We start from the raw sequence: 120,095 nt of genomic DNA on the forward strand, positions 1-120,095 counted from the left end.
CATATCTCCCCCGCATGATCTCCACAAGCCTCCCTGGCCTTCCTGCTGTGAAGAATCCTCACAACACAATGCTGCCACCACCAGGCTCTACTTTTGGGATGGGGTTAGCAGGGTCATGTGCTGTGTTTGTGATACACCACGCATCTTGCTTAGCGTCGATACCAAACAGTTACATTTTGCTCTCATCAAACCACAAAACTTTCTCCCACGTGTGTGCCATGTCCTCTTAGAGTTTCTTTTTCCAATATTATGCAGCACATCATACGGTTTTTCTTCAGTAGTGGCCTCTTCTTGCCCCTTCACCCCCTACAGGCCATTTTTGTGGCGAAAACTTGACATTGTTGAACAGCCAACAGTTTCCCTAATCTGAGCCAGAGAAGGACTACAAAGTAGTCCTTTTCAATTAATCTTAGGACTCGCAGTGACCTTTCACAGCATTAACCCTCAGCTACTGACTTCAGAGGGACGGCCTGATTGTGGCAGTGTCTTGTTGATGTCAAACTGTTTCCACTTTACAATGATGGACCTGTCAGTGCCCCAAGGGATATTCAAACACATTAAATTTTCTTATAACCTCCACCCCCACCCCTCCACACACACAAATCTGTATCTTTGAATAACGTTATCCTGGAGTTCTTTCGGCAGCTCCTTGCTCAGCTTGTTTTCACATTTGCTTCAAAGTCACTTCCTCCAGGAGTATTGGAATCAGCTCAGCTACAGGCCAATGCAATATCGTGCACTGAGCCTAGTGCACAGGTTAACAAGTGCTTGGAAGCACATTTTGGATGTGCATCCATAACCTCCGAGGCAATAAGGGGATCAGCATGTCCAAAACGCACTTAGCTAATAGTGCTTGACACGTGTAAATTCAATTTAGATGAGGCTATTAGCTATTACCCCACAATGCAAAAAATCCCCATGTGTCCGAGGTGCACTTTTTAACCCATCAAATTTTATGCCTGCCCAGAACAGGTGTAAAGTCTTCCCAAGCATCAGGGGCTCAACTTAAAAACAAAAAAAAGCAGCACCATGCAAAAAAAAAAAATCTTGATGTAAAAAAAAAATATTTCAGGTGCACAATATACACCCACAATATACATGCTCAGGTCCGTGGCACGTATCGTGCCGGTAAAATAACTGCTGCGGGATAAACTGGACACTCATAAATTGAGCGTCTGTTTTCGTAACCTGCACACAGGGCACTTAATATTTATTTTACTGCTTCACTTTCTGCCGATTGGTCCATTCATTGTCACATGTCAGTGAAAGGACCAATGCCTTTTCAGAAGCCTGTCCTGAAAGGGGATTGGTCCTTTCACTGACACTTTCAGTGAAAAGGACCAATCAAGAATAGCCCAGCTGGGGAGTGGGGAGAGAGCTCTGGCCAGGCTATTGTGGATGCACAGCCACTTCTCCTGGGCGCTCAATGCAGAGCGCTAAGGATGCACAAATTATCCATTGCGCATCCCTTTTAGCATGGCAGCTCATTTGCATTTGTTTCGTATTTTTTTAGACAGCAGAATGTGAAAAATGTACAGGGGTGTGAAGACTTTTGTAAAGTGCTGTAAATAAGCGTGAACACCTGTATAAATCATGACCTGTACAGGATGTGTCAAGAGTGGATTAGGGACAGTTTGGAGCTGTGATAGGCGTTTCCTCTTGTCCTTTGCCAAAACAAGTGGCAATGTTATTCCAAATCTGTCTAAAACATATTGAATAAACTACTTGGGACCTCATTATAAATATGACAAAAGGTCTAATCTTCCCAGGCAAAGCACAGAGTGCTAACTCTTTTCATTCCAGTCCTGATCAGCAATGTGACAGGAGAATGAATAAACGAACTAAAGACAACAAAGGCTGTTTGACAAAAAGTGGGTTCATGGCTTTTGATATTTGGTTTGCTTAGCGCAGTAGCAGCTTTTCAAAAGTTGATGGAGCAGGTGTCTTGACAATTATTTTCTGCAGTCCTGTGACTTGTTTTACTACATTGAGAGTCTGACAGTCCCAGAGGTTTGCTGTACGTCTATCTAGCTCGCATATGTCACTTATCAGACTCTGAACACAGCGTCAACCCTGGATTTCTGCACAGGCCTGCCCAGGACCTCCAATCATACTGCCCAATTCTCCCTCCCCCCCCCCCCCCCCCACCTAGATTTACCAACCCACCCTTCTCGCTTCTTCCTGGACCTCCAAACCAATTTAAGACCCACCTCCCTCTCTGGTGCAGACCTCCAATTCTGTCATCCTCCCTCCCCCCACCACAACCCTATCAGACTAGAAGGCAGTGGGAGTAGGGTGGAGTTTGCCTGTGGCTCAATGACCAAGACTCCACATGAGGTGTGGAAGCCAGAGAGCAAAGGGGACAGATGAAAGGGGGAGTGGAGGTCAAGGGGTGTCAGAGGTTCACCAGGGGATGGGTAATCAGAAATCCACTGGGGGAGTCTGGAGGGCTTAGAAGTCTGGAAAAGTTGGGGAGTAGGGGGAAGTTTATCCCTGAGTACCATGCAGATGTTGGCAACATACTATTCATAATATCAAGCAGTATATTTATTTATTGGTGGCTTCATATGAACCAGGTGTCATGCAGCAGTCATTCGTACTCATACCAAATTTTTATGCTGCCCATATAGCTCCATGTTAAAAGGGGACAGATTCTGCCAGGTATGGGGTTTACTGCCATTGCACACGTGGTTCTTATGCAGCAGGCCTTCGTGTGCAATGGTACCCACCAGCCCGCAACCTAATTTATAAAGCGAAAACAAGAGGGAAAGTCTGTACATCCTTTCCAGGGGTACCAAGCACCCACAGACTTTGTACCCACCTTTTTGTGAGGGAGAAATTATTTCAGTGGAAAAAAAAACGCAGGTGGATTTGAAATTTACACAGGTTACTTCCCTCCCCGATCTAAAGATGGCCCCCTAGGAATGCTGCCTTAGAATCTAGCTTAAAGCACACGCGCCGTGGAAGCCCAGGCCAGGCGAACTCTGAGCCAGACTGAGGAAGAGTCATTTTCAGGCAGCCAGTTTAAGGGGGTAAATCCTATTTCCCCCCATAAATGGCTTTGAGAATGAAATTGCAGATTTGGAGATGCCATAAAAGTAAAGGCAGGACTGGAGCAGCCATCTGGGCACCCTAAAAAAAGTTCTTATAATTTTTGATGAAGTTGCATTCATTCCTTGAGATGGCATGCGATGTTCTCTCACCTAAAACCAACCTCAGCATTCCCCATCCCCATGACCTTATTGAACCTACAAATCAAACTACGTTGCCATCTACTCTACCCTACCCTCTTCCCAGCACCAACTGAAGCAATACACAGAAAACAAAGTCTGTGTGTGCTTTCAATTCATCTTCTGAACAGGTTCCCTATTTCTGTTCCAAGCTGACTTGGGCACAAGAAAAAGTAAATACTTGAATGAATGAATCACGCCCTGAAAAATAAAGGGAAAACACAGAGAAACACGGAGGAGCAAAGGAAATGTGCAAACTGTTGAGTCATTAAACATTTCGACCTTCGCTGTTGATTCATCCTTCCCTTGCTTAGCTCTAGTGTTTATCATAAGGAGAACAGGTGGACGGATTTAATTCCCCCTTTCTTTTAGGGACCAGCAGTTGCATGATCCTACTCAGTGCAGTAGCACAACACACAGACCGCACAAGGGTTTGTCTCGAACCCAAAAACCTTCTGAGCTCATCATTGCCCACCATCACTCCAGGTTGCTTTCCAGCTGTACCTCTTAACAACTGATGAGCATTACAATGGATTCGCAAATATTATCTTGTGGTTCTACCCTTAATACCATAGGGTCTGATTTTCAAAAGCATTTACATACCTAAAACTGGGTTTTATACATGTAAGTGGGCTTGCTGTGCTGGTATGTTACATTTACACACATAACGCCTTTGAAAATTCATCTGATAGGAATTTCACAGCCTGATGCACCTGAATTTTCATGCATCAGATTGAAGCCCTTGCAGAAAAAAAAAAGGGCCAAGGTGTGTTCTCTTTGTTTATTGAGCTTTTCACCCTAAAGCCTGTCACCACTTGCATTGCATACCATCTTGTGCAAAGAGTTTGTTGACAAGGCAAATAAAGATATTGAACTATGTGTCTTTTTTTTTAAAAAAAACCTACCTGTCTTACTTTCAGAAAAGAAACTGAACCTGCGTTAAAAAAAAAAAAAGTTGTGAAATTCTAATCCGGTCATTAATCTCCACTGAACCAGGGAACAACTTACAATATGTGGAAGATAATTTTGAAAGAATCTACCTGTGTAATGTAATGTGCAAAAAGTATGAGTATTTGTGTGAACTTTTACCCATGGTGAAAAAAGAAATTCTTGTGGACAGGTTTACATCTAGGGAGAAAACCACACAAATGCAATTGAATATTCAATTAAGCATGCGTAGTTCCACACCCATCCCCCGCACCTAATCATACGGTAGCAGGTGCAAGATACATGCTTACTTTTGTACCCGTGTACCTTGCACCTAATTTTCAAAGAGAAACTGGTCGAGGACTGAAATTGACCTAAATTAGCTTTTAAAAGCAGTGGGGCAGATATTAAAAGCTACGCGCAGGTGTAGATTTGTGTGCACAACCCGGCGCGCACAAACCTACGCCTGATTTTATAACATGCGTGCGCAGCTGCGCGCATGTTATAAAATCCGGGGTCGGCGCGCGCAAGGAGGTGCACACTTGTGCACCTTGCGCATGCCGAGCCCTAGAGGAGCCCCAATGGCTTTCCCCGTTCCCTCCGAGGCCGCTCCGAAATCGGAAGGGAACTTTCCTTCCGCTCCTCCCCAGCTTCCCCTCCCTTCCCCTATCTAACCCGCCCCCCAGCCCTACCTAAATCCCCCCCTACCTTTACTTTGTTTTTTACGCCTGCCTCTGCGTAACTTGCGCGAGCCGGCCAGCTGCCGGCACGCGATCCCCCAGCACAGCTGGATTGCCCCCGGACTGGCGCCCCCGCCCAAACCCCTGCCCCTTTTTCAAAGCCCCGGGACATATGAGCGTCCCAGGGCTTGCTCGCATCGCCGGGCCTATGTAAAATAGGTTCGGCGCGCATAAATCCAGCCAGATTTACGTGCACAGGGCTTTTAAAATCTGGCCCAGTGTGTGCAAAGGGTTTAATGATAATTCAAGAGCCGCAGATCAGCATTTCCCAATTAGCATGCTGTCAGACTTCAAGAGATGTTTCTTGAAAAAAAGTCACCACTACCTGATGCTGAAGCACAGAACAGCAGCAAGAAAAGACACCAGCAGTTGGCATAAGGAAGCCCCTTTCTGAGAACATGTGTAGTCAAGCAGCATGCCTCTCCTTCCTGGCTATAGTATGAGCCCCGGAGTATATGAAAACAGGCAGCATGCGGAGCATGGATACATGGACCCCTCCCTTTCTGCAGCACACACATTCAGGCCAATCTAAAAGCTGAACAGAAAACGGCACTCAGTGATGACGAGCGCCCGCTTTCCTGACCCGTGCCCAGCCACCTCTCCTGGGTGCACGATAGAATATTTAAATGAGGGGGGTCGCGCTGCCAAGGAGGCGCTAGGGACAAATGTGCGCCCCTAGCGCCTCCTTGGCAGTGTGCGCTCAGAAGAGGTGGCTGTCAGCAATTTAGGAAAATGGATGCTCATTAATTGAGCATCCCTTTTCCTAACCCAACCGCGGCACACTTTTTAAAAAATGTAAACCTTTTGGTTCCTCCGACTTAATATCGTATTTGTTGCTTTTCTGTACACTCTTTTGGGCTGCTCAGAAACTAACACCTGCTCTGGGCTGGCATTAATTTCTGAGCATAAAAATGTGCGCGTCGGGCGCAAATTTTTTTTTTTTTTTGGATCTGGGGAGAAAAGCTAATAGCCATATCAACATGCATTTGCACGTGATGAGCGCTATTAGTTTCGCGGGGGTTGGAAGCGCGTTTTGGATGAGCTAATCCCCTTATGGAATAAGGGGATTAGCTTATTCTCAAGCTAAGTAAGATGGGGAGAGCATGCACTGAGCATCGGTTGTGATCCGCTGAGCGTTGGGAGCAGCAGTGGTGGATGACTTCTGGCAGTCACATGGCAGCATCCAGGGTAACTAAATGAGTCGGCTGCCCATACCACAGATTCTTTTCCCTTCGCCTGCACTTGTATATAAAGGGAGCTGATCCACTGTGATGGGTTCATGAGTGTCTCCGTGCCCCCTCTCCCTTTATTTTAAAATCTGGAAGAGAGACTGGTGAGGCTTCCCTGGCTCTTCATTGGTCATATGAGTCCTTTCCATGTCAGCACTGCCTGCTCTGCTAATGTGCCTTGGGCTTCAAAAGGTTGGGAAACACTGATGTAGATCCTTCTTTGAGAAAACCTATCTAATGGTGAGCTGGAGACTAAATGCAGCAGAAAGACTGGGCAACCTTGCTCCTTCATTATAGAGGTATTAACATTTTGGGTAGGTTTTCACATACCAATAATTAATTTCTTCCATAGATAAGATATTGTTCTTAAAAATGAACAGTACTTTTACTTATTTTTCTGTTACTGTTATTTCTTTCTTGATTGATTGATTTGTAATCATACTTTTAACCAAAGTCCATTTGCAAACGACAATTAATAAGGCAGATTCAATATGACAGCTGAGATCAAAGTCAGGAATCTCAAAAAGTGGAAAAAAAAAGCAGGATGAAAATATGAAGTACTTCATGGATTTGCAGAATCCAATCATATTCCACTTTTGTTACAATCTGCGTGAAAGAGACATGTGGTGGTTTTATGCGGAGCAAATGTACAGAGTTTCACAGCTAACCCAGAGTGAGGCTTCAGGCCATTACCTTCGGGTGGAGGATCAACAAGCTTTCAGCTCCATGTTAGATCTTTATTTCAGAAGTCTGCATGCAGAGATCTTATTGTGATAGTGTACATCTTATTCAACAGAGACATTAGCTGGGATAGCCAAAGGCTACAAGCTGTCAAGTCCGTAAGTCTTTCTCAGACCATGCATCATCGTTTTTTGGAGCTAGGAAACTGTAGCTAGAACCAACCAGCTGAAGCAGGATTGCAAGCAGAGGGAAGGAGAGATGGGGGTGGCCAGGAGAAGCAGCCCAACTGGACAGAAAGAGGAAGGGACAAAAGAGAGTGAAGCAGAATTAAAGGCTGAGATGAATGTGTGCATACATTTAGATGGAAACAAAAGGGAAGAGAAGAATACTAGCAAGCCAGACAGCGATATGGAGAGAGGGAGAAAGAGAGTGTCTGCAACAGACAGTGTGTGTGTGAAAGAAAGAGAGGCTTTGTGGACCAATGTTATTTCTAACAATGGGACATTTTCTCTGAACCCTAATCCCAGACCCTGTTCAAGGCATTTTTGGTCTCAATGCAATATCAGATATGGAGACCCACACACACACACACACCTACATACATTTTGTGGAAAAGACATTTTTTATTACATCCCACCCCTAGCTACAAATAAAACTTCCCTCCCTTCTTTTTTTCTCTCAAACAGAAGATCACCTCCTTTACCTTGCAATGCAGTCTCTCTTCCCCTCGTGGAGCGGGGACAGTTTCGGCACGCCGCTGCTCCATTGCTGCAGAGCAACCATGCAAGCAGGTTTTTTTTAAAAGACCTGCAGGGAGGAAGTAGCAGCAAACAGGGACACGGGCAGATGCCATGCTGGGAGATTTGGGAGCTCCCAGTGAGTCTGCTCGGGGGCCCCCAGGAATGGAAGGGTCCAGTGCAATCGCATTGATTGCTATAACCTTAAACTGGCCCTGCCCAGTCCCAAAGCCATGGATATTCAGAGTATCTGAAGATTTGTTCTGTCTCTGAACCTATGAATATTTATTTATGTCCCAGAAATGTATATTCCGCACGTCTAAAAAGATGTTCATAGTGGATCACAGAATTGCATGCATGATTACATAAAATAAAACCTTACATAACTGATGTACGCAACCTGATCTCATTGGCCAAGTTGCAAACTTCCAAAAAATGAACATGAAAATGTACAATATAACTGTAAACCAAAAACCTCAAATATTCACATGTGACCAAGCCAAGCCAAATGAATGTACATTTCTAAATATCTATCTATCTATCTTCTATGTATCTATAGATATATGGCAGATTGAAACAGACTCTGATTACCTGCATAAATTATAATCATTCATTTGTAGATCAGAGGCTGGACTCAAACTAGGTGATAGGAGTTTGGCCAAGCTCTATCATAACTAATCACATCTTTATTTATTTATTTTATTTATCGAGAAGGATTTATTCCCACACTATCCAACGGGAAGAACAGGGTACAATGAAACATCCATAGTCTAAAAACATTCAACCATTGAATCAAACATTAAGAATATACACAGCCTGCATGAGAAGCAGGCCTGAGAAGCTCATGTGTTCTTGCTCTGTCACTGATCCCCTGTGACCTTGGGAAGCTGCGTTTTCTTAAACCCTTTCTCTACCCCTGAAGTTTAATCTGGTTACAGATGTTCCTATGGGATTAACATGCATTTGGTAATTACTTCCACCAATAATCTCTCGAAAATTTAAGGTGAGGTAATCGCCATATATATATGAACATCAAAAGAAGGGCTGATGTACCTTTTTCATCTAGAGATAATCAATCACCGTTGTGGATATATTTTTTTTATATCATTTAATAGACCTCATACATGCACATCATCATAAATGCTATTTTAGAATAACTTTTTATCTGCTTCTGCAGATGTTATAATCATAGGTCATAAATGATTTTTTTTTAATGCGTTGTGAATCCAAAAGCCATGTGCAAAATCAATTCTTCTTTTGGGGTTTAAACGTAGAAGATATTATTCATTGCTTATTTGTTAAATATCAAAGCTACTTAGCTTAATGTGGTCGGAGAAACACTTGTAAACCCAGCGTATTGAGAGGCTGCAAATGAAATGGGGCAAGCGGAAGGAGAAGGAAAAGGGCAAGACACTGGGTTTTCAGGGTGTGAAAGGGAAGGTTCCTAGAACTAGATTGAATTGGGTCCAGTGCTTTCTTAGACTGACCAGTGTGGTGGGTCATTTCGATCTGTCTCAAAATGGTTCTTTGCTTATTTATGCGGATACTATTATTGGGGCTCACAAAGACTATGAAGGATGGGCCTGACTCAATTATGTTGAGCACTTTAGGGATACGATGGCGGTGAATAAGTCAATGTGTTGGGGAACTCAGGATGTGAGTCTCTGGTTCAAATAGATGAAGAATAAGGTGCATGTGGCAGATCCCTTGGTTTTGGGACAGGAAGGGTGTTACGCAGATGGGCATTCCTCAGCAGAGCCAGCCCTTTCGTGAGCAGGGTGTTGGTGTTGGGCAAGGGAAAGCTACGGCACCTCAGATGTCTGCTAGTGTTTCAACTGGTCAGGGTGCCTCTTTCCCGGCTGTAAATTCAAGCACCTCTGCTCGGTGTGCGCCGCCGGCCACCCTGAAACTAAATGTCCCTGGAAGACAAGATCTGGTTCCACAGTGGAACTAAGTAATTTGAGTATGGATAGGGCTTCTACTCTGGTTGCTGTTTCTGCTATAGTTTCTTGGTTGGATGTATATCCCAAATGTGCAGCTGCAGGTACTTTGAAGGATGGTTTCACTGTTGGTTTTCATATCCCTTATGCTGGTACCTGGAAGCAGGGCCAGCACATCCATTAGGCGAACTTGGGCAGTCGCCTATGGCATCGACCAGTAGGAGACACCAAAGAGCAGCCATGTGGTGCTGCAAGCAAAGCCTATTCCGCTTGTGGCAAAGAGCAATAGAAATTTGTCGTACTGTGAGCAGCGCCCAATCTGCTCACGGCCCTTACAAGCACACAGTTAGCAACACGAATGAGGTAGGAGTTGGGGCAAGACCGGGATGGGGGGGGGGGAGGGGGCTGGCGCAAGGCAGAAGGATCACATAGGGCACCTAATCCCCTTGCACCAGCCCTGCCTGGAGGGTAGGGGTTCTAATTCAGTTTCTTTGGGTAAGTTGGAATCGGTGGTGCATCAGAACCTGGTTGAGGAACTTTCTTTAGGCCTAATTGCTGGTCTTTTTATTGACTTTCCCTTTCCTAAAATGTTTTTGTCTCCCTTGGCTGTAGTTCCTAAGAAAAAGCAGGGGAAGTACAGATTGATTCATAATTTGTCATTTCCAGAGGGTTCTTCAGTCAGCGATTTCATTCTTAGAGAGTTTTGTACTGTGTGTTATGCTTCTTTTGATTTTGTGGTTCAGGTGGTTCACCATTGTGGCTCAGAAACCTTAATGGCCAAGGTTGATACTGAGTCTGCCTTCCATCTTCTTCCGGTTCATCCTGACAGTTTCCTGTTGTTGGGTTTTCAGTGTCGGAATAGGTATTATTTTGACAACTGGCTGCCTATGGGCTACTCTGTTTCCTGTGCTTATTTTGAGATGTTTGGGGTTTTTTTGTGCATTGGGTCATGGAGCGAGTAGCTGGTTCTAGTGGTATTGTTCATTATTTGGATGACGTTTTGTTTGTAGGACTGGCTGGCTCTGAGGTCTGCACATAGTTTTGGCATTCCCATTACATGGTATAAGACTGAGGAGCCTGTTATGCGTTTGGTATTTTTGGACATTGAATTGGATTTGGTGGCTATGGTGTCCCATTTGCCATCGGCTAAGGTAGGCCAATTGAAATTACTAGTGGCACGTGTGTTGAGGGTGAGGAAGGTTATGCTTCACCAAATGTAGTCGTTGGTGGATAGCCTCAATTTCACGTGTCGAGTTATTCCCATTGGCCGCATTTTCTTGTGGTGTTTGTCAATGGTGATGTCTGGGGTTTGGAGACAGCTCCACCATATTAGGATTACCCATAGAATCCGTGAGGATCTGAGGGTTTGGGACACCTTTCTGAGTGGTTTTAACAGTGTGTCAGTTTGGCAAGCAGAGCCTCTTTCTAATAGGGATTTGGAGTTATTTTCCAAAGCTGCTGGTGGAATTGGTTTGGTGTTTACTGCCAGGGAGCTTGGTGTGCTGCTGTATAGCCTGAAATTTGGGTTGTGGCTGGTTTGACCCAGAATATTACCTTTTTGGAGTACTCCCTATTATTGTTGCTTTAGTTATTTGGGGTGACAGGTTGAGAGATAGAAAAGTAATATTCTGGTGCGATAACTTGGGGATCATACAGATCATAAATAAATTGTCAGCTAAGTGTGTTCTAGTGGCCAATTTATTGCATGAGTTTGTTTTGTGCTGCTTGCAGTTGAACTTGGAGGCTTTGGCTCGTCATGTCCCTGGGGTTGATAATAAAATTGCCGACTCTCTTTCTTGTTCCAAGTGGGATCTGTTTTGAAAGCTGGCACCGAATGCGGATCAAATGGAGCAGTGATTCCTGATTTCCTTTGGTGTTACGGAATCCCGAGGCATGGAAATTGTTGAGGGTGTTAGTGGCAGCATCGAAATGGTCTTCTTACAGCAGTGGGTGTTCTAAGGTGCTACAATTTTTGTTTGCTCATGGTTGGTCATGGGGATCAGTTTCTGAGGAATTAATGTCCAATTATATCACTTCATCTAAGGAGCGGGGTTTAACTTGGACTTCGGTGGAGGCTCACATTTTGGGTTTGTCTTTATCAAGGCTCATGGTTAGGGTAATCTGGCTGACAGTTGCATCGTTAAGTGCTTGATGGCCGGCTGGTTGAAGGGTTTGCCTCCATCTGTTGATGGTAGGCTGCCCATCACACACAATTTATTGCTGCAGATGTGGGAGTGTCTTCCTGACATATGTTTTTCTCCTTTGTTTCAAATTGCTTTCGTGCTGGCCTTTTTTGGGGCATTTAGGGTTGGGGATTTTGTGGATCGAGCTGGAACTTGTAGTGATCACTCTAGCTTGTGAGATGAGAATGTTTATTTGGAAGGTAACAGGCATGCCTGAAAATATACGAATCTAAGATGGATCAGGCAAGAAAGAGATCTTGGCTTTTGTCTGCAGGTCCAGGGTTGCTGACCTGCCTGGGCTCTAATGTTAGAGTATACTTGCTTGTCCACCCATTTGGGGGTGCCCCCTTTTTTGGTACACGCTGATTGCACCCTTCTTACCAGGTACCAGTTTGCTACGGTGTTGCAGAAAGTACTGGGGGCACTTGGTCTAGGGGGTGGTAAATACGGAACTAATTCCTTTCATGTAGGGGCAGCCACCTCAGTGACAGATTTGGGCTTTTCTGGTGGTGCAATCTTTCACATAGGTTGCTTGAAGTCTGGGGTGTTTGCATCCTATGTGTGTAGAGATAAGTCGTAACTGAGACTGTGGAAATTTTGTTTGGTTTGTTTGCTGCGTTCATTTTCTTGTTTTTCAGGTGCAAGTCAGAGTGAACAGATTATCGGCCACTCTTATGTGGTCTGGACGCATAATTGAGCTGTGAAGTGGCCTTATGGCCCTCATCTTGGTCTGGCTTGGTGTGGTGTGAGAGTGAGATGGCTTTGGTGCCATGGGCTGTGCTGGGACCAGTTGCTGTCATTCATTCAGTCATTGTTGACCAAGTGGTCACCTCCTGAGGTGCTGCTAATTCATCTTGGGGGCAACAATCTGGGTGATTGGTCCTGCTGTCAACTCTTGGATGCAGCTCGGAAGGACTTTTCTGTTTTGATGTCTTGGTTGCCTGGCACGGTTTTGTGTTGGTCAGATATCATTCCAAGGCCTGTCTGTATGGGTTCAAACGTTTGGGGGTCACAGTAGGGCTAAGCTAAATAGGCAGATTGGTTCCTGGTTGGATGCCCTTGGTTGATTGCATGTTATGCATGCTTGGTCCTGCAATGTTTGTGTGGGATGGCGTGCTCCTTTCTGCGATTGGCAATGATTTGTTTAATAATGTAATTCAGGAGGCCTTGGAGTGTGTCTTGCAATTGAATGTCTAGGCCGCTTTTTTTTTGGTGGGGGTGCAGGGTGGATTTTACCTACTCTTCCCCCTATGGTGGAGTTACCAGAGCTATGGTTAATTTTCGGGGTAATGTCTAGGAATCCGCTAGGTGGCAGGTTACCTTGACGCTGTGTACCCTGATTATATACATGTGATTGGGTTCAGTCACATGGAGGGGACTCCTTGCTAGGCTGCGGTGGGGGTCCTGGTGAGCAGCAGGATGCTGCTCGTGGTTACAGGGTAGGTGGCCTGTGGAGGGAACATCTTGCTGGGGTGAGGTGGATGTATCCATGGGGTGGGAGTGGGATTTATTGTGTTTGGCATTTGGAAGCTCTGGTAGCTTTGGTAGCTGCATCCTTTTTGATTTCCCATTCAGTTGTTGGTTGTATTATTCAGGGTTGGGTCTAATTTTGTAAAGGGAGCCGAGGGAGAAGGGCCATGAGTCCTACTTGTCCATATTATTAAAAAAAAAAAAAATGTATAACGTGCTCTAGGCCAAGTCCAAGGCAGATAACAATGTAATAAGCATAAAAAAAACCAGAAAACAAGATACAATAACAAACTAATGAGCTCTTCTGCAAGCCACTACAAGTTTGTTTTCTGCTGCAAGCACAGTTCTTAGCATACAGTACCTGTTAGGTATGGCCCTGACTTTCCTGGACAAAAACCTACATGGCCATCCAAATACCTCCATCCCAAAAGCCAACTGGAAAAAGTAGGTCCGTAAATGTTCCAGCAGCACAGGTTGTGAACCCCAGTTTTTCTGGCAGACATTTGCAGCAGATTGGGCCTGCACCAGAGAAGGCTTTCTCCCAAGCCTCTGCAAGAAGCGTGGACTCTGAAAGAAGAAGGCATCAAGCAAAGCAAGCCGTGAAGGTCTTAAAGTGCGTGAAGGATTAAACCTGCGAAGCACAGCGCCAATCCGGGGAGATGCCAAACCAAACCTGAATCAGCCTGGCCTGCTATACTCCTACTAATCACTTCTGTAGCTCTACGTGACCTACGCAGCGCTGTACAAAATCTCATAAAAGACACTCCCTTCTCCGTAGAGCTTATCATCCAATCAAGACAAACATGCAGGGCAAAACTGGGAATTTCATTTACTAGGACAATAGTTAACAAAAAAAAATCAGTAAAGCAGTGAGTGAGATAATCAGAGATTAAGATTTAAAAACAGCCTAGAAATGGTGGGTTTTGAAACTGGATTTGGATAAAGCTAGGGAGGGAGCACAAGGCACCAACTTGGGAAGTGTATGCCAAGTATGTGTTGCGGCAAGGTAGAAAGCACACATTGCTTGTTGGCAGCTCGAGGATGATTAATTAAGTAATTGTTGAACAGGCAAGTCAGATTAAGGTAAATGCCTTGTTTTCATCTGGAGTCCGGAGACAAACAGAGATGGATTGGCTTTTCCCCAGGGTCACATGGAGAATCAGTGACAGAAAAGAGTGACTATTGAATTCATGTCCCAGGACGTCTTCTAAATCACAACCCAATGCTCTAACCACTGGGCCGGGCCACTCTTCCATGTACACACACACACACACACACACACACAAAAATACAGTAGGAGGAAAATCACTCCAAACGTTAAGTCAACAGTGCAGGATGGCACCCTTAGCAAACAAGATATGGGCTCCCACCTGCAGGTTTAGCACAATCAGTTCTTGCTGCAAACACAGCAGCCCTTAATGCATTAGATACCGAATACTAAGTTGCACCCTGAAAAAACAGCGTATCAGCAGTCAAGTAAAGGAAAAGAGCACTTTGCTCAAACAATAAAAATGCAGACCTGAATTGTTAAAAGAAAGAGGTCCCTTGAAAAATAAGTTTTCAATAGTTTTTCATTTATCTGGATAGCAGATTCAGAAAGAAAATAAGGTACATTAGTCCCGGGAAAACTTGGGACTTGGAAAATCTAGAAGAAGGGCAGAAGCATCGTGAAGGAAAGCAGAGAGTGATCTATTCCCCAAATACCATTTTCCCCCTTTTCTAGGGAATTCAGTGCTGACAGGAGTGGAACCTGAAGTCCTCCACACATATATACAGGTACCTACTGTGCCTGAAATGTAACTTACCTTGAACTCAGGTTTGGAAAGGCGAGTAATCAAATCCAAATCCCTTCTCCTGTCTGCTTATGCTTCCCTGCATCCAGGACGTGGGGTGACCTCCAGACCAGGATCAGCTGTCTCACGAGGTCCAAACTATTATGGTAACTTTCAAACAGCTGCACAGGCATATATATACGCTCATATGCCGGCTCGTGTGAATGGACATGGCCATTTTATAACATATGCATGTATAAGCACAAAATCAATAGTACACAAGTACATGTACGCACATTAGTTTCCCCAATCCATTCCTTGTTAACCCAAGTAAAGGCTAAGACTTCCTAACCACCCTAATTCACCTGCCTCCCTTTTACCCTTTTAGCTCCCAACTCTTAAAACCCCGCTAACTAGCCTCGTTGTTTTTATTACTTAGATTGTAAGCCCTCTGGGGATAGGGAAATACCTACAGTATCTGAATGTAAACCAATGTGATATCTCAGATCGAATGTCGGTATATAAAAAATAATAAATAAAATAATAAATAAATTATACTAGTTACACATCATCCATAGCAGAAGTAAAGATATGCAGTCAAGGACCCCGTTGCATGCTTGTGTGTGTGATAATAGTTGCATGCTGTTTTAATGCTAAAATATGGGAATGCCCATGCCCCACCTAGACCATGCCCACGCCATGCCCCATTTTCTCCAAAAATGTTTGTACATGCACCAGCCCAAGAGACGCGCATATCTCCCAGCTTTGGCACACGGCAAGCTCTTAAAATGTACCCCAATGTGCAAAAACTCCAAAAATGAAAAAGACACTCATTAGCAGACTGAGTCCAACAAATGCATTTATTTATTTATTTGTAAAACTTACAAACCACAAATGACAAATAAAATTGAGCTAAGTGGTATACATAGAAACATAAAACATCAGTAATATAACATATAGGGACAAAGCAAAATATAAAACTATTAAAACCAACTAAAATCCTTCTTAAACAAAATTACCTTCCTTTAAGATCTCATTTCAAATCAGCAATTGGGATAAGCTTGCAATTGTCTCTGGAAGATTTTTATATCTGCAATTGCTCTCAACTGTAGGTGCAAAGTATTCCACAGTTATGGTCCTACTAGGGAAAAGGCTCTTTTACAAGTTTTGGGCATAAGGAAAATATTTGTTTACAGAAAAGACTCGTTCTCGTTATGGCAGTACCATCAGCAAGGCTCTTTCATACAGAAAGAGAGAAAATAAGTAGGGGTGTAGGACAGACATTTTTTGTTTTGCTATTTTGTTTTGGCTTGTTTTATTTTCATTTTGTTTGCTGTTTGCTTCATTTCTTTTAAAAAAAAACAAAACAAAAAACCCAATTACAAATAAATAAATAAATATTGTAGGCCATATCCCAATAAAAAAAACCCACAGTCCTGGGCCCTCCACCTTATTTCCCACCTCCTACCACCAAGCCCTCTTCCCATGTCAATGTTATTCAGGGAGCAAGAGTGATCCCCCAGTCGCTTCTGCACCACCAGTTCAACGATTAAAAGTGGTGTGGGTGGACTGAGGCCAGCGCCTTTTTAAAATTCTTCCATACAAACTGGCCAATGCCACTTTGTAGAAAAGAAATCAAAAGTAGCCCCAGCCTCAGTTCACCAGCTCCATTTTCAATTGCTGCACCAGCGGGGCAGGAGCAGCAGGGAATTGCTCCTGTGCCATGAAGAAGGTTCAGGGGAAGGGGTGAAAATAGAAAGTAGGAAGGTGTGGGACTGGATTTTTTTTTTTTTGTGGCTTCCTTTTTAAAAACGAAAGAAACTAAACAAACAAAATTGTTTTTCTGTAGTTTCATTTTAAAAATGAATTGAAATTTCAAATGAATGCACATCTCTAGAGCTAAAACATACCAGACTTACTAGAGAAGGCAGCAGGACACATCAGGGCAGTCTCCTTCATACCAGTATTGCTCCCTGAGGTCCAGCTGCAGGAATGCAGGCTGGTGGGCATCCCTCTCTCACAGGGTCATTCATCAAAATGTGTTATGGCATTAATGCCTGCGATAACACCATAACGCTTGCAATATTTATCACAATGTGCAGCGTGAATGCAAATTTTTCAAATTTATTCAAAGGGGTGGGATTTGAGTGGGATCAATAAAAATGAGGGGCACTATCACAGTGTAATGCACGCTATTGCATGCCAGAAATAACTACACCTTTTTTCTTGGCGTTAAGCTGTGTAATATGCCCAAAATGGCTGAAACACTATTTCTAATAAATATTGCAAATGCTATTTTGGGCAGGGAGGGGGAGAGGGAGAGAGAGAGGAGAGGCATGGAGTGGAGTGCCTCTAGCTGGAGCTAGAGATAGAGAGAGAGCCTCTGGGGTGGTACACATAGTAGTCAACTATTTATACTGCTATAGGATGGCCAGCTAGTAACTCAAGGTGAGGTTTTGGTGATAGTGTAAGGTTTTGGGGCCAGTTTTACATGCAGAGTGAGACATATGAACAGCACAGTAGACCTCAGTGAAAATTTGACATCATTTGGAGTGAGAAAAGTCACACAAAGATGAGATTTCTACAATGTTTTCTCGCCCTATCTTGATGGACGCTCTACCAGGGTACCATTCACTGTCACATGTAAGTGAAAGGACCAATCACCTTTCCGAAGGCTGTCCTGAAAAGGGATTGGTCCTTTCCACTGACAAATGACAGTGAAAAGGACCAATGGGCAATAAGTGAAGGTGTGCATAAATAAATATTAAGTGCCCGACACTTTAATATTGATTTATTCATTCCTTACAGTGCGGACAGTCAGGTTCGGAAAATGGATGCTGAATTTATCAGCATCTGTTTTCCTAACCCATGGATGTGCCAGGGGTTCAGGAACCCGACACTTGTCAACTGAGCGTCCGCTTCTTGCACCCGACTGCTGGTGCTTTTTTTAAACTTCTTTTTATTATTATTTTTTTAAAGAGTTGCTCCTCCTACTTAATATCCCAACGCTATTAAGTAGGAGGCACTACAGAAAATCAGTTTTTTCTGCTTTTCTGTACTAGTTTTAGGAGCACTCAGCGTTAATTTCTGATCACTAAAATTTGCGTCCTAGACGCACATTTTGTTGGGTTTTTTTTGCATTCGGATTGAATAGCTAATAGCCTCATTCACATGCATTTGCATATGATGAGCGCTATTAGTTTCACTCCACGTTGGATGCGTGTTGTAGAGGCGCTACTCCCCTTATTGCATCAGCCCCTAAAGGATGGAAAAGAAAAAGGAAGTGGATGGGGTAACTTGTTGTGTGGCGGTTACTACCCTTAACCAATAAGCTTTCATACTGTTGATTCAACTCTAATATTGGTCTCTGTTCCAATATTACTCTTCACTTTAATGATAGGGGGAGGGAGGGGGAATCAGACTCAGACAGCAACCAACAAGGACACTAAATTTCAAGGTCTGGGGAAACAAATAAGCATGGGGGTAACTTGCTGATGTGGCTGATGCTACCCTTAACCAATAAACCTGATATCTTTGATGCTACCATAAGCTTGCTGTGTAGACCGGATGGACTGTCGGTCCTTTTCTGATATCATTTCTATGTTTCTATGTGCAAGACAGAGTTTTGAATGTTAATCCACAAAGTTTCTTTGTTCTTTGCAGTGCACGTCTTTTGAATTTGGTTGTTAGTGATGCTGCAGTGCCAAGTATTGCTTGGGGGCAACAGCTTTCTTTGACCTAGTACAATGTGTTCATGTGTATTTTTCAGTTTCATCATATCATTGAGAAGTTCTAATGTGACATGTGCCTAATCTTACAAGTTAAACCATTAAATGAAACAGGATGGAAAAGTAAAATGCTATCAACTAGATGACATCTAAGATGTGCTAATTGAAATCTCTGATGACACTACCCTAACAGGATCATCTGCCAACACTTATGAGTAGACTCATAAGTAGACCTTGCAAAACATATTTCTGGTTTCAAGTTTGTGGTTTTTCTCATAGTGTGGTGTGACATCTTCTTTGAAATCAATACGACTAGCAAACAACTTCAAGTGAATGAATGTGACACGCATGATGCCATTAAATAAGCAACTGGGATAAACCAAGAATTTTCTTGTAGACTGCAGGAATGATGAAGGGCTTACAAAACCACTAGTAGATGCACAGAGACTTGTTGAGTTGAAGATACCAGTACAGTGTGAACCAGATCTGGTCCATATTAGGAGAACGAAGAAGCCGATCATATATGAAACAGACAATTAGCCTATTCAGAGCGCCAAGAAAAAATGTGAACTTTTATTTTGCAGTCCTTAACACTGCAATACAATCAGTTGAAGATAAATTCATGCAAATGCATATAATTAGTTTTGTATTTGGCTTCTACTATAGTGTTCACATTTTGCAGATAATAGAACATAAAAGTAAACTCTAAAAGATTGCTTGAGGCAAGAGCACGCTTTACAGAAAGGGGAGTCTGAATATTAATGCTTCATATTTGTGCAGTGGATTATGAGCCATGGCAAGCATCATCACAAGATGTATTGACCCTTGTATGTAAAAATTAGCTGACAGATAGTGTCCCCAGCACATTTATTTATTTATTTATTTTGATTTTTTTCTATACCGGCATTCGTGATAACATCACATCAAGCCGGTTTACAGTAAACAATGGGGTAATAACCGGAACATAGAACAAAATATGTAATATACATATTATAAATACATATTATAAATACAGTTACAATAAACAAGGATACGTACAACTAGGAGTAAGAAGAAGAAAAGATAGGAACTTTAACATGTTGTATTAACCTGTAGAATGGTAAGGTTTCCAAAGATGGAAGTGAATGATTTACAATGAATTGTTCAGTTCAAAAATGCAGTTTTTAACAATAAGGAAGAAATCATAAATAATGAAGATTCTGGATGTTTATAAAGTGTAGGGGAAAATTATCAGGATAGTTATAAAAGAAAATTGTTGCTTGGAATTTGAATATCGGAGAGAATTGTTTTTAGACTGAGTCTGGGAAGGCTTGTTTGAAAAGCCATGTTTTGAGTTTTTTTCTAAATGTCAATAAGCAGGGTTCTTGTCTAAGTTCCGTTGGTATGGAATTCCAAAGAGTGGGTCCTGCTGTGGAGAAAGCCCTATCTCTATAAGTTATATGGAGGGAAGTTTTGGAAGGTGGTACCTGCAGAGACTCTTTGTAGTACTCTCTTATGGGTCTGGAGGAAGTATGCTTTATGAAAGGGATTTGTAGGTTGAGAGGAGCGATTTGTTGGATGGATTTATAAATTATGGTGATTGACTTATAAAGAATTCTGAAATGGATTGGCAGCCAGTGTAAATCTTTAAGGATCGGGGTGATGTGCTCTCTTCTCCTTGTATTTGTTAGAATTCTAGCTGCCGTATTTTGAACCATTTGTAGCGGTTTAGTATGTGTTGATGGGGTACCTAATAATAAAGAATTGCAATAGTCTAACTTGGAGAAGATTATTGCTTGTAGGATAGTCCTGTAGTCATGGATGTGGAACAGAGGTCTTATTCTTTTTAGAACATTCAGTTTATGAAAGCAGTCTTTAGTGGTTTGGTTTATGAATGCTTTTAAGTTAAGCCTGTTATCGATGATTGCGCCCAAATCTCTTACTTTTGTTGTTTGTAGATTAGTTGGAGGGATTGTAGGGGTGTGGCTAATCTCAGATGATATTAGAAGGAGTTCCGTTTTTGAGGAATTTAGGATTAAATTCATACTGGAAAGGAGGGAGTTGATTTCTTGCAGATAATATTCCCAAAGATCGAGGGTTTTTTTTAATGGATTCTTTAATTGGTATCACAATCTGGACATCATCTGCATAAAGGTAGTGTTTAAGGTTCAAGTTGTTTAATAGATGGCAGAGAGGGAGGAGGTAGATGTTAAAGAGGGTGGGAGAGAGGGATGAACCTTGGGGAACTCCTTGAGATGAAGGGTATCGTTTAGATTCTTTACTGTGTATTTTTACCTTGAAGCCTCTGTTTTTCAAGAATGAGTGGAACCAGGACAGTGCAGAGCCTGTTATGCCGATATTTAATAGTTGGTTAAGGAGCATAGAGTGGTTAACAGTATCAAAGGCGGCTGAGAGGTCCAAGAGAATCAAAAGGAAGGACTGGCCTTTATCTAGGCCAAGGATGAGGTAGTCTGTTAAGGAAATTAGTAGAGATTCTGTGCTTAACGATTTCCTGAAGCCATATTGTGAAGGGTAGAGAATTTTGTGGTCTTCCAGGTAGTCTGATAATTGAGAATTAACCAGTTTTTCCATGACTTTAGCAATGAATGGGAGGTTTGAGATAGGGCGAAAATTGGAGGGGTTGTCAGGGTCTAACTTTGGTTTTTTCAAGAGCGGTTTGATTGATGCCATTTTAAGGTCGTCAGGGTAGAGTCCTTTAGATAAAGAGCAGTTTATTATGTCTGCCAGAGCTTTGGATATGGTATCCGGAATAAGGAGGAGTAATTTGGAAGGGATTTGGTCTAATGGGTGTGTCGATGGTTTCATCTTTTTCAGTATTCTAAGGATCTCAGAAGTTGTAGTTGGTTCAAATGAGTTGAGTGAGATGTATTTGTTATGGTGTATATAGGTACTGTAGGGGGAAGAAGTATTAGGCGAATTTTTAGAAAGGAGGTTAGCTATTTTGTTGTTGAAGAAGAGAGCAAGCTCCTCTGCCTTTTCTTGTGCTTTGTTAAATGGAATGTCAGGTGTTTGGATTTGAGTTAAATTGGAGACGTAGGTAAAAAGGGCTTTAGCATCAAAGATCATATGATGGATCTTATGAGCATAGAAGTCTCTTTTGATTTTTTGCAAGGAATTTTTGTAATTGTGGAGAGCAATTTTGTAGGTAGAAAGGGTGGATGCTGAAGGGGATTTGCGCCATTTGCTTTCGTTCCATCTGAGGGAAAGTTTTAGATTTTGTAGTTCTTCATTAAACCAAGGTTGTTTTTTTGGAATATTGTGTTTTAGTTTTTTTGTTGTTAGAGGACAGAGTTTATTAGCTGCAGTTTCTGTAATATTATTCCATGAGTGAAGTGCTGAATTTGGAGAGGAAATTTATTTATTGTTCTCTATATCGTTTGACATAAGAACATAAGAAATTGCCATGCTGGGTCAGACCAAGGGTCCATCAAGCCCAGCATCCTGTTTCCAACAGAGGCCAAAACTTCCTTTTTCTGTGGCCACTGGTGAGAGAAACTTTTCCAAGCTAAAGTTGATCAAAATATGCATTTGTTCCCTAAGCCAGCCAGTTCGAATGGTATCCCTAAAGCTCACAACTCTACAGGTGAGAAGCATTGTAGCCCTGTGTTATCCAGTTCAGTGCGTATGAGGCACTGTGTGCTTAAGCCATCCAGAATATGAACAAAGTCACTGTATCCCTGAGCCATCCAGTTCTATGTGTAAGAGACCCTATGTCCCTGAGCCACTGAGTCCTACGGGAAAGAGGCACGGTATCCCTGTGGCATAAAGACTTATGGGTAAGAGGTACTTTATTCCTGTATCATCCAGAGTTATGGGAAAATTGCACTGTATCTATATGCTATCCAGTCCTATAGGTAAGAGACACTGTATCATGATGGTATTCTGTTTGGAAAATATTTCTGAAGCAAATAGTCACCAAATAGTCACCTCCACTGGTGTTAAAATCATATTGTACTTCTCAAAGCAATAATAAAGCTAAAGCAACCAAGTTCAGCTGCTCCCTCAAAGAAACAATACAAATTGTCACACAGCTAATGTCCCCAGAGAGGTTATCTCTCAGGTCCTGAAGGTACTCCCGAAGGTATCAAACAAGGCACATTTTCAAAGGTGTTCATTACCTCCAGCATTTATTCATCAAAGATGAAATGCACTCAGCCTGTACTCCTGCCACAACTTCCCCCTCTGAATAATTTGTTTTGGTGAGTGCGGGTGGCAGAAGTACAGGGTGAGAGCAACACTTCCCTGCTGAGTGCACACTCCTTAACTCACCCCCATGAATTTCTATCTCTCTTTCCCTCCTCCTCCTCTTCCTCCATTCTCTACCCCATGCAAGTGCCATCTTCTTACTTCCCTCCACACTCACACCCTCAGTCTCCTTTCTCCACCCTAACTCCCCCCTTCATTATCATCTCCCTCCCCCTCAACCAGTCCTATCAGTTTCATGCTATACTCACCCCACCTCCTGTTGCGGCACTCTGTCCTCCCTGCCAGATGGGGACTGAAGACCTGCCAGCTGTCTTCAACCCTCACAGCTGCATCAGGAGTCGGTGACAGTTTTTGCCTTCACATAATGGAGCATGGGGATCCCTGCTGACCCAACAGCTGACTCCTCACTATGGCCTAGATTTTCTAAGACGCTGCGGCATCATGAATCGCGCGGTACAGGGGGCGGGGGGGCGAAGCGGGGGGCAGGCCGGCTTTCGCACCCAATAGCGCTATCATAAAAGATGGCGCTATAGGGCGCGAAATAGGCAGCGAAAAGGGTTCTTACCTTTTCGCTGTCCGCCATGTCTTCGCGGTGTCTGCCCTGGTGCCGCCCCGACTCCTCCTGTTCCGGTCTTGACGCCGCCCCTTTTCGCGTGCGATCGCTTTGAAAAATGACCCCCTATGTTCTTTGGCTGGCATGGCCTGGAGAACCCCACCAGCCTACGGCTTCGGCTGCCAGCTCTTAACTATTTTTTTTCTTTCACTGGTGGGGACTGGGGAACCTGCCAGCCGCACTGCTTTAGCCGCTGGCTCCTCCTGCTGTTTTTTTTTCTGTGTGGGTTTTCGTCTCCCTTGTATGGAAACCTACCTGCGTAATCTTTTACTGCCGGGAAAGATACGTGTGTAAGTTTCCGCACATACAGAGATGAAAAATTATACAGACAGACAAACTGTCAGGTACATAAGGTAAGAGGTGCTGGGTATATGTTATTTAAAATTCATGTAAATATAAATTCTACAAGGAGTGCTATAAAAGTATTTTTTTTTACTTATAAAAAAAATGGCAGTTTTTTCAATGTACAAAAAGCAAGGATTACATTCATTCATGGAAACCAGAAAATGTATACAGCATAAACAAATAATACAAAACAGATCATTAAACAGCATGGCAGCACTGAGAGAACTGCTAATCTGAAGACAAGGCCTATTAGCTGTGATTAACTAAAGTCAGCATTTACTGATTTTCACCCATAGGTTTCCAGGAAAATACATTTGCTTGAAGTGAGACAAATGTTTTACCTCCATTTCAACCAGCTCCTGGAGCATTTTTAAATGAGATATTGAAGAAAAGGGGGGAAAATGTGCATTTTCATCCATTTATGAAAGTCACTTTTTGCTCAGCCTTGACTGTTGTTCTGGTGCTGCCATGCCGGCTTTGCAAGTAATGAGAGAGTTGAGCAATATTCACAGGCACAGACCCCAGGAGGACACCGAAAGTAACCATTTAAAGAAGGAAAAGGCTATGCAACTTGATCAATGAAAACCTGCTTCATTGCACAACATATTAGTCTACCTAAAATGGGAAGGCATTTAACCTATTGATTTGCTGTGACTTCGTCTAAGATAAAAATGCTCTTTCATGAATTTCCAAGAAATGCAGTTAATAAGGGGGGGAAGGCAATTTTCAAAAGATTTTACACGGATGGCTAATTGGTTACCCAGGTAAAATCAGGAGCTGATAATTGCCCTGCCCACTCTGAGAGTCAAAGCATCCATGCCATAAAACATCGCAGGCACTGTGACTAGCACTGCAAAGGAGCAGGGGGACGAGCAGAGCTGGCAGACAATGACTGAGGATTTCATTTTGAAACCCTTGCATGTGATTTAGGGTGTGGTCTCTTTGCACCTTCTTTATAGCAGCTGCAAAGTCCATGTCTTTTCATTTGTTTCAGTAGTTTTTGCACATAATGTTTTTTTTTTACGTGCATAAAATTCAGTTTTATGCACGTGAAACATTAACTAGCAAAAGAAATGAAATGAGCCAAAAAGAAACAGATGGAACAATTAATGAATGAACCAAACTGAAAATCTTTTGTGGGCACATCCCTCACACCATGGCACTGCCAGCCCAGCGATTTTCAAAGGGAGTCTCCAACAGAAGTTTCTCTTTGAAAAATCACTTTCAGGCTTGAAGATTCACTTGCAAGCCCCATACCAAGTTAAAAAAAATGGTTCTCAAGGGGTAAAAATATTTTATTCTGCCTAACTTTACGGGAAAATGTACACAATAAGAAGGAAAGTAGAATGCAGTTGGCATTATGCTTTTTAAGCTCAGTTCAAGAAGTTCTGTTCCCTCAAAAGAAATGTATCAAAGTTATTTTTAAAGAGGAGAGGCTCTGTTGTATTAGCTGTAACACATGTCAAAGCTGTTCAGCTCTCGTCTGAGGAAATCGTCTGTGGCAATAGAAGGGTGATAGTCCGTACAGTCTGTGCTTGGGTAAGGGAGGTACTCTGCTCCTCTGGTGGTCTCGAAGCCTTGGGGGCTGTGGCAGGCCGTGCAGTAACACGTGGATGGGTTGTACTGGGCCTGATAACTGTATTCCTCAGAGGCCACAAAGCCACAGTTCTTCACCTCTAGATAAGAAGAGGAGCCGTGGCCCGCCACAGGGTAGAGAGGCTGCTGATGTGGGGGGGAATAACTGTAGTCAAAGGAGCCCGAGAGGTCAGATGAGTCCGTGGGAGATCCTGGATCCTGGAAGAAAGGAGAAAGTTATTTTCTCTTCTGGCTCTCTTAGGGTCCTTCAGTATCTGAATGTAATGCACTTAGTGTCACGAAAGGTGGGATATAAATTTTTGAAAAAAAAAAAAGTCTGTCTAAACCAATTTATGGATACCTAAACTCCAAATTGGTCAATATGATTGATTTATTCATTGAATAATGACAATTACCTTTTAGACTTCTTAAGCCTTCAGGCATTTTCTTTTATTCACATCAGACATACCATAGATGTCAACCAATCAAGAAGAATCAGTCAAGGAGATATTTAAATTCAATAATGTATACATCATTATTTACAGGTTTGTGATATTTTTAGTGGACCAGGAAGAGAACTGCTATAAAGCAAGAGTGTATGTGATCAATTTAATTGTCTTTTGACTAAGATCCAAGCGTGGGGTCTGAACTATGGGCTCAGGATAGGCCCTTCTTGACCTTTGGCTGAGATTGAAAATCTGTACAATATTGGAGGGGCATGGGGGGGGGGGGGGGGGGGGGGGGGGAGAAAGAAATGCTCTGCCACTCGACCTCCACCGAGGTCACAATTAGGTTCTGGCCCTTGCCAAAGCAGGAAGATTAAGCCTCCCATTAAAATACTTAGATAGTTATCAATATATGAAAACCGTCCAAAGATATGACCTACAGGGCTTTGAAAAGTCAGGTACAGTGCCCTCATCGCCCGAGCAATTTTCATGCCAAATCTAATAGAAGATGCAAAGAATCCAGTTGTCTCCAGGGCTTCAATCTAGAACTCTCCAATATGCTAACTGAAAGGATTCTAGGTACAGATTTATCCAGCAACGGCGTATATATTCTAGAATTAAAATATTTCCTGGTATTTAAAGGTGGATATAAATTTCCTATAAAAGGCAACTGTTCCTCTTTTAAGGAAACGGAACTAAAGCTGTACCAGGCTTTGGTTGAAGCAGAGTGGAGGTGGCTGGTAGCTGCTGCTGGCTGGGGAGCCTTGCAAGATGTCCTGCAGAGAGGCGAAGACGTTGTCAGGGAGAAGTTCCGGGTGGAGGTAGGTCTCTAGAAGCTGCTGCTGCTGCTGCTCCACGTGGCAGGCATTTTCTTCACTAGAAATATAGTGGGGAAGCTGTCTGGGTTGAAAGTAACTGGGAGTAGAAGGAAGAGGCTCAGGATCAAAACAGAGTGCTGAAACAGGCAAAGAAAAAAGAAATGTGCAATTCATTTCAGCCACACAAGAACATTTGGATATTTGCATAAATACAGCGGGAGATGCAAATTTTTTAATTTAGCTATCTCAAACTTGGCACTCAGCAAGAAGTTAAAAACGGACAATAAAAGGAAATCATAAATAGAATACATGTACTTAGAATACATTGGGGGGGGGGGGGGGGGGGGGGGGGGGATTTACAGGAAAATAGCATATTTTAGGCAACATACAAAGACCTCAATAAGGTGCTGATCAATTTTGGCCAGAAATAGACCAATCTGATATGAAATGACAGTAATTCAACTAAAATGGCTATATGTTTAATAAATGTATAATTACCTTAATATTTTAAGTAAATATGTTTTGAGGATTCATTATATGTGCCAATATGATTCCAGTGTTTACTGTTTTCTCAAGGATTAATTATATCTGAGAAACGAGGGTTCCCCTGACAGCGGCATCTTATGTCAGGCATTGACTAACAGTAAATGCTGTTTTTATTATTTCAGTTGTAATGAAATCTACACAAAACCACGTTTTTCAATATTTATTTATTTGATTAACTTCAATGTGATCTTTTATACTATTCTGAAGGTTGCTTAAAATTTGGCATGCTCTATATTTTGCCTGTTATACAGCCCCCCACCCCAATCACACACATAATATATTCAGTGGCTATGTTTCCTAGCAAATTATTTTTTTTTTAAGTGCTACATTGATCTGTTGTGGTTATATCTGTACCCCTAAAATCCTAGCCCCGGGCACACAGGTCCCGGAGGACACGAGCTAGTTAGGCGACTGATTCCACACATCAGCCATCCTGCACAGCTCACGTTCACCTGCCAGCCTTTGGCAGCAGTGCTGAATGTGCTTGGAAGACAGGCAGGAGCTGCTGCCTGGCTGGGCTAGTGCTTGTTAGGACTGACTGTGCAGTGCACAGGGCTGCTCTGAGCAGGTTTTTTTTTTTTCGTTTTGTTTTTCTCTGCCGTGAAATTGCCTTCTAGGGGAAGGAGAGCTGAACGCCCCTGTCAAGCCAGCTAGAAATCAAAATCAGACGATCACTTATGGCTCCTTCTTAGGAGTTTCAGGAAAGTGAACATCCCCGTTTGGTACTCACTAAAGGGGCAGTACCAAGCAGAAGAGAGAAAGAGCAAAGCATATATATATATATATATTATATATATATAGCATGAATTAGGAAAGCACAGAACCGTTCAGTGTTGCAGGTAAGAAACCCCCTTCATTGCAGTCCTGGGGTGGAACCTTCTACATACATATCAAAGCTCACTGTTTGGACAAGAAGATCAACTTATGCAAAAATAAGGGGGAATACCCTCAACTGGATAGATTGGTTCGCCCTCATCTGCATTCAGTTTGCCTTTTCCCGGTCCTGATTGGCCGGATCTGTAATTGAGTCTTGCCTGGCTTGAAGTGTTAGATGAAGGGCAATAAAACCCCAGAGACGTGGGCTTTAAAAAAAAAAAAAAAAAAAAAGAGCGAGAGAGAGAGAGAGAGAGAATTGTCAAGCAGTGCACATGGGGATTTGTTGTGGGGAACCAACCTGCGTAAGAGGACACTGATTCAGAGACCTGGACGCTGTTGCTTCGAGGTGCCTGCTAAAAAAAACAACACACACACACACACAAGCGTTGAGAAAATATCTTACAATGCACAATACTCTGCTTATAGGTAGCCCACAGCAGTGCCTTACTAACACTTGTCACGTCCCGCATTTTAAGGTAAGTCAGGTATTTTGTTCTAATTTTACTTTACATATCGATTTTCTTTTTTTTTTTTTGTTTGTTTGCATGGGGGCTTCTGTCTCGAGCGTGCAAGTTTGGACTCCTATCAAAAGAAAGTATTAAATTGATGGTGTGGAATCAGAGGATATTAGCCCCTCCCCTTTTTTTCCATGTTAGTTTTTAATTACTTTAAAACATAAACAAACAGGAAATGTGTGCTGCTGCTGTCTTAAACTTCAGAGCACCGGACTTCTTGCAGGTCGGAAATGACATTTTGTTAGATGCTGCAGCTGAGCCCGGACACCTCATGACACCATTGCATCGTGCATCTTCCTGGAGGACCTTTTTGGCACGATCAGAGTAGTTGCCTTTCACGCGGAGAAAACGTATTTTTTTTTGTCGGCATTATATTTAAAAAGTTGCTTTAATACAAATCTCCACAGCCTCGAGATTTTAAAAAATAATAATAATCAGGAAGTCTCTCTACCCGTGTATCATAATGTTGCAACCTGCAGTCGGTCAGGTCTATGAAAGCCTTGGGAAGTTAAGACAAAAATCCAGGCAGTGTAGCCTTGCCTCTTCTATAGTTTGTGTAGGCTGAGACGCAATTAATGGTAACTGTAGTTTAAGCACCTTTTTGGCTTCTGATCGTCACGACGTTTGCCTTTTCAGCTTTTGACTGGGAGACTCATTAAACGCCGGGCAGCCTTTCCTCGCGTTCCTGTTTAAAGGGACTTGTCAGAGGGCGAGAGTTGGCCTGGGGAGGGGGCTCTCTCTCCGCTTTCTTGCATTGCCCGCTGCCAGCCGCTGGGGTGAGGTGACAGAGCCCTTCCGCAGCTGCAGCTCGGGGAGGCGGTCCCAGCTTTTACAAACCGGGAAGCTCTGCATGCAAAGGCTTCTCTGAACATTTCTTTCTGCCCTCGTCTCCTCTGCAGCCGCCATTAACCCTTTTCTTCCCGGACAGCTGCCTTCCCTTTCGTAACCCCCTCTTGAACCTCTCTGCATTTATTTCCTCTAAGCATGTAATAGTTCACGATTGGTTTTGTTTTGTCTGCTTGCCTTACAGGAAAAGAAAACCCCCCATTCGATTTCTTTAAAAATTGTGTCTCATAAAGGATGTTTTCTCTCCCCCTCCCAAGATGAGGTTACAACGTTACAACTTTGGCGCTGGCTGGGGAGATGGGGACGCAACAATTTTTTGTACTTTTTATTCTGAATAGAAAATGAGCTTGGCCATCCCAGTTCTAGTCAAAGCCAGACGTCTGAAAACAAATGAAATAAATTCGCCAGCAGCCTTTGTTCTTTAACTGTACAAGCGGATCGTGCTTCCTTGACATGATCTAGATCAGTGCATGCATCCCTATGAAGTTAGGGATCGTGTAGGTATATATATATATATATAAAAAAAAAAGTGTGCAAAGTGTATGCAAGAGGGGATACGTGTTGGATTTTCATTTTGCAAAACCGAACCCTTTACCAGCTGAAAAAGATTCCGTGGCTGCATGAATCTGACAGGAAATCTTTTGCGAAAGAAAGCGAAAAAGGCAGCTTCCTTGAACCTCTTCTCTGTACCCAGAAATTGCAGGAAAGAATTCCGTACTACGTCTTGCTAAAGAGCTGGGCGAGCTGGGCTGGGAGCTGGGCTGGGAGCTGGGCTGGGAGCTGGCTCCCCATTTGGCTGGTGCTGCGGTGAGACCCAACTCCTGGAAGGCCTGGTGGCTTTCTTTTTTTTTTTTTTTTTTTTTCTTCTGAAGCTTCACAATTTGTCCGCCTCTTACCGACTGCCCGAAGCAGAGAGGGTACAGGTGTCCTAGTGTTCACTGTGTAATGTTCAAACAGCCTTTGAATTATCGCAAGTGCTTAAACAAAGGGCCCCTGTGCTGCCTCTTGTCTTCCCCCTGCGGCTCTCTCGGCTTGCACTGCCGCAGTAAGGGATAGGGGGGCAGGGGGAGGCCCAGCCAAGCTGCAGGGATCACGGAGTGGAAAGACTCGGTGACAGTCAAGAAGCAGGGGGAGGCTTGCGCGCACAGCACCCGCGCTCTTGGCCGAAGTTGTTGTTGTTTTTTGTTTTTGCTTTTTTACAGGGTGCAAGGGTGAGGTTTATATATATAGTCAGAACAAAAAGTGTCTTGAGTCAAAAACAAAAAACAAACCCAACAACAACTTTGTAACCATTCCCTGGAAAACAGTTCCGAATAAGAGAAATGTTAGCGCGGAAGGCTCTGAGGGACTTTGCATTTTTTAGAACAGCAGCGGAGAAAGTATTTATATAATATCCAACTGTAGGAAACAGCGGCATTTTGCAGTGAGCGGCATTAGAATGGGCAACGAGCTGACAATAAGAAAATAATTGCACTATGACTGGATCTAAGGGCCTTGCCCTTAAATATATGAACTAGTGAAAGCCTGGGTGTCCCAAGCAGCCTCTTTGATATGAGCAGGTCTCAGAACTGGGGCTTGCTTTTCTGCTAAACTCAAAGGTGGTTACAGCACAGGAATGTGGTGAAAGGACTTTGTTGTCTCCGAATGCAGGTCTATGCTTATATACCCTTGCTGGGAGTTTCCCCCCTTTTAATCACCTGCAGCGGCACAGCGCAAGAAGGAAATGTTGGAAATCGTACAGCAAGAGAAGCAACTCTTCTTTGGAGATGATCCAAGCGATGGAAGAGATTTCCGCGGAGTACTTACTGTGGCCTTGCTTTCTGCTTGCAGCGCCCTCCGCTGCTGCAGCATTTCCTTCACCGTGATCTTTACTCGGACCCCTTGATACACCTTGGGTTTTTCTGAAACCACAAACGGAGAGAACAGAGGGAGGGGGGAAAGGAGAATGAAATATTCAATAAAACCCCGTTTATACTTTCGGTTTTTTTTCCTATGGTTATTTTTTTTCCCCTCTCTGTGTTGTGTATTATTATGTTTAGTTATTCACTTATACGGATCATTATTTTTCCACACGTTTTATCAATGAGCAATATAGGGAGAATCGCCTCCGGACTTTCACAAGTGAGGGGGTATTTATTCCAATTTGTCCTTCTGCCCCTCCCCGCACGCAAGCCTCCCTATCAGCTGAGGAAAAGCAACAGCACAGTAAAACAATTTCTGGAAGGGACTGCTGCCACTTATTGAGATAAAAATACCAAGTCTGTTTTATAACCGCATTATTTATTACACCATGCCCTGCGATGTAAAGCGAAGGATACAACGGCGGGGACAAGCTATTCAAACAAATGATAAATTATATCATGTATAAATTCTAGTAGTAATAAAACAAACCCACACAATTTTATTTACGTCGACTGATTAGCAGAAGGCTCCATTCCACCAAGATGCAAGAGAACCTGACCATTTCCATACCATAAAAATCCAGTTTGTGGGTTGTGTCAGAGTCGCCAAAACATTGCGCTGAAGGAAGATTTCTCAGTCCTTAGAATCTGCAATGGCACCGATTCTTCTGACTGCCAGAAGATCTTTAAATTAGATCTCATTCCTATGTCCCTAGGCCTATGTACTAAAAGTTTTCTCCCAGTTTTTCTATGGGGAAAAAATTGTAGCTACACAATGTTAGATGCCATATTAGGCGTCACCACTCAGGAAAATGATCTAGGCTGACAATATGTTCAAATGTTTAGCCTGTGTGGGACAGCAGTCAAAAAAGAAAACAGAATGTTAGGAATTATTAAGAAAGGAATGGAGGATATCATAATTCCTCTGTTTCACACCATGGTGTGACTGCATCCAGAGTACTGTGTGCACTTCTGGTCACCACATCTCAAAAAAGATATAGTGGAACTAGAAAGGGTTCAAAGAAGGGTGACCATGATAAAGGAAATGGAACAGCTCCCCTATGAAGAAAGGCTAAAGAGGTTAAAGCTTTTCAGCTTGGAGAAGAGACGGCTGAGGGGGGGATATGATCAAGAGGTCTATTAAGTCATGAGTGGAGTGGAATGGATAAATGCAAATCAGTTGTTTACTCTTTCAAAAAATAAAAAGAGTAGGGCACATTCCATGAAGTTACTAAGTAGCACATTTAAAACAAATCTGAGAAAATACTTTTACACTCAAACTAATTAAACTCTGGAATTTATTGCCAGAGAATGTGATAAAGGTGTTAACATAACTGTGTTTATGGACAAGTTCCTGGAGGGGAAGTCCATAAACCATTATTAACCAGGTAGACTTGAGGGAAGCCATTGCTTATCTCTGGGTGTAAGCAACATGGAATCTACTAGGTACTTATGACCTGGATTAACCACTGTTAGAAACAGGCCACTGGTCTTGATGAACTCTTGGTATGACCCAGTATGACAGTTCTTATGGTTTTATGTAAAAATACTTAGTAATGCCCTCTCGTGGTGAAGACAGACATCTAAATTTTATGGGGGGGGGGGGGGGGTCTGCTCTTTATTAATAGAGTTGTATGATTCTAACCTTTTAAAGCAATTCCACTAGTTCACTCATAATTGGGCAAATTTTATAAAGACCATGCAGGTAAAAAGCGAGGGTTACACAAATTTTAGAATGGACCCTGTTACGCAAAGAAGTTCCGGGCCCTGAAAAAGGGGGACAAGCCGGAGGGGTGGGGGTTGGCTGGGACAGTGGCCATTAGGCCCTGCCCCAGGGATGCGCATGCCGGTAGCCGGCTGGCACACGTAACTTACTTCTGCGCAGAAGGAGCAGGTAAGTTGCAAAACAAAAAAAAAACCTAGCTATAGATAGTATAGGGGCCGGGGAGGAAGGGTAGATAGGGGTAAGGGAAAGTTCCCTCCCAGTCCTTAATTGGAGCGGACTGGGAGGGGAGCTGGGCAAAGGCCGATTGTGTCGCCGCTCATAGATTACAAAATTCCCCCCCTGCGCGCATGAGTCGAGGGGTGCACGCGGCCATCGGATAACATGCGCGCGCCGGCACGTGCGTGTTATAAAACCAGCGCATCCCGGGAACGGCGCGTGCGTCGACCCCCAATATCTCTCTTTGTTCCATGTTGTTTTATTCCTAGGTCTCCTTTCTTTTTAACTTTTATGCTTCTCTCTTTGGTTTTTGGGTGGTTTTTTTTGCCCCTAAACTATTTTGGAATAAAAGGTGCACTGTTACGGCCTTGCCCCCCTTTCTGGAGTGCAGTTTTCAGGTTATTCTGCATTCATGTATTAGCCTCACACCTTCCTGGAGTTCCCATAAGAGCCAGCAAACAAGTGGAGATCTGATTAGTTGTAACCTGCAGTTGAATTAGGCTGTTCTTTTTACTAAGTCTATTGCTGTAAAATCTACCTGCTTTTCCTATTACTGGTTCTGATTTTATAGACATCTCCACAGAAACAAGCCCTAATGTCACTCACAAAGAGAGAATTATGACTTCCTGTACTAAGCAAGAAAATAGAACATCATAAGAACCCATTGTCTTTTTATGCAGAGGATTTGGGGAAAAGGAAGCGGGATATTATTAGTAATGTGCATAAATATAAGTCCAGTTGTGTGTGAAACTTTAAACTCAGCAGACGGTACAAAGCTTATTAGCCTTCTCCTATTCAATACTGAAGAGTTAATCGTTTGTGAATTTAAAACATTTATTTGTCTTAGGTGCATACGATTTAGGATACTTTTGTATTGCAGAGGTGCAGTCCGCTACTGTTTTTAGAATTTGCAAGAGCAGAATACACATCTAATACTGGTCAGCACAACTAGTTCGAACTCCAGCTGGACAAGCATGAAATAAATACAGGATGATGATGATGATGATAATTTTGGGATCAAAGGCTCTCCCTAAAATGACCTTCCTGTATACAAATTTACAGGCAGATGCTTTTTGAATGACCCCTCTCCCTCCAACCTGCGGGGTGGGTTGCCGATTTGAAACATCTGGATCTTTTTTTGCAACCCCTGTTGTCACAGCCCCAATGCAGGTTGCATTGGCCGCCAGATAGTCCGAACTCAAAGACCCACACGTCTCTTTAAACCACCCTGTTCTGTTGTATGCAGCTGCACATGCTAAGGTACTAGTACAGGCATGTGCACAGGCACCTGCGGCCGAGCAGCACTGCCCATGCCACTTGTGCGCTGCAACCCTTAAATAGAAGCCCGTAAACAAAGCTGCAGCTTGTTAACATGCACCCTCCTCCTCCTCCTCCCCGAAATCTAAGTGCACAGCTCCTGAGAGCACGAATCAGTTCCTCCAACTCAATCCACTTGGATTTTTTTTCTTCTTCATTTATTCAGTTATGGTGGAGGAGAGCTGCTTATGCCTGGGTGCTTTAGCTATTCATGTGGCACCTTATATATATATATACCTGGGTTGAATAGCACATGGTAAGCGCTGGAGGAGTTTTCTGGTAGAGCCCGCAGAGGGACGGTCGGAAACATAAAATAAAATCCCGATATGTACTAAAGCTTGGCATACACCTTGTATTTGCCATAGCGGGGGCTACGGCCCCCGAGAAAGATCTTTGCCCAGCTCTTCTTACTTTCTAAAGCGACAGACTTTGCTTGCTTGCTTTGGTAATAAAAGCAGAGGAGACAAAAACTCATGAAAGCTCCTGCCAACACCTATTTGCTCAGGAAAACTCCCTCTGGGAGCCGTAAATAATCCTCGGCTCTTTTACGACACACTTTCCCCCCTTTCTTTGCATTATAGCAAGCTCGCGGGTTTGCTTTGTGTAGCTCACGGGGATATTACTTTCTGCTTAGCGATAAAAAAAAAAAAAAACAAGCCCGCATACAGTCCCTATGATCCTCTAAAGGACGTTCAGCCCGACACTCAGCTGGGTGTGAGAAGCCTGCCCTGTAAGTAGACTCTAACTTTCAGTTTTAGAGAGAGGAGGAACAAACGCTTTGGGGAGAAAGCAATCAAAATGGACCCAGGGCTGCAGGCTGGGAACCCGGCAGCACCTGAAACGTTTGCCGCCGACTCGTTTTGGAAAGGGGAAAACTGCAGGAGCACCGGATTGCAAAAAAAAAACCAAAACTAAACCCAGACCCGGCCCTTTAACATACAGTGTGGAAGTTTGCATGTCACGGATCTCCCCCAACTATTTTTTTTTTTTTTAGAAGAAAACGAGTGGGAGGTTTCGTTAGAAACCTTTGGCGTGTGGGTGGGGGCATGGGATGTAAATAAAGGGGGGGGGGGGACACACACACAAAATGGAAAAAAAAGCGAAATTAAATGCAATCGGATAGTAAAGATGAAAAGGTGGTATCCTTCATCCATGGGGGAGGAGGAAATATTTCGAATGAAAAAAAAAATCGTTAGCAATCGCGTTATTTCGGAAATCAAACTGCTTTCAAGTGAACGGAAGAGAAAGAGGGTAGAATGGTAGATCAATCGATTTTTGGGTTTGTTTTTTGCTTTTGCAAATGTGACTTGCAGGAGGAGGATCAGGCTGCTCCAGGACCGGACTCCCCCCCGGGTCCTGCACCTAGAGGCAGCCGCCTTCCAGGAGAGGGGAGCGCGGTCTGCCAGCGTCCCAGCTGCGGCGGCAACAGCGCCAACCGCTGGCCACAGCTGGAGAGCCGCAGCCCCGCGATCGCGCAGAGAAAAGCCCCGGCAGGGAGCCCGAGCCACCTTCCTGCTTTAACGTCAAACTGGGGCGCCCTTTCTCCCCTAGCGCTACAGACCGGGGGGGGGGGGGGCCCAAGCCGCCGATAAACCCGCCGCATTCTCAGAGCAAGTTGCAAGGTCTTGCGATCGCGCAGTGCGAAGCGGACGGTGCTGCAAACGCGCAGCTTCAGAAACGCCCATAATTTAACGGTCAGAGGGGGGGGGGAGAACGACGACGACGCTACTTTCAGATCCGAACCGGCTCCTTCCCGGGCTGAACGCGAAGAATAAGCCATAGCCCAGTCAGTTTTGCCAAGCTTCACCACAATGTCTTCACTCCCAACATTCAAAATCCCCCTCCTTTTTTTGAAACCTACCATCATTACCTACGGTTAAAAACTACAGTGCAACACACTCCAGAGGGAACTAATACTCCTGCCCCTCCAAAAAAGGTTAATAATGCAGTTTTTTTCTCTATTAAAACAACTTATTTTACTAAATGGAAAGGGTTCTAGGTGAGTTACTAAGGGATCTGAGGTTTAAAAATAAATTCCTAGAGAGCTGTGCAACTTTTCATTCTCCTGCAAACAATTTGCTTTTTTTTTTTAAGTGCAATATAGCTGCATTATATAAATGCACATGGGAATCATATCTGTGTTTAAACATAGGATTTACTCCTTTTACAGTGTAAATTGTTCTAGATTAATTTACTTAAGACAGTGAAATGATTCAGTTGGTTCATTTTTAATCATTTTAAAATACTCCTCTTGTTTCCCCCCCTTTTCTTACAATTAAAGACACAAAATGACCAAATACTGCAAGACAACTTAAGGCACAAAAGAATTCCTGAAGAAAAGGAAAAAAAATGAACTTACCAGACATCTTTAAAAGGACAAGAAAGAAGAGACACCTGAGAAACTGATGCTGCAAAGGAATTCACCAGCAGAGCTTCCTAGATTTGAAAAGACACAAGAGTGTAATATTTTTAAAATTTAGAAACACAAATTTCATTGTCCAAATTCAAGCAGCAGGCAAACAATACTTATGTATTATACCTACGGATATAAGTTTGAGGTTCTCTTTCCCCATTGCCAAGTATTTAAAACCTCTAGAATCCAATGATTTGACAATCAATGATTGCGCGATACTTTCAATTTGAATATTCAAAGGCTTAACAAAAAGGGAGATCTTTTTCTGAAACACAGCACATCCACATCTAGAAGAGGGTCTTGGGGAATAGGATTTGATGTCCCTGCCTTTCCCGATCCCTGCCTTTGTGACATTTTTAACATTTTATCCACCTTTTCAGGAAGAAGTAAGATGTGCCTGAAGATGCTCAGTATTTTCACCTCAGAGGGAGAGGCTTTCTCCTGCACTGCTTTCATTTCACAAGACACCGCTAACGGAAATTCTGCCGGGGAATGCGGCCATTTCTGCGCATCCAGGGGGATTTAAAATCGAATTTTGAGGATTTTTGGAGCAAATATGACACTTGGTGGGCGTGGCATGACAGAGATACAGTTTGGGGCATCCCTACAACTGCAACTGTTGACCCAAAACATTACCTTTCCCTAAATAGTTTTCTCTTTACCAATTCACATTAGGTATTGGGGTTTGTTTTTTTTCCCCAGAGTGCGACTTTTTATTTTTTCTGGTTGCCTTTTCCAAGAAATTGCTGTCTCAGCATTTTTGATAAATCACCCTCTGTTTGACAGTTATGTCTAGATCAAATGTCGAAAAAGCATGAAGTCAAACACATTTATCCTCCTGTATTTAAATTATTTAATGTACATTTTCTACCAATTTTTGTATATTTTTCCCTTTAATTACTTAGAAGCTGTGTTCTCTGGATCACACAGTGGGTACCCTTGCTCTTAACTTGAAACTGCTGCTTGAGAAGAGGATTACCTAGAATATAAACTGGTAGAGGTGGGGTAGGGTGTGGGGCGAGGGACTGGTTCCTACTCCTACTTTTCTGGGTGAATATTTATTTTATTTTTTTTATTTTAAACTATTTGCCCAGAAGTTAATGTGGAGAAAAGGCTCTCGCATGGAAATGCACGTGCTCCTGTCTCCAGGCCGGGACTTCATTCTTCAAACTTCGAACCCAGCCATCCTTCCTTCGGTTAACTAAGGAGGGTCCACATTCAGTGTAGTTTGTTGCAGAGGAAACATTGATTAATGCCGCTGGAGCCTGTTGAATGAGTTCAGCAGTTGTTCGTCCTAAAGGCCTTTGACAAAAGCTCCCCTACCCACACCCCCCATCCTGCCATATTTGTGTGTCTGTCATTGTATGCTAGGGGTTCACAGCAATACACAAACATGTCAGGGGTGGATTTTTGTACAGGGGAAAAAAATGGAGTATGATTTAAAGTTGGATTCTTACATTTTTTTTTTTTTTATAGTTAAGGCCAACTACAAGGAGCCAGAATCCAACTCCATTATTCATATGGGTAGAAAATCGCTTTTAAGTGATTAAAAGACATTACAATAATTTATAAGGCACGTTCTTACTAGTTTTTTTATGGAGTGACATTTTCAAGTTTGCGGTTGCCACAACTTACTGTGGTATCAGCTCACCGGATGTTGCAGAACCTCAGATGTTTCCTGAACCGGTGGCAAAACACCTTATGGAAAAATGTTATTTGGAGAGAGGGCAAACTCAAGAGTGTGGAGAGAACATCAGGACATTCCCCCTTCCTGCCTCCCCCTTCCCTGGTGAAAAAAAAACCATATTAAAAACTAAAAACCTGTTGTCTGTTAGGCTACAGTTTTACAGTTTTTGGGAGACTGATCTGCATGGAGAGAGACTGCAGAACCTACAAAACCATCAATTCTGCACCGAGGTGGAGCCTCGGCTCTAGGACCCTGATTTAGTCAGACATTGTTTCCCCATCCCGAGGACCTCGACTTGACTTATTTAAGACAAGACGTCTGTGCCACACAAGCAGGGTGCTTTCTCACCCTAAGTCTTCCCATATTCAGAGTGCAGTTCTCTGTTGGGTGGCTGGAAGGGAGTAAAAGCTTTGGGTCCAGGCTGGGATTTTTTTTTTTACTGAATTACCAGCAAATGAAAGGTAACACCGATGTCCTCTTTTTGGGCCAAGTCCTCTTTTATAGAAACCCAAGGAGCAGCTGAGAGCCTTGCAAATAAAGAGCGTGCTCTTGTGTGGCTGCTCATTAACTTCCATCGGCACTTTTACAACCTGTAAACACATTAGCACTAACGGGTTTCTTCCCTTTGTGTGCCTGTGAGAAAAGAACTATTGCATCTGGGTCCTCCTTGTGTGCTTCAGGTGCACTCTCTCGGCTGCTTCTCGCCTGATTATTTTCGCAGGCTGCGGTGGCAGGCATACCATAGGATTTCACCTTGAGCTAATTTGGCAGTGTGCAGCTTTTCAACTTATTCTGTAATGGTTACAGTAATTAGGTGGTGGGGAAAAGTTTTGAGTGGGTGTATTCCAAGATTAGTGAATTAGTGAATGATGTCCTAGGTTAACTAAATGTTAACACTTTTAGCCATGTTCTTTTTTTTTTTTTTTTTTAATCATTTGATGAAGAAAATGCACAAAATGTGCATCGACTTTGAACGCGCTTCTGTCAGTTGCTTCCCAGAATCCCCGCTAAGCCTGACCAGCTCCTCTTTTGCCAGAGGAGTAAATCTCCTGGGTTTTGGCCACACTCCAGTTTCTTGTCCGCCGTGGGGGTCGGGGGTGCCAGGAGGTTATTTCTCCCCGCCCATACCTGCCACACTGTACAGGCTGTCAGTCTCAGCCAAAAGGCCAGGAAGCGACTCCCCCCCCCTCCTCAGCTCATGAGTCAGCCCTTGCACTTGATTTATGACATTTTTATCAGAGGCGCAGAAAAGGAATTGAGGAAAATTCTTTATGTACTATAGCTAGCTAGGGACAGGTCCCAGGCTTAGACCGCAGGAGGAGCCCAAGTGGAGGAGGGAACTCGGAGGCCATCACAGCCTCTCCAGAATTTGGTAATTTCCTTCAACCAGCCAGTGTTCCTCTACTTAATTAATTGCAAGATAAGCCTGGTTTGTCCTAGGATATCCTTATTGTAATGACTATTATGAGGATGAGTATGCCGTAAAATTCTGTAAATATTAGGCCAGGAATATGCTGGAGGAGCCAAGGGAGGCCCTTGTTAAATTATTTTCTGAAAACAAAAATGAACTTATTTGTAGAGGGTGTTTTTATATGAGGCTGTGACTGCCATAATCAGTATTGTAAATGATTTTTCATGTGGAAGCCCGGCATCCATTTATTTATTTGTTTATTTTAGTTTCCGCCTGCTCCTCGGGGCTTCTAGTTCATTCAGAACCAAAAGCTGGGATCGGGCACATGAGCTTTCATTCACAACTAAGCAGGTATTTCTCTCTTTTTTTTATATCCTCTTTCAACGTACTCTAGCCCAGTCCTCAGCCGAGGGGGCCACACACTGGGGCTCCTTCCGGTACCCTGCAATCATGGGCCCTAAATCTGGCCAGTAGGTGTCGCCATTGCATTGACTTCCTCTCCCCTGAGGATGTGAAGGCTGCCTCAAAGCATCCCCAGTAGATGTGAGAAGTGATCCCAGGTCCCTTCAAATCAGGGTGGCCAACTGGCTCCAGATTTTCAGGACAGGTTGATCCGGTCCTAATTTTACTCCCCTGCACGTAGGTATTTATAGTCTTGATTTTCTGAGGGAATGCAATAGGTAAATCAGAATAAGTCCCAGCATGCAATGGGATAAAAACCAGGACCGGATCAACCTGTCCTGAAAATCCAGAGCTGATTGGCAACCCTACTTCCAATCAGCCATCAGACCCACCCAAAGCGGCTGTGTTAAACATGGACCACTATTTATTCTTTCTTGAATTATTATGAACCTTCTTTGTGGCTCTTTTTATATTAATGCTTGTTCTGGCAAAAAGAAATTCCTGCTGATAATTACATGGGGAAAAGTTTGAGGAATGCTAAGGAATGAGTAGGTTCCTCTGTAATTTGGGGCAAAGGGAGATGCAAGGTAGAGATACCATGTTAGTGTAACAAAAATAAAACTAGCTAAGAGAAAAACAACCGGGTAGCTGGATAGAGATACAGACCTTATTGAGCTAAGCTATGGTTCCTGGTGCAAGCTTTTTTGGACTTCTAGTGCCCCTTAGGCCTAGTGAGGGATCTTATCATACTGAATGCTTTCATTTTCAAATACTGGCAAACCTAGTGTCAATATCAGCCGATTATTAGTACTTTAACTCAGAGAGAGAATGTGTGCTTTTAACTATAGTTTTATAATTTTTTTTTTAAATCTGTGCAACTAGAGCCTTTGGGAACAAGTTTCATGAAACTAAGATCTTATAAGGCAGAGAGGTAACTTTTCCTGTATGCTCCAGCTGGCTTAAAATTTCCGAAAGTGAGAGCATGATAACCACAAATGGAAACAGTACAACAGGTGGAAAGGACTGGAGGATAATACTGACAGATGACATTTATTGAAATCCAGAGCGCTTCACTGTTGTGGTTTCACACAAGTCTGAGCAGGATTGATGATGAATCAAGGAGTTTCATCAGACGTCTTGCTTGGGATTCTGCTTCAGGACGATCCGGATTTCCTTGAATATGCAGCACCCTCTACTGTCTGAAAGTAGGAATGTTTCGTGTAAATGCACAAGACCGTGGTCATACTGGGAGTTGTTTTTCGGTGCTATAGTTTGCAGGTGTCTGTATGGCAGAAACCTACTGAGCATGTGCACAAGTCAGGTATGTAAGATATGGGCCTGATTGATCAAGAGACACCGAAGGATACAACATGTAGTCATGAATCCTCTACATGTATAAGATGCACTTGTTTTATTCAGGGCCGGATAGGCATAAGAAACCAGGGCACCAAATTCTGAAGGCACCCACAAACTGGGACTCCTCCAGCTGCTCTCTGATTTCTGGGGATGAAACCACCCACCCTCAGTCTTTTGCCTATGGGTGTCACAATCTTAAATCCAGCCCTAGTTTTATTTGTATTATAGCCAGCTCTGTCAGATATGTATGTAAGGTATCCTGGAATATAGGTTGTAAATCGTTATGACACATTCACTTTATCAGTAAAGTGTAGATAAATTAAAAGCAATGAAATTAATTTTACACTGTGTCTGGATAGCAGTAGGAAGCTTTATTACCCAACAGCTGTGAGATGGAAGCATCAGAGGCCACCAGATGTGTGCCCTTCCCCCTTCTGCCTTCAACAGAAGCTCTGTGCCTGCAGTGGTTATAAAGACATTGAATAATGCAGAAGGAAATCTAAATTTGAAAAGATGCCCCTTGACACAGAATGTGGATACATCTCTTTTGCCACCAATTCTTTGGACCACATTTTATTTTTTATTGCTGTTTTATAGTATTGAGTTTTATACGAATCAGAGAAATAAAGCTATTAATAGCCTACTGACAGAGATGGAGGCAAGGGGGGGGGGGGACAGCATTGTAAGAGAATTTGGATTTGCTTTGGAGAGATATAAATAGAAGGCCAGTGGTAGGAAACAGGGTTGAAAGGTCTAGTAGAAGTCTTAGGGTGCAGGTGTGGGATAACTAGTATTGGCTAAATACTAGTGTTTATATTCTCCTCTATCCAAAATGGTAGAACTAGGAAAAGAAAATCTCAACTGGGCAGACTGAATGGGCTATTTGGTCTGGCTAGTTGGTCTTTATCTGCAGTCATTGGCTATGTTACTATGTACAGTAACTCAAACAATTTGGAAAAGCTATTTGTGCATCATTCAGTAAGGACATAGGATTGCCTGATGACAGCCCTGGAAGACTACCCACATTGAATGTACACTGAGGGCTTGAATGTGCCACAACATTCAGCAAGTATGCACATCTGTACTGCATAGAGTTGCTAATTCCAGTCCTCGAGAGCTACAGACGGTCCAGGTTTTCAGGATATCCACAATGAATATGCATGAGATGGATTTGAGTAAATAGAGCCAGTACTGCAGAGTGTTGGCCACCCTTGCCTTAGGTCATGGGTGGGAAAACTACATCCCACGGCCCAGCTTCCTTGTGCCAAATCTCTATTATCCCTGGATTGCTGACACGACATCATCATCGATGATGTAACCTTGCGCACTTCGTGGGCCTCTTTTGATGACATCAGCATGGGTGGAGCATGATTTAGGGGAACAGTTATAGTTAACAGCTGAAGGGACTCGGATATTTTGTCTTCGTGCTCATTAGCCTGCATCTGTTCTGTAAAAAAAAAAAAAAGAAAGAAGAAAACATTCTGTGGACATCTCTGAGGAAACTCAAGAGGCATTGTTATGCTGATGGCGCACTGCGGGAACACTCTCTTCTGTGACAGTGACTTGGTGAGTAACACCTAATGTCTCCTTACACTGCTGGTTATAGCTGATATTCTCTGTTGGTGCTGCTTTGTCATTCTCACTACATCTTAGGGGTATACACGCCACTGCTGGTGCTACTTTCTCTTAGTATTGCTGGTTATGGTTAATACATCTCTTTGTTGGTACTGCTTTGCACACTTATCAAAAATCTGTTTTCATTTTCTTTAAATTGGTAATACATTTTAAAAAGCCTCCTACCCCCCCCTCCCCCAGCTGACTTATTCACTTTTTAGTTCAAAAATTTTATTTATTTAGCATTGAAAGATTGAAGAATTTTTTAAATAGAGGCTGTTAAATTTGAGATTTTCAGTACTGAAAGAAAGACATTTCAGAAAATAACAGAAGTTGTGGACATTATTGGGTAAATTTTTAAATAAACGCATGCGCGTCCATGTGCGTGTGGTTCCCGTTGGGGGCAGGTGGGGAGGGAACAAGCCCAGGAGGGGGCCTTTTTAATTTTATTTGGTGGCATGGCCAAGTTGGAGGAGGTCTCGAGATGGAGGCAAAGCCTATAGATGGGGTAAGAAGTAGTGCAGTCTGGGGGGAGGGGTATGAGGATTTTTAAAATGTGTTGGCAGGGGTCCTTTTTGGAAATAAGAAATGAAAAACAAAGAAAAATAACAATAACGAAATGAAACATGCACACTCCTTCTCCCCCTGCCAACAAAACAAAATTTTAAAAAATCCCCTTTCCACCCCTACAAACTAGGACTGGTCAGTCTGTTTAGTTGACTTGGGGTGAAGTGGCAGCCCTGTTTCTGCCTCAGGCATGCTGTGCCCTGATTTCTTCCAGCAGAGGACCACATCAGACACATTTCTTGTTCTGCCAGGTGGCTGTTTATTGCAGACCAGGGCCCTCTAAGAAGAAGCAGCATTTACTGGGACATTCCCAACAAATAATTTATTTAAGGTCAAAGTATTTGAAAATGTTTGAGCTAGTGTTTGAAAAATTATTTATGAAATGAAAACAAAACAAAAAGAAAACGTCTTACGTTCTTCATAGTTAAGTTTTGCTCATTTACACATCTTCTCTGTACTGTACCTGGGGTTTGCAGGTCAGGTGTTTGTGTGTGTGGGGGTGGTTGGGTGGGTGTGTGTGTGCGTGAGCGTCTGTTTAGATTTATTTATTTTAAAAGTAAAGCATCTTTCCAATTTTAGCTCAAGTCAATTTACAACATATTTTTCCAGGCACGATAAGTCCCTGCCCCAAAGAGATTACAACCTAAGTGGATACCAGAAGCAATGGAAGATGAAGTGACTTGTCACAAGAAATGTCAATGAGAGAAGCAGGATTTGAACCCTGATTTCCCTGGTACACAGTCCGTTGCTTCAACCGCTCACACAGAGGTTCCAAAAGGACACCAAATTTACTTCTTGCATACAAAAATGGAGGATTCTGAACACATGATGAAAGCTGATAAGCAAACTCTAGCATCCTACATCAAAGTCCATATTGAAACGGTTGTCCAGCTCATTCGGAGTTTTACTGGATAAGCTGCGGGATTTGAATTTCCTGCTGAGCTGACCACTGCAGGTTTTTACATGGATAAAATGCACCAAGATATATCAGAGATGTTCTGAGACAGTCCAAACTTACCTGGGCAAGGTAACCAGACAAAGCCAAAATTCAGTGTTATCCAGGTAAGCCTGGTTATGCTGGAAAGCAGTACCAATTTATCTGAATAACTTTGGATAACTTGGACTTTAACACATGATCGGCTGCATTCTGCCCAACATCCAAGTAAAGTTTATCTGGGCAGCTCTATCCAAATCTTTTACAAGCTTGCCGACATTCTAAACAGGGATTTCTTGGTAACTGTTGTTTCAGGTAATTCCATTAACAGCGGAAAGAAAGAATGGGTGAGCCTGGTGGATCAGTGGCCGTGCACTGCCAAGCGAAGGGTTCACTCTCCGCGTTCACTCTAAATAAATCCCAGCCGGGGCAGAGAATCCTGCAGAGGCAGATTTCAGGGCCCCTGGAGAGGAAGGTGATGGTCATTTCACAGTTGCAACACACAGTATTTTATTTATTTATTTATTTACACTCTTTTCTATACCATCGTTAAGCTAGATACTGTCACAACGGTTTACAATAAGGCACATACATTAATATTGCTAACTGTATTAAATTATATCAACTAAACAGGTGCCATTAAGTTACAGTAACACAGTTTCGTTAAAAAAAAAGAAATACTCATTGGTGGGTGTGATAAATCATGTCCATTCCTGTCTGTATCAGTTTTAAAATAGATTAATAATAGTATCTTATCCTTTGTTGGTGAGTGAAAATAAAAATAAAATACACACATGTTGATTAACGTGATGTGTGTGGGAGTTCTACTGACCGCATCCTTCATTTCCCTGGATTCTACTCTCCGTTCTCTTTTTGATATGCTTATTTAAATAGTCATGTTTTTAAACTTTTCCTGAAGGTTTTAATGTCTCTTGGTAATCTGATTTCTAAAGGCATGGTGTTCCATAGTTTAGGTCCTGCTAAGCACAGTGCCCTTTCCCTTACTTAGGTTAGTCTTGCTGTTGTGACTGAAGGAATAATTAGTAGTTAGTAGCAGGATGCGGGGTCCCATGATCTCAGGGTTCCTGGTGCATGGCTCCCCAACTTAGGACTGTCACCAAAATGGTTAGATAAATTAGGAGGGGATATAAAAATAGGAGGAAATCCCCGGGTCATTGCAAATGGAGGCGCAAGCTGCAAGATCCCAGCGCTGAATTCAATTGAGCTGGAAGCACAAAGGAGCAGGAAGAAACTGCAGAATCAAAAAAAACCGAAACAAACAACAAAAAAGTCAAAAGAAACAAACATCATTAAGCTCTTTTGTTTTTTGTTATGATATTTATTTCTCTCCTGAGGAGACATCCCAAGCCATTGGGTTGAGAATGAAAACTTGGTAGTCCTTAATGTGCGCTGTATTTATGTAAAATGGAACCAGAGGCTTTCACCTAGTGCTACATCTAGGTAGACCCCATTCTGAAGTCCATAGCACTAGTGATTGCCTTTTCTCTAATTACATAAATACTGTGCCAATGGTCAATAAAATGCTGGCTAAACAAATCCATCATTAAATAAGGACAGCCATATACTTTGGAAACGGATTATAGTTTTGCTTTATTATTACTCGATTACTATTGGTTAGACTGAGGCACAGGAAAAAAGAAGCGAGTTGTCCAAAGACAGGGAGAGAGACTGGGGATTTGAGATGAAGTGCAGGTAAGATAGAGGGCATCCTGCAGCAGCACTGTGCTCTCACGGGCCAAGGGGGGGGGGGGGGGGAAGGGGAAAAGAGAGGGGGTTATCAGCCGTGATGAAGAGGCCATGGAGAAGAGTTGCTGCCTTTCTCTCCAAGCCAGCGGTATTCACTCCCAGCCCTTGAAGGCCACTGGCGGGTCAAGTTCTCAGGATATCCCCTACTGAATATACATGACAAAGATTTGCAGGCGCACTGCCTCTATCTCATTCATTAGGGGTACCCTGAAAACTTGTCTTGTTTGTGGCTCTTGGGGGCTCGAAGTGACTACTACTGCTCCAAGCCTTCCCTGGTTTCAGGTCTGGGTAGCCACTGACTGTCACCATCCTCCAACTGTTTATTAAGTACCTCAGATCCTTTTCAAAATTCAATTTGATTTGATTATTTTTAAAGTTTTATAGATTACATTTTTTCCATAAAAATATTACTTAAAGTGGCTAAGAACAGGCAATTTATATATTCCAAATGTCTTTTTCCTATGTTCCTAAGTCTATAATATGTGCCTTAAAGTATGGCTTATAACCTTCTTTACCCATTAAGAACTCCCACCACAAATGCATCCTCACTCACATTATAAATTCTATTGCATCCCACTCAAGACAACACCTTGGGAGTTTTACAACAAGCAGAGGTTGCAATATTACCTGTGTCCCCACCCTAGAATACTCACCCCCCCCCCCCAACAAGGCACTTTAAGGTGTGACTGATACATCCCTCATGAGATAACCTAGGTCTGACATCTATGATGCTCTGCTAGCATGGCATCTCTGCACTAGCAGACCACATAATCTTTAGCAGGCAGACCTTGCAGTTTCTAGGGGACTGGTAGCAAGCATTGCTGTATTGCTGTGGGATCTATTCCTTCCAATCCAAACAAATATTAGGGTCAGAGTGAAATAAAAATGGGTTTTATTAATTAATTTATTTATTTATTTATTTGTGGCTTTTATATACCAGACTTCGTAATGTAACATCAGCTCGGTTTACAGTAGAACTTCAACATCAGCAAACAGGGGCTTTACATAGAACTTATAAAAAACAGTGATTAAAACTATAAAATTAGTAACGATGCTTAATAACGAAGCTTAAATAGTAATTATTTGGTAGCAGAGATAACATTGAGAGAAATGTTTGGGAGGAGGAGTAGGAAGGAAGGAAAAAAGAGGGGGAGAGGGAGGGGGGATGGGGGGAAAGAAGAATTGTATAGGTTGCATAGTAGAGGGGAAAGGATTGCAAAGGTTGCAGAGAGGGATGGGAATGATGATTTGCATGGGATGCATAGGGGAGGGGAAGGAGGAATTGCATAGGTTGCAAAAAATCTATTTACAAAAATGCATTGGTGTGGTTATATAGCATAAATTGCAAGGATCAATTTACAAAAAGTACATTGGTGTGGTTATATAAAATGACATAAAGGAGAATTTCCAAGATAGTAGCGACTATGAGAGATAGTCATCATATGCGAGACCATGAAATTAGAACTAGGAGATCTGACAGGAGCAGGGACGTGAAAGGTGGGGCGTTGAGGGACGGTGGAAAGGGACTAATGGAGGGGAGCTGATAGGGTTTGGAGGAGAGATGAAAAGAGGTGAGGGATGAACAACATTGTGTGGTAGGGGATAGGATATGGTCAGCAAGGAGGATTGTGTGGAGAGGCGATATGAGTAAATTTTGGTGATGATTGCTATGTGAATGCCTTAGAGAAAAGCCATGTTTTGAGATTGATAGTAATGCACTACTTGAAAATGAGTTGTCATGTAACTAACATGCTCTTATACCAGCAACATTCTAGCCTGGGGAGCAAATGTCAGCTCCTTTATTGAAAAGCATTAGCTCACACTCTCCTAATCTGATCTTATTTCTCCCATACAAGAGGAAGGGGTAGGCAATATTCTGCAGACCCCAGGCATCAGCTCATGCAAACTAGTCTTGGTGTTCTCACCATCTACAGGCTTGGAGCTACCACCTCTTCCCTCCAGCAATCCTCATCCTGGGGCTCTGGGAAGTGAGTCTCCTCCCTCTGAAGCTGGCGATGTTGACTTGGGTGCTTCTTTTCTATGTTGTCCAACTCTTTGTTCTCTCTAGTTCTTTTCTTTGTTCTCTCTAGTTCTTTTCTGTGTTGTCCAACTCTTTGTTCTCTCTAGTTCTTTTCTTTGTTCTCTCTAGTTCTTTTCTGTGTTGTCCAACTCTTTGTTCTCTCTAGTTCCTTCTTCCCTTGCACATGCTAACTGATTTTGCTGTAGTTTCTCATTATAAGAACGTAGAGGTTTGTTCTAGGAGACCACATGGGTTCTTGTATAGGGCGTCTGCTGGGGGTGCTGTACCATACAAATAGTTAATTATTTCTGCAACTTTGAGTATAAACTGCTAAATTTGCATCACACTCAGTTTCTCCACCTAAAGCTCTGATTGGTAAGTTCATTATTGTAACTCCTTGGCAATATTCCCAGGCTTATGGCCTGGTTCATTTGCTGACCAGAACATAATGTAAAATAAATGTTCCCTTTTTCTCTATGCCCAGTAGAACAGCACCAAAAATAAAGACCTATGTAATATAATAAGGAGCATTCATAAAAAATACTAAGGCTAAAACTCAATGACCATGGAATTTTAATCATTTTAATCCTTAAAAGATAACCCTTTTTCTCTTATAATATATAAAAGATGCCCATTTATAAATCCCTTGAAAGATAACCCTTTTTCCTCTTATAATATATAAAAAATGCCCATTTATAAATCCCTTGAAAGATAACCCTTTTTCTCTTATAATATATAAAAGATACCCATTTATAAATCCCTTGAAAGATTACCCTTTTTCTCCTATAATATATGTCCCTTTTCGCTAGCTCCCAAGATGTCATAAAGCTCCAAATGCAACAATTACATTGAATTCTAAAACTACCATTACATTTTTGCCTGCAAGTTTACCGTTTCTGCCCCATTGCTGTTCAGTCCTTCTCTGGTCTTCTGCCAATATAATTGTCCAGGCCCAACAAAAGTTAAATAAGCAGTTTTCTTAGCATGCCCAGGTAGTTATTGACTTTTTATCTGACTTATTATTATTATCATCAATGAGATCCATATTCAGACACAGTCCGAATAGCAAAGTTAGCTGGATAAGCTTATTCGGCTAACTTTGGAAGTATATTCAATAGTGCAACTGCCCTATTGAATAAAATCAGCTAGCTTGAAGATAGCCGGCTAATTATATCTTGCTAACATTAGGACAGCTCTTTGGCTCAACCAGGCTTAGCTGGCTAAGTCAGCTGGCTAACTCTGAATATCAGAATATCTGAATATCAGACTTAGCTGATTAACGTAGCCGGCTAACTCAACTCCTCCCAGTTACGTCCCCAGAACACCCTTAACTTATCCGGCTAAATTCTAGCCACGTAGCACATTAGCCAGCTAGAATTTAGACAGATAGGTGCCCAAATATTCATTTAACTGGCTAACTTCTGAGGTATTTGACTAAATGCTTTTAAATATTGACTTCATTATTATTAAAAATTTATTACCCACTAGCTCTAAAGTTCACAGCAGATTACACCGCAAATATCCATATCAAAAACAATTATTACAAAACAAAACACAAAAATAAAAACATGACATTATCAGGATTGATGCAAGCACAGTCACATCTGATCTAAACAATACGCTACAGAAAGTTAATAAACTTCTTTCCTCCTACAGGTCCACCTCCCAGTGCCTATTCCTTCCTTGCACTTTAAAAGTTGATGACATTAATTAGGACCCAGACTAATTAACCAACTTACTCTGCCAGTTCAAAACACCTGTTTAAAAGGTCTACGTGTTCTTGAGTGAGGTGGGGAAGTCTGGACCCATTCCTGACATTTCACCTGCATGCATAATACGTCTCTGAGCCCAGATGATCAAATACTACCCCAAGACCATCCTGCCAAATAGCCTGAAGATGGCTAATGTCTCTCCAGCTCTGAACCCTACCTTGATAGTGCTAGGAACTGGCTCAGGCAGAAGGGAGGGGCCAGGCTGGGATGCTCTGCTGGCATTTTTTTAGATTACTTCTGCTCCCGAGGAGCAGAAGTAATCTAACAAAAAACAATAAGTAGCTAGGAAAGGGTTAGGGGTCAGGGAGGAGAGGGGAAAGGGTAGGAACATTAGGTAGGGGTATAAGGAAGTTCCCTACCAGTATGCTCCTTAATTTTTAAAATCCGGCGCGCATGTGTGCACGGGAAACACGTTATAAAATACCTGTGTCCATGTGCACATTTAAAAATCTACCCCTATATTTTCTTCCCTAAATTCAGCGTGCACTTATTGCAGAAAAATGTTATGTTTTGTTGAGTTGTTTTTTTGTTTTTTAAGGCATGTGAAATTCTTCATCTGGCTGGTTTAGTCCTGTTGAAAAGTGAGAGCTCTGTGAGATAATTATAACTTATTTTAAAAGATTCTTTCCCTGTTGATCGAGTAACATAGATTGGATTATCTTAGTGGCCTATGTACTTCTGGAGCAGTGAACCATATAAATGAGTTATCTGCTGTCATATAAACTCACAACGGGTAGAACCTGTTCCAGGTGTAAAACTACAGTAACAGTTTATTTTGACATGATCCTTCTCTTCAGAAAACTAAACTTTGTGCTTCAAGGAGAATTGCCCTGTCCTCAGGCTGTAACTGTGTGTCATACAAGGCAATGCTGTTATCAGGGCCTGTGCTTCCATTAGGCAAACTAGGCAGTCGGCAGCCTAGAGCACCAACATTTTGTTTGAGGGGAGGGGGCAGCATAATCCCATCAGCGCAAGGCCCAGAGAGGTGAGGACAAATAAGGGAGCACTGTGCTGGAGACACTACTGCCAGTAGGAGGGAGCACTGTGCTGGAGCCACTACTGCCGGTAGGAGGGAGCACTGTGTTGGAGACACTACTGCCGGTAGGAGGGAGCACTGTGCTGGAGACACTACTGCCGGTAGGAGGGAGCATTGTGCTGGAGACACTACTGCCGGTAGGAGGGAGCACTGTGCTGGAGACACTACTGCCGGTAGGAGGGAGCACTGTGCAGGAGACACTACTGCCGGTAGGGGAGAGCACTGTGCTGGAGACACTACTGCCGGTAGGGGAGAGCACTGTACTGGAGCTGCCTCCAGTAGATATGTTGGGGGAGAAGGGAGTGCATGAACCAAAGGTTCACCTAGGGTGCCAAAATCTTTTGTACTTGTGTTATTTTTTTTTTTTAAGTATTATTACCCGCCAGAAGCAGTTCTCCAATCTGGCAAGTTATAAATCTAATTAAATAAATAAATGATAGCTACGCATCTAAACATTTTAAATTATTATTTTTTTATATTTAAAGACTTTTTATAGAGAGAAGGATATAAATTTTTTTTTTTTTAAAGGACTCACAGAAAAGATGACGTCTGTAGAAGGGACCTAGGTGGATTGGAAAGGTTTTTTTTTTGCTGGCCCTTTAAAAGGTACCACATTCTTTGAAGAACCTTGCTTCTTCCAGGGCCAATACAGCTTACTAGGATTGCACTCAAGACTTTTAAACAATTTAATTTTTAAGATACAATCCAATTGGCCTGGGGAGAGCCATTTGGGTAGAACAGTGATATCAGTGAGTCATTGATGAGACATTAAGGAGGTCATTTTAAAAGGAGTTAGATGTGTAAATGTAACATACTATCATAGAAAATGTCAAAAGCCATGTATGCGCATAAAGAGGCAGATTTTCAAAGCCCTACACGCACTGGGCACACCGGGCACAGCGGCCATTTGCTGCTGTGCCCGGGATCACGGGCCGGCCATTGGCCGGTGTGCGCAACTTACGCCTGCTCAAGGCAGGCATAACTAGATAAGATAACTTTTTTAGGGGGGTTTAGCTTAGGGCAGGGGGAGCAAGGGAAGGTGGGGTAGGGGGGGTAGGGAAGTTCCCTTCGAGGCCACTCCGATTTCAGAGCGGCCTGGGAGGGAACGGAGGAAGGCAGCGCGCCGACCCCTGATTTTATAACATAAGCACGGCTGCGCACATGTTATAAAATCGGGCGTACATTTATGGGCGTCAGGTTGCGCGCATGTTTTAAAATCTGCCCCAAAGTGTACATGGATATCCTATTGTCAGTTCAATTACTGTAATCCTTTTCAAAAGCCCACTTTACACGGGTAAAGTGCATTTACACATGCAAAACCCATTTTTAAGCAAGTAAATGCTTTTTAAAATCAGGTCTATTGCGAGTTTTTTTTTCAGCAGAAACACTTTATTGAAGTGGGACATAATTTATAGCCATTGATGCCATTGCTCTTCAACACAATGGCTCCCTCGATGTCTGTTGGGATGAGTAAAGAAAATCTTGAAAATGGAAAGGAAAAAAAAAAATAATTTAATTGCCTGGTAACAGACATGAGCACAGAACCTGTCCAAAGCTGAAAAATACAAAGATATCAATAACCGCTTTTATACAGTAAAATAAAATAAGAGGATTGCATGTGTGCTACACAGAAATACACAGTAAAATGGGAGCGCTAAATCAAGCATTTGTAATCTGTCAGCAGTCACGTGGCCGAGGGGCATTAACCAATGGGAGGGGAGCTCTAACATGCCCTGGTGACGTCACAATATACCCTGGTTGTGTTGACTTTTCCCAGGCATGGAAACATGACAGTTAAGCATGGGGTAACACCGATTTAGAGAAACAGAAGAAAATATTTGATCTTTTTTTTTTTTTTCTATAGCGGGATAGATTTTTGGATCTTATTGATGATAACCGAAGGAGAAAGACGTGTGAATTTTAAAAGTCCCGCGTGCGCCAAAGCCGGGAGATATGCGCGTGTATTGGCCTGGCACGCGCTGTGTGGATTTTAAGAGGCACCCCGGGTACTTGCGTAACTCCCGGTACGCGGGTAAAAAGTTTTTTTCATAAAGGGGGTGGGGCGTGTGGGCATGGTCTGGGTGGGTCATGGGCGTTCCAGGAAATATGAATGATACCAGCGCGTAAGTATCTATGCACACCAGCACGCGCCGGGTCCCTATATGCATAACTTTACTTCTGCTATGGACAGCAGGTAATTCATGAAACAAAAAAAAACTAGGCTAGATGGCGAGATTTTAAGGGTTGGGGCTAATAAGGTAAAAGGGAGGCAAGTTATCTAGGGGGTTCAGGAAGTCCTTTCCTTTACTGGGGCAAACTGGGAAACAGGTAATTACGTCGGCACTCGTATCTACTAAAACCCCTTCCACTTACGCGATCAAGGCAGCGTTCGTGCGCATCAATGTAAAATCGTGCACACATGTACACGCATATAGCCAATTTTATAACAGGCACGCATGTACACGCGTATGTTATAAAATTTCCGCATCCACATGTGAGAGCAGTCAAATGCCCGCACATGCGCTCCCGCAGGCAGGTCTTAAAATTCACCTTTGAGAGTGACTGGGGATTTTCAGATTCATTCTTCCTCTCCGGTTATAATAAATCTCTTTTTTTTAATTTGCAATTGTACTAAAAATTGATCCACAATACTACAGTCCAATATGCTGCTTCTAAAAATATCCTGATGAGCCCAGCTGCCCTGGATTATAACCTTCCTTCAGGGCTAACTTTCCAATTAGTCAAAGTAGACACGTGCTTAGATTGCCTTATGTCTAATGGGCGGCTGAATGTTGTGTCAGAGAGGTGTCTTGTGATCACTACAGAAAGCAAGCCAAGAAAGCCTGCGTCTTCAGAAGAGAACCCCTCCCCCCCGTTTTTGAATCCTCAGATGGGAAAATGCCCCAAGAACCCTGCTTAGGGGCATATGAAAATGTAGCCTTACTATCCTTATTCAAAAGACCGGCCTATCTCTGTTTTTTCCTATTACTAGATGAATGAACAGATCAAAAGAATGGTTCGGAGCAAAAATCCCCATGAGAACCAGTGAGAATGCCCGGGCCTTTCCTTGAATTAACTTTCCAGAAGTTCATCAGTAAAAATCAGGAAGCAATTGATTTTGCCCCGGTACGCAATCAGGGCTGGATTTAGGCATAGGCAGCATAGGCACCTGCCTTGGACGCCAAATTCTGAAGGCGCCCCAAAAAAAAGTGGGATCCCCTCTACTGCTGTCTGATTTATGGGGGCAAAATCACCTTCCCTGCCTATAATGTTAAATCTGGCCCTGTTTGCAATGGAGCAAACTCAAAACGGGACAAGCTGCAAGGGACTGGCAGCTGAGCCTGGGAAAGTGTTTCGTCCCTTTGGCGTGTAAAACAGTTTTTCCACAGGCAAGTGCATCTATAAGCAGTAGAGGGAAAATAACCAGAAATGGAAGAAAAAGAGAGCGGGTGCCATTTCTCCATACCTTACATACCAGGTGAGGTGGATAAGGAAATGTGTGTGTGTGTGTGTCACATGGTTCCCTCCTGAGCAGCCTTGGGCAGGAAACAAATTCCTGATTTTCTCCAGTCACGGTTATTAGGGACAGACGGAACTGTGCCTGCCCAGCTGATTTCATTTCTTCTCAGCAAACCGGCTCAGTCCTGGCTTCATCCCAATGCGTGGAACCCTGCTTTTGGTAGGGGGAATCGTAACTTCAGGTCCGTAGATACAGCAGGTGAAATCCAGGTTTGTATCAGCCTGACAGGAAATAACCTAGGACAGTCCTCTTTCTGCCAGTGCATATAAGGAACTGTAGTTCTGTTTCCCCCTAAAGGCTGGGACCATATCTTCATTTATTCAACGGGACAAACTTTTAAAAACCAGAACTGGATCAGCCTGCCCCTGGTGTAGGGCTGCCACCTCACCCCAGATTTAGCAAACATGCTGATCCAATCCCGGTTTATCCCCATTGAATTCATGGAGCTGTAGTTCTGATTCTCCCATTGTTTTCCCTTAGATAATCAGAACTACAACTCCATGCATGCAATGGGGTAAAACAAGGCTTGCATCAGTCTATTTGGTTGACCTGGCGTGAGTTTGGCAATCCTGGTGATCCTAAAGGTATCTGGGAATTTTGTTGGTCTGCCTGCGAACTGAGATTTGAGAGTGGCTAGGCTTGTTAAAATGGAAGAGCTGAGGGATGGCCCAGTAGGTCATGGTGATGCCAAGTGGGCAGGACTAGCCAGAGAATAGACTCCAGGCCAGACACTGGCAACAATATAAGCTTCTTTATTGTTAAGCAATAGTAAAGAAAACAAGTTAGCTGGTTTGTGCATTTCAACAAAATAATTGTAACTTACACTTCATATTCTCGAGGCTTCTCTCTCTCTCCCTGGGCCTCCCTCATCCCTCTGGCCCTGGTCTCTTATTCCTGCTTGCAGTGCTCCACCCTATCCCAGAATCCATTCCTGGGTTGGGATTTAAGGAGGAGCGCACACTTATGTGCGCGGTCAGGCTATTTTATAGCACGTTCACATATAAACGCGTATATTATAAAATAGCAGCCGTGTCCCTGGGCATGCCACTTGACAGTGAAAGGACCAATCCATTTTCAGAATTCCTAAAGGGCAGCTTTCTGAAAAGGGATTGGTCCTTTCTCTGATATGTGACAGTGGAGGTACCCATCAGCAGACAGTGAAGGAATGAATAAATTAATATTAGCACAGGTTTTATTTCATTGGCCCCTTTGTGTCTGCACCTCTGGCAACAGCAGCCTTTGACATTGTCGACCACACATTACTATACCATCAGATGAGAAAAATTGTAATAGAACTGTCCGCAAGTGGTTCTCCTCCTTCCTAACTGATAGGACATTCCAAGTCAAACTGGGCAGCCACTTATCTGACACATTTCCAGTTGATACAGGCATCCCCCAAGGCTCAGCCCTCTCGGCCAAACTTTTCAACATATATAGGTTTCCTCTATGTAAATTACTAAAAGAACTAGGAATTAACCTCTTTTATATGCAGATGATAACCAGCTCTACATTCCTATCACCAAATCAACTGAAAATACAACATCGACACTCTTAACATACGTGAAGGAAATTCAGCAAGAACTATCTCAGCTTAAACTAACACTAAACACAAATAAAACTGAAATTGTGTAGCTAAGAAGAAACCCTTCTATTATTAAACCGCCTAGTCTAGACTTAAGTAACTTCTACATTACACTCTCAGAAGAAGTACAAGACCTGGGAATACCGTTCGATGAGAACATCACTATGAAAAAGCACATAAATAAACTAATTAAAACAGGATACTCCAAGCTGCGAATATTACATTGATTGAAACCGCTACTAACATTTCAAGACCTCTGAACTGTCTTACAAACACTAATATTCTCAAACATAGACTACTGCAACTCCCTATTACTTAGCCTAACTTCACGCCATTCATCAAAATTCGTTATGGTATTAACGCACGTGATAACACGTTAACGCCAAAAGAACATAAGAACATGCCATACTGGGTCAGACCAAGGGTCCATCAAGCCAAGTATCCTGTTTCCAACAGTGGCCAATCCAAGTCGCAAGTACCTGGCAAGTACCCAAGCATTAGATAGATCACAAGCTACTATTGCTTATTGATTACAGTCATAGCAATTTATGGATTTATCCTCTAGGAACTTATCCAATGAATTCCAGAACTTAACTACGTGCTGAGTGAAAAATAATTTTCTTTGATTTGCTTTAGATGAGCTACTTGCTAACTTCATGGAGTGCCCCCTGGTCCTTCTATTATCTGAGAGAGTAAATAACCGATTTACATAGTCCTTTCATGATTTTGTAGACTTCTATCATATCCATAATGCATGCGATAATAATGCTTGCGCACGGCGTGAATGCAAATTTTGGGAAGGGGCCATCTAATAGCTCGAGGTGAGGTGTTGGTGGTGTTTTAGGGTTTAGGAGCCAGTTTTTCATGCAAGGGCGAGAGAACATGATAGAAATGTCATATTTGTGAGACGTTCCTCACTCCAAATGACATGAAATCTTCACCGAGGTGTACTGTGCTGTTCATACATCTCACTCTGCATGTAAAACTGGCCCCTACACCCTAAATCACCACCAACGGCTGAGTTTTGTACTACTTGCAAGGCTCGTGGGACATAACCTGGCATACTGATATAGATGGAATTACAGTCATCTAAACCGGGTAAAGCAAGTGCCTGTAGTACTGTCTGCAAATGTACTTTAAATATGGTTCAAACCGTCTCAGCATTCACAGTTTAAAGAAGGAATGCAAAGGCACCTAAAGAAAAAAAAGATGAGCTTTTAGTTAGAGATGGGTGATTTATTCAAATATTCTGTGCATCCCTTTGGAAGAAAAGAGACCAGGAATAGATATAATAACCTCTAAAGAGTTGAATAATTGTGTTAAGGAGATAAGTAGGTGCTTGCAAGGCAGATTTCTATTCTGAATAAGTGATTGTCTATGGGATGGATTACACCTGGAGGGATATGAGTTATTTTTACAAAAAGTTTCTTCTAAGAGAAGCATTAGTCTGAAGTTACGACCACTCGCAGCATTCATTAAGATAAGTTTGTCAGACTCTCATTGATAATATAAAATTGATAAACTCATACAGGGGGGGGGGGAGGGAGGGCGCTAAGGCAATCAAAGTATGAACATATAGGAAATGATGAGAGACTTTTTATGTTCAAAAGGTATAAGATAAATCAAAAAAACATTTTCAAAAAGCATCCAAAATAATAAATAAAGAAAAAACGGTATTGGGTGCACGGTTTGAGACCTAACCAAATTAACGGTTATCAGCCATAAAACCAGTACTGAACATCTGAAGTCAGATCATATTTATTCTGTTTCCCCAGTTTTAGTTATCTGATATTATTTAAAAGAGGGGATATTTTGATAGAGGCATTAGTTTTCTCCTAGTTGGCACAAGAATACCTGCAGCCAGTTCCAATCAGGATTCTTCTTTAACAAAACACTTACAATATTTGCATCATTTACAATAAGCTTCATTGTAATTAGAGAGCGATTTTAATATTGCCATTAAGCCAGAGGTGGATAGCTCTAGTGCTAAGAAAGATAACAGTCAAAATGCAGAGCAAAATTAATGTTTGTTACAGGACCTGGGAGTATTGGAATGTGGAGGGCTCTAAACTCTAGTGCCAGAGATTATCTTTCTTTTTTTCACATTCCCATCAATCTTACTCTAGATCCGATGTGTTATTTTTGGATATGAAATTGGGGGGGAGGGGGGCGGAGATTTGGAAGAAGCACAAATTGGGAACATCACATGGTCAAAACATACACCACCATCACCATCATCATCGTTTGTTTCATGCCTTTCCAGCCAGAGATCAAGGCATTTTACAAGATGCACATGGATGATACATTTTACAAGTCATTAAATACGATTATATGGTTACATAATGGGAAATACAAATTCAGACTTAGTAAGAGTGAGACAGGAGGCTACTAAGGATATAGAAGAGAGAGTAAGGCTTCAGGAGATGATAGGCATAGAGAAATTATATACATCTTTATATGCAAACATATAGGAGCTATATAAAGCCATTGACATTATAATGATCTATATTACATATCGTTGTGGTGGCTAACTTCAGAGTTTTAAAGTGACTACTGTAAGTTTAAACTCTGTCGAAAGATCTTATGGGATATCTTATATAAAAAAATAAATATATTAAATATTAAGGTGGTTATGTGCACAGTAGGCATGAGTTATTGGTGAGTAGCAAATGCTGCATCAAAGGACCAGGTCTTTACCAGGTTCCTGAAGAATACACGATCTGGAATGAGTCTGTTGCAGAGTGGAAGGGAATTCCATAATGTTGGGTCAGAGCCTATGAAAGGTTTTTTCCTAGCTCCAATGAGGCTAATAGTTTTGGGTGATGGTCTTACAAGATGCACCTGTGTTTGTAAGCATAGCTGGAGAGTAGGTATGTAGGTGTGAAAGGCAGGTAAGTGTTTTATAGGCTAGAACTAGACATTTACATTTAGTGCAATAGTGAATTGAGAGCCAGTGTAATACTTTTTTAGAATGGGAGTAATGTGTTCAAATTTCTTTGTCTTCGTTATCATATGGGTTCCCAACAAGGAGCTCTTTGTCATCTCAAAGAAATTCCTGGAGAGGGTTGTGGGTGGGGAAGGCTACCTGGTCCCAGCTTGGAGTTGGATTTACTGATGGGAAAATTTATAGGAATGTGGAAATATTATAAAATAGCAGAAGCTGTCTATTTGCTGATAATTGCATGTGTAGAGTTTGGTATTCTGAATGGTTACTAGATGGCATCCTTTCTGGTAATTTACACAATGCATTGCACTGTATCACGATGAAAGAGATGATTTAAATGGCCTGTGTGAGATATCCCCCTTTGCATGAGGATCAAGGTCCCATAGAGGGAGTGTTCATCCAATATAAAGGGGCTACATGAGGATTTGGAGTAGGAGCTGAAGAGAACTCAGCTGGCGACTGGGTTCACCCAGGGTGGCATCTCTTTGGAGAAGGCCCTGCTCTGGGGCATTCCCCCTCAAGGGAAAAAGCCTGAGGCAGAATAGGTGTTTCACCTCAAAGGGAAGCAACCAGGGGGCCCGATTTGAGTCCTGGAGTTGGAGGGGAATCTGGAGATCTCACAGATAGTGGGGAGAATGTGGAGTGAAGAAGCCACGAAAGGGTGAAAGCTGGGGACACTGGGGAAGTCCTATGCTTTTGATAGGATGGGGCAGAAGTAACTTCTGAAGGATTACAGTTTGTATGGAGAGTGGAGAGAATTTCTAAGTGTCCAGTGAACGAGTACCGAAGCACTTAGAGGTACATTTTAAGATCCACGCATGTGCGCACATATGCCGGCTCTCGCACATGGATGCAGAAAATTTCTAACATATGTTCACATATGCACAAATGTTATAAAATCAGCAGTTACGCATGTAGATGTGTGCTCAAGTTTATACAGAAGCGTATATGTGTGCAAATGCTACATCTACCGCGTAAGTGGGGGGGAATTTTATCAGGGGTGTGCGCCGAGGCTATTTACCCTTTTCCCAGTTCTCCCAGGGTAGGGCTAGGACTTCCTAACCCCCCCCCCCACCCCCCCAGTTTTAAAGGCTCCCTTCTCCCCGTTAGACCCGACCCTTAAAACCCCGCTGACTAGCCCTGATTTTTTTAATTTTTGACTTACACGCCAGCAATAGCAGAGGTAAAGTTACACTGTGGGGAACACCCCCCCCCCCCACGTGCGTGCTTGTGTACATAAAGCATTCACATGCACATCTTTATTTATTTATTTATTTTAAAACATTTCTATACCATCTTTCAAAAGCGAGATCGCTCACCAAAACGGTTTACAGATAAACACGAATTTAAAGAAAAATAAAAGAAAAATAAAAATAGTAAATAAAATGAATATGAAATAGTAACGACTAAATAAATAAATAAAATAAAATATAAATGAACTAAACTAAAAAACAATAAAAATGTAAAGCAAGAGTAGTAAGAATAAGAAAAATACAATAAATTCAATTAAACCCCAACTCTAATAAATATCTCTTAATAATTAAATTAACTATACTAAATTATTTTACAAAGACAAGAAAAGTCAGAAATAAAGAATAAAATAAGACTAGAAAGGAACAAATCTAATGTCTTTTGATAATCTCTCAGTCTCCTCCCGACACACCCATGCCCCGCCCCTTTTTTGAACTTTTTTGATTTGTGCAAGTACCGGGAGATACGCACATACACGGGTGCTTCTTAAAATCCACGCGGCGCGCACTGGCCCAAGACGCATGTATCTCTCGGCTTTGGCGCACATAGGACTTTTAAAATCTGCCAGATTATGTGAAAGAAATTGATGTTAAGACTGTCAGAAGCAAAGTCTATATTTTGATGGAAGAAAGAAAATGTTTATAGTTGGGAGGGAATTTCTTTCACTGAGGGTAGTTTGAAATGTAGGAGAGAAGAGCGTACTTTGAAATATTAAAGAGGAAAGTGGGAAAGACATTCATAAGAAGTTCTCCTAATCTAGGGGAAATTATTTATAGAAAGTTCTCCTAATTCCTGGGAAGGTTTGTTACTTGGAGATCAATATTCAGCACCATTTAGCCGAATAAGTAAGTATTTATCCAACTAAGTGGTGGTGATTGAATATCTAGCCGCCTTTAGCAGCTGCCACTTAACAGGGAGGAGCTTCTAATCTGGCTAACATAGCAAGATAAGTAGCGATATTTAAATAAATTAAACCTGCTCAATAGCAGCAGGAGATGACGTTGCATCAGCGTGACTCCTGCTGTTGTCCATGCCCACAGAAAGAGCCTGTGATCCAGCAGGCTGCCACAGAACCCATCCTGCAGCGGCTAAAGAAGAGAAGAGACTTGAAGGATGTCAGCAGAGCCCATCGTGCGGAGGTTGAAAAAGATCGGACCCATGACCAGGTAGCATGATGAAGAGGTGAAGAAGAGAGCAAAAGGTCTGAGCCTGTGTGAGTGAGAGTGAGTGTGTGTGTGAGAGAGCAAGCAGGCCACTGAATGTGAGAGAGTGCCTGTGTGTCTGTGCATTTCTATGTGTGTGAAGGAGAGAGAACCATTGCGTGTGAGACTGCCTGAGTATGTGTGTGTGTGTTTGTGTGAGGAAGAAATAGCCTCTGAGAGAATGCCTGTCTGTGTGTGAGGGAGATACACTGAGTGTGAGAGAGTGCCTGTGTGTTTATATGCGTGTGAGGGAGAGAGTGCCATTGAATGTGAGAGAGTGCCTATACGGATTTGTGTGTGTGTGTGCATGCGTGTGAGGGGGGAGAAAGTCACTGAGTGTAAGAAAGTGCCCGTGTGGTGTGTGTGTGTGTGTGTGTATGCGTGTGAGAGAGAGTGAGAGCCACTGATTGTGAAAGAGTGCCTGTGGTGTATGTGTGTGTGAGAGAAAGCTACAAAATGAGTGTGCATGTCTGTGAGGGAGAGAGTGCCTTTTTTGTGTGAGAGAGTGCCTGTGTGTGTGAAAGCCACTGTGTGTGAGAGAGTGCTTATGTGAGTGTGTATGTGAAGGTAAGAGAGCCACTGAGTTTGAGTGCGTGCCTTTGTGTGTATGTGTGTGTGTGAAGAAGAGAAAGCCACTGAGTGTGAGAATGCCTTTGTGTGTATGTGTATGAGTGTCTGTGAAAGAGAATGAACACGTGTTAGAGTGTGTTTATGGCAAAGAAAAAGAGGATGATACAATATAGGACCTGTCTTTAGATGTGAATGTCTTTAATCTGACATCTCAAGAAGGGGGCATATGAAAGTTTTTGTATAATAGTTTCAGGAACAGGTATTTATTATTTTGCAGATATTTTTAGGTATCATGGCTTCTTCGGTTTACCTAACAGGTGGCATATTTGTGTTTTAGGGTCTATGTAATATTTGCAGTGTTGCATTTTTATAGGTAGCGTTGTTTCTGTTTCAGTACTAGCAGTTAGTGCAGTTTTGGTATTGGAGGCTTACTATATTGCAATTATTTACTTATGGCTTCCTGAGGGCCAAGCCCACAACCAAAGCATGTTACAAAAGACCTAATGCAGCAGAAGAAGGCGAAGCATCCAACCATCAAAGAGGCAATCAATCAAATAAGGAGGAAGGATATAATTACTGTAAATGTCCATATAGTTCCTCAAAAGTTATTTAGGTCTTATGTGTTAGCATAAAACCAAAAACATGTATAAAAGGGTAGATGGTCCCCAACATGGGCCGTGTTTCGTAAGAACTGCATCAGGAGGGAACCTAGCAACATAATAACATACAGAAAACAAATGTTAAAGAGTGGACATAGAACACAATAAAAAAAAACCAAGATTATATATACCATCAGCTTACCCTCAATAAGAAAGTACTTCAGACACTCAAACGATCAGAGAACACTGTGTTAAATCTAATAGAGGTAGAAAAGAAAAATTTAAAATCTTCCAAACAAACATATAGGGGTAGATTTTCAAAGCAGCGTGTATGCGTCCATGTGCACACGGTTCCCGGAGTGCGCACATGGATGCGCTGATTTTATAACGTGCATACATTATAAAATTCGATGCATGCGGGTTCCAACCTGCGCACACAAGGGAGGGTATTTTATAAAAAACACGCAGCAATGCGATTGGGCCATCCCCAGTTCCCTCCCAGGCTTCTCCAATTAAGGAATGGACTGGGAGGGAACTTCCCTATCCCCCTACCTATCCTTCCTCCCTTTTCCCCTTTCCTCCCTTTCCTCCCTGACCCCTAAACCCTCCCTAACTAAACTAATTTTTTTTGTTTTTGAACTTACCCGCTCAGTGGAGCAGAAGTAAGTTCCGCGCGCTGGCCGACTGCCACGCTGTCCTGGCCACGCTGCCGCGCTGTCCTGGCCGGCCCCCACCCCAGCCTGCCTCTTTTTAAAGGCCTGGCACTTCCGCGCATACCGGGAGATACACGCGTGGCTGGGCTGCTCTGATAATGCGCTCGGTACGCGCGCATCTCCTGGGATTTGCTTGCGCCGGCCTTTTAACATCCCCCCAGCATTGTTCAAATAATAACCATTATCTGGCATTATGGGTTGGGTCAGACACAATATCAGTACTCGGAGTTCATTTCTGATGCTTATCATTTTTATTCATGAGTCCACATCAATTCTTAAACTTCTTAAGTATGTATACATTTTATCTAAGGTTTAGACCATATTATAATTTAAAATTATTTTGAAAATTCTTAGCTAGGAGCTTACATTTTTCTGTCACATTTTCATTTTTTTTTTTTTAAATTCTGCCAGTATAATTTTAAATCCCCTCTCTCCAATTGGGACTGACCAATCAAGGTACCAAAGCCTAATTTGTAAATGTAATATTAAATTTTGTAAAAAAAAGTTCATCAGGAAATGAAGTTTCCAGGTATATTTAGAATATTTTACTTTTGTATATTTTATTCTGTTATTGTGATATGATGTGACGTCTTGTTTTATATTTTTTTAGCTTTGTATGCTTTATTCTTTTATTATGAATGTCCTTTATATGAGCCACTTGGAATTTTTAAGCGGTTTATAAATTAAAAATACAAGTCATAACCATAAGGATATTCCTACAAAAAAAGTCACTTTTTAAGGTGAATAATTATTTTTCCCATTTTAAATTAGCACATTGAGCATGTTTGTAACATTATCATGACCACATGTCAAAAATATTGTTTTATGACGATATCATATTTTGCTTCAGTACTACTGTATATGCCAAACCCCTTTCCCTTAAAAACAGAAATTCCAGAGACTGATCCATCTAGTAGGTGGAGGAGCCAGCCAGCAGAAAAACAACCAAGTCCCTCTTGTCAGTAGTTTCTCCTGAACTCATAGGATCCCCAGATAATATTTGCATCTTCCTTTGGCCAAGAAGAACTGTCATGGAGGGCACTGGCCTCTGATGTTTCCTCAGAAGGCAGGTGGGCTATCTTGGATGATAACTCATTTGCAACAGTCATGAAGGAGGGGAACGAGTACGAGGGTGTGGTGGGGAAAGCAGAAGTGTAATGTGCCTCATCAAAGGCATGCAATGAGTAGGATGGGGTCCCTGGGACTGCAGCGCCTCGAGTCGAGCTTCTGTACTGTGCTGTACTGCCTTGGTCATGGGTCACAAGGCAGTTGGCCATGGATGAAGAAACTGTTTGTAAGGTATCTGGACACAAGGCATCTGATTGGTTGATTCCGTCAGGTGCTGATTGCTCCCATGAATCTCTCTGTGAACATAAGAAACAGACAAGACAAAGTAACCAAATACAAACTAAGGGGGTCATTTATCAAAGTGCTATATGGCGTTTTCGCATGCGAAAACACCTTTAACGCATGTGAAAACATCATAATGCATAGTGCAATCAAATTATGAAAAGGGGAGGAGTTGGGGCGGGATTTCTGGCCAAGTGGACCGACTTCATAAATTGCAAAGCCATATCGCACAGCTTTAACGTGGATTTTAACTACACATTTTTCATTTGCATTAAGCCGTGCGATATGGCTTTATTGCACTTTGCAATGTTTTCAGTATTTTAAGCTGCTGAGGGAGTGAGAGCATCTAGCTATAAGGCCCTCACACTAGGTAAGTATTTATACCTCTATAGGAGGCCCACCTAGCTATTCGAAGTGAGGTTTAGGTATTAGTGTAGGGGTTAGGGGTCACTTTGACATGCAGAGTGTGAAGTACGAACAGAACAGTGCACTCTTGTGAAGATTTGATGACCTTCAGAGTGAGGAAACTCACCCAAAGATGAGATTTGTGCAGTGTTCTTTCAACCTAGCTTGATGGACTCTCTACCTAGGTAACATCAAGCTAGGTTGAGAGAACACTGCACAAATCTCATCTTTGGGTGAGTTTCCTCACTCCGAAAGTACTCGTATACGCTATTTTATAAACATTTACTTATGTATTTATTTACAAAATTAATATTCTACCTTTTTCAAAAAACATTTTACAAAGTTGATTACAATTAACATCAGTAAACAATAGAATTGAAACAAATCAATAATAAAACAAGCTAAAACATCATAAAACAGCTACCATCCATTTAAAATTAGCTAAGTTAATCTGCAAACGCCTGATTAAACAGGTGCGCTTTTAAAAATCTCCCAAAACGTTTTTATATATCTGATTTAGATCCAAGTGCCGATGGAAGACTGTTCCACAGAAAAGCCGCTGCCACTGAAAAGGCTCGCGCGTGCACCTAGTCTCTAGCATCCCGCAGTCTACTGATGGCAAAAGTCACCCAGGTACTTAAGGCTTTAGCAAGCAACTATTTTAAATATTCAAACCCATTGTCCCGCAAACCTTTGAAGTTCATCATTGTAAATTTAAACCGTACCCTAAACGGCACGCTACAAGGAGCCAATGTAACTCCTTCAAAACTGGGGTTATATGTTCATGTCTCCCAAGGTCAATGATCACTCAGGCCGTGGCATGCTAGGGAACCTACAGCACCTGAAGGTGATTTTTTTGGAAGCTCAATATAAATCCTATTACAGTAATCTAGGATCGACAAAATTAAAACTTGGGCCACAGTACCAAAATCTTTTTGACATAATATAAACCTCAGACGCCTCACCATCCTAACCCTAAAAAAGACATTTTGTAACACATTTCTAACTTGTGGCTTGAATGACAATCTTGAGTCAATCAACATTCCTAAATCCCGTGTACTTGAGAAAAATGAAGAATTCCTCCCCTTAGTATTGAAACAGAGGGATCTCTTCAGCAGAGAAAGTACGACTTATCAATAAGAATTCAAAACAACTTCATTGATCCCCATCCAATTCTCTACTACCTGTAGTCATTTGTACAAAAGTCTTCTGAAGAGAATCGCAAACAGGGAAGACAAGTTGTATGGCATCAGCATATATTTTATAAGTAATATCTATCACCTGAATTTTAAAAGCCCGGCGCTCACCAAATCCAGGGGATATGCATATGGCCAGGTCTTGCGTGTGTCGAGCGCATTTTCAAAAGGACCCAGCCATGTGCTTATCTCCTGGTATGCGCAGAAGTGACAGGCCAACGAAAAAAGGCGGCCTGGGGAGCAGGGTCTGGGTGGGGAGGGGCAGAGTGGGTTGGAAGCCGGCCAGGACAGCGGCCATTAGGCCCTGTCACGGGGAAGCGTGCGTCAGCAGGTAAGTTTAAAAAACAAAAAACAATAGGCTAGATAGGTAGGGGTTAGGGGAAGGGGAGGAGAGGAGAGGAGAGGAGAAAAGGTAGGAAGGTTAGATCAGGGAATAGAGAAGTTCTCTCCCAGTCCGCTCCTTAATTTGAGTGGACTGGGAGGGAAGTGGGGAAGGCCTATCCGTGTTGCCGTACGTTGCTTTTTAAAATTCCCCCCTGCGCGCGTGAGTCCCCATCAGCCCGCATATGCAAGCGTGGATTTTAAAATCCGGTGCGCTTGTGCTTGCGGGAACCATATTTTATAACATACGCGTGCTGACTCTGATGCGCGCGCATGTTATAAAATAGTCGCACTCATGTGTTCACGCCGGGCACAGCGCACACATGGACACACACACGGATGTTTTAAAATCGACCCCTATATACTTATTTATTAATTTATCAAAAGTGCACTCTTATTTTTGGTTTGTGCACATATAAGTGAATTTTAAAATCCACACACACACTAAAGCCGGGAGATACCCATGTGTCACGGGCCAGCATGCACTGCACGGAATTTAATAAGCGCACAAGTGTGCACACAAATCAGAAAGTTAAAAAAGGGGCAGGGCATGTGCGGGACATGGGCACGTGGAAAGGTCACTTGAAAAGTGCACATGCCGAGGTCTCCTACCACGTAATTTTATTTCTGCTCTGGGTGATGTGTAAGTTTTAAAATAAAAAAAGTCTGGGCTAGTCAGCAGGGTTTGAATGGTTGGGGCTAATAGGGTAAAAGGGAGGCCATCTAGCTAGGGGGGTTAGGAAGTCGAAAGCTTTTACCTGGGTGAACTGGAAACAGATTGGGGAAACTGGTAATTGCATTGTTGCATGTATCTATTAAAATCTTCTCACTTACGCGGTAGAGCCGGCATTTGCGTGCACAAGCGCACATCCATACAAAATTGCGCACACATGTATGCGCGTACAGCCGATTTTATATCATATGCGCGAATGTTATAAACTGGCCACATCCATTTGCGTGAACTGCCATACATGCCAACATGTACGCCCATGCGACTGTTTAAAAGTTATCATCATATTGCAAAAAAGGGGCAGTCTACGGGTATTCCTGGGCAAGGTCAACAGAAGCGCGCATAAATTGCTACTTCATTTGAGATTTACATGAATACATTAGACAACTTATTATGCAGTTTTATGGCTGCTAATTATCAAGCACACTTGATATCAGCCTTGTCTGTTGTCTGCTATTGGTTGGGTGGGAGGTCTGAGTGAACTGGGGGGAGTTCAGGGTGAAGAACTGGGAGGGTATCGATGACCTGGAGAAGGACTGGGTGGACTGGTGGAGTTTTCAGCAAACTGGTAATTTCAATTACATGCACATATTTGAAAATATGCCGACTCCCATGTATAAATCAGGGTTGTACGCGAGCAAGTTCTATTTTTTTTTTCAGGGGTAAAATAGGAAAACTTTGCACTTTCAGTGACTTGCAGGTATTCACTCATAACCAAACATACACGCAAATGCTGGGGATAGACCTACATGTATTTTCTACATGTACCTAATACGCACAGGTTATAAAATACTGTAGTAGATCTTCATGCAACATATACACGCGTATATAGGGCCTCACAGAGGTAACTCTATGCTGTCCGGGAATAGAGTAATACCTATAGTACCTGAATGCAATCTTTTTTGAAGGTTTAAGATTTAAGGTTTGTTTATTTTTATACCGTCATTTCGGTAAAACCATCATAACGGTGAACAATAAATTAAAGTAAGAAAATACAATACATAAACAAATAATATAACATGCTTAATAATCAGTGAACCATCAATAATCATAAATACTAAAATAAACTTTAAATTAATTAAAAGGCAAAAAGATAAAAACAATAAAATACAAAATAAGAATGTGCTATGGTAAAACCATATTCTGCTGTCACTGTGTTTCTAAGTAGGCACATTTAAACAGCCACATTTTAAGATCTGCCTTAAATTTTTTGATATCGGCTTGCAATCTAATTTCTTCAGGCAGAGAGTTCCATAGTTTTGGACCTGCTATAGATATTGCTCTTTCACGAACTTGACAGAATTTTGCCGATTTGATTGTAGGTACTGTTAACAATCCTTTGTTGGCTGACCGTAAGTTCCTCTGCGGTACATGCAAGCGTATTGTTGTGTTCAGCCAATCAACATTTGATCCATAGACTATGTTATGAATTATGCATGCGGTTTTATACTATATACGATAAGTTAATGGCAACCAATGTAGAGATACAAGTATCGGAGTTATATGATCACTCTTTTTTGTGCCTGTAACAAAAGGCAGAATATAAATTTAAACTAATAAAAAAAAAAAAAAAAAGAAACATCAAACACTGCATTGCAGGGCATTACTTTAAGACCAAGATCCCTTCTTGAGACTGATATGGATGACCATGAAGGGGTAAACTGATGGACAGAAAAATGCAAAGCAAGTAATTAGGAGTGGAAACAAATGCCAGTACTTACCAATAAGAAGTGGGCAGAGTCTCCAGAGAAATGGGGCAGTAGTGGAGGCAGCGTGGAAGCACTGAACAGGGACCCCATGCTGGGCGTGGTTAAATGCGTGGCCCGGTAATCTCCGAATGGTTCTGTGAAGTAGGGGTCCAGCATGGCCGGGTAGCCCTGCGCTGACGAAGGCTCACAGGCTAAAGGTTTTGCGCTGAGGGTCGATGTGCAGCCATCATTGGAGTATTGCTTAGGGCTGTGGAAGTCCGGGTCGGAGAGAAACGATCTTCTCATGCCATAGTAACTTGACAGTAAGGGAGGAGAACCTGCATGCAACAAAGAGGGTTTGATGCTGTGCTACACTGTTAACGACGATTTCCTGGAACAGCAGGTCCTCACTATGAGGTTGGAGCGTCGCACACAGGCAAACGAGTGTGGCCAAAATCTGTGAAACTCAGAGAGCCCTGTTCCAAACTCGCCTCCATCCTCACTGCGTGACCTGGAGCCGGTCGCTTGAACTTCCCCTACTGAACCTTAGACTGTAAACTCTCTGGGGCAGGGACCTTTTTAATTATGTGGTTTCTCTTATTGAGTGCTGCACACACTGAAAGCAAGTGCAGGACAAGGTTTGTTTAAGTGTGATCAGAAGCAGGCAGGGGCAGACGGTGGCTCTATGGAACAGCCTGGGGAGCTGGGGCCTGCCAAAAGCAGGGATGCATTTTCATTTGACATGAAAGAGGAAATATTTATGAAATTATATTTATTATTTACATAAGAACATAAGAAATTGCCATACTGGGTCAGACCAAGGGTCCATCAAGCCCAGCATAAAATAGAATAAAAATACATTTACAAAATAGAAGGCAAAAAACTCAGGGGGGAAAAGGAACCCTCTGTTACTGAAATGCCTGTTCAAAAAACTACATCTTTGTTTCGTTTCATTTCGTTCAGAAAACAAAATGAAAGAATAGTGAACAAAATGTGTTTGTTTTTCGTTTCATCTTGTTTTCCTCACTGAACAGGGGGGGGTTTGATTTTTAATTTATATTGTTTATTTTGTTTCAACTAAATGAAATAAAATAAACCACAAATAAAATTAAATAAAAAAAAACAGAAAAAAATGAAACCCAAAATGAAGTGCATACCCCTAGCCTGCAGCTACCCATCACAGCAAAATACAGTAAGATTCGTTGTAACAATGTACCTGCCTTTTCTTTTTTTTTTCTTTTTTCATTTTCACTGCTTCGTTATACTATTATTCTGCTGTTGCACTTTTCAGATGGCTAAGGTCTCGTACTCTTTGGCCTTGTGGCTCACACATCACCCAGTTCAGTAAAAGTGCTCTGGCCCCCCATTAGTCACAGCAAACATGCTGTTGCCTCTGAAAAGTAATTCTTACCATTCCTCCTGGTGAGGTCTACATGTGCCCTTGTGAAGGGAGGTAATTATAATACAAACCATGTTGTGTCCCAGTGCTGTAACCACCAAATTTAAATCAACAAACATTCTCTGGCACTTTGAAAATCTATACCTATGTCTATATTGACATCTGCTGTCTACTGGTTATCTGTTTATTCAGGCTATAAGAAAGAGGGGACAGAACAAAAGGGAAAAGGAATAAGATAGAAAGTAGGGCCAGTTTAGTAGTAGACACCCTATACAGACCTTTAGCCTTGTTCTCCCCCACCCCTAACCAGTACCGCACACACACACACACACAATTAATTTTCAGAATGTAATATTGTGCATTAATATAAACAAATATTCTGTATGTATATACTAACAGACTTATTTTACATGAAAAAGGAAAACATGATAACTGGATATTTAAAGACTTTCAAAATACAGGCTTCTGATATAAAATGATCATTTATTGTGGACATGTATATTATATTTACATGCACTGCTTTGATGCCAACCAAAACAATTACTGAAAATCCTGCATCAAACACACTCAGAACCTGTGAGGCAAACCTGCCATAACATAACAGCACCAACTCCCAGATCTGACAGTGCAACAATCCAGCCTAGGAAGAGGCAGCACTACAAATAACATACTGGGCCTTAGAGCACCAATACACCTCCTACTGGAAAAAAGAGCAAGCCAGATTAAGGGCCAGATTTTTAAACTTATGCACAGGCATAGATTTGTTCGCGTAACCCGGCACGAACAAATCTACGCCCGATTTTATAACATATGCATGCAGCCGTGCGCATGTTATAAAATCCGGGGTCGGCGCGTGCAAGGGGCTACACACTTGTGCACCTTATGCGCGTCGAGTCCAAGGGGAGCCCCGATGGCTTTCCCCGCTCCCTCCAAGGCCGCTCCGAAATCGGTGCGGCCTTTGAAGGAACTTTTTTTGCAACCCCCCCCCCCACTTCCCCTCCCTTCCTCTATCTAGCCCACCCCCCAGCCCTAACTAAATCCCCCCCTTACCTTTTGTTTCTGAAGTTACGCCTGCCCGAGGCAGGCATAATGTGCATGCGCTGGCTCGCCATCCCCGGCACAGGCCGCTGTGCCGGAGGACTCGGGACCACCCCCAGACCGCCCCTGAACCTCCGCCATGCCCCCGGACCACCCCCTGACCCCAGGACCTGCCCCTGGACCTGCCCCCGGACCGCCACCACGCCGCCAGACCTGCCCCCCCTTCCCACCCCAAGATAGGCTCGGCGCATGCAGGGGTAGCTTGGGGCAGCTTTTCAGGGGTTACGTGCGTATCCCTTTGAAAATCTACCCCTAAGGGTGTAGATTAGAAAACATTTTTATTTTATTTTGTGTTCTTCGTTATGCTTTTTTTTTGCAGGATTTTTTCATTTCCTTTGATGTTTGTTTCTGTTCATTTCATTTATTTGAAACAAAACAAACATGAAACATAACATGAAAAAATGGGGTGGAAAAAAACAAAAACCAAACAGAAACTAAGAGGCTGGATCTGAGATCTCCCCCCCCCCCCAACCAAATTTAAATTCAGTGCCACAAAAATTTAAAAACTGACCCACTCTGCCCCCCCCCACCCCAAGCCTTTCTCTTTGCCCCACCCTCCAGATGCCTCTTATCCCTTCTATGGGTTGTATGTGGGGCTGAAAATTATCCACATGGGCAGACCAGAGACAGGGTCTCCTTGGCTGGAGCTATGATGGGGGGAAAAAAATGGAAATGAGAACTGCAGTGGGGGCTGCACTAAGGGTCCGCAGGAGCTGCCACCGGCCTGCAGGCCTTACTTTGAAGAACAATGGCCGAATGGTACGGAGGAAAGGGGCAGGAGAAAAGGGAATAGAAGAGAGGAGAGAAGGTGGGATGGGAGGGCACTAGAGGCTGGAATGGAATGGATAGGATGGGGGGAAGAGGGCAATAAGGCGAGGGGATAAGATAGAAGGGAAGGGAGAGGAAATAAAGTAGAAAAGGACAAGGAATAAGTAGAGGGTAGGAGAGGACTGGGGATGGGAAGAAATAAGGTAGAAAAGAAATGAAAGGGTAAGAGATAGACCGGAGCGGATGGCATATGGACAGGAAAGAGGGCAGACTGGATAGAGGGGACAGGATAGAATAGAATATGGACAGGGCAGTGAATAGAAAGAAGCAGAGCATGGGATTGGAAGAGACAGGGGATAGATTAGAAGGACAGGAGGGAGGAGGGGACAGGAGAGATGGAAAAGGATAAGTTAAGGAGAGGAGGTTGGGGAGAATAGGATAGGAGTGAATCGAAGAATAAGACAGGAGGTGGCTGTGGGCAATGTGTATTTTCTTTTCCTTGGAAATCTTGAACATGTGCCAACGGTAATGAAAGCAGTAAGTGGAAGCTTTTCCTCCTCTGCCAGTCCGGCTCCCAAAAAGCTGTAAATGTTATCACAGCTTGCACGCTTCTCCTTTCGGGCTACATCACGGCTTGGGTAAAAACCTCTGCCCTCAGCTCACTGGCAAGGGCATCCCACTGCCAAAAAGCACAATAAGCATACCCAGGATTGTCAGTGAAGCCAGCAGGGCGAACATTTGCATCTTCTCTCCAGCTAATTATCCTGGATTATCCCTAAACCTGAGGCGAGGTGGGGGTGATCTGAGGGAGTGTGGGAGGACCTGCAGCTGCTTGTTTCAAAGCATTTTATCACATCAATTCCTTTTTTTTTTTTAATTTTTCCCTCCACAGGTGCTAGGGAGGAGGTAGAGAACTATGAGTAAGGAATGCAAGACTTGCTTTTGCCAAAATTACTTGAAAGATGCCATGCCGCACTTCACCCTGTATATACAGAAGAAGTGAGGGAGAATTTGAGCAGGGCAATGCCGCCTATCGCATTGCACTGGCTGTCATCAGCCAGCTATTTGTCAGACGTCGTCGTCAAACAAGGCTCCTGTGTCTTCACAAATAAATACAGACTGAAACTGTTTCCAGTGTGCTGCTGAATCAGTTTTGAAATTGTTTAACCTGCTTCCCTTGCATTATCCCCTTTGCTCCCCCTCCCCTCCCCCACATACACTCTTTCTCCTCTTCTTCACCAAGGAGAAGCCATGTTCAAAGCAGTGTCATATGACCTCACATGGAAAGAAATCTTATAGGTTCAAGCAGTGAATGATGTCATCTGTGACAACACAGTATCAGATCCAGATTGCATGAGTTAATTTGTTGTTAGCTTGATACCATTGTTGTTTTCAGAGTTATTTTCTCTAATTGCTTAAAGAACTGCCACTTTTTTATTTTTAAAGAATATGCTCCTTTTTTATTTTTAAATTTTTTCATGAATGCACCAAGCCAAAAGAGTCCCACATATGGAGAGGGCATGCAAAATGGTATTAGGGCCTAAAAAGGAACTCAACTTATTTCAAGAGGTCTGCATTAGTCTACAGCATAAAAGGAACCACACTCCAATACACTCAATAGTGTTTAGCCTACATATTATATGTAGTAACCCCTCACTCTCTATCAATGACAAATTTTATTTTCTGGTTATGATTCTGAAGATGCTGCACTGTAACATGACTCCTAGTGGCAACTGGTTTGGTAGATCTTATGCAAACTTACATCTGATTGATTTCTATCTGGCACATGCAAGGTCTTTTATGGCATCAAAGCTAAAAGTCTTATGAGAATAGACTTGAGGATCTAAATATTTACATCCTAGAGGAGAAGACAGACAGAAGGGATATGAAACAGATATTAAAAACTCACAAGAGACAAATCTTTTCCAATGGAAAGGACGTGGTAGAACTAGGAGGATTCAGGAAATATTTTTTCATGGAAAGGATAGTGGAAGCCTGGAATAACCTTCCAGAGCAGGTGATAAACACAAGAACAGTGAGAGAATTCAAAAGGGCCTAAATTAAACACAAGAGATCCCTACTGGCAAGAAGACAGAAATGAAGCACTTGGGGTAACTTTGCTGTAGGGAAGGTAACCTGCTTGGAGCAGCAGTTAGAACCCTGAAGAAGAAGGCAAGGGGTAATCTGAATGGAGTGGCAATTATAACCCCGCATACCTTGCTGGGTAGACTGGATGGATGGACCATTTTGGTCTTTATCTGCTATCATTTACTATGCTACCATGAATGTAGAGGCCAATTGGATCAAGCATGTGACACTTTCAAATAAGGCTGCTCCCAGGGCTTTCAGGAGATGCTTCAACGGTCTCAAAAATAGCTTTCGAGTATGATTTGTTTATTGACCCAAGGTAGGCGCTGTTTCTTGCCGCAGACTCTTGGGATAATGTGCGGCAGGCATTATTTGGTCAATAGAGAATTTTAAGTGCTCTTGACTGCACCTCTATCACTCTCTAAGAAGTAATTTACATTATAAATGAATATTATTCATTTATAATGTAAATATAAATATTTTATTATTTTTATTATAAATATTTTATTATTTATTTATTATAAATAAATATTTTATTATTTATTTATTATAAATATTTTATTATTTTTGCTAGACTCCAAATTGCTTTCTTATCAGAAACCAGGAAAGAATAGCCTCAGTCTGCCAAAAATCAAAATATAAAATGTACAGGATAGTTTGGTAGAAAAATACTCACCTGACATTTGGACAAATGGAGTCTGAACAGGACTGGCACTGCCCTAAAACAGAAAGACAAAATATCTAAAAATGTTTTCTACAAAAGCCCAATCACATTGAGGTCAATTGTAAGATGCGCGCATGTAGTTCCCGACGTGTGCACATGGACGTGCCAAGTTTATAACATGCGCGCGGTTTCCCCTCTTCTCCCAGACCCCTAAACTCTCCCTAACTTTTCTAAATTATTTCGTGTTTTTACTTACGTACTCTAACGAGCAGATGTAAGTTCCTCATGCCGGCTGGCAGCCGGTGTGTGAGGGCCTAATGGCCGCTGTCCCGGGCAGCCCCAGCCCCGCCCCTCCCTGCCCAGATCACATCCCCCACCTGCCCCTTTTCCCTTGGCCGGCACTTCTGCGCGTACCGGGGTTTATGCGCGTGACTGGGCCTGTTGTAAAATGCACGCTATGGGGTAGATCTTAAAAACATACGTGCGTGCGTACTTTTGTTCGCACCTGGTGCGTGAACAAAAGTACACTGGATTTTATAAGATACGCGCATAGCCGCGCGTATCTTATAAAATCCGGGGTCGGCGCGCGCAAGGGGGTGCACATTTGTGCAACCTGCGCGCGCCGAGCCCAGCGCTCGCTGCCTGTTCCCTCCGAGGCCGCTCCGATTTCAGAACGGCCTCGGAGGGAACTTTCCTTCGCCCTCCCCCCACCTTTCCCTCCCTTCCCCTACCTAACCCACCCCCCCCCAGCCCTATCTAAACCCCCCCCCTTTACCTTTGTTGGCAGATTTACGCCTGCTGAAAGCAGACGTAAATCTGTGTGCGCCAGCGGACTGCTGGTGCGCCATCACCCAAACCGGGGGCTGGTCCGGAGGCCTCGACCACTCCCCCGGGCCGGCGCCATGCCCCCGGGCCCACCCCCGAAATGCTGCGTCACGCCCCCGAAACGCCGCGTCATTCCGCAACGCCCCCCGACACGCCACCGACACGCCCCTTTTACGAAGCCCCGGGACTTACGCGCACCCCGGCACTCTGCACACGCCGGCAGCCTATGCAAAATAGGTGCACCGGCGCGCGAAGGCCCTGCGCACGTAAATCCGGCCGGATTTATGCGCGCAGGGCATTTAAAATCCACCCCAGTGTGCGCAAGGCCCAGCCACGCGCATAAACCCCAAAATTTACACGCGTAGCCCTTTTAAAATCCGGGCTATAGTTTGCAACTTACATTTCTGGAACCTGAAAGAAGCAGCAAAGTGGCTACAAATCATGCGAAGAAGGGAGGCATCCCAAAAACACAGGGGGAGCAGGTACAAATTTGCCTTTCTTTGGAGACAGGCTATTCTCAGTGTTATATATTCTTATCATCATTATATGGATGCAGAGGTTGATGGTTGAATTCTACAGAACCACTGGCTGATAAGATCAGTCTGCTTTATCGTGTCTTAGCAATGTCATACTTGCTATCTATTGGAACATTATGCTCAACAAAGCATCATCATGTTGTGTTCATGCGATGAAGTGTCCTATCCAGAAACTGGGAGGAAAACTCCAGGCTCCACCAGCCTAGCCTAAACCTGGTCATTATCCCTGACCTCGGTACCAGCCAGTGAAACTGCTGACTCGGCCTGTGGCCATGTAATCTTCACAGAAACCAGTGACTATGTAATCATACAGAGAACTCATGGGTTGGCAAGTAGGCTATGTTGGGACATTAAAAAACTGCAAAGAACTGGAATAACATTGCAAATCTTTAAAACAAAACAAAAACAAACTTAAAAACTGAACCCTACAACTGCAATGTGACAATCCAACTCTGTAGGTACTTAAAGCCTAAAACAACTTTCCAAGTTGATTGAATCACTCAGATACAGATATGAATATGCTCAGAATGCATACAGCAAGCCATAATACAATTTATTTGATAAGAACTATAAAAATGTAATAAATATATACCAAACGTATAAACACATTTTCTTCAGAAATCACAGCAACCCATTCTAAAACACGTTGACATTCATTTTAAGAGCCCCCATCGCATTATGTATTTTATTTCATTTCATTTTAATCAATTTTTCACCCGCTCAGTAGGGCCAAGACCCACTTGGCAAGAACAACATAAAACTCTTCAAATGCAATGTAAACAGTTACAAAAAACCAACAGATAAACACATTTTAAAATAGTAGCTAACAACATATATAAATCCTATGATGCCTCCCCAATCAATTGTGAATAGGCCTGATGGAAAAGCTTTTCGAAATCTTTGAAGAGCCTGACATTGTCCAATCTCCAGTGGAACTTTGTTCCAAAGAGAGCAACAATAGTGGCAACCTGAGAGCGGGTTGCCACAAGCCAAGCAATCCGTACTGACAGATCAGATAATATAGCTTGAGAGCAGAGTAGTAGATGTGGTTGCCGTTACTAAGTCAAGTGGGTTGACAAAGTGAGCCCAAATTATGCATGGCTTTAAATGACAGATATAATGATTTTAAAAATAATTTTGATAGTTTATCGGTAACTGGTGAAGAGCATACAGTGTGGGAATAATATAATCTTTGTACCCAACACTCATCATGCCTCTTGAATCAGTTGTAAATAGTAAAGACGGTGTTTAGGCAAGCCCACTAACAAACCATTACAATAACCCAGCTTAGAAAAGATCAGGGAAGAGGCTTTAGACTTCAGCAAATAACACCCGGTTTCCCAGTTTGCATAGGGCAAACAACAGGTTCCTGCAGCACAGGGCATCCAAATTCAAAGGTTAACATTTGAATGAAATTTGCCAGCCAACGACTTCCTTTCACTAACACTGAAGCTTAGCAGGTGCGCAGAAGCCTCCTCTAGGGAAATCAGGCTCATTAGCCCTAATGGGACACCCATGCTGGAAACCAAAGCAAGCACTTGCCGAAAGCTTCCGTGCATTCGTGCACCCCCACACAATGGTAGCTTGTGTAGGAATTCTGATGGTTTTAGTGCCCCTGCCGTGTTCCCTTCCCTGGAGTCACTAAGAATAGACACAAAAGGCAGGAGGGCATGAGACAGGCTCCTGTGCAGTGTGGACATGCTCCATTTTTTTTTTTATACCATCTTTGTCTTACAGAATCACTGCAAGCCAGTTAGATAAATATGCTCATGCTTTTCTTTAATACTGAAAACAACCAATAATTACGTTGTATGACATCAATACTTAATCCCAGTTGCGCCACAAACTTTGACTATATTATGTGGCATTAACATTAGAATAAGGCAGGAAATGTAACAATTGATTTGGTGATCCATAGTCTAGTGGCATCTTCTATTATAAGCTTTGGATTCTCCCTCTCCCCTCCGAGTCATAGTTTTTGTTGCTTTTCAACGCAAGTTAGAAATGCACTTATGCAGTGATTCAATCCACATGTCTTTCCGTCCATTCAGAGGCAGAATAGCTTTCCTCAGAGTAAACCAGTCAGTGTCAAATTTGGGGAAAAAGGCCAACCATGGGCCTGAAATTTAATCTATTGAAAAAGTCCCCAACCTAATAAGGGGTCATTTTCACTAGGGCCATATTGTCATGTGCTGGCAAATGAATGCATATCCATAACGTTCATTTCTTTTCTTGTTGTGCTAAATATAAGCAGTGGGGAATTGTTGAAGAAATTCCAAAACTAAATTTTGCATTGGGGAGAAGCTCTGTGAGGAAGGCTAAGGATGAGTGGTATCTTTATACAGCGAAGATCCCGCAGCCAGTCAGTATAAAATACCAGTGGGGTTTGAGAGAGATTGTTTTGCTATAGTTTTTCTCTTCATACTCCTTCTCCACCACCTCTCATGTGGAGCAGCCTCCACATTCACCTAGGTTCTCAATCCCAAATATGGGCCAAGTACTGCAAAGCCCTCCTGTGATTTAGGGAGTTACTTGTAGGGATATATACACAGGAAAAAAAATCATTGATTCAGTTCAGATTTTTGGTTCAGTTTCCTGTGCCATTCAGTTTGCAGCCACAGCTCATTCATTTTGTTACTTTCCATGAAAGTCAATGGGGGAAGCAATGCATCCTATTTTTGACTCTAACTCTGAAGTTTCTCCAGCCTTAGTTTTATGAAACTTGCTGGCAGGATTCAGCAGCAGAGGCAAAAGCAGCCCAGGACACCAAGAATGGCACGAACACCCTACCGCATCAAATGAGGGGCAAAGGGCAACAGCAGTGGTTTGAATGCCCAAGCCACTGTGAGCGATAGTGGCAAGAACACTCCAAAGCACCAAAAGAGGGACAAAGAGCACCAACAGTGGCATGAAACCCCCAAGGCATACAGTGAAGGCTATGGCAGGAAAAAGAGTGGCATGAACACCCCAAAATACTGATCTAAGCGTATGGCAGCAAGCACAGTGTTATGAAGACCACAGGGCATGCTTGCTATGTACAATATCAGGTCAATTTTCAAAGGAGTTACACGCATAAATGTAACATACTATTGTAGCAATTTTCAAAAGCCATTTTCATGCATAAAGTGCACTTATCTGGGGGAAATCCTATGGACAATTCAATGGCCTATGTTTTAGCAATTTTCAAAAGCCCATGTGTAAATGTTTTTGAAAATCAGGCCCTAAGAATTCAGTGCCAGACTCAAGTACAGAAGAATTAGTACAGTTCCATAGTGTCACTGTCTCTTTCACACAGTGTAAACAAGCTGCTCCATGTTACAGTCAATCACTGATAACTTTGCAGATGCTGCAAAAGAAAATTAATTACTGTGTATTTCTTATAGACACTGATACATGCTAACTACATTCTGTAGAAGAGAAGTACAGTCTTGTACTGCTGACATTTTAGATTGTAAACCTTTGGCAGGGAGATTATAGTTGCTTTTGCTGCTAGCAGCATGGCTAGCATACAATAACAGTGATTGTAAGAGCATATCATGCTTTCTCTTCTAAATCCTCTAATCTCTTCTTTAACTCTGAAGTTTGAAGCAAGGAGCTTCAGAATCTCTGCCCCCCCCCCCCCCCCCTCTATCTCTAAGATTAAACAGAGGAATAATAGAAAAAAATGATCACTGGCTGCTCAAACTGATCTTAATTTTCACTGTTACCAAAATAAAAAGATGAAATTGATCCATGCAGCTGCCAGCTGAGATAGTATGGTAGAAAAAGTACTGAAGAACTTTTAAGGAAAAATATATAATAAAGAAACATTTTCTGTTTATAAAAACAATTGGACATTATTTTTAGCTATGATTAAATCTTTAGTGGTATTTCATTCAAAGAAGGGCATATATGGCCTTTAATGATTTTGACTGATATTTATAACTATTCATAATATATATTTTTCAAAATGTTAAAATAATTTCATTTGTGTTAGAATATCTATCACTTTATAAGATTTTTGTATTATCCATGGTGGGTTACTTTATTTGATAGTGCTGAAACATGATTGGTCATGCGCTGTCAGTTACTGGGTGGGTCCTCATATCTCCCTTCTCTCTCCCAAAAGGCCCAAGTCCAGACCTCCTAAGTAACAGAGCTCAAGCAAAAAATCAAACTCTGGTCTCCACCTTGATAGCCAAATCTAATCAGAAGTTATTATGATGGCCTAGAATCTGTTTTAGTTATAAAGCAAACTTGTCCATTATGAACACTAAAACAACCAGAATCAGAGTGCACCTAGTGCTTTACATATGAGGAAGTTCCAAATCAGTCATTTTGAAGCTATGCAGAGAACATAAGGTCATAACACTTGCCATACTGGTTCAGACCAAATGTCCATCAAGCCCAGTATCCTGTTTCCAACAGTGGCCAATCCAGGTCACAAGTACCTAGCAGGATCTCAAGGGGTAGATAGATTCCAAGCTGCTTATCCTAGGGACAAGCAGTGGATTTCTGCAGCTCCACCTTAATAATGGTTTTATGGACTTTCCTTCCAGGAATATATCCAAACCTTTTTTTTTAAGAAAAACAGCTACACTAACAGCTTTCACTACATCCTCTGGAAATGAATTCCAGAGCTTAATTATGAGTTTTAGTTAAAAAAAATTATCTTATTAATTTTACATTAATCACATAGATCTTCATTCTGTGTTTCCTAGTCTTCATACTTTTTGAAAGAGTAAACCATTTCACTCATTATTTTATAAACCTCTATCATATCTCTCCTCCAAGCTGAAGAGTCCTAACTTATTTAGTCTTTTCTCATAGGGGAATCGTTCCATCCTCTTTATCATCTTGGTCACCCTTCTCTGTACCTTTTCTAATTCTGCTACATCTTTCTTGAGATGTAGTGACTAGAACTGCACACAAAACTCAAGATGAGGTCATACCATGGAGTGATACAGAGTCATTATGATATTCTCTGTTTTATTCTCCAGTCCTTTCCTAATAATCCCTAGCATTCTATTTGCTTTCTTGGCTGCTGCAATGTATTATCAACTATGACACCCAGATCTTTTTCCTGAGTGGTGACTCCTAATGTGGAACCTTGCATTGTGTAGCTATAATTTGGGTTACTCTTCCCTAAGTGCATTCCTTTGCACTTCTCTACATTAAATTTAATTTGCCATTTACATGCCCACTCTCCCAGTTTTGCAAGTTACTCTTGCAATGTCTCACAATGCTCTTATGATTTAACAACTTTGAATCATTTTGTGTCATCGGCAAATTTGATCGCCTTACTTGTTGTTTCCATTTCCAGGTTGTTTATAAATATATTAAAAAGCAGTGGTCCCAAAACAGACCCCCTGGGGCACTCCACTTCCCACCTTTCTCCAGAGGGAAAATTTATCATTTATCCCTACATTCTATTTTCTATCTTTTAACCAGTTTGCAATCCACAACAGGACACTGCCTCTTATCCTATGATTTTTTAAAATTAATTAATTTAAAATATTTGTTGCCCATCCTACCATAGTTCAGGGCGGGGTACAATAAAAACATACATAAATATTAGTCATATTAAAAACATATGTGATACATGTAACGTACATAACTCAATAGATGAAAAACACAAACAACATTTCCCAAGAAGCCTCTCATGAGGGACTTTGTCAAATGCTTTCTGGAAATCCAGATACACCTTATCAACTGGCTCACCTTTATCCATATATTTATTTACGCCCTCAAAAAATGTGGCAGATTGATGAGGCAAGACTTCCCTAGGCTGTGACACTGAGCAGGACAATAGGGCAGTGATTCCACAAATATATGCCCACAACCAACCTCATATTCTTGCTGCTGTTGGCACCCACCAGATGTTTAGCTCACTATAGTACACGTGCTGAGAGACTCTTTCTCTGCCCTGCATTAGAGATATCATTACTGGTGCCAGTATTGCATCATTTCCTTTGTGTGTGAGGGACATGCATTCGTCACATCTGTTTCGGCGGGTATGTGCAAACTGTCCCAGCTTTTTAGTACATATGAGAAAACAGAGATAGGCATGTATCTCATTATTAAAAATACACGCATAATCTCCGTTTCCCGTGTGTACTAGAAAGTACACCAAATCTATGTGACGATTGCACATCCCTATTGTGTGTATTGTTGTTACAAACCATGTCACCTCCAGTGAAAATTCCACTTCTGGTCATTCAAGAATATTTACAGATTTCGGGCTATCTGCCTAGGAGTTTGCTGTCTTGTTAAATTTGACATCTTAGTTACCAAATGCCAAGAAGGCACAGCAAGGCAAAGGGTTATAAAGCAACAGGGAGAGAAAATTCAGCAGGATTGATAGCAATCCGGTGGAAATTTGTAGAATAATGTGCAAACTAAACTGCACACGTCAGCAATGGAAGAACCACTCAATAGCTGTCTTTTAGTTAATCAAGGGAAAACTCAGGAGATGAGACCAGTGATAATTCTGTTAGTATAAAGGACAATTTATTAGGAATTCCCCCAGCTTCTCAGACTCTGGATCTAAAATTATGCTCTTTTCTATCTCATCAGGATGCTGTAAGAAGGAAAGGGCCTCATTTTAGGATTGCTAGCCTTAGAAATATTATTTCCATGTATTGTTACCTATTAGATCTTTATATTTTGGCAAGTTGCCAGACCTCATTGGCCTCATGCACACATTACAGTGTATTGTATTATTTAGCACCAGTGTGTTTGCAACAGGATTTCTTTTATTTGATTTTTCAAAGCAGTCAGAAGGCAGCCTTCCATGCTATGCTGCTCACGCACAAATCAACCCATTTTTGAGCCCACCATCTGGCAGCGAGCATCTGGAATGTGAGAGGGAGAGAAGCCTCACATCTCAGTATCTCCTTGGGTGTGGTTATAGGTGTAAAACCCCTGAGAAATCTTGGGAAGTGTTCAAAAAAAATAAAATTCATGTAGACTGGCAACATCAAGACCTTTAAAAAAAAATAGAAGAAGAACTGGGAGGTTGAGCAAAGTTATCACAATTTCATCGTCGTAAAAAACTGAACTACATCCCAAAAAGACTCTTGGATGACAGGAGGAGGGCATGGGCGAAGTATGATGTGTTGTTGGATTTGTGGTAAGAGCAAATAGGAAAATAAGGTGCGTCAATAACTGATAAGAATCCCAAAGTGACCCTGATATTACCAGGCCTAGCTAACGTCAACCAAAGAGTCTACACCTCAGCCTGCAACCCCTAAGAAAATTTCTGAAGCCGCCTCTCTAGCTGGATTGCTCAGAACATCCCGTTTCTTGGCTCTTGCTTCTTCTTTTAGTTGTATTTACAATTTAGTTATTTATCTATTTTTTAAATCTTATAGTCCACAGATCCAATATGATCAATGTGGATAACAATTAAAACAAACACAATAAAACAATACAGGCAAGCTTAAAGCACAACAGTCACATCATCAAGCTTTTACATACTAGTGGTCACAAATCTGCATAAGCCTGTAAAAATAAAAAAAAGTTTTAAATTTCTTTCTAAAAGTCTTGTAATCATGATGGAAGCATCTAATAAGGAGGAAATTCCACAAAATCTAAATGCTTATTTCTTGCAAAAAATGGGAGAAATTTAGAATGTTAAAAGGGAATCTGAAATGATTTGCTTACATTTAAATGCCATTTGTATTTTTTCTTTTTTTTTAAAGTTAGTGATGATGCTCTCTGCTGGGAACTCAGTGAAAGATAGGGAGAAATCGTCCTTTGGTGGTATTCTTTGGTGCAATTGACATGTTTAGGAGACAGACAACGAGACAACATTAACGGTTTTGTCCTTAATAGAGGCAGCATCCTTTCCAGAGCAGGAAGGCAGGCACTGCTGACACAGCCCCTTGCAGAGCCTATGTTTTCACCAATGCCACAGAATCTGGTCAAATGCATGGAATTGTTTCTGCGCCTATCTATTTGCCTGGTGCTAGAATGACATTATTATTTCCAGAACGATAATACAGCTGCCCCCCCTAAAATTCCTCAGCTGTAACACATGGATGACATCTTTCTTCCTCATGCTATATAACAGTTACATAACAGCTGGTTCCATGTGTGAGTGAGTTCACCTAAAGAAAGCATTCATGGAGCACACCTCATGCTTCCCCTGGCGTATGGCAAGAATGTGCCCCGGCTCAGCACGTGCCTGGCCTGGTCATGGCATCGGTTCCTGGCGTAGGACGCCAAGTCTTTGCATTCTGAACCCAAGCACTCGGCCTGTAGACAGCAAGAAGTTCCATGCTCCTGTAACAAACCCTCAGAGAATGTTTGAGGGTTTGCCTGGACTGCATGGCATAGCAGCAGAAGTTTAGACCCTTCGTCCTGCTCCTGATTTTTCCTCATTTAATCTATGAACTTGCAGTTTCTGTTTCATCCCTGGATGCGGTGCTGTAAAACCCCGAGTGGCACTGCCTGTGCCTTATGAAGTAGAGAGGTCGTTCATCCTTAAATGAAGGGACAGTTACCTGTGGTAGGGTTTGATCAGGTTTAGGCCTGCTTGACCCTTCAGATCTGCCTAAGAGGGCCATCTGGTTGTTCTCTCCTTAAAAGATAGAAGGTTTGGCAATTACCAGAAAGAACCTTTTTTTGTGTGTGCCATACTTTGCATTTGAAACCCGTTGGTTATTGTTATTATTATTATTATTATTCTGCAGTGAACCCTATGCTAGAAGTCAGATATGCGGGGCTGTAAGAGAATGCACCGAAAGCAAAGGCAACTCCAGTCTGCTGGTAAAGAGGCTATTAATTTTAGAAAATCAAATTTAAAAAATATTAAAACATGACATAGAACATATTGGTTATTTTTATATTGTTAATCTGCTACATCTGGCAGCTTCCTGTTCTAGAATGCCCTCAAAATCCCCATGGCAAAGCACGCTGAATGTTATTACACCAGCACCACTACAGATGGGCAAATGGCCACAGAGCATCCCAGGACTGCTGAGGGAGTGCTGATTGAGCAATGCCAGAGCAACTGGAAGAGAAATGTTTCTAGCCTTACCCCTCCTATTCATCTAGCTTGTATACATCAAGTATTTTATCACAGAGCATTTTGCTGCTCTGCATTATTGACAAACGAGAACAGCTTAATATAGTTTTGAATCTTTAACCTGCCAGGTTGGCACATCATGTTTGCTTTGGTGATTCATCACTTGATGTTTACCTGGGCCTAAAACATTGGACCGAACCTTCCCATTTTTCCATTAAAGTTCCCTCACATATCCCTGTGTTTGAAGAGAGTTCGGCTATGATTAATTCCTACTTTCTAGTTCATCATTATGTAGTATGAGGTACTTCCATAAATGTTGATTTTATTGCTTTGAAATATGACCAGCTTTGGGCAAGATTTATTGCCATTTTTTACTCAAGCAGCTGGAATAGGCAAAGCTCAGTGAAATCTGTTTACTGTCCTTCCAGACAGATCTCTCCAGAGTTGGCCCATGCTCCTTCAAGATCCTGTGCAATGGCGTAACCACATTTGGTTGTGCTAAAGTAGAGAAAGTACCTTCTATATACCACAAAGCATACAAAGGGCAATTTTCCTATAGGGAAGTTGGCAAAAATGCATGTAAGTAACACCAATTTTCATAGCAGATTTAAGTGCATAAAGCCAGCTTTGAAAATTATACCACCAAATCTACCACGTGCAGGTCACACACCTGTGCACAGTGTTTTCCTTATAAAGCCCGTGCATGAGTCCAAACTTCTCTGCCCCCCCCCCCCCCCAGGAATGCCTTTGCATAGTCCAGGTAAACCTAGGCACAAACATGACATTCATGTGTCAGTTTACCCATATAGCAAGCAAAGTCGTCTCCACAGACAGCGGGACTTGCGACCTGTGTTTTGAAGAGGTTGGGGCGGAGATCATTGAAGGAAATAATTAAATAAGCTTTTGAGAACTGCTTGGCCAAAACTTGCTGTCTTGACGTGAAGCCTTTTCTAGGCAGTAATGAGCAGTGAAGGTGTGGACAGAAGACCAAGTGGCAGCCTTGCAAAATACCATCTATGGAAGCAGAGCAAAGATGGGCCAAAGAAGCTGCAATCAGAAATCCATGCGGAAAGAGTTCTTTTTATCACTGAGAAGCCCGGTTTGACCGTGTTAGAGGAAAGGAATAGTTGTGAAAACTTTCCGGCCCCTATCACATGGTAGGAGCACTGGCTGGCCGGCGCCATCTTTAAAGATGGCCGCCGCCTTCGTAAAGATGGCCGCCGCCGTATTTAAAGATGGCTGCCGCTGTCGTAAAGATGGCCACCGCCATCTTTAAAGATGGCGCCGGCCATCCAGTGCTCCTACCATGTGACAGGGGCCATATTGCAAAATGGCGCCGGCCGTATGGCCGTATGGCCGGCGCCATTTTGCAATACGGCAACACGATTCGAGTGCAGGAGTTCGTTCCCGGACCCCCGCTGGACTTTTGGCAAGTCTTGTGGGGGTCAGGAGGCCCCCCCTAAGCTGGCCAAAAGTCCCTGGGGGTCCAGCGGGGGTCCGGGAGCGATCTCCTACGCTCATGATGTTGGGGGACAGGAACCAAAATGGCGGTGGCGCTACCTTTGCCCTGTCATATGACAGGGCAAAGGTAGCGCCGGTGCCATTTCTATCAACGCACCCGTGGCCCGAGAGTGGAAGATCAAACCGGGACCCCCCCACTGGACCCCAGGTAATTTAAGACATTTTGGGGGGGTTCGGGAGGGTGGGGGATTTATTTTAAAGGGTCGGGGTGGGTTTTAGGGTTGTTTTAGTGTGCCAGTTTTCTCACCCTCCCCCTTCCCCCAATTTACGATTTTTGACAATAAAATCGGGGGAATTCCTATTATATATCGCCTCTAACGATTTTTGACGATTTAAAATATATCGGACGATATTTTAAATCGTCAAAAAACGATTCACATCCCTAGTAACAAATAAGAGTGTTTAATTGTGATTAAAGGGCCTTACCCTCTCCAATTAAATACCTGTTATAGAATTGAAGAGTTAAGGCCAATAAAAAATAGGGAAAAGCTTCAGATACTTAGTGAATCATCCAAACATGCCTTGATTTCCTTGTAGCTAATATTTAGCTTATTGGCTAATTCTACACACAGATTATCAGGAAAATGCGTGCATTCTACCACTTATAAAAGGCACTGTACATGTGTATGTAATATAAATGTATGTGTGTACAGATTCTGCACCAAAATTTCAATCTATTGTATAATAGTACACATGTAAGTTTTATGTGCATAAAACCTGCCTTTTTACTTGCATATTTACATTGTCTTTATGCATAAATGAGAGTATGGTATATAAATGCAGGTCTCATAGCCTATCGTCCTAACTGCACCATGTCTGGAGGAAGGGGACCCTTGCTTAGGAAGCTGAACTTCTAGCCATAGAAGGTTAACCTTCTTGTCAAGAAGGTCATAAAGGTCCACAACATTTTGAATGGGAAAGAATCCAGGAAAGTGGGATCCTACTTTATTTACTTTACTTTATTTCAGGCTTATGAATCACTTAAAGCCGATGTATAGAGTAAAACATACATAAAATAAGACAGAATAGTACAAACATAAAATAAAATGCTAAACAAAACCCAATTATTTCCTGACTTCATATACAACTCAGTGCAACTCCAAACTAATTTGAGAAATGTCCAGTTAAATAGGATATGATAGAGAAGTCCTACCATAAGTCAACCTTATCCTAGGTACCTATAAATCCAACTGTTTCCTGATATCATATACAGCAAAGTAACTCAGTGCAATTGCAGAATAATTTCAAAAGCATCTAGTTATATAGGACATGATGGTAAAGTCCTAATATAGTCTGCCTTATTCTAGGATACCTACAAATAGGCCAGTTTAAGAGCAAAAATGTTTTAAACGCCTTTGTGCTCTCCATAAGGCACAGCTGTTCCAGAAGAGAGTTCCCCAAAGATGGTGCAGCCATAGAAAAGTCTCTCTCATTTCTATAAGACAAGCCTGTTTGAACGATGGAACATCCAACAGGCCTCTCTGACTACACCGCATAACACGTGTAGACTTGCATATTTTTAACAAGGCCTTTGTCCAAGGAAAAGAGTTAAGTTTCATCAAATAGTGGATCATAAAGGTAATCTTATACTGAACACAAAAGTGTATTGGTAACTAATGAAAACCCATTAGAACCAGAGTGATATGTACTCTAGTTGTTCTATAGAAAAGAGTAGACCTGGGAGAAAATCCATTGTAGACTGAATGCTGTCTTCAACAATAACGAAATTGGGTAAAACCTCAGTCGTAAGAGGCAAGACTTTAGATGTGAGGTCAAGGACAAACAGGCTAGAATGAGGACAGAGGGGCTCACAGGCAGATAATCTTCAGCTAAACTGAACAGATGGTCCTGAGCACTATATCTGAAGCTGCAGAGAGGAGTTGGTGAGCTAGACAGTAGACACCTCACACTCTCAAGGGCGACAAGGTAAGCAGTCTTTGTAAGAAAGACATATAAGATACTTTCATATAGTAACTATAATAAAGTTTCTAAAAATACAAATAGATATACATGTTTACATATTTACAGATAGTCAATAGTCCAGAAGGTTGACAGGGGCTGCAGTCATGAGCAACATCTAACTGTCAGTCCTCTTTCTGTCCATGCTTGTAGGTAAAAAGAAAGTGCATAAGGATAGCTTTGATACCCAAAGAAATCTAGACTAGTTCTACAGTAGCTGGAGCCATAGAATGTGGATCATTTAGCTGTTCTCCATGCCTGTAAAGAAGATCCAGTGGGTGATAAGGCTCCATAGAAAAAGTCAGTAGTGACATTTTGTGTACTTTACCTTCTTGCAGGCAATGCCACACAAGATGATTCTGACCAGCTGGGACCCAGTGACATTGGAAGGCCAAGGCATCATGCATGAGTACTGCAGGACACTCCTGAGGAACAGAGTGAGTCAGAGGAGTCTGCAACTGACAAAGAAGAGTCTGATAGGGATGTGTCAACAGATGAGCACACCTGGGCTTTGTTGCAGGATGAATCCCTACTAACCTTTAGAGAACCACCAACTCCAGATGTCTTGGGGTAAGATGTTTATGAGGTGGAAGGGAAGAGGTCAGCTTTTTTGCAAGAATTGATGATGAGGTGCCTTGCACTCCAGCTGAGAGCTGAATGCTACTCCAAAATGAAAGAGTGGCTGACCTTCTGGTTAGTCTAAGGCAGAACATACAGGGCCTCAAAGAAATGGTGCAGAAAGAGCTACAGAATGTATCATGGGAGTTGCAGGGTCTTAGCTAAATGCTGTAGGAGGAATTGCAGTCTCTGATTTCTGTCTGGAGGGAGATGCTCCAGAAGATGCATCTATGCCAGCCACAGCCTCAGGCAGAGTCCCTGGAGGCAGCCTTTCCAAGCATTTCCTCTACCTGCTATAGTTCCTCAAGCCCAGTGTTGGCTCCTACTCCTATGCCTCCACCACCTTGAAGGATCCTTCCTCCATCAATGCTTACACTTCCTCAGAGGATGTATCTCCAGATGATACAGGTGGAGATACTCCTCTGCTGACACAGCAGCGGCCTCATCATGTAAGCTAAAGAGGAGAAGCACACCAGTGTTGCCCGGCCTTCATCCTCTGGCCCTCCCAAATGTCAGCTCTCAGGAACTCCTTTCTCCTCTGGAGCCCTCTTGAAGTAATTACCCTTTGTCACTGCCTTCAGTGTCTGTGACCTCTGAAGGTACTGTGAGTAGTGACCACACATTGCTGCACAGAAGCACCAGTCTTGGGCAGTCCAAGGAACCACAGCCACCCCCCAAAAGAAAGGACAGAGCAGGAAAAAATAATTTGTTTGCTCTGCATATATCACATTTGTCTTGTAAATAATTGCACCTTCACCTTTGAAAATTTCTTTGTATTAGAGTGTTCTTTTCCTCTACAGTCTGTTGGTGAGTCTGGTAATAAATCTCCTGCAGTTCCTACTCTTGGGTTGCATGCTTCCTCTTCCTCCTCTTCATCATATGACCCTGAAAGATGATCACCTTATCCCTTTGAAGAAGACTGGACTTGGCTTTTGGGCAAGTCATGAAGCACACACCAGGCTAGAAAGATCTCACATATCTTTGTTGGGTTGTAGAGAAGGCATCCCTTTGATCTCTACAGGCAGTGGAAACATGTTATGAGTGGGCCAAAGGTTCTCTTAATGATTGTCCTGGTCTGCTAAGTGGGCCCTGATGTAGTGGACATCTGCTGCAGTCTGTGTGTATGACAGCAGCAACTGCATGAGTCAGGTTTTGAATGAATACCCTCTATCACCTGAGAATAGCAGAAAGAGATATCCCAATCTGATAGGCAGTGAGGCTGTCCCCTGGTAGAGGCTGAAGTGGGCCTCCTGGGCCAAAGTGGTAAGATCACATAGGGAGAGAAAAAGGGCAGAGGATAGTTGCTATTTGCTTGTAGTGAAAGCAGAATACCTACCTAGAAGCTAACCCCCATTGATGAGACCTTCCTGGAAGTGGTCATGAATTCTTGACTGTGAAAGGATGTGGGCATGATGACAGGATCCTAGAAACTTGGGCGCTATGCTCATAATGATCCCCTTGGCATCTCAGACCACCAACGTATTGAGGGAATGGAAGCTCTTGCGGTTACAGAAGATGACCTCGTTGCCTATAAGGACATGAGTGCAATCGATTGCCCCCAGAACAGAAGGAAAATGTGCAATTTGGTAGAAATCAGTCATAATTTGTTGTTGCTGTCTTCTCTGAGGGAAAGATGTATAGTGATGAGATTTCCTGAGAAATGCAGTCAGAATCTGTTCAATAAAAATGGAGGTGGCTGACTGGCTTATTCCAGCTATGACCCTTAGAAGTGTCTGGAAAGTGACATGGTAAAAAAAAAGGCAAGGCCATAGTGACCTTGAGGTGTTCTGGCAAGCCATGGCCTCTCCAAGTGGAAGGGTTGAGGTCCTGCTCTAACTGCTGGCATAAGTGAGGCATGGTTTCCTTGTTGAACCTGAACCTGAATCTGCATAAGACTTGCTCCTCAGACAGCTTCAAAAATTGTGCCTTGGTCCTGTATACTCTCTCTAAGGAGTAACTCCTCCGTTCACTCTCCCTCCTTAAAAGTTGTGCCATAACTTTATAACACTCATGTTCAACATTAGTTCACCTCCACTCACACATACCCCAAATAAGCCCCTATGACTAGGGATAAGCAATAGTCGCATCCATATCAGCGTGTGTGTCTCACCAACTTTCTAGGACACGAGAAAACCGGGTATCATGCGTGTCTTTTCAGTAATGATCTATGCGCACAATACTCGTTTTTCCGTGTGCACTAGAAAGTCGGCGAGGTATGCATGTACACGCCAAAACAGATGTGACAAATGCACATCCCTACCAGTGACCCACTCACCTAAGCCCCTGGAACCAAGGGAGGTAGTTACTAAAGGAAGAAGGGGGGTCTTCACTATTGGAGGCTTTTTAAGAGCAGGTCACATAATCATCTATCTGGGCCAGTTTAAGCTCTGTGCATCCTGTATGAAGGGCAGAGGATGGATACCCTATTGAGATTCCTTTCAGACCTGTCTTTCTATGATTCTATGGGCCTGGTTTTTAAAAGCACTTATCTGCATAAAATCCGGTTTTATGTACATAAATGGGTTCTTGAAAACTGCCTTGGGGTTGTGCATATAAAAGTGCATATGTAACTCATATACATATTTTTACATGCACAAGAAAGAGAAACTATGGGGGGTCAGGGGGGGGTCAAAGTTGGGGGCAGGGAAATCATTTATGTTTGTACTTTTGATGCTCGAAAGTATGCATGCAAATATATTTATGCACACACATTTATACCTACTCTGGAGGAAATGTAAATGTGTGTGCGTAAGTCTAGCAGAATTTTAGGTGAATTTTAAAAGCCCAGTGCGTGCCAAAACCAGGAGATACACACACAAGTCAAGTCAGCGTACGCCGAGCGGATTTTATAAGCCGTCGTGTTCGTGTGTATCTCCCGTTGAGTGCACAAATAAAAAGTTAATAAAAAGCAGTAGGGGACTGTGAGCGTGGGCGTAATCTGGGCAGAGCATGGGCATGCGGGGCCTGGCCAAGGGATGAGCGAATAAATACTTATGTGCACTGTTGTGCAACTTTACTTCTGCTATGGATGGCGTGTAAGTTTTAAAAATATTTAGGGAAGTCAGCAGGGTTTTAAGGGTCAGGGCTAACAGGGAGGAAGGGAGGAAGGGAGGCTATTAAACTAGGGGGCTTTGAAGTCCTATCCCTTAACTGGGTGAACTGGGAACGGGCTGGGAAAATGTCCCCACTTTTGCGGTAGACAGGGGATTTGCGCGCACATGCGCATGCCCATTTAAAATGGAGTGCACATGTACACGCGTCCAGGTTATTTTACAACACGCGTGCTTGCCTAAATCAGCATTGAAATTTTGAACTGATTTCTGTGAGTACTTTCTCCTCATAGATTTAGGGAGCCCAATTTTATATCGTTAATGCAATAGAATGGGATTTTTAGAGTCACTCAAAATGGCCGAATCACGTAAGTGAATCTAAGCCAAAGGTCTCATTCTAGACATTTATTTTTTTTTTATATCACAAGAATTGAGCCAGACGGTTGCTTTTGATAACTTGATTTACAACAGTTTGCTAGTCTACTTCTCGTTGCTCCAGTGCAACTGCACAATTGATGTCTGAGACAGGTGAGCCAGCCTTGCCTCCTAGTACTGCACTCCATATCTCACAGCTCAGGCCAAGCAAGGCTTTAACCCTGCCTTTGTTTATTTTTGGGTTCAGACCAGAGGCGCACCTTGGAACTTTCTTTTTAAATCTTTGTTACGATGTCAGCAAGCATCTCTTTGAACTGTTTGTCCCTATTCCTTTGTCACATGTGCTCAGCAAATAAGAAAGCAACTTATAAAGACTTATTCTTTCTCTGTCACTAAGATCTAGCAGATGTACTGCTCCGGGAACAACCACAGAGTTTCTAATTTCTTCTGCTTATAGGTGCCATCCGGTAAAATACAATTAAAACTCAAGATGCTAGGGAATAAATGTGTCCTTCATGTTATGCTTGTTTAGTGCATGAGCCAAACCACCCTGACAGAAATTTGTGTGCAGCTGCAGTTATGAACATGTGCAGGATGTCTATTGGTGCAGGGAGTGCGTTTACAAAAAGCTGTCTCCAGGCAAGCATTTGAGTTAATGGTTACAGCCAACTTACAGCTTTTTATTTATGGCCAACTGATAGGACTCAAGTGTTAAGAAATGCCAGCTATAGACACATCAAGGATGTGCAATCTTAAGCAACTGGTTCAAGCAGCATAGTCACATGAGCTTCAGTTCTGCAAAATGTGGGATGCAAAAAAATCATACAAAAATGAAATCCCTGAGAGACAGAGCTGAATATTCCCCAGGCCAGCCCCAGTATCTCTTTGCAGCGTGCCAAATAGCTCCAGGTTTTTGGACACTTGTGTAGTTCAGGAATTAAGCAAAATTGAGGCCATCAGTCCATCAAGTTCAGCCTTCTGGTAACCTCCTATATACTGGAGGAATTTTGTTGACTTTGATTCTGTTAGCAGGAATGTATTTTTATGAAGTGTTATGTGCTACAATCATAAGATTATGACCAAATACTGGCACTAATTGGCACCTATGTTAACATTTTCAGAGAGGTCATAGACTGGGCATATAGACCTTCAGAACAAGCTTGAGGACCTGTCACTCCTGCCTCTTCTGCTATACCGACTTCTGTCGAGCTAGCAATTCTAATGAGCACAAAATGTACTACATAATTTTATATTTAAAGCCTGCTGACAATTATTTGCATACCATTTCTGTAACCAAGTAATTGAAAAGTCAAACAGAGATACTATGGGCCTTATTAAAAAATGAATTTTTCCCATTCTGTGCTGATAGAAATAAATCTGTATTGAATAAGGCCCTATTAATCTACACATCTGATAGAGTACTGGCAATAAACTCCACTCTCAGATGTCAGGAGTTTCATGTTATCTCTTTTTGTACTATTTCATAAATTAGGTGATTGACTCAGAATGGTACGAATCTTTGGCACCACAAGAACTTGCATTCATCCCTATTTATTCTGGCAGGAAAGGTTAATAAAATTGCCTATTTCTTTTCTAGAAATAATATTTTCACTCTACTTGGCATCCAGTAATGCAAAAATATCCCATTTTCTAAAATATTGTGTAAGACCCGGACTGGGCTCCTATGAAGGAATCCATAGGACACACACAATGCCCAGGGCTAAGTGGCCTTCCCATTTCTCTCAAATTCTTCAGTCCTGCTTCTAAATAATTCTCCGCAGTGGGGAAGGATAACCTTCTGTGTCCCGACCTGCGCATGAACTTTCAGCTTTGCCAATAACCAAACTGGAGGCAAAGCTGGTGTTCTAGCACAACTTTACTGATGATTTGGCGTAAACATGACATATAGCACTTTGTAAAAATAGCTTCCAAATGATATCATTACATATATCACATCGGTAACTGTGCAAATCTCTGCGTCTTTGATTCTTTAAATCAAGCATCAGGGTCCCTTCCTTTCCTTATTCTGGGTTAGAATAATGAGGCTTCTTTGGGTCACTATAAATGGTAGGGTTGTCTTCCCAACTTAGACTCCCAGGTCAAATACCTTGAATCTGTTTGCTTGGTATCCACTTCTCCATGTCTCTTCTCCTTTCCATACTCTGTGGCACCGGATGGGTACAAGTAAAGATTAACACCAGATGAGTGCCCCAGTCACTTTTCTCTCATGACTCGGTCAATTCACACTGGTTACTGGACAAGCATCCTACCTCTTCACAAATCCTGCCTGACAGGCACCGACCCTCGCAGGCTGAGGGACCAGATGGGAAAATAAAACAGATGATTCCCACACAAAGGAGAAAGGAAAAGTGGAAAACTTCCTTTCAGCTGAAATTCCAGGCAGGAAAAAAAATGTGACCTTGAAATGGTAAAACAATTGGGGAAAGTCTCTTACATCCTATAAAATCCTTCTCCCACTGACTGGGGCCTAGGAGTTTCCAAGAGAAAAGGAAATGAAAAGAATACTCCTGTCCCTCTGACTTTTAAACATAAAATCTGCACCACTTCTAGGAGTCTCTATCTTATGCAAATACAGGAAATCACCATTGTAGCAGCCTCACGTGGGGGTGCTGTGGCATATATGCTGTGCTCCTCTCTCCTTCGAATGTATGGTCTTTCTACAAGGCTGCACCTTCGTAGAGATCCCAATGGGGTCCTACAATTGTAGAGGCAGCAAGGTTCTTTTCGCATCCAACACATATGTACAAAATAATTTACCATCTCTTTCCATATGTAATGGCTTAATTATCACATTCTGCCAGGTCACTGGCTGAATATTCACTCTCATGCAGTTGACATTGATTGGATGGTACTACACCGTGGTTAATTGCCACTGTCACAGATAGTAGAGTCATTGGTGAACCCCCCTCCCTCCAGCCTCCATGCAGTCAATGACTATGCGATTTTTTGTACAATTTAATGGAATTTTGTTCTTGTAGTCTAGGATTATGAGCTGATAAACACTGGAAATTATCTTATTCATCAGTTTAAGCTAAAGCTGCCTAGTTCTAATTTAATAAAAACTAATCAACCATCAATCACTAACTACTTAACTATCTACCCAACCCAAACAATCAAGCAACCAATCAATCACTCTACTAACTGATCAATAAAGAACCAATCATTTAATCAAACACCCAAGGAAACAAAAACTCACACCATCAATTAGAAAATCAACTAGCCAACTATACACACAACTAATCAGCAACAGTTTATTCAACCAACAGCTTAATTACTCAGTCATCCACTAGGTCAACCAGCAACCAACTCAACTATCCAACCATCCATTCTATCAATTAACATCCATCCAACAATTCAACCACCCAACCATCTAACCTCCCAGCTGACCATTTCAATCAATTATTCATCTACCCTACTGACCAATAACCTATTGAATCAATTAACTATTGAACCACCCAACTATCTAGTTACCAATCAATCCTCCATCCAAAAAACTGACATTTCAACCAACTAATCATCCATTCCTCAAATGTACATCACATAAAGAAAAATATTTTTAAGAATAATATACTAAGAGATGACTTACATTAAACCGGGAACCTGTTGTCTGTCGAGATCGTTTTTCTGCAAGAAGATCTTTGACGGTATGCTTTACTCTGACGCCTTGATAAATTCGCTTATTGAAGTCTGCAGGTACTAAACACATGGATTACAATTATATTTGCATTACTAAAATATATAGGAGGCCTATTCATGTTATTCATATAAAGGTCAATATTAAAATCTGTGTGCGGGCGTCCATGTGCGCTTGGTTCCTGGCAGGCGCATATGGACACGCTGATTTTATAACATGTGCGCATGTTATAAAATCCGCTACCCACGCACACATGCGCACCCAATTTTATATTGGTGTGCGTGTGGTGGGGGGGGGGGTGCAAATTTTACTACATGCACATGGCAACACAATAGGGCCTTTCCCCAGTTCTCTCCCAGTCTACTCCAATAAACAAGCAGACTAGGAAGGAACTTCCTAAACCTCCTACCTACCCTGCCTGCCTTTTCCCCTACTAACCCTGACTCCTAACCCCCCCCCCCCCCCCCCAACTAACCTACAATTTTCTGTTTCAAAACTTACCCGCTCTGCCATGCAGCAGCAAGTTGCGCATGCCGGTCCGATTCTGGCGTGCGCGTCAGTGGGACAGCGCCTAATGGTACTGTCCCGGCCCACCCATACCCCACCCGGCCACGTGTGGATCTCCCAGTTTTCACACACGCTGGCATTTAAAAATCAGGCCTCAAAGGAGTAAATTTGTATCATCAAGCAAAGGTTAGCCGGCAAATATGTATATAAGTTACACCAATTTTCAAAGCATTGTGCTCATATGTCCAGTTTGAAATGTATCCCAGCAAACTACACACACAATTATATGTGCTATTTAGTGCACAAAGAAAATGTATGTGCATATTTATTATTATATAAAGAAATATGCACATAACTCTCTAACCTGCCTAGACTTCACCCTGAAATGCCTCTATGTGTATAAAAGTATGCACATATTTTTTATACATATATTGGTCACACAATTTTCTAAAGGACCATTCCTGTGAAAATTATCCTCATAAATGTTAATCCAAACAAAAATAACTTCACTAACTAATAATCAGGTCTGACTCTATAAAATATTACTCAAGCCATTTTCTATTATATGCAATGCACAGCAAATGTGGAACATAGTAAACAGCTGGTCGTATTCCAGAAGGGATGTAATGACACAGATAAATGCTATTACATTCTATGGGGTAGATTTTATAAGAAGCGCGCGGGCGTACTTTTGTTCGCACAAACCCTGCGGCAAACAAGAGTACGCTGGATTTTAATAAATACGCGCGTAGCCGCACCTATCTTTTAAAATTCGGGGTCGGCACTTTCAAAGAGGGTGAACATTTGTGCACCTTGCGTGCGCCGAGCCCTGCACGCACTGCCTGTTCCCTCCGAAATCAGAGCGGCCTCGGAGGGAATTTTTTTTTTGTTCCCTCCCACCTTTCCCTCCCTTCCCCTACCTAACTCACCCCCCAGCCCTAACTAAATCGCCCCCCCTACCTTTATTTTAAAACTTATGCCTGCCCGGGCCAGCTGCCGGAGCGCCAGTCCGCGGTCCGGGAACAGTTTCGAAGGCCTCGGCCATGCCCCCGGAACGCCCCCGGACCGGCCCCACGCCGCCGGCACGCCCCCGACACGCCCCCCAAGCAAAGCCCCGGGACTTACGCGCGTCCCGGGGCTTTGCGCGCGCTGGCAGCCTATGCAACATAGGCTCAGCGCGCGCAGGGGGAGCTTGGGCAGGTTTTCGGGGGGTACGTGCATATCTTATGCGCGTACCCCTTTGAAAATCTGCCCCATAGGAAGTTTCACTCAGCAGAACAAGGGAAAATGAATGTGTTTTTTCCCATGATTAGTTCATCATCAGATCTGCAAGCAATAATGGTATCTTTGTCTTTACACTTGCGTACCATTGCATAAATGAATTTTCCAAATGGAAGATCAATTTAAAAAGTAGTGCACACACATGTAGCTTTTTAGTGCATATTGGTTTATATATATTCATGTATGTTAAAATCATCCATATCATAAGTAAATGACTAATTCTTTATTAGAACTCATATTAATACATAGACAATTTTTCCACTCCTCTGTAAAGTTTGCAGAATTAACAAGTACAGCATTTATGAATAAAATACAAATTTTCACCACATTAGGCAATAATTCAATCAATATGAACTTTTATTTTCTTATTAAATATCACAATTAGGATAAATAAATAAATATACTCAGGTATTCGACTAAATGTTATGATATGTGTGCCTGAGCTTGAGATCAACATGGAGACGACAACTGACCCAGAATCCTCTGCTATCTTAGCCTTTCTGGCTGTGTGAACTTTAAATGCCCAACTGAGCCTGACCTGGAGGAATTCCAGGTACATTTGGACAGCAGTTGAAGCTGGCGACAATTTGTGATGCCTAATTATAGGGTCACAAGAGCAGAACCTCAGGCTAGAATGTCGATTACAGGGGCATCTATAAACACAGCACACAGCCTAAGATATAAAGATTGCCCTGAGCAGCAAGATTTTAACAAAACAAAGAATTATCTAAAGCAGTGGTTCTCAACCGGTATGTCACGACACACCAGTGTGTCGCCAAGAACACGCAGGTGTGTCGCCACACTTCCCGTTCCCCCGCTGACCCAACTGTTCCCCCTCCCAAGCAAAATAGGTCCTCCGCCCGGGCTTAAAATGCTGATAGCCCGGGCGGAACGCGGCAGGACAGCTGGAGTCAGCAGCACCGGCATGCTCTCTTCTTCCCCCCCGTGGCCCGGAAGAGGAAGTGGTGCACCACTCAGAGCTGTTCCCTGGAACCAGGTACTCGCTCCTCAAGGGCCTGCCTCTATTCCAGCTCCTGTGATTCCTACCGAGAGAAACCACTGTGTGAGTACTCAACCAACAAGGCTCTATTCCAGAACCCTGCTATACTTCATTGTACTCACTATCTCAGTTTCTCTTCACTACAGCACAGCCATTGTGGGATCGCTGTTCCAGAGCCCTGAGGGACTACAAACCCAGCCGGGCTTCATCTCTGCTCACTACTGCCACCTATGGTGGCTCCTCAATACTGTTAATAAAGATCTATCTGAGTTGTGTGTCCTAAGCTGAGCCTGACCTGTGGCCCCTCACGGGACTTCCCCCTGTGGGAGTAGTCAGCAGCCACAGTGTCCAAGGGTCCACCCAAAACCTTACAAACAATAACAGCAAACGAGAGAAAGAGAGAGAGCATGTGTGTCTGTCTGTGACTGAGAACTGTTTAGGTGAGAGAGCATGTGAGTATGTGATTGCGAAGCCTGTGTGTAACTGAGAGAAAGAGAGAGAGCATGTTTGTAAAGATTGAAAGAGAGTCTGTGTGTGAGAGAAAAGCATGTATGTGAGAGAGAAAAAGCATGTGTATATGTGAGTGATTGAGAGCCAGTGTGAGAGAGAGAGAGAGAGAGAGAAGAGAAAGTTGCAAGCAAACCATCCCTCCTCCTGCTAATTCAAAACAATCTCAGGGCACCTGGATATCAAACGTTCCCAGGTATGCAGAGCAAAAAATTGTTTGTATCATTATTTTTCATTACTGGGTCTTTGTGTCTGCTATTTTGAAATATTTTATTGGAATCTAGAAATGTTTGATATGAGTTTTTAATTATTGGATATTCCATTCATCTGCTGTTTCAAAATAATCTGTTCTTTTTGTTAGTATGGTTTTACTGCTACTGATTTTAAATTTCTTGATTTGTTTTATAAGGATGGGTGATGTTTCTTTTTTCCTTTATTATACTGCATACAGAGACTCTGGCTTATTGCAGTTTCCAATTCAGTTTTTGTCTGCATGCTTCTAGTTATACATTTTGATCTCTTTATTCTTTGTTAGGTGAGGGTCAGCACATGTGATTCAGGTGAGGTTCTCTGCTGGCATGTAGTTTCTGTGTAGGGCTCTATAGCAGCCTGACTTGGTCTGTTTTCCTAATAGGAGATATATTGGTGTCTTAAGGTCTGGTATAATATTTTCAATGTTGCCTTTTCTTAGGTAAGGTGGTTATTGTTAAGTGCTGGAAATTGGTGCTGTTTTGGTGTGGGATGTTTACTGTTTATGCAATTTCTGTTCAGACAGAATATGTATCTTTTTCTTGTGTCATTCTTAACAATAAAAATAATACTGGACCTTTATTTTTTATTTCCGTCGTAAATTGTAATGAGCAGTGTGTCACACATGTGAGCGTGGTCTGTCAGGTGTGTCACGATGGGAAAAAGGTTGAGAACCACTGATCTAAAGAGTGATGGTAAATGGGTCCCAACTTGGAGAACTGGTCAGGGTAATGTAGGGACTCTCTATCATGCAGTTGACATGGCAACCTAAGTAAATGATACTCCAGGTGGTCTCGCAACTTAAGAATTTCTGGCCTAGTACTGTATTGTATTTTACCTATATAAGAAGGATCAGTTCATGTATATAGACGAGATACTGGTTGGTCAGTTTGTCAGAGAACTGGCAGCCAGCAGTTCTCAAGAATACTTATAGGGCCAGGTTTTCAAAAGGTTACGCATGCCGGGCCTATTTTAAAAAGGCCTGGCGATGTGCATAAAGCCCCGGAATGCGTGTAAGTCCCGGGGCTTTACAAAACGGGCTGTCCGGGGGCACTGTTGGTGGCCTCCTAGTTTGCCTAATGGCCTAAATTATTTTAAGTTGGTGTATGTTGGCCTCTTGCAGACTGCCTTCAGGAGACTTCAGTTGGTGCAGAATACTGCAGCCAGGTTGGTGGGTGGTCTGAGAATGAGAGATCCCCTGCTATAAAGCACAGACATTGGCTGTCTGTTGAGGCACATTGTAAATTTAAGATTCTAAAGCTGGCATTCCCTGTGCCAACTGCTCATAAGCAGGTTGTAAATAAAGTTTTTAAAAAAACAGGTTTTAAATTGTCTGTTTGCAAATGTCAGAAGTTTAAAAAATAAGATTAGAGAGTTAAAATATATGGCTTTTAACAAGGATTTAGATATAATAGGTGTCTCAGAGACTTGGTGGAAAGAGAATGACCACCCTGTGATACCAGGCTACAAGTTACCTTGAAAAGCCAGGACAAGTCAAATTGGTGGCAGGGTGGTACTCTATGTCAACGATGGCATGAAGTCAAACTGGACAAAAGTCCTACAGCAAACAAAATGCTCTGTTGAATCTTTATGGATAGAAATTCCACGTGTGGCGAGGAAGAGCATAACAGCGGGGGGTGTACTACCATCAGCCTGACCAGGGTGAAGAGTCAGGCAGGGAAATGCTAACAGAAACAAAATTGGCAATGCAATAAGATTTCTCTTACCCCGGTACTGATTGGGTAAATATTTCACGAGGACATTTTTAGGAAGGAAAATTTCTAGATTCCGTGAACGATTGCTTCATGGAAGCAGCTGGAGCTGGAACTGGAAAGAGGGGAGATTATTTTACATCTGGTCCTCAGTCGTATGCAGGGCCCTGGTACGTGGGGGTAACGGTGGTGGGGCTGCTTAGCAATAGTGATCATATTGCAATGAAATTTGACATAATCAGTGGAGGGAGGACATTAAGTAAAATTACCACAGAAGCAGTTCACTTTTAAAAAGGGAGAGTGCAAGGAAATGTGGAAATTAGTAAAAAAAAAACCCAACCCTAAAAAGAGTGGTTGTGAGGGTTAACAGCATAACCCCTGGACTGGCGTCCCTTCTAGGAGCCCCAAGACACACACTCAGTAGCAAGGCTAAGTCCCTCTTTCCCAGCCCTGGAATGGAAGGATTCTCTGTATGGAGGAAGGATAACTTCCCGGGCCATGGATGTTAATTATCTGTTTTGTTTTGTTTTTGTTTTTTTGCAGTGAGTGCCAATAAGCAAGCCGCGCACAAAACTAGTGTTCCAACTCAGCTTTACTAATGAAGCACTTCAAACGTGTCAAATGGAACTTACTTGGTATAAGTCTCTTAAAGCCAATCTCTATACAGCAAGTCAAAATAGTAAATTTGTGACTCTGAGATTCCCTTGAACCAACCCTCAAGGTCCCTTTCTTATCCTTGCAGTGAAGGTGAAACCTCCCTGGGTTACTGTGAAATACAGGGTCCTCTTCCCAATTTAATTCCCCATTCAAATGCCTGGGATCCAAATACTTCATCTTAAATTCCCCAACTCTTTGTCTCCTCTCCCTCTCTGTTGTTCTGATCTTGATCCTCCTCTGTATACCGGATGGGTATGTGTAGTGGTTACACATAGAATGGGTTCCACTTCTCTCACCTTTGTCTTCTCTCCTTCTATTGGATACTGGATAGGTATCTGTTCTCCTTTTTCCTCCATGTTTGCTGGGTGGAACTAAATGATACCAGGATATGATGGGGTATACAGGAGAAAGCCCCAGGACATCTTGGCTTCCAAGATCTGGCCTGCTCCACCTTAAGCCCTATAGCAGCAGAGAACCTTGGGCCGAGGCGGTCCCTAGGGAAAGGGAATGACTAGCTAGGCCTAGGAGGGGAGAAGAGGCCCCAGAGGAGAGAAGGAAGCCCGGGGAAGGCTAGGACAGCTCAGGTTTGATGTCCTATATCGCTTTGGTAAATGGTTAAAAATAGGAAACAGAGAGTAGGACTAAATGGTTGGTTTTCCCAATGAAAATGTAATGCCCTGGGGATCTGTACTGGGACCTGTGATGTTTAACATATTCATAAATGATCTGGAAAAGGGCGCAACAAGTGAGGTGATGCAATTTCCAAGTGATACAAAATTATTCAAAATTGCTAAAACACAAGCATTTCCTAGAGTCATAGGGGAAATTCCCTTTGTGACTCTAAAAAGATTTCTTCAGGAAAGCTTAGGATTTATAGAAGAGGAAATGCCAGGAATCAATACATGCTATTTCTTGCCTAGATCCAAGAATTCAAATAGAGAGCCAAATGAACAGTTGCAAGCCAACTTGACTAATTATCTTGAAAATTCAGATATCGTAGTGTTAGATAAGGGTACGCTTTTGGTCTCTCTATTGTCTACCTATGATGTTAATAAAATCATGAAAGTTTATTTTAGAAAATTTCCTGTAAAATTCCTGGATATTTCCATAAAAATTTTTCCGGATTTGGCTTTAGTTACCCAGTTGAGACGCAAGAATTTTCTTGCATTTTGACAAGAAGTGACTGATCTGGACTATACGTTTATGCTACGTTTCCCATGTAAATGTCTTGTAAAAAAGAGAGATGAATGCTATATATTTTTTTCCCCAGATCAACTGAAGCTGTTTATAGATTCAAAAAAACCCACCACATCTACCCCAGTATTGTAACATATCATAGATACCAGGTATTGCTACCGCTAGCCATTTAGTTTTCTTCAAAGTTTCTGATTTTTACTTAGAAAATAACTCCCAAGAATTTGCCTCTTTTTTTGAAATATCTTGAATAATTGACAGAAAAATATCAGGCAAAAGTCTATTGGATTTAAATTTACTATTATGTATCTACAGATAAAGAATATATTAAGTTTATATTTCATGTTTAAATATTGAAAGTTTTCATGTAAGACCTGACATTTCTGCTACAAACGTTTTGTTTGATTTGTAAAATTGAAAAGTTGATAAATAAAGAATGAAAAAAAAAAAAAAAAAAAGCACAAGCAGATAGCGAGGAATTGCAAAAGAACCTTGTGAGACTGAGGGACTGGCATCCGAATGGCAGATAAAATTCAATGCGGAGCAGTGCAAGTTGATGCACATTGGAAAAAAATCTCAGCGACAGGTAACATAATATGCTGGGCTCCATATTTGGAATCACCACACAAGAAAATGACCTTGGAGTGGACAGTATGTTGAAATCCTCAGCTCAGTGTGTGGCGGTGGTCAAAAAATCAAATAGAATATTGGGAATGATTCAGAAAGGAAAAGAAATAAACCAGAGAATGTCATGATACTACTCTATCATGATGGCTCTACCGAATAATGGTATATAAAACTCTACAAATAAATAAATAAATAAATATCAATCCAATGGGTGACTGCACCTTCAGTATTGTGAGCAGTTCTGGACAGCCCCCCTCAAAAAGAATAAGGCTGAAGTAGAAAAGGTAGAGAGAATGGCAACAGAAACGATAATGGATCAGCTCCCTTATGAAGAAAGGTTAAACGGCTTAGGGCTCTTAAGCTTGAAAGAGAAGGGATATGACAGAGGTGTATAAAGTGATGAATGGAGTGGAATGCGTAACTAGGAGATGATGATATACCCTTTCAGATTGTAGTAAGAAAAGGGGACTTTCATGAAGCTAACAGATAGCCGATTTAAAACAAATCAGAGAAAGTGTTCACCCAACGCATAATCAAAGTGTGGGATTTGTTGCCAAAGGTCGTGGTCAAGGCATCCAGAATAGCTGGATTAAAAGAGGTTTGGACAAGTTCCTGGAGAACAAAGTCCATAAACCATTATTAGCCAGGCAGATTTAGGAAATTCACTGCTTATTCCTGGGAGTTAATATTAAGGGATGGACCTACTCTTTGGGTTATGTTGTATTCTAGCGACCCCAATAGGTCACTGCCAGAGACAGGATGCTGGGCTCGATGGACCTTTGGTCTGTCTCAGCATGTCACATCTTATGTTCTAATCTTCACAGTTTCAAACTTGCCATGGATACTTACGTAGCTGCCTTTTGTTCAGGTGGATCTTCTATAGATAATTGTGTACATAGCATCCTGCCTAAAACACGCCCCCAGGAACTTCCCTAAACAGAGTGACAGGTGTGCATATTGTAGAACGGAAACCACATGCATGCTTTTAGCTGTACTGAAGAACAATTTTCAGACATGTGTAAATTGTTAGTTACCCACATAAATGGCTTTGCAAATTTTCCGCAGTACTGCATGCTCGTGGTTCTGAGTCTAAACTAACAAGAAAGACACACAAAGAAATGAAGATGATGGAAAGCTGGTATCCTAGTTTGTAATCTGAGCATAGGGTAGAGGAATGATTGTCTCTAGGTGCCGGCTGATTTACTCACCTGTGCTAGTTCCTATCCTCGACGATGTACCTTACAATATTTTCAGTTACGTTTAATTTCCTAGCTGGTGAAGTCAAATGGGATTGGAAATGATAGAAACATAGAAACATATAGAAACATAGAAATGACGGCAGAAGAAGACCAAATGGCCCATCCAGTCTGCCCAGCAAGCTTCACACACTTTTTTTCTCTCATACTTATCTGTTTCTCTTAGCTCTTGGTTCTATTTCCCTTCCACCCCCACCATTAATGTAGAAAGCAGTGATGGAGCTGCATCCAAGTGAAATATCTAGCTTGATAAGTTAGGGGTAGTAGGGGTAGTAACCGCCGCAATAAGCAAGCTACACCCATGCTTATTTGTTTTACTCAGACTATGTTATACAGCCCTTATTGGTTGTTTTTCTTCTCCCCTGCCGTTGAAGCAGGGAGCTATGCTGGATATGCATCGAAAGTGAAGTATCAGGCACATTTGGTTTGGGGTAGTAACCGCCGTAACAAGCCAGCTACTCCCCGCTTTATGAGTGCGAACCCTTTTTTCTTCTCCCCTGCCGTTGAAGCAGAGAGCTCTGCTGGATGTGTGTAGTATCAGTTTTTCTTCTCCCCTGCCGTTGAAGCAGAGAACTATGCTGTATATGATACAAACAGAAACAAGTCTCTGACAAGATCCTTGGCAACAGACAGCAAGGCAAGCAGATTAAAAAAAAAAAGGGTGCAGCAAAATGGGCTATCAATAGATGAGATGTTTAAAGCAGTAAACCGAGAAAGAGACAGTGATGGAGGCCCGTATCCGCAGCTTACGTTGTACAAACTCCACGGGTCTGGGAACTAAAACCTTCACTGTAACCGGGTAAGCGTGCGGTACAGACAGCGCCCGCGCCGCTGAATGCCGCAGGTTCTTGGAGAACATCACTGAACACCGGGGCTGCTCTTTCTACTCCTGCTTCTCCAGCACCGGGTACTTCCTCTCTGACCCGTTTACAGGAAGCGCAAGTCCAGAGGCCGAGAAGACCCCAGCATGGCTCCAAAATGAAAACCAAAGACAATATCGATATTCTTTCCATAGGGTCGCTGCCCTGGGTATTTGCGACAATCCTTGGGTCTCCTGTGCCTCCCTGTTTTCTATTGAAGATGAAACGCCCAGGCGAGCAGAGCGGCTTTCATTAAACAATAGCCTTTGTCATGGCCCAGCTGAACAAGTCTCAACAGGGTCTTTATAATCCAATTGATTTAAAGGCTGGAGTTTTTTTTTGTTAATAATTCTTTGTTTCTAGATGGAAGTGCCAGACCAAAGATGCTCCCCCTCTCAATAGGTTGGGACCAACAGCAAACTTGCCCAGCTGAAAAACATTTACCTTCTTTTGCCAATGAATGCAAAAGAGCACATATAAAATAAAGCAGATGGTAAGGCATTAACAAAGGCTGGGGGAGCTCAGTTAAACAAGCCGTTGCTTACCATAAAGGCATTTCTTTGAAAAGGCAATGAATAGCCCTGAATACTGGCCCTAGCACAGATTTTTCCATAAATACAATCCCTGTTCTTATGAACCTTTGATCCATTGGAGGAGCAGGTGAGATTTCAGGACCCAGGCAGTTACCATGGCATACAGTAGAGTTTGGCTGAAGTACTGCGTGCGCTTTTTATTTACTCTTTATGGTACTTTTATTAGAGAATAAGGGTCTAACAATATACCATACATTTCAGTCAAAATTCAATATTTTTAAGCACCATCACAGTGCACAGTGTTGTACGGTACAGGCTTGCACTGAAACCCAGTCCTACAAATGTACAGGCGCAACTACTAAAAAGATACAAATGTACAGGCGCAACTACTAAAAAGGTACAAATGTACAGGCGCAACTACTAAAAAGGTAGTTTCCTGAAACAGCTCTAATTGCATTTGTTGATTTAGACTGCTCTGTTATTGATCATTTACAGCCTTTTATCCGAGGGCTGGGGTGTGTGGGGGTGGTGAGTGACAGCTCGAACAGAGGTGGATCTGACCTTGAAAAGCGATTGCTTCTCATGGGCTGAACAATGAAGCTAAGTAGTGGTCTTTTTTGGGAAGCTTTTGTTTAATATCTTTTGAACATGTACTGGTTTGGGGGAGATCCTGCTATGAATTGACAAGCTGGGATTTGCTTTACTGCCGTCATTCCCGCATTGATGCAGGCCCCCTGAGGCAGCGCTCTGTGCGAAACACCAGTGTCGGCACTTTCATCTTGCAGCACTTGGGATTCGAGAAGCTGGATGTTGTGCTCGGAGTCTTTGCCTGAGGAACTGAAGATGGGAGGGGCCAGAGAGAATCTATAAGCGACTCTTTCAAGTCTCTTTACATCTCATCATTCATTGTTTTTGAAACAATTTATGGAGTCAAAAACTTTAAAACAATGGTGGCCAATGATAACAGGCGTGGGGATTCAGTGAAGTGATTTACACCGCCAAAAAGCCCTGTTTGAATGCCTGTGTTAAAAATATTTTCTTAAAAATTGTAGTGAATTATATTTTCGGGTTTTTGAGTTATCATAGAAATTGGTTGCCTTTCACTTTTTATACCTTGTGGCTGTTTAGTCAATACCGGTAGAATAATTAATTTCCTGAAAACTACTTATATACATACAAATTAGCATATCTCTTTCATGCCTAGAAATATGAATTTTTCCCCAGGAAAAAATAGCTGAGATAATAGCTGAGATAAACCCACACTGAAAATTGGTGGGCGTATGCAGACCCCTGAGCGGCGTATGCACAAACATGTACACCTCATTACAAGCAGGTGTAAATATGGATACGTATATTTGTATGTGCAGAAATGGTTTCCTCGCCCCGACTCGGGTCTTAGTTTGCTTTGTGTAGCAATGGTCCTTCACTGCTTCTGTGGGCACCTTCATGACTCTAGCTTTTCCTGCAGTGGTCCTGCCCTTCTCCTGCGGACACCATCGTGCCTCCGGGTTGAGGTTCTACATTGCCTAAGTGTGTGCCTTGGGTTTCCTGCCTTCCTGCCCAAGTCCTGCTGGCCGAGCACCCGAAGGTCCAACCCAAGAGGAAAGGTGGCTGAGTCAGGCGAGGATGCCTCACTCTACACTTGTTTACAACCTGGCTTTTGGAGTGACAGCTCTGATGGACTGTGCCATTACAGGAATATTAGACAATAGACATGGGAGATTGTGTCTGCAAACCTGAGAAATAACATGACATTGTACATGGTTCCAGTAAGTCCCCATTTCTGACAGGAACAACTGTGTGAAGCAACAGAGTTCTTCCATCTATCTACTCTGAGTAAGCTTCTTGTTCACCACGATACCAACAAAGGCAGTGGAAGCAGGTCAGCAAACTGGGGGAACCTCCATGGCAAATAGATTAGAAATTTAAGAAACAAAAAGCTTTGAAGACCCTCTCTCCTTTTTTTATGGCATAGTAATGGTTGTTATGATCGCCTATTAAGCTTGAATTCCTCAAAACAAAGTAAGTGCTGAATAACCTGCTGATAGGCAATGCAGCAAGAAGTGGGCAGCACAGGGAAATTGAAATTACCCGGCCACTCATTAGAGACAAAAAACAGATACCAGAAAAAGAGAAATCTCACTCTCACGAGCAACACATATAGCACTGGGACTGCATAAAACAATTCTTATGACTTATGTCCTAGCTTTTCCTGCAGTGGTCCTGCCTTTCTCCTGCGGACACCATCGTGCCTCCGGGTTGAGGTTCTACATTGCCTAAGTGTGTGCCTTGGGTTTCCTGCCTTCCTGCCCAAGACCTGCTGGCTGCAGCACCTGATGGCCCAACCCAAGAGGGAAGGTGCTACAACGGTTATAATCATAGGTTATTATCTTCACATTAGAAATACTTATGTAAAATTATTTGAACATCGAAGTCCTTCGTTACATCTATCAGTACGACCCCTGACAGTGGAAATTTTTGATAGTAAAAGATAAGTTCAAATAATTTCAATATGAGAGCATATACGGTATGTGAGGTCTCCGTGATCTAAGAGAATAATAGTGTGGACTGCATATGAGATTTTTAATTGCAATACAGAAAACAAAAAAATAAAAATATTCAGTCCCAATTCTACATGTGATGCTCAAATATTTTTAAGATCTGTGACTCATTTGCTGCTGGTAGGAGTGAGATTCCTCTCTTTTTCTTTTGGAGTTTGTTTTCTTCACTCAGAAGGCTTTCTTCACAGTCTTGTCACTCATTAGAGACAGTCATCCTGGCACAAGGGTCATGCTGGATGTACCACCAGTGCTGTCAGTCCAATACCTTCCACGAGCACCAGGATCATTCACATCGTGTCAAAACATAACTGTGAGGAGCATTCCTAAGCCGTGTGTGTGAGGATGATCTTAGCAGTATGGTTTCAGGAGGTGAGGCTGGCGCACGCCTCCCGCCATCAGACGCTTCAATACGCAGTGAGTGCACGAGACAATTAAATTGCCTCTTTGCAGAAAAGGAAGTATTATGTTGGCCCAGTAGAAGCAGACTTCAGAAAAGAGGAACCGACAAAGTGGTTGGAGTGGAAAGCGGTTCTGTCATTAGGCTAATGAACGTTTGCAGCTGTCACGGTCCCTTCCTCAGCCAATGTGAGCAAAGTGTACCGTAGTGGGCAGGGGCCACTGAGGGAAGAGGAGGTGCCACTAAGGGCAAGGTGCGAAGGGGACAATCAGGGTACGCTTGGCAAGCAACCAAAGCAGGACAACCGGGTGGCCTTTCTCAAACTGTGACAAGGAAGAGCTCGGGGCTCGGCAGCGGCCGAAAACGTGAGTGGGTTTGGAGCCTAGCCACTAGACTGGAGCCTAAGAGGAATGTGGCAGGAGGAGACCAGGACAATGGAGGGAGAAATTGCCTGGTCAGCAAATTGAGACCCAGGTTATAAATCAACCCCATTTACCGTCTCTTTGCATGAGCCTCCTACAGATTTTACCTCAAGAGTGGCATTTGTTGGAAAACCTTTTTTTTTTTTCCTTCAAATGTTGCCTTGGGAAGAGGGGGAAGTTAAAGTCCAGAAGTCAGTGCAGTTCACTATAATATAAAACCCTAGCTGGAGAAACTGAAGAGAGATTGTCTTCCTCGCGTAGATGGAAGATGCATCATTAGCCAAGGCTGCGCGAGTAGGGGGGTTTAGATATGGATTTCATCCCCCAACCCCCTCCTTTTTTCCCCCACATCTCTCCTCCTTGCCCAGTTCCTCCCACCGATTTTTCCAGCCTGCTGCTCAAGCACTGCAAACTCGGTGCAAGGCCTCTAATTTGGTTTAATTGTTGTCCTAGGAAAGGATGTTCGTGCTCATGATGGAAAAGTGGAACTGGGCGTGTTAAATTATATCACTGATGCCACATTCAAGCCCCCATCCCTTTCCCCTGGACAATCCTTATAGAAAGGGAGAAAAATGGTGGCTTTGGTACCTTCAAACCGTATAAATGACAGAGTAATATGATTGCTAAAAAATAGTAGTTCAAAATAATTATGCTGTAATGCATGTTTGTTCTTTCTTATTCTTTCAATTTGCGACAGTTACTAACCTTGATAGAAGGCCTGGGGATAACCTGCATGGAGCGACAGTTACTAACCTTGATAGAAGGACTGGGTATAAACTGCACGGAGTGACAGTTACTAACCTTGATAGAAGGACTGGGGATAACCTGCATGGAGCGGCAGTTACTAACCTTGATAGAAGGACTGGGTATAAACTGCACGGAGTGACAGTTACTAACCTTGATAGAAGGACTGGGGATAACCTGCATGGAGCGGCAGTTACTAACCTTGATAGAAGGACTGGGTATAAACTGCACGGAGAAACAGTTACTAACCTTGATAGAGGGACTGGGGATGACCTGCACAGAGTGGCAGTTACTAACCTTGATAGAAGGCCTGGGGATAACTTGCACGGAGCGACAGTTACTAACCTTGATAGAAGGACTGGGGATAACCTGCACGGAGCGACAGTTACTAACCTTGATAGAAAGACTGGGGATAACTTGCACGGAGCGACACTTACTAACCTTGATAGAAGGACTGGGGATAACCTGCACGGAGCGACAGTTACTAACCTTGATAGAAGGACTGGGGATAACCTGCACGGAGCGACAGTTACTAACCTTGATAGAAAGACTGGGGATAACTTGCACGGAGCGACACTTACTAACCTTGATAGAAGGACTGGGGATAACCTGCACGGAGCGACAGTTACTAACCTTGATAGAAGGCCTGGGGATAACCTGCACGGAGCGACAGTTACTAACCTTGATAGAAAGACTGGGGATAACTTGCACGGAGCAACAGTTACTAACCTTGATAGAATACTTCAGGGTAACATGCATGAAGCGGTAGTTACTAACCTTGATAGAAGGCTCGGGGAAAACTGCACGGAGTGACAGTTACTAACCTTGATAGAAGGCCTGGGGATAACCTGCATGGAGCAGCAATTACTAACCTTGATAGAAGGCCTGGGGATAACCTGCATGGAGCAGCAATTACTAACCTTGATAGCAGGCTTCGGGGTAACCTGCACAGAGTGGCAGCTACTAACCTTGGTAGATGACTTGGGGATAACCTGCATGGAGAAAAAATTACTAACCTTGATAGAAGACTTTGGGGATAACATGCACAGAGCGGTAGTTACTAACCTTGATAGAAGACTTTGGGGATAACATGCACAGAGCGGTAGTTACTAACCTTGATAGAAGACTTTGGGGATAACATGCACAGAGCGGCAGTTACTAACCTTGATAGAAGACTTTGGGGATAACATGCACAGAGCGGTAGTTACTAACCTTGATAGAAGACTTTGGGGATAACATGCACAGAGCGGTAGTTACTAACCTTGATAGAAGACTTTGGGGATAACATGCACAGAGCGGCAGTTACTAACCTTGATAGAAGACTTTGGGGATAACATGCACAGAGCGGTAGTTACTAACCTTGATAGAAGACTTTGGGGATAACATGCACAGAGCGGTAGTTACTAACCTTGATAGAAGACTTTGGGGATAACATGCACAGAGCGGTAGTTACTAACCTTGATAGAAGACTTTGGGGATAACATGCACAGAGCGGTAGTTACTAACCTTGATAGAAGACTTTGGGGATAACATGCACAGAGCGGTAGTTACTAACCTTGATAGAAGACTTTGGGGATAACATGCACAGAGCGGTAGTTACTAACCTTGATAGAAGACTTTGGGGATAACATGCACAGAGCGGTAGTTACTAACCTTGATAGAAGACTTTGGGGATAACATGCACAGAGCGGTAGTTACTAACCTTGATAGAAGACTTTGGGGATAACATGCACAGAGCGGTAGTTACTAACCTTGATAGAAGACTTTGGGGATAACATGCACAGAGCGGTAGTTACTAACCTTGATAGAAGACTTTGGGGATAACATGCACAGAGCGGTAGTTACTAACCTTGATAGAAGACTTTGGGGATAACATGCACAGAGCGGTAGTTACTAACCTTGATAGAAGACTTTGGGGATAACATGCACAGAGCGGTAGTTACTAACCTTGATAGAAGACTTTGGGGATAACATGCACAGAGCGGTAGTTACTAACCTTGATAGAAGGCTTGGGGGTAACCTGCACGGAGCGGCAGTTACTAATCTTGATAGAAGGCTTGAGGGGTAACTTGCATGAGGTGGCAGTTACTACCTTAAAAATAAACTTGTTGGGCAGACTAAATGGACTATTTTGGACTTATCTGCCATCATTTACTAGGTTACTATATTCTCGCCTGAGCCACAGCCACCCAGATCATACCCATGCAAAAATGGCTTCATTAACACAGAAAAGCCTGCAATACCAATCAAGCTATGACCATTCACTGTTCAAAAGCCAACATAAATATATATATATATATATATAATGTCTTCAGCAGCTTTCAAAAAGCACAAGTACCTGTTTCTACCTGCAAGTGGTTTGGAAGTGCATTCTAACATAGAGGACCAGCAGCCGTAAAAAACCTGGTGCACTCCTTTGCCAAGCGTGCCTTACATAAAAGAGGCATGTCAAGCAAATTGCGAGATGGTCTGTACATTTCTAACAATGTAGTAAGGCAAACTGACTCATTGCCACTCATTATTTTGTGGATAATAGTTAGGATTTTAAATGTAATGTGCCACCAGACTGGAAGTCAGTGCAGGGAGTATAACATTTAGACTGGAGCAATCTGATTCCTAACATACGTGCCTGTTAATACCCCAGACATCTGCACTCTGTAAGGCAATCCTACATATAAAGAATTACAGCAATCAACCCATAACAATTCTAGCACCTGGAGAAGCATCCAAAAATCACTGACCTCTAAACAAAGCTTCAATGTCCACAACATGCGTAGCGTATAGAAAGCACTTTTCTACCACAGCTTTTACTTGCAGACATAAAGAGAATGAAGAGAGCAAACCGCCACTCAGACTCTGAACCTGGGAAGATAACAGGATGGGTAAGTTTCAAACGGAAAAACAAACGGAGCATCCACAGATGGAGACCTATGGAGGATTTAGCATTTCCACCTTTCCAGCATTCAGTGCTTGTTTCGAAACATCCTGCAATTGAAAACCGCAAGGCGTTTTGATACCATAGCCAAAGCATTATCAAAGGTGATAACAACTGGGACAGAAAAACTGGAGATTGTCTCTACAAGGATTGCAATCCCCTGTTCTGCCAGTTTGCAAACAGGACAAATATAGATGCTAAATGGCATTTCAGAAAGAGCTGAGCCCTAAGAAATGCCCATATTTACAGAGAACAAGGGGAAAATAAAGAACTCATTTTGACTTGCTGGGTGTAAAATCTAAATCATTTAAGAACTGCAGAAGTAATTTCCAAGCAACTCAGAGAGAATAGCGGAATTGTATGATTCAGCGAATCAAAAGTGGAGGTAGTATCCAATAATACTAATATTATGGTGTCCAAACCATGCCTGAACATGTCAAAACTGGACAGCAAGAGCATTTCGGTATTATGGGCAGGACAAAATCTATACTGGAAAGGATCCAGCGGATGATAATTGTCCAGAAAGCCCTGCAATTGTTTCGGAACTATTTCCACTATTTTATTTGTACATATTTTAATAGAAGGCTTTCTATGGACATCTTGACCATGGCCAACCCATTGTAGCATGCCCGATTTTTATATTATTTAGCTATTTCCTTGTACCTGAACTTTCCTCCCAGTGCAACAGAAAGGGATCTCCTATCTCCGAATTCTGAAAGCAGTGATGGGATATGGCAAGGCCTGGAGTAGCATAACCAGCCGAGGCAGTGGAGACTAGCACTGCAGCACTTGTCTGCATGAAATACAGAAGGCAGGGGTGGGAACGGGGTTGAGAGTCTGGGCAAAAGAGACAGGAGGCAGCTAGTGTTGCTTTGAGAACCATACGTGCCCCTCTGCCCAAAGTGGTAGGAAACCAGAGAGAAAGACAACTGGGCGAACTGGATGGGTCAATTACACTTTCCCAGTGTAATACACCTTAAAGAAAACACTGTGGCACATGTCTACATTAATAGGCATGGATTTGACTTAGTACTTATGGAATGTGTGCTCTACATTCTGAAGCATTTAGGATTAATTTAGTTGCCATGAAATAGTAATAACCAGTCCTAAGGCAACACGGATCATATGACAATAATTTTAGCTCCTCAGTAATCCCCCCATGTTGCAGTTATTCTGGCAGATGGCTTGCTTTTCCACACAATGACCTGTAATAATCTACTGTACGTTTATGAATACATAGATTTCTGATTTCCCAGGTCTTTGGTGATTGTTTTTTTCCCCCCAGTCCCAGCAAATCGTGCACGAGCAATGTAAAAGCGATACTTCCCCGGACTGAAGAATGAAGCGGCACAGGAATATACAAAAATAGCTAAGAGTCACACTCACCAGCCTCCATTCTGTGGGACGCTAGAACGCGGCTTCCTTAAAACCCCTTTGCAGTTTCTGCGAGACCTCATAAGCTGTCCAGGTTACTGAGAAGGAGAGTGCATGGTGCTCTCAGATAAAGTTTCATGGGAGGTTGGAGAAACAAACATTTTGTCAGCTTGTGATGAGGCTGAAATGACTTTTCCCCCCAGATTTGTTTAAATGCAAATTCCTTCGCTGCGTGCTTCTTTGTAATTTGCATTGTCAGAGAAGATTATGATCAAAGGTGATTTTTTTTTTTAACTTCTACTAACCCGAAGAGATGTACTAAGGGGTTTGTCAGGCCTCGACTGTATTGTAAGAAGTAAGGAAAAACTATGCAGGAGACTACGGGATAGATTTAAGTTTGGGGCAGGAGTAAGGTGCAAATATTCTTTGCTTGCACAGTTTTGAAATGGAAAGATAAATAGGCAATCCAATATAAGTAAGGAGCCACTCTGGTTCAATTCCTGGTTCAGGCCTTCTGTTCCCCAGGTCGGCCATGGATGGAGAAACTATGGAGGCAGTGTTGACAAATCTTGGGGAGGACTGTGGTCATTGGTTAAGAGTGACATCTCTTGACCTGATTTAAGGCCCATGATTGCAAGGGTCTGGAAGGGTCTGGAAGGGTCTGGAAGGCGCCCTGGGCGAGGCTCCCATCTGAGGACTGCTGCTGTGATGACTGGGCTGTGTGATTTGGGAGGGGATGTAAACAGAGGGAGCTGAAAGCCCAGACAAGCAGGAGGCAACAGCTGGGCCCGCCCCTCTCTCCACTATTATATTATGGCCTTTACATATTGCTGATGTTTTGGTACCCTAGGAAAGACCTTCATTGGTCCTCATCCTTACATTTTAGCCATTTCAAGCAAAACCTCCAGTGAAATCTTTGTACAACTTTATGCTTCTTACAAATGTTATATATATATATATATATATATATATAACATTTGTATATATATATATATATACATATACATATATATATATATATACATATATATATATATATATGTATATATATATACATATATATATATATATATGTATATATATATATATATATATATATATACATATATATATATATATAATGTTATATATTATAAATATAATGTTTTATTCCTTTTCAGAAGTTGCAGTAAATGAAATCTTTGGACAAACGAGGCGCTGTTTTCCAAGCTGTCCTTTTGCACTATTTTGCTTTACTTTGGGACCTAAACTTAAATCTGGCCCTTGGTTTGAGAACTGATGACTCTTTTTTTTATTTTAGTGATCAGCAATTGTATCTGCATGTAGAAGAGGGAGGAAAAGACTATAAGTTTCTTTCTTTTTCATGCTCCATTAAGAAACTGGAGATAGATTTGCTGCTAGAAGTTTGGGTGGGGTGGAGGGGGTTTCACTTATTTTCAGACATTGCATGAAGGATATGAACATTTTTACATTTTTCATTTCCTTTGATGCTGGGGCTACTCTATTTATACAAACATTATTATTATATTCTCAGCATTTTTTTTTCTATTCCTTTCCTAATAATTTATAATAATCAATTTCAATTTTTGACCATGGCTGTGCAATGAGTTGAGAATATCGACTTCTCCAGGGTCCTTTCCCTGAGTAGAAAGCTTCTAGTGTGGAACCCAGCATTGCCTACATATACTTAGGATTGTTTTTCCTTATGTGCCTTACTTTGCACTTGTCCTCATCAAATTTCATCTGCTGTTTAGATCTCCAGTTTCTCAGTCTTGCAAGATCCTTCTGCAATTCCTCACAATCTTCTTGTGTTTTAACTGTGACTAATTTTCTGCAAATTTGATCACCTCACTCATTGCCCCCTTTTCCAGATCATTAATGAATTTGTTAAACACTGGTCCCAGTACAGATCCCTGGAGCATTCTGTTTTCTGCCTCTGTCCTTTGGGAAAACTGATCATATAATTTATTTTATTTTTTTTTTGTATACCGATATTCATGGTAGCTTCACACCGGTTTACATCAAATGTAAAATCAATAACAGATAAAATAGACATAAGAAACAATGGTAAAAAAAATGACGTTAATTACTAACAGGCTGATTCAGTAAAGTCCGCGGGAGAGCGGACGAACGCCCACTCTCCCGGCGCGCGCACCGGCCCCTCGCCGGTGAGCGCGATGCAGTATTCAAATTAGGTGGCGCGGTAGAAACGGGGAAAAGGAGCAGCAGCTGTCAGCGGGTTTGACAGCCGACGCTCAATTTTGCTGGCATCGGTTCTCGAGCCCGCTGACAGCCATGGGCTCGGAAATCGGACGCCGGCAAAATTGAGCGTCCGGTTTTCGGCCCAACGGCCACAGGCCGAATTCAAATTTATTTTTTTTTACTTTTTTTACTCTTCGGGACCTCCGACTTAATATCGCCATGATATTAAGTCGGAGGGTGCACAGAAAAGCAGTTTTACTGCTTTTCTGTGCACTTTCCCGGTGCCGGAAGAAATCGCTACTTTCTGTATCCCGCGCGCATACCTAATAGGGCCATCAACATGCATTTGCATGTTGAGGGTGCTATTAGGCACCGCAGGTTGGACACGCGTTTTCCTCCCCTTACTGAATAAGGGGTAAGGGAAAACGCGCGTCCAATAGCAGGCTAACAGTGCGCTCCGTCGGCGCACACTGTACTGTATCGGCCTTTAAATAAACAATACTAATCTAAAAATAGCATAAAATAATACATCCTAAAACATAATAAATATTATAAAAAACAAAATAATACTAGCCTAGAAATGTGCTCATCCATGCTGATCTCTTCATGTAAATGCTTGCAGAAAAATTAAAGCCATGTTTTCAATTTTTTTTTTTAAAGTCTGCGGATTCCTACTTTATTTCCTATCCTTGAACCAAAGACCACAATAAGACATTGCCTCCTATCTCAAAATTAGCCTAGGAGACTTTCATGAAGGACTTTGTCAAATGCTTGCTGTATATCCAAATTCACCATGTCGACTAGCTTACCCTTATCAACATGCATAAATATTTATACCTTCAAAGAATTCTAATAGTTTGGTAAGAATGATATCCCTTTGTTAAACCATGCTGTCTCTTTGCCATTAAGCCATGTCTATCCATATGAGGAGGAGGCAGAAGGGCAGATACAGGGGAAGGGGGAACAGGAAACAGGGGGTGCTGGGGACAGGATAAATACAAGATGATTGGTTGCAAGGGTTAAGAATGGAAATGGAGTGAATGATGGGAAGTGTACAGATAGAGGAATGAGAGACTAAAGGAATGGAAGGCTAGAAGAAAGGAAAATAGAGAGGTAGGTAAGAGCTGAAAAATGTGAGAAAAACTTAGGAGGAGTGAGAAGAAATGGTAATGAAGAGAAAAGAGACGGAAGCTGAGAAGAGAAAGATGGGGAGAATACAGGAGAAAGAAAGAACTTGGTCCCTTGGTGATGGGCTAGCAGCAGTAGTATACATAGTCTCTTTCTCCTTCTCCAGCACCTCCTCCTCCCCTCTCCCAACACACACACACACATTCTGCTCATGTGCAATAGTTATGTGCTCAACGGTTGGGCACATCCACACACAGCCTGGAAAAAATTAGAGAGAACATTAACTATGCAATCTACCAGCAGTTCGCCATGTCCAGTTTCAAATGACAACTGACAAGTTACTGAATGTACATGCAGCCCCACACAACAAAGAGAGAAATGTTAGTTTACCACTCATGGCAAATAATAACACATGTGCCTGATGCACCTTGCTCTGAGCTTAACATGCAGCAAGTGACAGACAAACTTAACTGTGATTGTCAGTAGGGAGTCTCAGGAGCCTGAAAAGGAAATAACTATCTAAAGGTGAGGAGTAGAAACCTCTTCAATGATTGTGCCTATTTATTTTATTCTAGAAGTTAGGCTGCAGACATCAGTGTTTACAGGACTTGAGTATGGACCCCAGAAAGCTTATACATGGATGATGCATTAATAAAGTATTGCTATTCAGCCATGAAATGTACAAAAACA

General features: G+C 42.4%; 2 protein-coding genes and 1 long non-coding RNA gene across 8 annotated transcripts; 1 reads left to right on the forward strand and 2 right to left on the reverse strand.

The window, feature by feature from the left end:
- Nucleotides 1-23,868: 23,868 nt before the first annotated feature.
- COLCA2 (colorectal cancer associated 2) lies at nt 23,869-31,466 on the reverse strand (the record flags this gene model as incomplete). Its single annotated transcript, XM_029573635.1, has 4 exons — nt 23,869-25,595; nt 26,530-26,777; nt 28,361-28,415; nt 31,230-31,466. Coding segments are annotated over 4 exons (888 nt in total), but the record flags the coding sequence as incomplete, so codon positions are not given.
- Nucleotides 31,467-35,105: 3,639 nt separating this feature from the next.
- On the forward strand, nt 35,106-104,675 carry LOC115073844. Of its 6 annotated transcripts, XR_003852138.1 has the most exons (7): nt 35,113-35,313; nt 36,865-40,055; nt 40,361-40,445; nt 61,900-62,025; nt 85,747-85,822; nt 89,900-90,131; nt 103,059-104,672. It is a non-coding gene; the product is annotated as an uncharacterized LOC115073844 (long non-coding RNA). The 6 variants fall into 6 exon arrangements; XR_003852139.1 differs by lacking the exon at nt 85,747-85,822 and having other exon boundaries at nt 35,106-35,313; nt 40,361-43,418; nt 103,059-104,675; XR_003852137.1 differs by lacking the exon at nt 85,747-85,822 and having other exon boundaries at nt 35,114-35,313; nt 103,059-104,671.
- Nucleotides 64,594-97,331, reverse strand: C12H11orf53 (chromosome 12 C11orf53 homolog). The gene is made up of 4 exons (XM_029572711.1): nt 97,212-97,331; nt 75,723-75,765; nt 69,727-70,031; nt 64,594-65,307 (listed from the first exon to the last, which is right to left on the reverse strand). The coding sequence occupies exons 1-4, from the start codon at nt 97,329-97,331 to the stop codon at nt 64,903-64,905; spliced, it is 873 nt and encodes a 290-aa protein (XP_029428571.1). The 3' UTR covers nt 64,594-64,902.
- Nucleotides 104,676-120,095: the final 15,420 nt, after the last annotated feature.

The sequence above is a fragment of the Rhinatrema bivittatum genome, chromosome 12 (genome assembly GCF_901001135.1).
Source record: "Rhinatrema bivittatum chromosome 12, aRhiBiv1.1, whole genome shotgun sequence".
In the NCBI taxonomy this organism is placed as follows: domain Eukaryota; kingdom Metazoa; phylum Chordata; class Amphibia; order Gymnophiona; family Rhinatrematidae; genus Rhinatrema; species Rhinatrema bivittatum.

What these genes read in the sequence shown, in the direction of transcription:
- C12H11orf53 (XM_029572711.1), bottom strand. Translation starts at nt 97,331, where the DNA reads ATGTGTTTAGTACCTGCAGACTTCAATAAGCGAATTTATCAAGGCGTC. An exon ending in CAACAGGTTCCCGGTTTAAT is followed by an intron (nt 75,766 to 97,211) that starts GTAAGTCATCTC and finishes TTTCTGTTTTAG; the next exon opens with GGCAGTGCCAGTCCTGTTCA. An exon ending in TCCATTTGTCCAAATGTCAG is followed by an intron (nt 70,032 to 75,722) that starts GTGAGTATTTTT and finishes TGTTGCATGCAG; the next exon opens with GTTCTCCTCCCTTACTGTCA.